Genomic DNA, 144179 nt, shown 5'->3' with positions numbered 1-144179 from the left:
CTACTAATTGTTTTTCCCTGCTTGAGTGTCCTGTGGCCATCTAAATCTCAACGGCTTCAAAACCAAACCCGTTTTTCATTGTGCAGCGAGGAAGGGTAAGACTGGAGCTGAGTCTTAGAAGGACGTGTAGGAGGTAGCCAGATGGCGAGGAGAGAAGGAACGTGGTAGCACGTGTGTGCAAGTGTGGCGGGAGATGATTAGACTGGGACCAGGGTATGAATGGCAGAGTTTGCCCAACTCTCTTAAGGAAGCTTTTCAGCAGGGAAGGTCACTAGATCATGTTTGACTTGTGTTTTCATTGAGCTCAGGGGCCTCATCTTATTCAGCAATATTTATTGAGCACCTATATTTGTCAAGTGCTATTTCAGATGTTGGGAGAATAGTGATGCACAAGACAGTGTCCCTGCTCTTGGGGGACTTAGAGTCTTGTGCTTTTTAAATTGCTTCTCACTAGGAACGGTTGAGTAAATATTTTTGCTAGGGTGGTTTTTTAATTATAGGAATGAATATGTAATGGTTCAGTTATTTGGAATGAATGGAGGCAATATTGCTATATTGTCTTGCTTCATTGAAGATATAAAACAAACATTTTATAGCATAGCAATATGGAGAACTAGGATTATTGGAAGTTATCAGATCCTCGTATTTTAGATGATTAAAATGTTACATGTATTTATGGGGAGGTAGGAATCAGTATTGTTTTAAGATTTTTGACATTTTTATATTTCAAACTCTTTTACAGGTGTCCTTCTTCACATCATTATGGAATCATCCATTTTTCACCATCAGCTGTATCACGCTAATAGGCTTATTCTTTGCTGGAATACACAAGAGAGTAGTTGCACCGTCAATGTATCCTTTACCACGAATTGAGTTTTGTTCTCTGGACTGAGTTAAAGCACCTTCTCGATGATCTAGGTGTTGTTGAAAACTTTCTCTTGAAATGATAAATTTTCCTTTGACCACATTTATTCAGTATCGCCGCTCGATGTAGAACGGTATTAGCAGAGTACAATATGTCTTGTGATGATGTAAGTATTTTTTTTTCATTAGAAAATTATAGATGTGTGAAAGGACTAAAATGTTTTGGCTTAAGTAAAACAGACATTTTATTTACAATGGAATTAATAGTGGGAATATTCCTTATAGCACTGATTTTTAGACATACTTTTTTTACATTTTAACATCTCTGAAATTGAGATGCATCTAATACAATGGTGTTTACAATTAAATTGATAGAGTTGACAGTTTAATCTTTCTTAATGACATAAAATCATGATTCATCTTATGATTGAAGCCATCTTATTTTTTTTTTTTTAATTTTATTTATTTATTTATTTTTTCCCCCAAAGCTCCAGTAGATAGTTGTATGTCATAGCTGCACATCCTTCTAGTTGCTGTATGTGGGACACGGCCTCAGAATGGCCAGAGAAGCGGTGCTTCGGTGCGCGCCCGGGATCCAAACCTGGGCCGCCAGCAGCGGAGCGTGCGCACTTAACCGCTAAGCCACGGGGCCGGCCCGAAGCCATCTTAGATTCAATGAAATGCAGTGGTCATTATTGGCCTAAAATGGCTCAGTGGGTGTTGATTTTGTAAACTACTGTTATTTATCTAATGGTAGTCTGTATGTAGGATCTTAAATAGACTCATAGATTAATTGGCAGACTACTGCCAATTGTTCCAATCCTGGATCCTGGACCCTTGTCCAGGACATATGACATATGAACCCATTGTGTTTTTAAAAGTTGATCATGTATCGATGTATTATGATAAGAGTATCTCACAATTTTGATTTGCTTATTTTATTTATAAAAGTGTTTTTAATCTTCAATTTTAAAAACTATTAAACAGATAATACCTACCCAGTATAGAAGATTAGAATAAAGAGCAAAAAAAAGTATTAGAGGAAGAAGACAACTGGATCAATGGCAGAGAATAAAGACTAAACACTTCAATTTTTTAAAAATTAGTAGAGGATAAAGATAGTATTTCAAGTCAAAAGGGAAGAAATACGCTATTTAGTAGTGTTGAGAGGATTGGCTCTTCATTTGGAAAAAATGAATTTAGATCTGTGTCTCACATCAGTTAAAAAAAACTAAATTCCAGATAAAGTCTTAAATATGTTTAAAAAGACATACACATCCCACCATAAAAGCATTAGAAGAAGATATAGAAGAATATATTTATAACCTTGGGATAGAAAAACGCCTTCTTAAGACACAAAACAGAAATGCCAAAGTGGAAGAAGTTGGATACATTTAATTGCACCAACATTTGAAAATTATATATAGCATAAGGCAAGAAATTAATCAGTGACTAGAAGGAAGTGTTTTTAAGGTATCTGTTAGAGGATAGTGTCCAGAATATTTAAAGACCTATTAAAAATCAATAAGAAAAAGACAAACAGTACATTTTAAAAATGGGAAAAGGTAAGTCGTGTTACAGATATGGAAATACAAAAGGCCAATAAACATACTTAAAGACTGGACAGCCTCATTTGTAATCAGGGATGTGCAAAGTAAAACTGAGTTTCCATTTGTGTTACCTGTCAGATTGGCAAAAATTAAATACTTTGATAATTCCAGTACTGTGGTGAAATGGATGCACCCATACACTGCTTGTTGAGAATATACATTGGTACAGCCATTTTGGAGGGCAGTTTTTGTCATTATAAAATGAAAAATGTGCATCCTCATGACCTAACCATTTCTCATCTCCATCTACCCTGATGGGGGTGGGCATCACACATGCACACAGGGAGGCAGGTACAGAGTTGTTCATTGCAGCATCCTTTGCAGTAGTGAAGAAATGGAAACAATTTTTATGTTTCTTAACAGGGGAGTGGTAAAATAGGCTATGATATAGCCACATCATAGGAAACCAGAAGTAAATCTGTAAATATAGACATGGAAGCATCTCTAAGACATAATGTTAGGTGCAAAAAGTAAATTACCAAACAGTATGCTCAGTTTGGTACCATTTTTTTAAAGTTTTAATTATGAAAATTTTCAAACAAAAAAGTAAAGAGAAGAGTATAATGAACTACCATGTACCCATCAGCCAGTATTAATAATAATAAACTCATGGCCATTCTTATTCATGTGTACCCCTGCCCACCTTCCCTTCATTGGATTACTTTGAAACAAATCCCAAGTGATATATTTTACCCTCAAATATTTCAGCATGTTGGAAACACCAAATTTATCATTTATATATATGAATGTAAATCCATAGAAAACAATCTGGAAGAATTCATGCTAAAACTGGTTTCCTCTGTGAGAGGGCTAGAATTTGAGGTAGAGGGAAAGGATGACTTTTGTTTATCTATACTATTTGAATTTTTAATAATGAGTTTACATTAATGTCTTACTCATGTAATTTAAAATAGATTAAAACCATGGATACAGAGTGGTACAGTCATGTTTTGCTTAGTGATGGGGAGGTGTTCTGAGAAATGCATCATTAGGCAATTTCATTGGGCAAACATCACACAGTGTACTTAGACACACACTAATGATATAGCCTATTACACACGTAGGCTGTAGGGTGTAATCGTATGGGACCACTGTCGTGTATGTGTTCCGTCATTGATCAAAACGTCATTTTGTGGCTGTATATTCATACAGTGGAATACTGTATATTTTATAGTATATACAAAGGTACAAACTACTGAAACATAATAGCATGGATGGATCTCAGAAACACCTTGAGTGAAAGAAGTAGATGCAGAGAAACACTGTGTGATTCCATTTATTTAGAGATGAGAGACGGGCAAAGTTCATCTGTGGCAAGCGATTATGTCCATGTGGGGAGTGGGGAAACCATTGACCAGAAAGGGACATGGAGAAACTTCCTGGGTGATGGTGGTGTTCTGTAGCTTGATCTGGGTGGTGGCTACATGGGTGTATACATTTGTCAAAATTCATAAAACTGTACGCAAGATTTGCGCATTCTACTGCATATAAATTATACCTCAATAAAACAGTGGAAAAATTAGTTTCAAAGTTCTACCAAGGTATCAAGGAATTACCAAAAATTAAATGACCAAAAATTAAGTGAAAGACTCGAGAGGTAGCCAGAATCCTGACAACACTTTTGACCTGAGGATAATAATAAAATGTTAATTACAACCTCCTAGAATCCAACCAAAGATAATCACCATATTTTATATATTGTGTGTTCTCATTTACTTTTTATAAAAGAAAGATGTTATGGACTTTTCAAACCTGCTGCTCTGACCCAACGTTGGAATGTAAAAGCCACCACTTATTGGACATTAACCATGTGTGAAGCCCTGGGCTTATCTTTTTATCTGCATTATCTCAATTAAGACCTTCCATTTTGTTTAATTAAATATTGTCCCATTTTATGGATGCATTGTAATTTAACCCCTATTGGACGTACAGTTGTTTCCACACTTTCCGTATTATATACCTTGTGTGTTCTCCACTAGAAGACAGGGGACTTTGTCGAGTTCGTTACTGGATCCCCAGCATTTCACACAGGCCTGGCACCTAGGAGGCACTCAATAAATGTTGAGTGAGAGAATTGATCACACTTACATGTACATCTTTACACTCGCATCTGGTTTCCTTCAGTAAATTCCTAGAGGTGGAAGTGTTTGGGTTACCTGGTATGTACTTTTCTCTTTTTTGAATAAACAGGGCAATGGGCCCTACAGAAGAGTTGTTTCCACTTAAACTGAACACCAGCAGTATATGAGTGTCTGTTGCTCCAAACTTGTTTTACGTTTTAACTTGAGGAAATAAAAACTTAATGTTGGAAGAGGAGAAATGTTTTGGCTCAGATATGGAGTTTCATTTATGTTTTATAAACTTTGTTTGGTAGGAGCATAAATCAGTCTATACGAGTCGGGATGTGATTTTATCCAGTGGATTGATTGGCTGATTTGGGGGTAGCCAGTGGACAGGCAATTCATCCATAAAGGTTATATGTATGTGTTTTAAAGGAATAAAGATTTTAGAAAAAAGTTCCACACAAAGAAAACTTTGAAAACACAACTATTGGGCCGGCCCCGTGGCTTAGCGGTTAAGTGCGCGCGCTCTGATGCTGGCGGCCCGGGTTCGGATCCCAGGAGCGCCCCGAGGCACCACTTCTCCGTCCAACGCGAGGCCGAGTCCCACGTACAGCAACTAGAAGGATGTGAACCTATGACGTACAACTATCTACTGGGGCTTTGGGGGGAAAAAACTGAATAAATAAAATCTTAAAAAAAAAAAAAAAAAAGAAAACACAACTATTAATTGCTTAATCTTGACTAAATATAGAGATGTGTTCTCATATCCTTCAAATGCCCTTTACGGTTTATAGATGAGTGGTGGTGTTTTTGCTAGAACTGTGTATTGAAAACCAATTTTTTTTTTTTTCATTTTTACAGACAGGAAAACTAATTTTGAAACCTAGGCCGCATGTTCAGTGACAATCTGCATTCATTGTTATGGGACCTAAAACAGCTTTCTTCGAATAAGTGATATAGCAAAAAGCCATAAAGGATTCCTCTTACAGTTGGATATGTGAAGGTCATAGCAACAACTGACAAGAAGTGTGCAATATTTACCCAGATTATCTTGATGATGATGACTCAAGTTATCAGTGCTTTGGTACCTTTGATTATCTGTATTTCAGTATTAGTGTCACTTTACTACTTCAGATCCTGCAAAGATTTTTGCAGGTGAAGTATATATGTATGTTACTAAGTTAAACTTAGAACCTCATCCAGTTTTTATAATGTATTTTTGCAAACTACTGTAAATAGTAAATCAATGCCAATGTTAAAGAGGAAAACATTATGTGGACTTTGTTCTCCTACACCAGTATTTCAGGAACATCTGCTTGCCATCTCCACAGCTCTGTGAAACCAGCTATTGTGTATAGCTGTGCCTTTCCTTCTCACACTTCTCTCTTAATCATAACGCAGGAGTAACATCGGATTGAACTTAGACTGAGGAAAACTCATCTCCATTATGTTGTAAGAAATTATAGATGTTTTGAAAAACAATTTTTGTTAAATGTGAACTTTAGCCACTATTGTGGTGATATTTTCCAGTTCATTGTTTTCATTTAATGCTAAATATACTTTATATTTTTAATAATTTTAACAACACTCAAGGCTTCTGAATATAAAGTTTAGTTATAAATTATGTGTTGTCTGGGAATTTGATTGTCATTGTTTTAGGTGATCAGATTTTATGCTGGGGTAGACATGCTGTTAAACTAGTGTTGCACAGGTGTAATTGCTCGTCCACTGCATCACAAGGATAACTTGGGAGCAGTACCACAAACTCGTCGACAATTCTCCCTGTCAGAGAGTGTTAATGACATACTGTGTATGCATATTAGCCACATGTACTATAGTAACCCTAAAAATTAAACTATTGGGATTGCTGTAAATATTTTAAAGAACTGGAGGTGCCTTTTACCTGTTTATTTGAAGATTTTGAAAAGGTTTAAATTATTTCATGAGCAGTCATTTAAATTTCATTTAACATAAAGCTGAAAATTCAATTACGGGACAAAAACTTTTTAACAAGGCTACCATTTAACTTAAATGTGTTTATCTTGGCTTTCATGTGTATAAAATTTTATTCTTTGAACTGCAGCAATAAAACCCTCTGCTCCTAAGAAGTCTAAAGAGGGTATTCTATACTGCGTTGTTTTATTTTCTGTAAATTTTGTAGGTAAATATGTGCATAAAAATAAATACTTTATATATAATTAGTGGGCTTTTTCCTTGGTTTATTGTTAGTCTGTAACTCTGAAAAAATTTAAAAACATACTGTGTGTGTCAGATACAGGCTAGTTCCAAATGAGATATTTTACTTTAATTCTGTATCCAGTAGAGCAGATTTCAAGTAGCAATTGTAGGCACCCAGTTTGTTAGGCTGTGATTACTTTTAATATGTCTTATTCGTCATTGTCTAATAATATTTGGCTCTTAATCAGGAAATGCAGGATTTCTCAAATAGAGCTTTACGAACTTGGATTGCCAGTTTCCTCCAAGAGTATAAAGCTGAAGAGGGATTTTATTGGTCCTTCGTCCTTTTTGGAGTCATCAGCTACTTTGAGTGTTTAATGAAAGCCTTGAATCTTCTTCCCTAGAAAAATATACCTGTGTACATACATATACTTTGCATGCACTTGCAGAGGATTTCAAGGATTTCATGAAGCCAGACTACTTGGAATTCATTGGCTCCAAGAAGGAAACTTTTGTTACAGTTCCAAAGATTTTTTCATACCTTTACTTCTAGCAGAACAGTTCATTTTCCAAAAACTCTTTGCCCTGGTTGAAATGGCCAAAGGATCCTTGCCAGCTTAGCTTCTCTTCACCACCACCCTCCCCCTCTCATACCCGCTGTCCACACTATTAGGAAATTACTGATTGAGTCCAGTTTTCTAATTTCACAGGTGGGGAAGACAGTCTCAGGTTTTCCAAGTGACTTTACTCTAGGTCCCCACGACTTATTAAAGACAGAACCAGCACCAGAACCAAGTCATTGACTCAAACTGGAAGGATGTTTGTGTGTGTGTTAAACTTAATTCACATGAACCATTATAATGTGATAGGTAAGAATGTAGTCTCTTAGACCAGACTGTGGATTTGAATCTCAGATCTGCTACTTGGTAGTTTTGTAACTTTAGGCAAATTATGTAACCTTAGTTTCCTCATTTATAAAATGGGCATAATGCCAATCTCCTAGGTAAGTAATATATAGGATTATAGGTGTAATGCCAGTCTTCCAGGTTTTTATCCAGTATTAAACATTTCAATTCATGTAAAGCACTGACATGCTTGGCTACAGAGTCAATGCTCAGTAAATCTAGTTAAACCAAATCCTAAAAGTGGAAAAAAAAATAGATCTCGTTGCAACTTTTCCCAATGTCAACATCAATTGAGATAACTATGAGGAAATTCTGCTTATCTTTTGAACCAGGCAAACTCCTGAATACTAGATTAAATGCAAAGAGAAAGGCTATTTGGCCTCTAATGATTACGAAACCTAAAATGGTTCTGGGTGTTTTCCTCTTCTCCAGCAACCTCACTGGAAAACATCACGCTTGTGGCTGCCTGATAGTGCTGATTTTGAGGAGCTCTTTTCTCCTTTAGAACTGGACTCCGGTTGGCATTGGGTAGAGGCTGAGCTAAGAATCCTAGCTGACATGCTCTGCCTTCGTCAGCAAGTCAAGTGGCTCTATCATTTCCTCTCCTGTTGAAACCCTAGAAACTTGAGTCTCATTCTGCCTTCAGACTAAACTTTCTATATGCTTTTACATTAGGTGAGTATAATTTCTATCTTTTCCCCTTTGTTTTCACTAAAAATAGGAAGTGCATCTTGAATGCATCATGGAACACAAACATTTTAAAAATTAATGTTTTCAGTGTATGATGGATTGTCTCCTATGCACATCTGATTGTGTGAGATAAGAAAGTAGAAGGATATGTTACCTGAAAGTTTCAGGTGTGCTCTTTCATCAGCTTTGTAGACCGCCCTTTAAATGGCACGTGCTTTGCTGGATAATAAAAATGTGTGAGGGAGAATTTTTGCCCTCCCAGAACTTGTCTAGTGGGGAATACAGACCCGTGATCATGTGGTTTGAGTTATCATGTGGTTTAAGTACTATGAAAGGTAAAAATGTAGGACGCCCAGGGGAAGGGGGTCAGGCCCAGATAAGACTTTCTAAAGAAGGTTATTTCCAAACAGATATGAAGGGTCAATGGTGGGGTGGTGGGGCAGAGGCAGTTCTTGAATGCGGCTGGCAGCATGGAGTTGGAGAAGGGTTGTGACAAGAGATGAGGATGCAAGTAAGTAGGAACCAGCTGCTGGGAGTTTGGTGAGGGCAGGAGGAAGCCACCAGAGTGTTTTAAGTAGGAAAGTGACTTAACTGGATTTGCATTTTATGATCACGACTAACTACTGTGTGAACTGAGGGGGCCTGGCCTGGGAGGGCAGTTGGGAGCTGCAGGCTCCTGAACTAGAGTTCAGGTAGTGGAACCAGAGAAGTCAGAGCTTTTGGAAGTCAGATGAGCGGGACTTAGTGGGAGGCCTGAAGAGGGAGCAGTTGAGCATAAACCTACCACCACCACTTTTCCATCCTGTGTAACCTGTTACAGAAGTAAAGTTCCATGATCACCAGTGTTGGGGAACTGCTGTATCCTCCTCTTGGGGATTGCCCATGCTCCAAAGCATGTTAAAAGTTACAAGTGGTCCTGCAGTAGTTTCTGCCTATTTCCCTGCCATTTTGTGAAATACCTATTAACGTACACTGGATATTTGGGTATTTGTCATACTTGCTGTCTACCAAGCTCCTTTTGAGTACCCTTGCCAGGTTTGGGGAATGGTATCAGCTGAATCAGTCTAGCCTCTCCCAGGACAACCCGGGAAACTTCCCTGACTCCTTTGCATTTGGGACACAGGCATGGGGGAGGCCGTGAAGCTGTGATTCTGTTGCAGGGTACTTAGTGCTTGGTGGTGGTGGCACCAGCTTCCTCATCAGGCCAGTTTAATGGCATGGGTTTGGGGATTTTTTCTAAAAGCTTAACCTTGGACTAGTCTCTCTAGACCTCCCCAGAATTCTGTGAGGTACTCAATATCCTTTCCATAATCTGTTTTCTGTTTAATCAGACAAAGTCAGCTTCTCTTACTTGCAGCTAAGACCCTGACTGACAGAATATTACACAGAAGTAGTGTTCCAGGGAGCACACTCTGAGGAGGGTTGATCTTTCTAAGAAACTAGGGAGCTGCTTCAAACCAGGCATGATGTCATCGGCCAGGTAAGGGGGCTTCGGGCCATTCGTAGTGGAAGAACAGGCCAGCAGGTTGACTTGGGTCATAGTCTTGGTTCCTTCATTGACCACTTGGGCAAGTGACTTATTCTCTCTGAACCTTACTTTGCTCACTTGGGCCTATTACAGCTATCTTGCAGAACTGTTGTAAGGACTAAGCAATAAAATGTATGTAAGAAATATAACTTTTTCTTATTACAAACTAATTTTTATTTTAAGTCTCTGAGTCTTTGTCATATGTGTATCTTTAGTACCCAAGAGCAACTGGCATATGGAAGAGGCTCAGTTACTGTTGGCTGAATGAATGAATGAATGAATGAATCTTGACTTTGGTATTGAAATTGGGTTGGTACATAATTACACTAACTCATAAGTTTTCTTACATTATTTATTTATTTTTAGGGGAGATTTTTAAGCTAGAAGGCTAATGCTAAGATTTGTAATTTAAATAAGAGTAGGGAAACTAAAATAACTAAGTAAATCAAGAGATATATCCTAGCTAGAAGTTGCTTTTTAAATTTTAAATTTCCTACAGTTATCTATCAATATCATCAGACTTATTTTTTTCCCTGCTCAACCCTGAAAACCATTTTTTTAAAAAACCAACAAATTGTTATTATGGAAAATTTTAAGAACATGTAAAAGTAGAAAGAGTAATTAAATGAACACTCAGGTACCCATCACCCAACTTCAACAATTGTCTGTATTCCCCACTAGACAACCATTTTAGTGGGTGTATAGCAACCAGAACTCTCAAAAATTGCTGGTGGGAATGTAAAATGGGACACCACTTGAGAAAACAGTTTAGCAGTTTCCTGTAAAGTTACATACACTCAGCCTATCATCCAGCAATTCCACTCCAAGGTATTCCCAAGAAAAGTGAATATATCCACAAGACTTGTACGTGAATATTCATGGAAGCTTTATTAATAATAACCCCAAACTGGAAACAACCCAGATGCCCATCAACAGGTAAATGAAGAAACAAGAAAGAAAAAGGAATGACTCACGGATACACGTATTAACATAGATAAAATCTCAAAAATATGTTGAGTAAAAGAAGCCAGACACAAGAGTATTGTACTGTTGTTGAAGTTGGGTACTGTTTGATTATGCACTCTATTTCTGCTTCCTCCCTCACCCCATAAAAGATTATTTTGAAGTAAATCCCAAATATTTTATCATTTCACCTGTAAATATTCCAGTACATATCTCCAAAGGATAAGGACTCTTTTAACATAACCACAATACCATATCACACCTAAAAGATTAACAATCATTTCATACCATCAAATATTCAGCCCATATTTCCCTAATTGTCTCATAAATGTCTCTTTTACAGTTGGTTTGTTTGAATCAAGATTCAGAAAAAGTAAACTTGAATAGCAACAGTTTGGAAAAACAACCTAGGAGCTGGGACTGGGTTTCTGAAATCCCTGTTGCTGAATTATATCTGATTATATTTGTGAACTTATGCATATAGAATACGTTTCCAATAAATAATGTAGAATGACTCCGGCCAAGAGCTTCCACAGTAAACAGCATTATCATAGTGAACGCAAATACTGTCTCTTCCTGTATTAACAACCACATAGGAAATGAGGAATCCAACACACAAGCCACAATCCAAGTCCAGGATGACCACTATGCAGCATCCTTAAAGAGCTCGCAGTCCAGATAGGAAGCAGGAGATTAGGAAGGAGATCACAGGGAAGAAACTGGAATAGATATGTTTGAACGTATGGAAAATATTGTTGATAGAGAAAGATGTTGGATATTTGGGAAAAAATAACAACAGATTGATGGGAAACCAGGATAATGAAAAAAAAGGCAATTATTAACTCCGAGAAAAATGAAGCATTGCACAAGAAAGGAACGGTGGTTTTAATGGACTTCCTAGTGCAGCAGTGAGCAATATTTGCATTGTCCTAGTACTTTAGACGGTGATTGTTGATTTAATTAAGAATTGTGTGTGCCATTTTGTTGGATGGAGGGAGAAATGGGGGAGGGAGTATAGGAGAGCTAAATCCTTATCTACCAGGGCAAGAAGTCAAGAAATAATATGATACTGACAAATTAGAAAGAGCAATAGCTTATCATTTGGGAATATGGAGATAATAATATGAGAAACAGGTAGAAGGGTTGAGAATGTTTCCTAGAGAGGGCTTGGGAAGAAGTAAGGCAAGAGACTGCCTTACTAACTGCCAAATGGGACACTCACTCTCCAAATTTGGAATGGAACCCATTATAATTACCAGTGAGTCTAGGGGAACTGATCAAAACAGGGATAGGTTCTGCAGGCTTTTTTTTTTTTTTTTTTCCCTGAGGATGATAGCCCTGAGCTAACATCTGTGCCAGTCTTCCTCTATTTAGTATGTGAGTCACAGGCTTTTAAAAAAGCCTCTGCAGGCTTTTTTAAAAATCAGCTTTATTGAGTTTAACTTACTGATAATAAATCTCTTATTATTATAAAATACTGTACAGTTTGATGAATTTTGATAAATGTAGCACCCATGTAGCCATCACCACAAGCAAGATATAGAACATTTCCATCGCTGCAAAGGGTTCCCTTGCACCACTTCCCAGTCAATTCCCGTCCCCAGCCCCCAGCCCCCAGCAACTACTGTCCAGCTTCTATCACTGTAGATCAGATTCGTGGTTTCCAGAGTTTCATGTAAATGAAATCACAGCATAATCAAACAGTACAATACTCTTGTGTCTGGCTTCTTTTACTCAACATATTTTTGAGATTTTATCTATGTTAATACGTGTATCCGTGAGTCATTCCTTTTTCTTTCTTGTTTCTTCATTTACCTGTTGATGGGCATCTGGGTTGTTTCCAGTTTGGGGTTATTATTAATAAAGCTTCCATGAATATTCACGTACAAGTCTTGTGGATATATTCACTTTTCTTGGGAATACCTTGGAGTGGAATTGCTGGATGATAGGCTGAGTGTATGTAACTTTACAGGAAACTGCTAAACTGTTTTCTCAAGTGGTGTCCCATTTTACATTCCCACCAGCAATTTTTGAGAGTTCTGGTTGCTATACACCCACTAAAATGGCTAAAATGAGAAAGACTAACAATACTGGTTTGGGCGAGGATATGGAACAACTGGTTTTGTTGACTTTTTGGTAAATAGAATGCCCTTAAAATGTTTTCTCAGCACTCTGGAACAATAGTACTTAGTATCCATTTTGATCATAACCATTTAAAGTTTGTCCCTTTCCAAAGATTGGGTGAGTTCGATGGGATTTAGGGCAATCTGTATTAAGATTAAATCCCACCAGGTAGAAGTGACTTGTTCTAACCTAGGTATTTTTCACAGTGTTTAACTTGGCCAAACAGCCAACAAGGCAGGCAATAGATTCCGAGGGCAAAGATATAAATAACCTAACAGCACAAAATCAATCTGGCTCATTTCAGGCAATGACCACTAGTTATCAGCTTTCTTTATTTAAAAAAAAATTTAAATATTAGTCCTCTATTTGAAGAAATTTTTAAGCTGCTCGTACAAAATAGAGAATTGAAAGGCTACATCAGCAACTGGTGTATTTTTTTTCACTTTTGCCATTGGTCATTACCATTCCAATCCATCCGCCTCCTTCCCGGGAATAGCTACAGCACTCCGCCCCTCGGCCGGCCTGGCCCCGCCCATCTCCTCTACGCCTGCGCGCCGCCCGCGCCAGCCCCCTCTCCACCGCCGACACGCCGCGCGCCTGCGCACTGCCTCCCCATGTGGGCTCGGGACGTCAGCGGGTGTCGCTGAGCAGCGGCGCGAAGCCCCCTAGGGGACAGGACCTTGGCACCAGCTCGGCAGCCCCCACCGTCTCGCTGCTGCCCTCCTCTCTCGGTCGTTCCCCGGCGCACATCGCCATGGGCAAGAGCCGGACGAAGCGCTTCAAGCGACCTCAGTTCTCCCCTACGGGCGACTGTCAGGCCGAGGCGGCGGCGAACGGCACTGAGCGAGAGGAGGACGACGGGCCGGCGGCGGAGCTGCTGGAAAAGGTGAGGCGAGGGCCCGCCGGGCCGAGGGCCGGGCCGCGCGCCCCTGCCGCCGCGCCCCGCGCCTGCGCTCTGCTCCGCCTCTGACACTTGCTCCCTCCCGCAGCTCCAGCATCCGAGCGCCGAGGTCCGCGAGTGCGCCTGCGCGGGGCTGGCCCGGCTGGTGCAGCAGCGGCCGGCGCTCCCGGGCCTGCTGCGCCGGGACGCTGTGCGCCGCCTCGGGCCGCTGCTGCTCGACCCCAGCCTGGCCGTGAGGGAGACGGCGGCCGGCGCGCTGAGGTGAGCCGGGGGCGTTCCGGGGCGGTGCCTGGGATCCGGGCGGCACGGCGGCCGGCCGGCGCCTTCTGAGTGCCGCGCACCGTCGCTTGTCCCGTCTCGTCCGCGCTGCCAAGAAGTGCCAAGGGCCTCCCATTTGCAGAGGGGGGATATGAGCCCAGGCTCCAGACTCCCGAGGCCCCCGTGACCCCCCAGACCACACACATCCCTGTGTCCTCGTGGCTGCTCGCCTGCAGCAGCCGCCCGCCGGGCGTCCTCCGCCCAGGGCCTGGCGCACGTTGTCCCCTCTCCGAGAACCCTCCTTGGAGTCCTGAGGTTCGAGGAACTCCTCCAGTGTATGTGCCAGGTGTTCTAGGTGCAAAATCTAGAGGATTTTGAGCAGGCGGGACAGTGGTTAAGACAGCCGAGATCCCTGCCTTCACAGACCCCATGGTGACGAGGAGGCAGACAGGAGACTAGTAAACAGGTAAAACATAACGTTAGATGGTGATAAGTGCTATGGAGAAAACCAAGAGCGTGATGAGTTGGGGGTGGGGGGTTTTGAAGTTGGGTGATCTCTAGAAGACATTTGTGAGCTGAGAGCTGATGGGTGAGACAGCCAGACGTCGAAAAACAGGGGAAAAAGCATTCCTGACAGAGGAAACAGCGAAGAAGTGAGGCAGTAAAGGGCTTGGATGGTTAAAGAACAGAAAGGTTATGTGGCTGAGCAGAGTAGGGGGCGGGATATTACAGGAGATGAGGCTGGAGAGATGGACTAGGACTCCATGGTGTAGGGATAAAGGACCTGTTCTAATCAGGAGTAACATCTCATTTACTTTGGAAAAGACCACTGTGGCGGCTGTGCAGAGAATGGACTGTAGAGGGGGCAAGAGTAGAAGTTAATATTTGTAGTTCTTATAGCTCTGTCTATATTTATTATGTTTCATTCATTCATTTGGCAAATATATATTGAGTGCCTGCTGTGCACCAGGCAACCGTTAGGCTGTGGGCATGTGATAGTGAGCAAGACGGACATAATTTCTGTCCTTAATGGATCTTACTGTATTGAGGGAGACAGGCATTAACCAAATAATCACACAAGTGTATAATTACAACTAATGATAATTACAAAGGATGCTATGAAAGGATATAACTGGGAGTTCGGGGAGGAATACCTTAAGGAAGTGATGTTTGAGATGAGATCTGAGGGATGAGTGGGGATTACCCACTTGGTGGGGGAAACAGCTTGTAGAATGCCCTACCATTCCCCCTGAAACACACACACTGGGAGCTCCTGGAAGATTGTGAGGCATCTTCTGACTTGTCTTCATATCCTCAGTGCTTAGCACAGTACTGTGCACTCAGAAGGCAAGCAATGTCTTCCCAATTAAAATTAAGTTTAGTCTGGGTTGCTTCAGGGGGTGTCATTCTCAGTAGCCTCACCCTTGCTGCCCTTGAAGTCTTGATTCCAAGAAAAGGTCCCTTCAGATAAGATTGGGCTGTGATTTATTCACGGTAAATAGCGAAAGTCTCCTCCCCTCTTCCTTCCCTATAGCCCCGCACCTGTGTACTGTCTCAGACTTCAGAACTAAGTTGTCACGTGACAAAGTCATTTGTTTACATCATGTACAGCAAGGATCAGAACAGATGGAAATCTGTGGATTGGTTCTGCAGCATCTTACAGAAATCATAAGCAATTTCATCTGGTGAACCTTAAGTATGGTTAGAAATAGAAAAATTTGAGAGCTGAATAGTGTTTTGTGACATGTGATCTGGAAGTAAAACATTGTAAACTTCTTGTTTAGAAACCTCAGTGCTTGTGGAGGCTTTGACATTTGTGACGACATGGTGACTAAGGATATCATGACTCCTCTGGTGGCACTGCTAAAAGAGGTATGTGGCTGTTACAGTATCTTCCTGGCTGTGTTTAAATGTAGCTTTTAGTATCCAAACTTAGATAGGTTGTTTCCTTTTGGTTTAGTGCTTTGGTGTTGGTTGCTTTGTCTTCCCTCAAAACATCCTATGGGAATTTTATTTCTTTTCCTGGCAACACAGATCTCTCATCATTGATACCAGTCTCGCCATTATTTTGTTCTTACTACTTTTATTTATATGCTAGTTGGAAAAGACCTTCCTAAAACTATGGACTGACTGCTATAGACCCTGAACTTCCTACAATAAAAATAATTAGTATTTATTGATCGCTTATTTGTGTGCCAGGTGCTGTGTTTTGTTTTGTGTGTTATTTCATTTAATCCTCACAGCAGTCCTGTTTAGCAGGTATTATTATTCCTCTTTTACAGATGAGGAAGCTGAGACGCAGACATTAGGAATTTGCTGTGAAGATTACATTAAGTTCTCAAATTTAATATCATGCCAGCCTATTGCGTGACGTAGTTCAGGGATTAAGGAGCTGTCTCTCTGGAGTGCCTCTCGTCCACTGTTCTGTGTTCACGGGTGATTTTCACTTAAGGCTGTATAAAGAGTATCCAATTTTGATGAGAGGCATCAGTCTTGTTCCCTTTAGAGCAGTGATTCTGCTGGGGGTGACTTGCCCCTCAGGGGACATTTGGCGATGTCTGGAGCCATTTTTGGTTGTCACTGCTTGGAGGTCGGGGTTGCTACTGGCATGTAGTGGGTAGAGGCCAAGGATGCTGGTACGTATCCTGCAGTGCACATGACAGCCGCCACAACAAAGAGTCATCCAGGCCAACACGTCAGTAGTGCTGAGATTGAGAAGCCTGCTTCAGAAGGTGTGTGGGTTATGCTAGGGGGCGGCACTGCAGAGCGGGTCAGAGCACCAGCTTTGGAGCCAGCATGCCTGGATCTGAATCCCAGCTTCACCATACCTTCAGCAAGCACTCTGTAGCTCAATATCCTATTTGTAGAGAGACTGGGGATAATAGTTCATCTACTTCATAGGTTTGTGGTGAGGGTTAAATGACTTGATATATGCAAAGTGCTTAGAAGAGTGCCTTGCTCGTAGAAGGTCCTGTGTAGATGTTAAGTCTTACTATGTGGTACCTTTCTCTGCCTTATATACTGTCTTTATCACATTAGATAAAATAGTTTGTATTTATTTTACATTTTCACTTAAAATGTGAAATACTTTATATCTAGTTTGTACAATGATTTGTGAACCTCTGTTGTCTGTATTTCTTGCCAAAAAAAGAACAGGGTTGTGAGAACTGTACCGCTTACGAGAATTTGATTGGCTCGTTAACCACTGTCATTTCTGATGTTTAGTTTTTGTGATTCTTCACTATCATTAGCCTTTTTTGTTTAATTATTCTTTTGAACCAGGGTGCTAATCATGATATTTGGTTACAGTGTAGCGCTGGACTGGATTCAAATGAGACGTCTCCGGAAAAAAAAGATCGGAGCAGAAGTTCTGTTGAGAACATAGCCAATGAGGCCGTGAACGTGCTGTGGAATATATGGTAAGATGCTTTCCAAATGCAGCGTCCTGCGGCAGGACTCCTCGGGCTGCTACTCTTTCTGCTACACTGCAGAGTTCTCCTTCCTGGGCCTGTAAATCGGTGATGCTAACGCTTGGTAGGAGGTAGTCTCAGGTGACCTAAGGTCAGCCTTCCTTCCCAAGCCCTTTCCTCACAGCATCACTACGTCTTTTTTTTTTCGCTTTACAACTCTTCTCTCCAGTCATAGCTGCTGACAAGAATTAGAGGAATCATGGCTGTTAGCACCTACTGCAGCCCGCTCCTCCCCCTCCGCCCGCATACCTTAAGTGGCAGTTGTCTTAAAACACCAGCTGCTCTGTCCTGGCCTCTGGAATGAGAGAGGGCCACACACGGGGGCTGGTGCTCTCCTGCTCGGCCCTGGCAGTTGCTGTTTGGCAGCGAGGTCAGTGCCGGAGAAGAGCTCCCCAGAAGGAAGAAGGCCAGGCTCCCTTCCATGATGTAGCAGTGAGAGGGTAGAATGGACCTGCCATTGGAAGTGGAAAGGGCTAGAAACACTACCTGGATTTATTTTTTTTCTACCCCGTTTTGTGTCCCACATTTCTAACAAGATTCTGTGGTAGTTCCTTATTTTCACTCAGCAGCGATGATAACTTCTGACCTAAAAGCACAGGTATTTCTTAGAATACAAGATTAAGTTGGATCCTGAAAAGCTGCCTACATAGCAATCCGACTTGCTTACGATTTCGTTTTATACTGATGGGTACATTCCACCAGAAAAAGTGGAGCGATCAGATTTGAGGAAATGGAATGTGAGCAAGCTGGTGGGTGCTGTTTTTCTGTGCAGTAGATAACTTTAACTTATGTAAATTGTTGAACTTGGAAGTTTTTTAAAAATTTCTTTGAAAGGAACCTGAAAAGGTGATCTCTATAGTAATCTCTCTTTCCTGAATGCCTGTGAGCCCTATGTGTATCATTTCCAGTTATCACAGCTCTTAACAGTTTTGTTTCATAGTTTATATTTTACATTATATTTACATATGTATGTATGTTAAATTATCTTAACATGTAGATGCCTCATCTTCCTGACTATACCTGACTTTATTGTGGGCTTCCTAAGCGTAGGCTCATAGCAGTATTGTGGTAACTGGATGGGTGGGTGGATGGATGGTTAGATAGAAAGAAAATAGTTTATCTTTAGATAACAGGATTGAATTTAATAATTTATCCAGCTCTGACAGCTATTAGTGTGTCATGTGGATACGTGGTATGTGTGGAGGAATACTTTTCTCTGGAAACATGGATAAAATTATGATAATTAGCTCAGTTTACCCTGTATTTAGTATGTATGTTTATTAATGATGTTGATAAATTAATAACAATACTGATTCTTTTATTAAAAGGTAGTGTAACTTCAAAAATATTATAGTAATTTCTCTGTTGAAGACTATACATTCTGTTTGTTGAAATTAGCAGTTTAGAAGGAATGAATGAAATTTTAATTTTACTTTTTTTAAAATTTGTGCCTTTTGTGTGATAAGTATGGAGACCTTTTATCCTTACTTTAACTTATTATTACTATAGTATGGTGAAAAGAACAGTAGGCTGGACCTAAGGAACCACCACTAACAAAATGTGTGATCTTTGGACAGACCACTTCACCTTTTGGGGCCTGGGTTCCTCATCTATAAAATGAGGAGTTGAAGTCAACGACTCCTAAGGTCTCTTCCAGCTCTAACCTTCTGTAAGGAAACTGGCCTGCGGGTAAAGAGATTGGTTAAAAGATCCTACTGTGATAGAAATGAAAACACAGACAGCTAGTTGTGTTCATGTACAGTGAATATGAGGGGGCGTTGGTTTCTTCATCTATAAAAATGGCGGGTGTTTGACTCCAACTCTTTGGTTCTTTTATAAAGCCTAATTTATTTTTTTGTGAATTTCTGTCGTTGATTTCTCAATATTAAAATGTGAATAGTAAAACTCTTTTTTCCCCCTTCAATTTAGTGAATGCAGTAGTAGAGCAGTGTCTATATTCACCAAAGAAGGGTGTTTGGAGATTGTATTAAAGTATTTAAGTAGGTTTTCCACCAATGTTGACCTGGCTATTTCAGTAGGTAAGTGAAGAAAAGGTGATAATTTATTAAGTACGTGTGGCCTTATTCAAAAATTGTTACTCAGACATAGCATGTTTATTCTACAGGAGTGATTTTTTTCTCATTGTATGTAAATACATAGCTGAGTTCTGTTTGTTCTGAATCTTTTAAAATCTGTGATTAAAACATTACTTACACAATTTTCCTGCTCTTCACTCTGAAAGAGAGGAAGGTAATTATGTGAGCATATGTAGTTTCTAGTGTATTACCATTCTTAGAAAACTTTATTAATTCTTGAAGTTTTCATCTTTCATTTACTGAGAAGCAGTAACCCCAACTACCAGGCCTTTGAGCCAAGGTTAATGGGAATCTAGACTTATTTAAATGTCTTGGACCACTCTCTCATACTTGCAGCAGAAAGCTGATAACCTGTGCTTTTTTTGAGAGAGGAAGATAAGTGATTGAAATTTCATGTGGCCCTGCCTTCCTTCTGTGGGACAGGGAAAGCAGAGTCTGGCAGCTTCCGCTGCGCTGGCTCCCTCGCCTTCTGTACGTGGGGTTAGAGAGCCATGGGGGTCCCTCACTCAGCAGGAGGAGGAGACAGAAACCAGAGGGTGGGTGGCTCAGCAGAGCTCTGGGGGAGAGCGGAGAAGTAGCTGATGAAAAGCGTTTCTCTTCACCCATCGTAATGGCAGGCATCCAGTGGTCCTTTCATTTAACTGTGCATTTCTCCTGGCAAGGGCAGAGTGTGTTTCCCTTACTGAAGTGTATTCCCTTACCCGTGTTTCTCTTGGCTCTAATGGATAATTTTCAGAGAACAGAAAAGAAAAAAGAAATAGTGGAATAAATATTACTGGGAAACACGTAGAAATCAGTTTCTCAAAGTGGAATCTCTGGCAGAAGGGAGATTTGTGAGTAAAAGTGGATTTAAAAATAGTTGAACTGGGAAAATGGTAGATGACTTCTAGTCTGAGAGAACGGTTTTGTTAACAAGAGAATTTCAAGAAAGTTAGTTCATAGCATTTAAAAGAACTTCACTTCTATTTTGTACCTTTAGTCTTATAGATAATTTTTTTAGTATTTTTCTCTAATGAACTTTTAAAAAGTAGATCAGAACAAAGTGATTTTGCATTGTATAATAGTGTTTACCCTCTGCATTTAACTAGATTCATGATTTTTTTAAACAAAAGTCAAATTACTTTTGTTTCAGAAATCCAGCAGGGCTTACATATGGTAAAATGAACTTCTGAGATTCCATCCTTCTTATTAGTATGTCGTTGTTTGAACTTGTATCATCTTTATGGTAGCAGTCACAACTTATCTTGGCTTTTTGCTAAGTAAATTTAATTAGTCTCTTAATGAAAAAATATTACATTTGGATATATGTATCTGTACATATATGCATATATATGGATTCGTATACAAATGTATTTTGAGAACCAAACTAGATCACACAAATAGCATGTATTTTGACTAATTTGGATGGGCATGATCGACTTTGAAATTTTTAGACCTGGAAAGGAATAGATTTATATTGAATACGATATTTTAAAGAAAACAAATTTGGGTTTGCTTCCTCCTTTGTGCTTCAGAGATCTCTTCTGTCGACCTTTCATGCAATCCCAGTTGTTTTTATACTTTCAGTTAATTATTTTTAGTGTGCAAGTTGTAATCCATTGTTGTATTTTAATGCAAAGGAGGAGTTAAGTGCTAAATGGATCATATTGTCTATTAATATTTTACCCATCTCTTAATTTGCTCATATTTTTATGTAAAATACTTTTTTTCTTAAAGAAATATTGCTTCACCAGAAATAACTCTTAATTTTTAAGATATGCTGAATTTTTAAAAAGCCAGAGTGTCCCCAAATGTAGGGCTTGCTGTTAGTGACAGCAGAACTACTCTAAGTGTTATCTGTGGACTGGTGTTTGGTCCACAGGCTGTTTGCTGCTGGTTCACAGTGAGTACAGAAACTGAGGATAAACCTTTATAATATATGGGGTTTCTTTTTTTGGCTGAGGAAGAGTCACCCCAAGCAACATCTGTTGCCAATCTTCCTCTTTTTTCTGCTTGAAGAAGATTAGCCCTGAGCCAACATCTGTGCCAGGCTTCCTCCATTTTGTATGTGGGTCGCCGCCACAGCACGGCCAACAAGCAGTGCAGGTCTGCGCTCAGGACCCGCACCCGAGAACCCAGGCTGCCGGAGTGGAGCACGCTAACCTTAACCACTGGGCCACAGGCCCAGCCTCTGTAAATGTTTATAGTAATCCCACATTGTCACGACATTTAAGAGCCTTTTAAATTGTATTTTATAAAAGTGTAGTTCTGTAAAGAATTAGAAATTAAGAAAAAGAAAAGAAAAAAGATCTTGAAGCGCTGATAGTTTAGGAAGCCTCATTTGCATATACCATCCTTGAGGTAAAGCATACATATCCCAAAAAGCTACGTTTCTGAAGAAGTTGTAAAGATGCAGATGTTTTTTGATGTTATATTGGTGTGAATTATCCTAGCAGAAGTCATCTGTTTCTGAATATTTAATTTTTGTCTTTATAGCATATTGTTTGCAGACGGTGACTGAAGATAACCCCGAGCTACTGAAATCTTTCAGTGCCCCAGCGTTGCATGTGCTGGAATCAGCAATGCTTTCTCCTGTCAATTCCATGGAATACATTCTGTTAAAGACGTTGGTGTCAGGTAAAAATTAGCCATATGTGATAGTATGCTTTTTTAGTAACTTGTAAGGGGTAGAGATGGGGGCCAAAATTCAGACATTCCTTCATTTCACCACATCAGGGCCTCCCATGCTTATGTCTGTTCTGAGAAATTTTAATATTTAAGTGGAGATCTTTAATTCAAGCGGTTGTGCATAGTCGCAAAGCCTTCTAGAATAGATTTGTTTTCAATTTAAAGAACTACTGTTGTCTGAAAAAGAAATGCTATGGTCAGGATCCCCTCTTATTTATGAGGCAGTGAGTTCAAAAATTAACTGTGGGCATCCAAGACATGACCACTCACTTTTCTGTAAGTTCTTTACCTCCAACTCTGTTCTCCTTGGAATTTCTAAATACAGAAATGAGAAAGAATCTGGTGATATCTTGAGTAATGGGCAATTTGTACAGTTTTTTTTGTTTTTGCTGGGAAAGATTCACCCTGAGCTAACATCTGTTGCCAATCTTCCTTTCCTTTTCTTTTTTTAATTTTTATTTTTTTTCTTCCTCCCCAAAGCCCCAGTACATAGTTGTATATTCCAGTTGTAAGTCCTTCTAGTTCTTCTATGTGAGCTGCCGCCACAGCATGGCCACTGACAGACGATGCTGTAGTTCTGCCACCGGGAACCAAACCCCGGCGGCCAAAGCATAGAGCGCCGAACTTGAACCACTAGGCCATCAGGGCTGGCTCTGTACCGTTTCTGTGTATATTTTCCTCTTGGCTTTTGGCCTTGCAGAGGTAATTTATCTCGAGAGGTGGCTTTTTTCAAAGTGATAAAATACACATAACAAAAAATTTACTATCTTAACTATTTTTAAGTGTACAGTTCAGTAGTGTTAAGTTCACTCACATTGTTGTGCAACAAATCTCCAGAACTCTTTTCATTTTGCAAGACTGAAACTCTATACACGTTAAATTACTCCCCATTGTCCCCTACTCCCCATTTTCCCCTCCGCCAGCCCTCAGCAGCCACCATTCTACTTTCTGTCTCTATGAATATGACTATTCTAGGTGCCTCATATAAGTGGAATCATACAGTGTTTCTTCCTATGACTGGCTTATTTCACTTAGCATAATGTCCTCAGAGTTCATCCATGTTGTAGCCTGTGTCAGAATTTCCTTCCTTTTTAAAGCTGAATAATATTCCACTGTATGTATCTACCACATTTTGTTTATCCATTCATCCGTGGATGGACACTTGGGTTGCTTCCACCTGTTGGCTTTTGAATAATGCTGCTGTGAATATGAGTGTACTAAAATCTGAGGTCTTCGTTTCAGTTCTTTTGGGTGTATACCCAGGAAGTGTTTTTATTTTTACAGTCACTTTTTTTTTTTTAATTCATCTAACTACTTACTGGTAACTCCTGTTCTATTTTGATAAGCAAAAAACCAAGAACCTGCTCTCTGGTTTGTTCGTGAGACTTTGGAATTTTAGTACATTCCATCCCACTCTTGGAATATAAGAAGCTGCTTAGGAGAGCAGCTCAGGTTAAGATTAAAGGAAGCAAGGCAACTTAACTTAATTTGTTGTTTTAAAAGAAACTCGATCAGTGTTCTCTTGGTCTGCTGCTGTGTGCCAAGGGAGGGAGACGGTTGTGAAGGACTGTGATAAAGGCAGCTGCCTCTGTGTAAAGCTTTTTCACATTTAATAAAAACGGAACAAAGGCAGTGGGGTTGAGAATGTTTGAAATTATACCTGAGCTTAAAGAATCAATCTTGTGGAAACTGTTTAATAAAAGATTTCACAGGCGATTCCTTTGTCCTTGTGTTCATTTTTTCCAGGCACAGTTTGGAATCTAAAAGACGTTATTCCATCTAAGAGTCAGGCAGAAATCATAAATGCCATTCTCAAGATCTTATCTGAAGTTTTGGAAATGGATGCTGGTGAAACGGTTATTCGAATGAAGGAGGCTGAAACTCAGAAGTTAAAAACTGCTGCAGAGACTGAGGAAATATTAGAAAATGCTAATGGTGATGTTTTGATTGAAGATGATGAAATGGAAGAAATTCCTCATAGAAGAAAAGTCAGAAGGAAAACTTTCATTTCAGATTTACTTCCAGTAAGTCAGATTGATGCTTTCAAACGTCGATTAATACAGCTCTTTTCTTTCAATACATATCCTAAGCTTTGTAGAAAAATGTTATAGCAAAATTAATTAGAAAGTGAATTTCAGTAAAAATCAGTCATATTTTCCCATTAACTCTCACTATAACATTAGAAATCTACTCCCAAAGGGGAAAAAAAACCTCCTGTTTAAAATGAAACTTCTATATACGGAAGATTTCTACATTGGGTTAGACAATAGTTTTGCAACACTTTAGAAGCATGTGATCATCTTCCTAACCCACTTTAGTTGCACACTGTCTCCCAGATTGTCTTCACACTAAAGGAATTTTTACTTTGCATGGATTGGCCCTTGCATCCTTTGTCTCTTTTATTTTAGTATTTAGCTTTACCAGAGGAACAAACCAGACTTTCCTTTACCCACTGCTGCTGAGCAGAGGAGGCTGGGCGACTGTGAGAATTGATGATGGTTTGTGGTTTCTGCAGCCTGGGTGATGGTGGCACACTTGTGCTGGTGGGTGTGATGTTGGGATAAGGGTGCAGGAAACATTTCAGCTGAGCCAGTCAGCAGAGAGGGAGCCATACATCGGGAAAACATTTCGCCCAAGGAGGAGAGCAGGAGTTGGGAAGACAAGGATGGTGAGTCGGGCTTTATTCATTCAGGTGCACATTTTCTGTGCTCCTGCCGTGTGCCAGGCACCGTGCCAGGTGCTGATGATGGAAAGATGATTGAGACATTTTTCTTGTCTTCAGGGACCTTTTCCATCTTGGGAGGACAGACATATAATTATGATTTATTATAATGCCTGTGCTAAGAACGGTGATGGACTGTGCCCAGATTTCTAAGGGAGCAGTTTTCTATAGAGTAGGCACTCCTGACTCATCCCTGATGGGGGAGACAGGGAAGAGGCTGTCAGGGAAAGCTTTTTGGACAGAACACCCGAGCTGTCTCAAAGGCTAGGGTAGGAAGCAGCATGGCAGAAGCAGGGTAGTGTTGTTCAGGGGCCTGGAAGCAGGAGGATCAGGCAGGAGGCTGCTCAAGTCACTCTGAAGAAAGATGATGAGGCCTGAACTGGAAGAATGCTATTAACATCCTCTCACACTTTCTACAATTTCAGACGTGGCCTGTCCTGATTCATAGAAAATGAACTGAAACTGAGAATTGTCTTAAGTCAATGTCTTAGAGTTTTGATAATCTGCCTAATAAGAATTCTTTAAATGGAATATACCGGAAAACAAATATACCAGTACACTACTTTCTTGCATTCACAAAGTCTTGTAAAGCCTGAATTAGTGGTGTTTTAAAGAAATGTCGTGGTTAGAACTACTTTCCCAGTCCCCATGAATGGCTGTTGGGTGCAGAGCGTGGTGTTAAGTGCTGGGAGGGATACAAAGTGAGAAGGCTGTCCTGTCCTTGAGCTGCCTGCAAATCATAAGGAGCTTAAAAAACGTAGACCCCCTTTTGGTTCCAGGGGCACATGTCTGAACCCCAGATTTACTCCTTGTCTCGCTTTTGCATCTGAGTCAGAGTCGACTAGGCTTTAAAGTCAGTGAAGTAGGACAGACAAAGGCATAGCTGTGCGCCGTGTCCTCCCAAAGGGGTGTGAGAAAGAACCTAGCAGTGCCTCTTCAGTTGTCACAGGAAGGGTAAGCTGTAGATCCAGGATGTGCACGCTTTCACAGCCACAGGTGGAAGACGAGGGCTTGGAGGCTCCTGTGCAGCCTCAGTGGTGCACTGACTTCGCCCTGCCTGAGGCACGTGTACTGCGTTTCACCACCCGAATTCCTGTCGGAGCAGAGGTGGACATGACATTGGGCCGTCAGGAACTCTGAAGTCGTGCTGGGAGCAGGAGAATGGCACTCCTGGGGATTTCCCCCCTCCAGCCTGGCTTCTGCGGGGCTCCTGAAGGGAGCAAGTGGGGGTTGAGATCCACCTCTACCAGGGTTAAGTGCAGTTTAAAAAGTATGGGTATTTAGGGCCGGCCAAGTGGCGTAGCGGTTAAGTGCACGCGCTCCGCTTCAGCAGCCCGGGATTCGCAGGGTCGGGTCCCGGGGGCGCACCAACGCACCGCTTGTCAAGCCATGCTGTGGTGGCATCCCACATATAAAGTAGAGGAAGATGGGCAGGGATGTTAGCCAGGGCCAATCTTCCTCAGCAAAAAAGAGGAGGATTGGCGTCGGATGGTAGCTCAGGGCTGATCTTCCTCACCAAAAAAATAAATAAATAAAAATTAAATAAAAATAAAAAGTATTGATATTTAACACTATTTAGAGATTTACTTTCCTAAGTATTATTTTAAGATAGAATTTTGGTGCTTATAAAATGCAGTGTTTTCTCATAACAAAAGCTTGCTTTTTTAAAGTCTGTTAACGTAACTGAGTAGACTGGATGATTAACATGCTAGTCAGTCAGCCGATGTTTAAGTGCCAGTGGGGTGCTCGGCATCGTGCTGATGCGTGCCAGGAATACAGATTTGTAGTGAGTCAGCTCCCGTCTTTCACGCTGTCTGGTGGCTTGTGCAGGAGTCTCTCCGAATCAAAACGTTAAATTGCATCATTTCACTTAGGAAGGTATCCCAGCTCGTGGCCACGTGGCTCAAGTTCCACACGCTCCACTTCGGCAGCCCCGGTTCTCGGGTTCAGATCCTGGGTGTGACCTACTCCACTCACCAGCCATGCTGTGGTGGTGTCCCACATATAAAGTAGAGGAAGACTGGCACAGATGTTAGCTCAGGATGAATCTTCCTCAGCCAAAAAAAAAAGAAAAGGTGTAATCACAAATAATGTAAAGAAAGAACCAACCCAACTTGTTGTTTTAACGTATGCTAAAGTAGAGTACTCGCGACTCATCTTCCACAGTTATCAGTTATCAAATCATAGTCTGTTTTATTTCATCTCTTTCCCCACCCACTCTCCCCTCTCACTACTGAATATTTTGAAGCAAATCTCAGATGTCATAACATTTCATCTACATTGGTTCTTTGTGTCAGTTTGATAACAATAGGAAGCAGGGAGATGTTCTGAGCAGGAGAGTTATATAAAGAAGCGGAGCTTAATTTCAGAGTTCTTCTAAGCCAGATCGTCCATTTTAGGTGGACGAGAACCCCGCAACAGCGTGTCTTGTTTAGCTGTGCGTCCACTCTCGTAAATGTTCATGTGGTTAAACATCATACATAAAGCAAAGAGGACTAATTTGTATATACGTTCTTGCCAGCAGTAGAAGGAATACAAATACAAGGATTCCTAAGCTACGTCTATTAAATTAACAATTTTTTTTTTTTTTTTTAACAACGTGGATTAAAATTGCAGTAAAATTATTGCACAAAGACGTTGCTGGAGGATTATAAATGAGTGTGAATATTCTGGAAAGGAAAATGGGAATACATCACAGGATCTATAGATGTGTTTTTTACCTCTGGCCCAGTAAATATGAGGAAATAAGATAGCCAAGTAATCTGAAATAGTCCACACTAGTGGAATGCTTAATAAATTATAGTGCATCGATTTAATGGAATATTGTATGGCCATTAAAAAGACAATTAGGAAACTATTGAAATTGGGAAATATTCAGACAATAAAATATACATTATTTTTTGCTTATGCACTATTTTGGAAATTCATTGTAGCTATTTCACTTTTCATAGGAGACTTGAGAATTAATGTCATGTAAATTTATACAACTCATTTTAAGAATGTTAATTGATAAGTTCACGTTATTTATTTCCAGAGAAAAAGTCCCCCTGTTTCTTCAGTCTTAAATGCTTTATTGCAATCTTCGAAGAAAGCAGGAAGCGAATCTGTCTGCTCCTTAGCCAAGCTCTGTTGGTCGTGTAAGGGCTTGTTATTAGTTATTGTTAATGCAGTCTTTTCCAAAAGGCATTTAGCCTAAGCATCTCAAAGGTGTGTGTGGACGTGCCTGCTGTCTGGAGTGAACTCTTGTTGGACCCTAGTGTGCTGAGCTGCTGCTTAGCGCACTAGATCAGGTTCAGGGTGAATTCAGTTCAGAATTCCTGAAGATTTATCTGCTCTCTGCCGCTAGGCGACACCTAGAGAGTAACCGTGCAGGCGGATGGAAGCCCGGTCAACAGTGGCATGCCCCTCAGTGCCGAGGGAATCAGAAGGCCTGTGTGTGCTTCCAGTACTTTATGACTTTTCTTCTCCTACCCCACCCCCCAGGTGCTCTACTCCAAGTGCAGAAATCATCTAGGAGGCTTTAATTAAGGACATTCACACAGGGCCGGCCCCCTGGCTTAGCGGTTAAGTCCGCGCGCTCCGCTACTGGCGGCCCAGGTTCGGAGCCCGGGGGCGCACCGACGCACCGCTTGTCCGGCCATGCTGAGGCTGTGTCCCACATACAGCAACTAGAAGGATGTGCAACTATGACATACAACTATCTACTGGGGCTTCGGGGGGAAAAAAAAAAGGAGGAGGATTGGCAATAGATGTTAGCTCAGAGCTGGTCTTCCTCAGCAAAAAGAGGAGGATTAGCATGGATGTTAGCTCAGGGCTGATCTTTCTCACTAAAAAAATAAATAAATAAATAAAACTTTAAAAAAAAAAAAAAAAAAGGACATTCACACAAAAATATTTTCCCAAATGTTCGCGAGTTGGTTGTTTGCTTTTTTGTTTTTTAGCCCACTGACAAGGAACTGAGAGAGACCATAGCATTGCTGACAGCTCAGCAGACTGCTCTGGAACTCATTGTCAACATGTGCTGCAGTGAAGGTTGGTTACCTGTGTACATTTAGACCTTCTCCCCCTGGACTGAGAGGGCCCCTTCCGTGAGGATTTTCTTAAATATTCCAGCTCTGTGCGGTTTGCGCTCTTCCCAGATCCCTCTGATGATGAATGGGAAGAGCTTTCTAGCAGTGATGAAAGCGATGCATTTATGGAGAATTCCTTCAGTGAGTGTGGTGGACAGCTGCTTTCTCCCCTCTGCCTCTCGCACGAGGTTCACACCGCCCTCACCAACTACCTCATCCCAAAGAAGGTAATCTGTTTTCAGTCTAGGCTCACTGTGGAGCATGGGAAAGGCTTAAGAAAGCTATTCATTCTGTATGCAGAAGCAGTTCACACTTCCAGCTGTAGGGAATGGTAAGATCTGGGAAACAAAACAATTAACAGTACTGGAACTAGGGTGAAAAGTATCTTCATCAAGCCTAACCATTTCACTTAGAATTAATATGTTGGGATCTTATAAAGGGATCGTGTGTAAATGACTCTACTCTTTAACCTTTGCTTTACTGCCTTTTTTAAATCTAGGTTTTTGAGAAAACTGCCTTTCCAAACAGCATTGCAGTTGACGTATGTTTTAGGAACCCCACTTGGAAACCTTTGATTAAAAAGTAAGAACTTTTCTATTTTCGAAATCATTTGTGATTATGTTATTATATGAAATAGTAGGCCATTAAATAGAAGATGCTGACTTCCCCCCAGACTCAAAAGTTCCATTCCCCTGTATATTCCCTAGAGAAATGTGTGTATATGTGCACTAAGACACGAGAATGTACATGGCAGTGTCGTTCACAGTTCCCCCAACCTGGAAGCAACCTAGTGTCCATCCGTGGCAGAATGGATAAGTAAATTTTCACATAATCATACAGTAAAATCCATACAGCAATAAAAAGAATCTGAACTAGAACTACTCACAACGTGGATGAAACTTATAACATTGAGCAAGAAAACACGGCACAGAAGAATACACACACTGTGATTCCATTTTTACAAAGTTCAAAAACAGGTCACACTAAACTGTTTTGTTTAGGGATGCATACAGGTGGTGAACGTATAAAGAAAAGCAAGGAAATGTTAACCATAAAAGTCCAGATAGTGGTGATCTTTAGGGGTCTGGGAGGTGGGTGTGATAGGGAGGGGATAGGTGGGCTGTGAGGGTCCTGCAGTGTTTATTTCTTTTTTGTGTGTGTGTGAGGAAGATCAGCCCTGAGTTAACATCCGATGCCAATCCTCTTCTTTTTGCTGAGGAACATTCGCCCTGGGCTAACATCTGTGCCCATCTTCCTCTACTTTATATGGGACGCTGCCACAGCATGGCTTGACAGGTGGTGCATCAGTGCGCGCCCGGGATCCAAACCTGCAAACCCTGGGGCTGCAGAAGTGGAGCCCACACACTTAACCACTGCACCACCGGGCCGGCCCCATGCACTGTTCATTTCTTACGCAGGCGCACAAGTGTTTGCTTTATAAACCCTTTGTTAAACTCGGGGTATGCACCAAGAGCTTTATTCTATGTATGTTATATTTCACAATGCAAAATAATTTTAAAGATGCCATGTGTCGGAATTTTCCTAAAGCATGTTCCTTATTATTCATAAATGTGGTTTGCCTCAGAGGTCTTGAGTGCTCAAGCAATTTGATTTGGTAGATGAACAGTTCACCGTAAGATTCTTTGCTAACTGCCATAGAGCTCCTGCTTACAGATCTTCCCATTCAGAGCCTGGAGCTCAGGTTGAAGTTCATGCTGGGTTCTGTTGGGTAACCCATAGAGAAACAGACAGCATTCTCTTGCTTCCTTTCCAGAATGAACACTATTCAGTGCAGAGCCCTTGTGTGTCTGCAGAGTCTGGTGTCCCTCCTGGACGTGGACCATCTGGGAGGAGCCCCAGCCCTTCAGGCACTTGCACAGCATCTGTCACAGCTGCTTTTTTCTCAGCCAGGTAAATATTGAGGCCTTACTATGAAAGACTCCTCGGGTTGAGCAGAATTTCAAAGGGTCAGGAACTTGGACTTCGTAACTGTACATGGTTTGTCATCCAACCTGCAGAAACCTCTCCCAAACACTAACAGTCGTTTATTTACAGTCGGCAGTGGCATAGTGAAAACAAGGTATGCAAGCAGGTCTGCGCATTGTATTTTTCTTTTTTATTAAAATTGCTTGCATCCAGTTATGTCAGGCCAGTTAAGGCTAAATCACAAACATCGTAAATATTAGGCCTCAGTAATTCTCTATTTTTAATTTTTCTTCTTGAATTTAAAACCATTTGATTTCCATTTCATTGGGTAATACATACTTGTATTACAGAATTCGAAAGCTATTAGAGGACATAAAGTGGAAAGCCCCCTCCTCTGTCTCACCACCCAGGTCCTCCCAGAGCAGTCGCTGTTGGCAGGTTCCTGTGTCTTCTTTCAGGTGCTCAGTTTAAAGTGTGTATGTGTGTGTTTAAGGCGTATGGTGGAAACCAGACACACAGTTCTACACCTCGCTTTTTTCTAACACATCTTTCTTCAAACACCTTTGCATGGTAGGAGCTGAGTTATGGGTCTCTGTTATTGTTAATTTCACTTGTACACAAAAACCTGGAGAGATACCGTATGTGGTTAACTATTTTTAAATGACCTTGCTGTGCAAGGTTTAATGCATGCTTTTCTAACAGATTTCCTTTTTTTTTTTTTTTTTTTTATGAGGAAGATCAGCCCTGAGCTAACATCTGCCAATCCTCCTCTTGTTTTTGCTGAGGAAGCCTGGCCCTGGGCAAACATCCGTGCCCATCTTCCTCTACTTTATATGGGACGCCGCCACAGCATGGCTTGACAAGCGGTGCATCAGTGCACGCCCGGGATCCAAACCGGTGAACTCTGGGCCGCCGCAGCAGAGTTCACACACTTAACCACTTGTGCCACCAGGCCGGTCCTTCTAACAGATTTTCATAGTTCATTATAGTAGGATCTCATTTAACTTAACCACATTAAACTACAGGAGCTCAAACCAAACAAACAAAAAAGAGAGACTGAGAGAGAAGAAACAGTAGAGTTTTATATAGTAGAGGAAAATTCTCCACATTACCCAGCATGCATGTCTGGTGTGAGGGTAATAAGGGAGGTATGAATCTGCTGCTCTCTCAGCTCCTCAGTTTCGGATGTCTTTAGGGATGTTTTGAGGGTAAACTTGAAGATATTCGATACTTGCTTTCTGCACTAACTTTAGAATCTAACCACGAAATAAGATCTAACTCCACTGTGTTGCATTCAATGTATTATTCATGTATTTCATTGTAAACTGTTTAACATTTCCCCTTCTCAGACACAGCATTGCGTCCAAGAGTTGAAACTCTTAAGAGATCAAAATATGGTCGCTTTTGACTAAATACAAGTTTCTGTATAAACATTCATTCAAGACTGTTTCCCAGTTCTTTAGACATCTATTTTGCATTCTATTGAGTTCATAAGAGGTGCCATGTGTTTAGTGGTACATGTTTTATAAGTTCTAGATTAATTTTTTAAAATTAAGTGAATAAATGTTCAGAAACCCATATATAGTTATTGTTCTGTCTCTACTGACTTTTCAGCATTTGTCAATTAACATGTGGTTTTCCAGTGATCTCGGGCTGCGCATTCTTTAGCTGGCATAATCTCGTGAGAGCCGTGCCCAGCCATACCAAAGGCAGGATGTAGACAGGATATGCACAGTGCTGGCCCCATTCCCATTCCAAGCCAGGACTGGGCCGCTCTGGAGTACCAAGGTGGCTTGTGAGAGTGAGCTGGCCAGACAATGACTGTAGCTTTGTATGTCTCTCTGGGCCTTGTAAACCTGGAAGAGACCTGGGTGGCATGGCGGGAAGGAGGGAGTTTTATCTGACTTGCTGGCATTCTGGCTCCCATCAGTCCAGCAGGATGTTCCATGGGGTGGGGAGGGGTCGGACGGCTGTTGCTCATCCCCACTCCTATCCACCCATTCCCATGGGCTCCCTGCAGGGAGCGGGGCCAAACAGGATGGCACACAGCCAGAGCGCCAGGTGGGCTGGACCTCCCCAGCCTCTTGCTGCCTTCAAGCCCTGCCTCGCCTGAGGGAACCCCACCCGCCCTAGTCCCACAGCTGCCATCTCTTGCCTCTGAGCCATTCCTCAGTGAGAATCCAATCAAGGTACCACAGGCCCCTCCCCAACCAGCAGGAAGGGTTTATTTCACTTGAAGTAAGTGCACATATTCTGTGCCTCTGCCATACTGCAGCACTTGGTATGTTGCCCCCAGTTCAGCTGCTTTTGGTGACCATTGGTGCTTGCGCATTTGTTACCTGGAAAGATCACAGGAAGACCTTACCAAGCTGATCCTTGGGAAAATAATGGAAAGTTTCTGAATTGGGGGAAATATAATTAAACACTTTGATTTTAAGTAAGTTCCAATTTCATGGCTATCCTTGACATAATCTTTTCTTATCAGAATGAAATTTTTCATAAAGGATAATGGCTTATATTTAAAAGTAGTATTCTAATATAGTCCTTCTAAACATTTGGGATTTATTAAATAAGGTAATCCTATGGGTTCTACATGGATCATGTGAGCTGTTATTGGAGAATTTGGTGGGGAGGATGGGGCTACATTTCTCTCCTTTGTTGTGTTACCGTGTGTGACATTTACTTAACTTCTTTGACAATACCACATGTGTTGACCTTTTACTGAGAATTTGTCAGAAAGGCAGGGTGATTTGAAATTTCTTTCCCAAATATGGATAAATGGCCAGAAATGTGAATTAAATAAACATCGCCCACATATTTTTCTTAATTTAGGGAGAGTATGAATTACACATAATGTAAAACAGTTGTGTGGTTTAGATTAGGGTTTTGAATCTAGCTAAGGTAATGCTTATTTTCCTGAGAATGGAGGACAGAAAAAAATTGATTCTGAGATATGTTCTAGTTTGTATTGAGTTCTTCAAAACGTGGCTTGCTTTATGTGCAGTTAATGACTTTCCAGGGCTACACTTATAACTTTCATCAAATATAAATATAACTTACATTTCAGAGGCAATATGGCGACTTTTTGAAGTTTAATAGTAACAGCTTCATAGCAGTTCTTGAGTGCCTGTTAGGCGCTAGGGTGTATGAGCTGGGCATTGTTACCCATCTTCCTGACGAGGAAGCTGAGATTTAGAGAGGCTGAGAAACTTCTTCAAGGTCATTCATTCTTTTAATGTGTTCTTTATTGAACTTTATGCCATGTGCTGTTCTAGGTCAGAGGGATGCAGGCATGAACAAGATAGGCAGGGCCACTAGGCTCATGGAGCTTCCATTCTTGTGTAAAGATTTAATGTAATTTCAGCTGTGAAGAAAAACATAGAAGCAGAATGGTGTGAGGTCCTGTGTTAGGTGGTTAGTGTGGAAAGGCCTCCCAGGGGAGGTAACGTCTGAGCAGAGACCAAAATGAAATGAGAGGTCATGTAATGTCAGAGGCAGGATCCATCCCAGGTCTGCTGTTCCTAAAGCTGCCTGTCTGTTCTGTGATATTTACAGGAAATCCTTACTTCTCTACATAATACATAGCTGAAAATGAGACAGCCGAAAAATATAATAAGCTTTGATTCAAATTTGTGCAGAAAGCTGCCTCGCTCTCATGCAAGCAGCCTGAAAAGGGGCATCCGAATCTGTGTAGGCCCCCAGGCACCACAGGGCAGAAAGCCGAGGTATCTGTTGCTGCATAACAAATCACCCCAAAACTTTGTGGCTGAAAGTAGCAATAATCATGTGCTATTTCTCCTGGTTTCTGTAGGTCAGGAATTTAGACAAGGCACAATGGAGACGGTTTGTCTCTACTCCACAATGTCTAGGCTTACAGTTCTCAACGGGGGGGCCGGGGGTCCAGTTTTGCCCCAGGGTTCATTTGGCGGTGTTGGGGGGCATTTTTTGTAGTTACAACTTGGGAGTTGCTGCTGGTGTCTAGAGGGTAGAGGCCAGGGATGCTGCTAAACATCCTACAGCGCACAGGAGACCCTGTACACACAACAAAGAATGATCTGGTCTGAGCTGTCAGTAGTGCTGAGGTTGAGAAACCCTAGCCCAGGGCCTCTGCTGGAAAACTAGGAGCTAGAATCATCCATAGTCTTGTTCCCTCACATATCTGCCAGTTGGTGCTGGGGCTGAGAGTCAGAACACCCACAAGTGACCTCTTCATGTGACCTGGGCTTCCTCATAACATGGGGGCTGGGTCCCAGGGCAAGAGGCGAGAGAGAGGCCAGAGGACACACATGTGAGTCAGTGGAAGTCATGTTGCCTTTTATGACCTGGCCTGTCACTTTTCTGTGTTCCATTGGTTGAAGAGGTCAGAGTGCCACCCAGATTCAAGGGGAGGGGAAATAGACTCCACATCTTTATGGGAAGTGGCAGGGTTCTAGAAGGTCATGCAGAACTGGAAATACCATTGTGGCTATTAATGGAAAATAAAATCTACCACACCAAGTCAGTCGCTTTTCCTTTCCCCTAAAGGGATAGGGAGCCAACTCACCTGGGCGACCCTCACCCTTCTGTGTGACTGTGTTAGCATAATTGTTGATTGCTGTTGTTCTCTTTGTCCTGTGTGGGAAGAAGGGACCGTAAGAAAAGAGTAAAAATGGGCAGGAGTGGGAAGGGGAAGCTGGGTCAGTGAAAACCATAGAAACCACTGAGAGCCGGGGCCAGGCCACTGCACAAGCAAGAGTTCCTGGCTAGGCAGTGGGTCAGGGTTGGGGGAAAGCACTCTCGTTTGGGAGATGACTCCACTCTAGGTGTGCCCAGCCAGAGATGGTGATCTGTGAGAAGCTGGATTCAGTGTCCAAGCGCTGGCTCAAGTTTATCACGTGCTAAAGTGTGAGTCAAGTGAAAATCCAGCTTCTGGAAGTCGAGGACTGTCTGTAGAACACTCCCTTGTCACGATTATTTCAATTGCAGTCATCTTTCATACTCAAGTACACAGTTCACAGGGGGCTGACTAGAAGTTTTGGCTTAAATATCAAGTGTTTTTATTATCATAGCATGTGTTAACATTTAACATGCTTTGTTTTGATTCTCTTTCTTTTTCTATAGAATAAGTTGTCTTAGAGAAAGACAAATCTATATTTCGTTTTGTGTTTTAGATTTTGCTGAGCATGTTGACTTTCTAGAAGCCATAAGTAGTGCCTTGAGGGCCCTTTTGCAAACAATGGCCTCCAAGAGCATTTCTCAGGTAAGATTTTTTAAATGTTTATGCGAAACTAGCAAAGATTTTGTCTTATGGAGGCAACATTCATTACTTAACTGTTTAAGTATTTATTTCTATTCTAGGTACCTCGTAAGTGGAATCATTCAACATTTGTCCTCTTGTGCTTGGTTTATTTCGCTTAGCATAATGCCTTCAGGGTTCATCCATGCTGTAGTGTGTACCAGAATTTCATTCCTTTTTAAAGCCGAAAAATATTCCATTGTATGTATATACCGTATTTTTCTCTGAATATCTCTTGTCTCAGTTTTAACTCTGAAACTGTAAATATTTTTTATAATTAAAAAATAAAAATTAAAGCAAATAAAAAAAATCTCAAAAAAATAAGTTGCAACAACTGAAGCTAACTTTATAACAACACTTTTATTTTTTACTTTTTATTAAGGACATTTTCAAACATTCCTAAAAGGAAAGCTAATAGTGTAATGAACCTGCCTGCACCATCACCAGCTGTCAACAGTTGTCAACATCCTGTCATTCTTGTTTCATTCGTCTCCCCTACATTTTTGTTTTTGCTTCCTGGTAGTTTAAAGCAAATCATATTATTTCATCCATAAATATTTCATTATGTGCTTCAGTATGTGTCTGTGATAGAAAATGAACTTTTAAAGAACTTAGCTACAGTACCATTATCCAAAACCCCCAAATTAACAGACATTTGTTAATTATCGTTTGATATGCCACCTGAGTTCAGTTTTCCTGATTGCCTTAAAAGTGTCTTTTTCAGTTGGTTTGTTTAAATTAGAATCCCACACATTGCTTTTAACGGCTTTAGTGAGATTTAAAGTGTACAATTGAGTGGTTTTTAATATATTCACTTCCCCTACCTACCCCCCTTTCCCCATACTGTTCATCCGTTGAAGAAGCTGTCATTTGTCCTGTGGAATTCTCTCCCTTCTCAGAGTTGGCTGGTTTACCACCATGGTACTGTTTAACATGTCCCTCTGTGTCTCGTATTTCCTATAAACTGGTAGCCAGGTCTAGAACCTTAATTAGATTCAGGATCAGATGTTTTTGGCAAGAACAATTCATAGTACTGTATATATTTCATACTTTTACATCACGAATCATACAGTGTCATAAAATAGTGATGTTAAGATTAATCAGTGCGTTCACTTAATGGTTGTAGCAGCCAGTGGTTATTGTTATCTAGACCCATGATTTCATTAGGAGTTTCAAAATGGAGATATCCTAATTTTGTCATTCCTTTTACATCTATTAGCTGTGATTCTTCTGTAAATAAGAACTTTCTGTCTCATTGATTATTTGATAATTTTGAAGTAAAGGTCATTCCAAAAAAGACAAGATAAGTGTATGATTCTTCCTCCATCCTTTTTTCTGGAATAATTAGTTGGTGCCCTAGCAGGTCTCTAAAAGTGACCAGTGAAGTTTTTTTTTAAAGTATCATTATGAACTCATAGGTTTTTATATGTTTGTATTCCATTCCATTATGGTCATTCAGTCTTTTTTTTTTTTTTTTTTTCTTTTTTTGCTGAGGAAGATTCACCCTGAGCTAACATCTGTGCCAGTCTTCCTCTATTTTGTATGTGGGTCACCACCACAGCGTGGCCACTGACTAGTGGTATAGGTCCGTGCCTGGGATCTGAACCTGGGCCACCAAAGTGGAGTACACCAAATTTAACCACTAGGCCACAAGCTGGCCCTATAGTCATTCTTTTCGATGCAAAAAGTATCCCATCTTTAGATAGTAGGAGTCTTTTAAGATTGGTTCCTGTCTCTCTTTGACATGAACCCAATAGTTTTGATAGCTTCTAGGCGCAAGAACACGTCCTAGGCTCATCTTGTGCTTTTACTGTTTAAATCTTGAAATCAGTTATTTTTCCAAGAAGGACTGATTTCTTTAATGGGAAATTAAATTTGGGAGTGCTTACTGCTACTATGTTGTCATTGCTTCTAGACCTTATTTGCATAGCTAGGAAATAAGTATTTTTTAGGAAGATAAAAATAAAATCATAATTTCATGCATATTGATATTTTCAGTTTAAATAAAGAGAGTAAAGTATTTTTACTTAACTTTTCATTATATAATTGTATCTTTTTTTGTGCTGGAAATTTTGCTTCTTAGTGACTTTTAAATTATCATTTGCTTTATCCTACAAGATGTATTTAATAGTTTCAAAATAACAATGTCGTTATTATTACTAACAATAACACCATCGAAAGCAGTTTCAGATTTTTGTGTGATTCTTCTTGTCCTTAGGAAGAATCCGTCTAGGACTACATAGGCAAATTAGTGTGTTTTAAAGTTGCATGAGATGGGCCGGCCCCGTGGCTTAGCGGTTGCGTGCGTGCGCTCCGCTGCTGGCGGCCCGGGTTCGGATCCCGGGCGCGCACCGACGCACCGCTTCTCCGGCCATGCTGAGGCCGCGTCCCACATACAGCAACTAGAAGGATGTGCATCTATGAAATACAACTATCTACTGGGGCTTTGGGGGAAAAAAAATAAATAAATAAAATCTTTAAAGTTGCATGAGAAAATTCTCTGCGTGTCTTTTTATAAAGTTAGCTTCAGTTGTTGCAGCTTTGTTTTTGAGATTTTTTTTTTGTTTGCTTTAATTTTTATTTTTTAATTATAAAGAATATTTATAGTTTCGGAGTTAAAACTGAAACGAGATATTCAGAGAAGAATACGGTATATACATACAATGGAATATTTTTCAGCTTTAAAAAGGAATGAAATTCTGGTACATACTACAGCATGGATGAACCTTGAAGGCATTATGCTAAGTGAAATAGACCAGGCACAAAGCACAAATATTGAATGATTCCACTTATGAGGTACCTAGAATAGTTAAATTCAGAGATGGAAAGTAGTGGAGTCGTGGTTACCAGGGGCTGAGGAGAGGGGGAATAGAATCATTGTTTAGTGGGAACAGAGATGAGAAAGTTCTGGAGATGGATGGTGGTAATAGTTGCACAACAGCATGAATGTACTTAGTGCCACTGAACTGTGCACGTAAAAATGGCTAAGATGGTAGATTTTATGTGTATTTTACCCAAAAAAGATATTTAGAGAGGTCTAGCTTCTGTTCCTTTTCCCGGTTCTTTTCTTTTTTTTTCCCCCCTTTTTCTCCCCAAAGCCCCAGTAGATAGTTGTATGTCATAGCTGCACATCCCTCTAGTTGCTGCATGTGGGACGCGGCCTCAGCATGGCTGGAGAAGCGGTGCGTCGGTGCGCACCTGGATCCAAACCTGGGCCGCCAGTAGCAGAGCGCGCACTTAACCGCTAAGCCACGGGGCCGGCCCCTCCCTGTTCTTTTCTTTCTGCTGTTGATAGTCATCCTTTTTGGGTTTTGATTTATCATTCTCTCATCCTTTTTTTGAAAACATAAGTGAATATGTATATATTTGTATTTCACCCCTTTTCTTAAAAATAGTGCTGCACCTTGCTCTTCCTTCCTCCCTTACCGAGCATAGTATTAGATACCGTTCTTATTTCCTTTTACAGCTTCATATTCCTCCATTGGGTAGGGATTCCATATTTATTCAGCCTGTCTGCTGTTGATGGATATTTGAGTAGTTTCTAGTCTTGTGCTATTGTAAATTGTATTGTATTCCCACTGCAGGGAATAGCCTTCTTACAGATGTTGTTTGTTGTTTTGTGGTTTTGCCATTGTGTCTTTGGGATAGATTCCTAGAAGTGGGCTTGCTGGGGTGGAGAACAGATGGATTTGTACTGTCTCTAGTTTTGCTGCAGTCCCCTCCTTAGGGTCTGAGCCATTTTGAGCCCCACTAGCAGTGTTTGAGAGTGCCTCTTTTGCCACAGCCTCACCAGCAGAGTGTGTTGTCAGAACATTGAATTTTTACTGATTTCATAAGTGAGAAATTATATCTCAATTTTAATTTGCATTTCTCTTATTACGAGGAGGTTGGACATCTTTTCAAGTGTTCTAAGGGCCTTTGCATTTCTTTTTCTGTGACTGTTCCTGTCTTTTCCCAGTTTTGCTTTTTGCTTTTGCTTTTTTGCTTTTTGCTTTCCCAGTTTTGCTATTAGGTTGGTAGTCTTCTTCTTGGTATATAAAGGCAAATCTAGGGCCTCACCCCAATTTACTGAAGCAGAAACTTTGGGGAGGGCCCAGCAATCTATGTTTTAACAAGTTTTCCAGGTGATTCTCATGCACAGTAAAGTTTAAGAACCACTGTTCTAAACCGTCCTTGCTCCTTCCTTTCTAAAATCCTCCAGTGGTTTTTTATTGAAGTCACACTATTTATCACATTGTTAAATTTCAGGTGTACATTATTGTTTTTCATTCATCATATAAATGTGCCCCTTTACGCCTTATGCCCACGCCCCAGCCCCCTTCCCCTCTGGTGACCACCAGTCTGTTCTCTTTGTCCACGTGTTAGTTTATCTTCCACGTATGAGTGAAATCATATGGTGTTCGTCTTTCTCTGTCTGGCTTATAAAATCCTACAGTTTTGATTAACATGTCATTAGACCACACCACACACTTCTCTGGTTACAGTCATCTACCATCCCCTTGTTCCTTGAAGATTCCTGCTGTTGGGCTCCGTTTCTCCTCACTAGTCTTGTCACAATTCTGGGTGACTTCACTGTCCACATAGACGCCCTTTCCAGGAGCTAGGCTTCTCAGTTCCTGGATCTCTTTTTCTCCAGGGGTCTTGTCTTCCTTCCTACCATGGCCACACCTTGAGAGCAGTGCTTCCCAAACTTGGTCTTGTTCCAGGATTTACTGGGACTGTCTGGTGTTTTACTGTTAACTCTAGTATGCTATTGGTTTCTAATATAGACTTTTTACTTTAAAAAAATTTTCTTTGTATATTTGAGAATTTTTTTTTCCTAAGATTTTATTTATTTATTTATTTTCCCCCCAAAGCCCCAGTAGATAGTTGTATGTCATAGCTGCACATCCTTCTAGTTGCTGTATGTGGGACGTGGCCTCAGCATGGCCGGAGAAGCGGTGCGTCTGTGTGCGCCAGGGATCCGAACCTGGGCCGCCAGCAGCGGAGCGTGTGCACTTAACTGCTAAGGCACAGGGCCAGCCCGAGAAGTTTTTTTTTTTTTTTTTTTTTTTTTTTTTTTTTTTTAAAGATTTTATTTTTATTTATTTTTTCCCCCCAACGCCCCAGTAGATAGTTGTGTGTCATAGCTGCACATCCTTCTAGTTGCTGTATGTGGGATGCGGCCTCAGCATGGCCGGAGAAGCAGCACGTCGGTGCGAGCCCGGGATCCGAACCCGGGTCGCCAGCAGTGGAGCGCGCTCACTTAACCACTAAGCCACGGGGCCAGCCCCCGAGAATTTTTTTTTAAGAACATAATTTTTGACTCTCAGTTTCTATGAAATGAGAATGGTAACAATGCCTGCGCTGCCGTATGGCTGTTGAGAGGATCAGAAAACCCTATGCTGTAGGGTCTTTGAGGATATAAAGTTTTTTTATTCATTTTCCATGGTGTTCGGACGGTAGCTTACTGGGCCAGTCTGATATTTAAAGAAAATTATTCCAAGCTCATGCACAGTTCATGGTAAATCATTCGTATATATTAAGGTCATAAATTCTCAAGTTGGCATGAGCATAGAATTTTAGAACTAGAGGGAGCCTGGTTGTCCAGTGCTTTATCAGGAGAGGACGCCAAGGACTGGATTCCCTGAGCGACGGCACCAGGACAGAATACAGCCGTCCTGCCTCCCTGTCTAGCTCTTTTCCTTGTAGGTTTGTACACATTAGGCAGCTTACATTTGTGAGCCGTTCTGGTAATGGTGCAGCACGCCTTTGTTCTTCACAACAGCCTCGTCCTAGCTATGAAGAATAGTTTGTGGAATTTTTTCATGGGAGTATTTTCTGAGAAACCTGGGCCTATTAGCTGTTACCTTTAGATTTGGCAGAAGCAATGCAAATGATTTGGAAATGAGTTTTGAAGATTTAGAACTGTTGGGTATTTTTATACATAATAATAGCTAACATGTAGTGAGTGCTTTATATGCATTATTTAATCTTCATATTAACTGTATAGGGAGAATTACTTTTATTGTCCCCTTGTTACTGATGGGGAAATGGAAACTTTAGTCAGGGTAAGTAACTCGTGCTGGATTGTGAGTGGTAAGTAGTGGAGCTGGGATTTGAACCCAGGATGTCAGACCCCAAATCCCAAGCCCTGAATCCCCACGCTGTGCTGGTTCTCACAGGAGACAGCCTGGCAACGTGACATTCACACTTTTTCTTGGTACCTGTGTCCACGTGTGTATTCAAATTAGCTTAAAATGAAAAGTATCACTGCATGGTGGCAGCACTATATAATTTAATGGTTTTTACAGTCTTTAATAATTTACCATAGCATGTACATCTCAGAGTATGTTCTTTTCTTGTATAGATTCTGCCAATTTTTATTAAAGCTGTGTGATCCTATTTACATTTTTTATGATCAATGTTAACAAGAAATTAGGATGTCTTTAGTCTGTGTACATCTGAATGAAAGTCTTCAAATTAAACAGTAGCTGAAGCCCCTTTTATAAGCTTACAGCTGTGATAGATTGAATGACAGTGACGTGAACAGGCCTCATCTCAGTTCAGAATTGCCAACTGTATTTGGGAGTGATTAGAACATGTAATAAGTTCTCTGCTAAGAGTTTATGTCACTCTTAAAATCATGCAGCCCATAGAAGAGATACCTGTCGATGCTGTTTCATATACTATTGCAATTGGTTGAGTTTAACACTATAAACACTCTCTTCTTCTCTTTCAACAGTGCATGACTGCTGATCAGCTGATGACACTGTGCAAAGCAGGCATTCACAGTAGTAATGTCGGGGTTCGAGTCAATGTTGTTAGTATTTTAGGAATCACTGGCAGCGTCCTAGCCAAAGAAGATGGTACGCTTGAAACTCTTAAGGTAAAATAATATGCTTCCAACCTAAGATGTTAAAGAATTAGAAATGGTGAAAGAGTAACTGTTGGTGTGGGATTTTAAAAAACTTCCATGGACATCATGAGAAGAAGTCATATCAAGAAGTTGCTTACTAAGATGTATTATTAAATATACCCTTTGGCTCGGTCTAACTGCATGAATTAGATAGGGATTTGAAAAGTTGAGTCCCATTTTTTTCCATTGAACTTTACTCTGGAACTATTTTTTCAAAAATAAATTTGTCTTCAATGAAAGGCCAAGTTCAAAATTGTTAAAGATGCCTGGGCCTCTGCTGTCGCATAAAATATGTGCATATTATATTCTCCTACTGATGAAGGAACAATCCTCCCAGTTTTCCTAGCACACCAGGCTGAAGTGCATTCCGAGCAATACCACACGGTTCATTCTAGTACCACTCCACACGTTTTAAGCAGCAGCTCTGGAAGTGCGGATACCCAAGGAGCTCACTCAGCATACTTGCTTCCGGCACTTGATCTCAGCACAGTTGCTCAGGAGCTGCAGAGCTAGAGAGGCAGCATCACGATTAGCTGAAGGACAGAGCTGGTAAAATGACCCTCCGTTGTCTAATAATTGCTGAAGTGTGGATTACTGACTAATGGGAAATAAACCAATTATTGTAAAGCACTTAACCTACTAAGGACTTTACAGTGGTAACCAATATTTTTAAGAACCTTATTTTGAAAAGATGATAGATGCACATAACAAAACATTTAGAAAAACAGAACAGAATATGTAGTGAAAAGACTCATCTCCACTCAACTTCTAGTCCCCTGGCTCATCTCTAGAGAGGCAGCCACTGGTACCCATTTCTTTTTTATCATTCCAGAGATTTTTAATATGCAGACACGTAAGTGAGCGAAAGTGTGGCTGTGTGGCTCTGTGTGTGTAAACACATACAGATGGATGTGTGTATGTATGGTCACCTCTGCCCCTTAAGACAGTAACTTCCAAGGTCCACTTTAGAGAAACAGCAAGATTTTTAAAGTGTTTTTATTTAGTCACATTTCCAAGCATAAAGAAAAGTAGAGAGAAAGTACAGTGAATTTTGTATGCCCATCAAGCATATTGAACAATTATTCATATTCTATCATATGTACTTCATATAGTTTCCTTGCTGGGTATGTGAAAGTAAATTAAAGACATCGTGGTATTTTGCCCCTATTGGTTCAGTATGCATGTCTTAGAACAGGGAGTTTCTTATATAACCACTGTTATCACACCTTATACTATTAACAGTCATTTCTTCATATGTCTAATACCTGGTCCGTGTTCAAATTTTTCCAGTTGTTCCAAAAAATATCTGTTTACAGATAGTTTGTTTACACCAGGATCTCAGTGAAGTGCACATGTTATGTTTGGTTTGGGTCTTCTCAGCCTCTCTCAGTCTAGAACAGTTCTCCCCCAGCACCAACCACTACCACCTGTCTTTTCCTCGACTGCTGGGTCACGTAGTTGTCATATGGTGTCATAGTTGTCCCATATAGTGCCCCACCTCCTGGATGTGTCTGACTGCTTCCTCGTGGTGTTAAGTCTGTTCCTTTATCCTCTGTATTTCCTGAAAACCGGAAGTTAGATCTAAAGGCTAGATTAGATTCAGATTCAGATTAATCTTTTTAATAAGACTACTTCGTAGATGATGCTGTGTGCTTTGTGTTATATTATAGGATATTAAGTCTAAGTACCATCTTAGCAGTAATCTTAAATTCAGCTGAGAAAACTGAGGCCCAGGGGCCGGTGGACTGTCCGGAACTCGCCTGTCAGTTGTGGTGGAACCAGAGCTGGGACTCGGGTTCTTACGTTTCCACTCTCCCAGCCGTGATACCAGACGAGCACAGCACCCTCAAGACATAAAGGGTGAAGCGCAACAGCCAAAATAAACCAGATTCTCTCTTGAACAGTTCTTTGCTGATTAGGAATGGTCTGTTCACCAGCTGGCTGATTGTGAAAAAATGGGTGGATGTTAAAAATCATTACAGTGAAGCAAAGTTAGATTGTGTTTTGTTTTTTTTTAATTGTCTTAGAGTGTTTTTCATATAATTTCAAAAGCAGATTTTTTTTTGTTACAGATAGTATTTTTATGCATTTTGACACCATGGGGAAAGAGGGAGATTTTTTTGAGGGAGATAGAAGGCAAGAATAGAATAATTTCCAAAATTTCATTTAGGTATAATATATAAACTCTTATATGTTTAATTTATCTTGCTTATACTTGGTATATTTATAAATGTATGTTGTTTTTAGTCTTTTGAAAGCTTTAATTTTTCTCTGGCATTTTTATATAAAATATTGTGCATAACTAGAAGGATGTGCAGCTATGACATACAACTATCTACTGGGGCTTTGGGGAAAAAAAAAGAGGAGGATTGGCAATAGATGTTAGCTCAGAGCCGGTCTTCCTCAGCAAAAAGAGGAGAATTAGCATGGATGTTGGCTCAGGGCTGATCTTCCTCACAAAAAAAAAATATATATATATATATATAGTGCATAAATTATTGCTGCATTTAAAGTTAGTGCTTATTTTGGAAGCTGACCTTAGAGTGTCGTGCGATGACAGCGCGTTTTGTTTTCCCCAGGCCATTGGGTGCTTTCTGCTTGAGGTGGCCACCAAAGACCCTTCCCTTGTGGTAGCAGGAGAGGCTCTGGACGCCCTCTTCGATGTTTTTGCGGATGGTAAAGAAGCTGAAAGGGCCTCCGTTCAAATTAAATTGTTATCTGCTCTGAAGGAATTCCAGCCAGTCTTCAAAATGAAGGTGTGTAACCACTTTATTTAGAAATGCTTGGGGGCTGGCCCAGTGGTGTAGTGGTTAGGTTCACACGCTTCGCTTTGGCAGCCTGGGGTTCAGGGGTTCGGATCCCAGGCGTGGACCTACACACCACTCATCAAGCCACGCTGAGGCGGCGTCCCACATACAGCAACTAGAAGGATGTGCAGCTGTAACATACAACTATCTACTGGGGCTTTGGGGATGAAAAAGGGAAAAAAGGAGGAAGATGGGCAACAGATGTTAGGTCAGGGCCAATCTTCCTCAAAAAAAAAAAATGCTTACATCGCAGCATTCTATGGGAGGAGGGTGTGTGGTTCCCTCCATGCAGCCCCAGTGATTCACATGGCACTTCAGCCCGGACCGTGTGAATGCTTGTGCGCTGAGTCAGAGCTCAGCGTCCTCACTGTTGAATCACTGGGACCTGAGCCAACACGCTGTCTGGCAAGTTCCTCTTTCTCTACCAGTTTAGTAATGTTAATAGTGCTCCTTACATGTGAGCACTGTAGCCTGTAGCCTGCAGAGCACTTTCATATACATTTAACTTTATGTCATGTAATACATTATAGCTTGATTTCATTGTCATGAATATTATTTCCCTTTGGTGCTCTGGAAAAAAGGCAAACTCCCAGCTGGTCTGCACTGGAGAATGTAGCTACTTTCATTAGCCCTTTTATTTATTTATTGTTTCATCAGAAGCATCAAACCTGACTTTGAGTCAAAAAATAATTTTCAGGGGGCCGGCCCGGTGGCGCAAGCGGTTAAGTGCGCGTGCTCTGCTGCGGCGGCCCGGGGTTCGCCGGTTCGGATCCCGGGCGTGCACCGACGCACCACTTGGCAAGCCATGCTATAGCCGCGTCCCATATAAAGTGGAGGAAGATGAGCACGGATGTTAGCCCAGGGCCAGTCTTCCTCAGCAAAAAAAGAGGAGGATTGGCAGATGTTAGCTCAGGGCTGATCTTCCTCACACACACACGCAAGAGAGTAGAGGTTTTGGTGAAAAATTAGCTTACTTTTGATGTTTTCCAATATGTATTTCTTTTATCTAACAAACATCCAACTCGAAATTCAGTTCTCATGGAGAGAACTCTTGTGATAACTTCTTAGGCGAATGTGATTGTATGGCTAGAGATGTACATTTTCTGGAATTTTTTTAAGGCATAAAAAATTAGTTTTCTTTTCCAGAAGAAAAGAAAAATAGCAACACATGCCATGAACATTCTGTCATCATCACATCTCAAGTCAGTGTTGGTTTAGGAACATGATGGTTTGTTTTTAGCATTTTCATGTTTTGGCATCTTATGTCTAAAAATGTAGTAATGGTGGCTAACATTCATTGAGTTAAGCTTCACCAGTAGGTGACTTAATTCTGGGGGGGACAAATTGAACGGTTTATTCTTAATTTTGCCTTGTTCAAGCCTGTAGTTTTTTTCTTGGTCTGTCTGTTTTTCAAGCAGTGAGAGGTTTTATTCCCACCTATTCCCTGCCTCATAGGTACCAAATTGAGCCATGTTTCTCTAAGCAAAGACTAATGTACATTAGTGTTTCTCCCTTTATTATGCAAAAGGCAGCACAATATATTCACAGTCCTGCACTTCATGTGTTTATACTTAACTTACTATCCCCTAGACGTATTTCCATACCAGTACATGACGGGTGTCCACTTTGTTTTTAAAAGTTACAGGCCCCCGGGGCCAGCTCAGTGGCGCAGTGGTTAAGTTCTCGCACTCCACTTCAGCGGCTGGGGGTTCATGGGTTCAGATCCCTGATGCAGACCTACACACGGCTCCTCAAGCCATACTATGGCGGCATCCCACATACAAAATAGAGGAAGATGGGCACAGATGTTAGCCCAGGGGCAATCTGCCCAAAGCAAAAAGAGGAAGATTGGCAACAGTTGTTAGCTCAGGGCCAGTCTTCCTCACCCCCCAAAAAAACTTACAGGCCCTGGAAACTTCTGAAAAAGGGGTCTGCAAGGTAAGAAGGAGAAAATATCCCCCTATTTCCCTGCAGGGGGCAAGGGGGCACATGTAGTTAGAGCATCCAACTGCGGAAGCAAGTGCTTCGAGAGGAGGTACATAAACTACCAACTAGGAAGATAACCCGGAGCCTCTGGAAGGCCTGTTGTTCTGAGTGATGTTTTTACTTTATATGCATTGCTATGGTAATGATATTAAGTGTTTATCTTTTCTCAAAGGCATAAAGCCCTAATGAGATTTCTTTGTTAGCCAGAAGAGCAGCCTGTAGTTTTTTATATGAAGCTCCTTAGTGAATGAAGCCACAGTTGCATTAAAGGCTGTTCAGTATATATTTAGCCCCAAATTGCATTTAAACACAATACAATGCATTTGACTAAAAAACTCTAGAGCGCTGGTTCTCAAAAGTGCCCCATATCAGCAGCATCAGCATCACTCGATAACTTGTTAGAAATGCAAATTCTCAGGCCCAACTCCAGACCTACTGAAAATCAGAAACTTTGTGGATGGATCCGCTGATTTGTTTTTTAACAAGCCTTCCAGATACTTTTGCACCCTAAAATTTGAGAACCGCTGCCCTAGGTGAGGTATAGTTCACATATCATAAAATTCATTCTTTAAGTCTACAATTCAGTTGTTTCTGTAATTATCGTTTAAAAGGTGCACAATCTTAATTTATCTTCATGGCTTATGTACTGTGTTCTATTTACCTTGGAAGTAAAAATGTTTTACCACGTTCTGGCAGCTGTCTTTTTCAGAAGATGGTTAGATGTACCCAAAATTAAATGCTTTCTTTATTTAAAGGAATTAGTAATATATACCAAATCACATATTATTTTTTTGGCAGATACGAAAAGAAGGGAGAGGTAAATACAGTCCAGATCAGCTGTGTGTTCTCGACAATGTGAAGATGAATTTGAGAAGGTTTGTCGCTTATCAAGAAACTGTTGAAAAAAGACTAACTTCTTGAACCATTGGAAGAGAAACCACCTCTTGCCTCAAAGTGTTCAATGCTAAGGGATATCAAAGGGTTTCCTTTGAGTCTGTATGTTTCTGAAAGTCATTTTTAATGCCTGTATTTCTGTACATTAATTTTGAAGTTCTAAAAACTTCAAAACTTGTCAGAAACTCTTTTTTAAGCTCTGGGATCAGTGTGGCATTTGTAGTGCCCTCTAAATTATGTTTCCAGCATATTTTAATCCCTGGAAACAGGAGGAGTGGAATCACAAAGGAATCTCAGGTGGTTCTTTGTGAGCAGTGCAAAAACTTCCAAACAATCATGTTTTCCTTGAATTTTTCAAAAAAGGAAAATCCAGAGCATTGCTTGGATGCTCTTTTAAGCCAGTATCATTTTGTATTAGGAGGATCTTTGACTGAAATATGACGACAAGCTTTATAAAATTTTTTTGTATGAAGTATATCAAGTAGGCTTACCTTTGGTGAAGACGTGAATGAGTTGAATTTGTAATCCACTATTTAGTAGATAGAATATACCAATGAGCTAATGAGGTCATTGTCATCCTCTCCACAAATGGATCTGATCGGTTACTGCTTTGTAACATCACTCCTTCTTTGGTTTGATATGGAATCAGAATTGGGAGAAAATATTTTTTAATAAATAACTTTTTAATTGAAAGCTTTGTGTCCTACAAAATCTTTTTAAAAGTACCAGATAACCCCATTCCTGGGTGTTTGCTTGCTAATGGATATTGCTTCGGATACATGTGAGATATTAAAAACCAGACTGATAGCAGGAATCTCCAGCATTACTCTCAATGTCCTTGAAGTAATGGGGTGACAGCTGGAGCAAAGGGAAGGAGCTTTAGTACATCATTGTCTGAGAGGAGCCCTGGACCAGCTGTATTGTCCATCCATTTGCCTGATCACAAGAGCTGTCGGTGGAGATTTGAAAATTTCCCCACGGTTGATCTCAGTTGCCCTGTTAAAAGGCCCAGTACCCAGTATAGGACTTAACTTTTTAGGTTAGTTAACATCCATCACCTCACATAGTTACAATTTTTTTCTTGTAAGAACCTTTGAGATTTACTCTCTTAGCAACTTTCAAATATATAATACACTATTGTTAGCTATAGTCACCATGTGGACATTACATCCCCAGAACTTACTTATCTTATAACTGGAAGTTTGTACCTTTTGACCCCCTTCACCTGTGTCTCCCACCATCCACCCCCCACCTTTGGCCACCACCAATCTGTTCTCTATCCATGAGCTCAGTTTTTTTTAGATTCCACATATAAGTGAGATGATACAGTATTTGTCTTTCTCTGACTTATTTCACTTAGCATAATGCTGTCAAGGTCCATCCGTTGTTGCAAATGGCAGGATTTCCTTCTTTTTATGACTGAATAGTATTCTGTTGTGTATATATACTACATTTTCTTTATCCATTCATGCATGGACATCAATGGACATTTAGATTGTTTCCATGTCTTGATTTCATTGTAAATAATACTGCAACGAACATGGGGGGTGCAGATATCTTTTGGAGATAGTGATTTCATTTTCTTTAGATATATACCCGGAAGTGGAATTGCTGGGTCATATGGTAGTTCTATTTTTAATTTTTTGAGGAACTTGTATACTGTTTTCCATAGTGGCTGCACCAATGTACATTCCCAGCAACAGTGCACGAGGTTCTCTTTTCTCCACATCCTCACCAACACTTGTTTTTCTTGTCTTTTGGATAAGAGCCATTCTAGCAGGTGTAAGGGTGATACCTCATTGTGGTTTTGAGAGATAGCTTCTCCCAATGAAGAAAAGCTTCAGAGTTCTTCCTGCTTCAAATATTTATAGAACATAATTGTTTTAAAGGAAAATAGAATTTCCAATTCTGTCATCTTTCCTGTACTTTCCGACCTATAGGCACTGTGCAGAACATCTGGCATAGGGCCTAGTCCAAAGGCGGCGCTTGATAAATATTTGTTGAATGAATAAATCAGTGGTTTCCTGTTTTATTAAGTAAGCTCACGAGCAGTTCATGAATGCAGAATCATCCCATAGAACAGTGGAAGGTGAGTTATTCCATGGAAAATGTGCTCTCCTAAGAATTTTTCAAACTGGGGCGTTAATGGTTTGGTCTATATTGCTACCGTGTAATGTTGCTGCTCTAGCAACAGGGAAGGGGGAAGATGAATATACTTTACAGCTCTCGCTGTTTACATAATGGCTCAGTAGAGCAGGCGACTATTATTCGTGGCACAGGAGAATAGAAGCTATAGTTTTTCCCTATGTGACTGTAGGAAAAAACAGTCTGCTTTAAAATACATGTATTTGTATATCATCTAGAATAGTCCACTGGAAATATACAGTGTTGCAAGTGTTGAAGTCTGAACACATGTGAGATCCTTGTTTTGAGGCGAGATGTTAAGTTCAGCAGGCCCTGGCGTGTTTGCCCAAAGAAATAAAAACCACTTTTCATCTTCAAGTTTGTTTGCCTTTCAGATGGAAACTCATTTTATTTTAAACTAGAAGTGATTTTGAAGTATCAGTCATTTAATTACCTTATTTGCAGTTTTATTTTTTGCCTTTATTTAGTCTTTCAAAGAAATTGTTTTGAGTTGTTAAGATAGGGAATGGGTCCTTACCTCTCCAGCCTTCACCCAGCTCTGTGGTAGGCTTCTGTCTCGCTTTTTTGAAATTGCATGGACGAATTCTTTTTTTTTTTTTTGTGAGGAAGATCAGCCCTGAGCTAACATCCGTGCTAATCCTCTTTTTGCTGAGGAAGACTGGCTCTGAGCTAACATCTATTGCTAATCCTCCTCCTTTTTTTTTCTCTCCCCAAAGCCCCAGTAGATAGTTGTATGTCATAGTTGCACATCCTTCTAGTTGCTGTATGTGGACGTGGCCTCAGCATGGCCGGAGAAGCGGTGCGTCGGTGCGCGCCCGGGATCCGAACCCGGGCTGCCAGCAGTGGAGCACGTGCGCTTAACCACTAAGCCACGGGGCCAGCCCATGCATGGACCAATTCTTGATTGTGTTTACCTGATATATGGGACAGGAGCAATTTTAGAACTCACTGCACCATACCCAGAAATTCCTTGTTTTCAGCAACAATAGTGAACTTGTACCATAGTATTTTAAAACATCCACTTTTAGAAGCAGAGGACTCCTTTTCCTTGCCATTTTATTTTTATAAAATACAGATTTGTAGGAGTCAGCCCTGTGGCCCAGTGGTTAAAGTTCACGCATTCCGCTTTGGTGGCCAGGGTTTGCAGGTTTGGATCCCAGGCACGGACCTACACACCACTTGTCAAGCCGTGCTGTGGTAGCGTCCCATATAAAGTAGAGGAAGATGGGCACAGATGTTAGCCCAGGGCCAATCTTCCTCAGCAAAAAGAGGAGGATTGACAGATGTTAGCTCAGGGCTGATCTTCCTTACCAAAAAAAAAGAAAAAGAGAGAGAAGATTGGCAACAGATGTTAGCTCAGGGAAAACCTTCCTCAGCAAAAAAAAAAAAAAGTATGGATTTGTGGTATATGTTTAGTCCATATATTCTGTCGCCTTCAAAAGAAAGTCTGTCATTGTCTCTGTCTCATTACTTCTTTGTCTTCTGTTTTAAGTAAACTATGATACTGATAGACTGTCTTTACCAAAGAGATTCTTGACCTTTTGGATGATTCAGCCCTAAGACTTGGAATGGTGTGGAACCAACATGAAATTGAGGGTTAGTTGAGATAGTCATGGCAGCAACAAGAGGCCTGTGGCCACAATGGTGTCCTCTTTCCTCAGGCAGCTTCTTACTGGACCATTCTGTGGCTGCACTGTGTCCCCTGTGCTGGGTCCACATTTCCTGTCCATTTACAGAACCTGATCCTTTCCCTTCTGATCAATTTTGTGAGCTCCCCTAGAACTTTATAATGAACTTTATTTTTTGATAGCCATGGTCAGTTTCTGCTGCTTGCAGCTGGAAAAACCCTGATTGATACAGTATCCTTCTAGAACCTTTTCTGGACAGATCTATCTATATCTACATAATTGCATTGTTTCTATAATGAAAACATAATGTTCTGCAGCTTGGCTTTTTTCTTTAACAGTAATTCATGGATGTATTGTCATGTCAGAATCATGGTTAGAGTGGACCTTTCTTCCTGAAAATGAAAAATTACTTCATTTCCACTAAATATTCTGTTAGAGCTTAGCTTGAAAGGTTCAGGTGAAGTTTGCTTTTCTCAGCCTGTTCTTGACACAGCACTTTTAAACATTCTTTTGAGTCTTCCGGTAATTTGGAGAATTTAATCTTCTCATTTGTTGGACCTAATTCCAAACTTATATAAAAAATAAACCCATGGAAACTATAGGATGAGGACCAAAGATTTTTAGAAATCTAGTACTTGTTTCACAGTAGTAAATCTTAACCTTTTTCGGGCCATCAATTTTGCTGAGAATCTGATGAAAATCATAGATTCCTCAAATAAATGCACTGCATCAGTTATCTATTGTGTAACAAGTTACCCCAAACTTAGTAGCTTAAAATAACAAAATTTATTCTCTCTCAGTTTCTGGTGGCTCAGGAATTCAGGAGCAGCTTTGCTGGGTGGTTCTGCCTCAGAGTCTCACAAGGTTGCAGAAAAGATGTCGGCCAGGGCTGCGGTCAGCTGAAGGCTTGACCGGGGCTGAAAGATGTCTTCCAAGGTGGCTGTTGGCAGGAGGCCACAGTTCCTTGCTGTGAGTGTCATCATGACACAGCAGCTGGCTCCCCCCGGAGTCAGTATTCCAAGAGAGAGAAGGAGAAAGCTGCAATGCCTTTTCTAACAGTTTCAGAAGTAACACAGCATCCCCTCTGCCGCGTTCTATTTGTTGAGTCACTAAGTCCGGACCACACTCAGGTGGAGGGGAATTAGTTTCCACCTCTTGGAGGGAGGTCTATGAAAGAATCGGTGGACGTATTTTTAAACCACATATGCGCATACATACCTTCACTCTGCATCGGAGTTGAGTGTTTATGGATTTTTCAATTCGTGCCTGGACATCAGGATGAGAATTGAGATTTTGTATTGTGTTGGTTACTCTTCAAGCTTTAAGTCAAAAAGTATTCTGAGCGCTTGTAGATGAAATTGTCTAGAAATAATTGTCTAGATGCAATTATTTGTTTTTATTTGTTTTATTAAACAAATCTTGCCCCATTTTATTTTTTCTCCACAATGGAGTGAAAGTAGTCTTTCTGAAACGTGAACAAACTCAAGTTACTTCCTTACTTTTATGCTTTAACGCCTCAGTGATTCCCATTACCCAAAAGTTTAAAATCCTTGCCATAACCTGCAAGTAGTGTGACCACAAGTCTGGGTTTGCCAGAGTGAGTCCAGATCTGTGGCCGTTAGCCCCGCATAATTATTAACAACACTCTATTTGACTATCACAAGGGCCCTGGATTAAGATTAAAAGAAACTCCCAAGTCAATGTGAGATCCAGGGTCGGGTCTGGGACCAGGATAGAAACAGCCATAATGGATATAATTGAGACACCTGACCAAGTTGAATTTGTAATGTGGAGTAGATAATAGTATTTTATCAATGTTAAATTTCCTGATTTGATTACTGTGTGTAGGAGGATGTCCTTCTTCTTGAAGGAAATACACACTGAAGTATTTAGGAGTAAAGGGGCATGATGTCTTCAACTTACTCTCAAATGATTCAGGAAAAATATTCATCTATATATAAATGTAGAGAGAATAATAAAGCAAATGGGGCAAAATGTAAACAAGTGAATTGGGTAAATGATACATGAGACTTCTCTGAGCTATTCTTGGAACTTTTCATTCAGCTTAAAATCATATTAAAATACAAACTTAGGAAAATAATTTTTTTTAAGACTGAAAAAGCAATGCTCCAGTTTAGACATTAAATTATGTGGTCATCCTACCCATAAACCCCTGCGTAGTCTGGTCTTGCTTGATGCTCTGGTCTCCTGCTCTGCTGTTTGCCTTGCTCTCTAAGCTTCAGCCATTCGGTCCTTAATTCGATTGTTTGAATGCACCGCGTCCTCCGTGTCACATGCATATGCATACCCACGGCCTGGCTTCTTGTCCCACTTAATCTAGTTAACGCCTATTCAACTGAGCTCGAATAGCAATTCCATAGGGAAACTTTCTCTAACCCTCCAGACATGATCAGGGGCCAGTGTTCTAGATACCCCTAGCATCGTTTACATATACCCTTCCTTCAGAGCACTTCATTCTTGATCAGATTTATTGAGCCTCCTCACTGTGTGCCAGGCACTCTGCTAGACACTGAGGACGCCAAGGTAAGCAAAATAGACATAGTCCTTGTCTTTAGAGAGCTTATGGGCAAGTAGGAGACAGATAGAATCAATGTAAAATTACAAAAGTGACAAGTGCTACAGAGACAGTACGTGCTGCTGTGAGGTCACTTGACCTAGTCAAGGAGGTCAGGGGAGGCTTCCCTGGAGAAGTGATAGAAGCAGTAAACAAGGTGAAGAAGTAGAGAGAATAGTTCCCAGGAAGCAAGAATAGCATATGCAAAGATCCTGGGGCCAGAGGGAGTGAGGCAAGGTTGAGGAGGCAGTAGAAACTCCACTGGGGGGCCGAACTGGTGGTGTAGTGGTTAAGTTTGTGTGCTCCACTTCAGCGGCCCAGGGTTCACAGGTTTGGATCCCAGGCATGGACCTACATACCGCTCATCAAGTCATGCTGTGGCAGGTGTCCCACATATAAAGTAGGGGAAGATGGGCACGAATGTCAGCCAAGGACCAATCTTCCTCAGCAAAAAGAGGAGGATTGGCAACGGATGTTAGCTCAGGGCTGATCTTCCTCACCAAAAAAAGAAACTCCAGTGGGGTGGGAGTTCATTGCAAGTGGTGACTGGTAAAGCTGATGGGAGCCAGACCTCCAGGCCTTTGTAAGATGTTACATCTATTTCCTAAAATCAGTAGGAAAATGAACTCCTTAAAGTATGTTTTTAGCAAAGAGTGATAGAGAAAAGGGATGTATGATCAGACTTAAATTTTAAAAACCTCTTCCCTGGCTACAGTGTGGAGAAAAGATTAGAGGTGAGCCAGAGGAGAAGCGGGTGGACTGGTTAGGAGGTTACTGGGGGAGCTGGGGAGATAGACGGTGTTGCTTCTGATCAGGGCGGTGTTGATGCAGTAGAAGGATTCAACAGCAGGTGGTAATGGCTTAGACGTAGGAGGAGAATAGTAAAAGAGGGAAGGGTTACGGTCAATGCAAGTTTCTGGCTTCTATCACTTGTTGGACAATGTTACCATTTACCCAAATAAGACAATAAGACACACCAGAAGAAGCACAGGCTGGGGGCAAACTTATGAGTTCATTTTCGACTGGTTACTGTATCAGTTAAGATGTTTTTGAATGCAAATAACAGAAAACATAAATCCGCTATCTTAAATTGTAGTGAACTTATCTCACATAAAAAATCCAGTGAGAGGGCTAGTTAATTTAGCAGCTCACTAACATCATCGAATCTCCAGGTTCTTTCCACATTTTTGCTCTGCTTCCTTAGCATGCAGGCCAGCTCCCTTCTGGGGTTGAAAGATGGCTGGCTACATCAGTGTCCAGAGCCAGGATGGAGACTTTCTCTTTGTTGTGTCTCTTTTTAAGAGCTAAACATCGGTCCCAGAAGGCCCCACAGCAGATTCCCCTCTGTGTTAGTCATAGTTAGTGTTATATGCTATAACAAGCCATCTCAATATTCAAGTGGCTTTACACAACAAAAGTTTATTTCTCACTCACATCACAGTTCCGTGCAAGTTGGGTGGCTCTCTTAGGGAGGTAGGATCCTTATTTTGCATGCTCCCACCATCTTGGAGTCCTCTTCTTTCATACCTCGCGAGTGGGTAGAAGACAGTGACTTAAGGGTCTCACTTGAAATTTTAGGGCCAAGGTCCAAAGTGGCAAACATTGTTTCTGCCCACATTCCATTGGCCAAGTCCAGTCCCCCACCCTGACCTCACAGCATGGGAGGCTGGGAAATGTAGTCTTAGTCTGTGCCCAAGAAGAGGAGCTGGGATTGGTCAGTGTGCAGCCAGTCTGCTGTATCCTTACATATCCATGGCCAGAAATGGGTCAAATACCTCTTTCTGCTTCTACCACTAAGAAGGGAATAGAATTGCCATGATTGGCTTACATTAATCATATCTGTGTAAGTCTAGATTTTCCTCCTAAACTTCAGTCAAAACAACAAATTGTGACAGATTGAATGCAAAAGCAGCACTACTGGGGCCACCTTTCAGCCACCGAAGGGAGTTAGACACCCTTCTTATTGGATTTTTTTGTTTTTGTTTTTGTTTTTGTTTTTGTTTTTGTTTTTTTGCTGAGGAAGATTCACCCTGAGCTAACATCTGTTGCCAATCCTCCTTTTTTTTTTTTTGGCTTGAGGAAGACTAGCCCTGAGCTAACATCCGTGCCAGTCCTCCTCTACTTTGTATGTGGGTCACCCGCACAGCATGGCTGATGAGTGGTGTAGGTCTGTGCCCAGGATCCAAACCCACGAATCCAGGCTGCCGAAGTGGAGTGCACTGCATTTAAGCACTACACCACGGGGCTGGCCCCTCACTGGGTATTTTTATGAGACAAAAAATTCCGTATGACTAAACCAGTCGATTCACATTTTCTGTTGTTTGTACAGAATGAAAGTAGAAACCAAATGATCATCTTAATAGACGCAGAAAAAGCATTTGACAAAAACCTAACATTTTTAGCAAACTAGGAATAGAAGGGAACTTTCTCAACTTTTTAAAGAATTATCTACAAAAACCTCCAGCTAACATGGTACTTAATGGTGAAAGACTGAATTATTTCTGCCTAAGATCAGAAACATGGCAAGGATTTCCACTCTCACCACTTTTATTCAACATCATGTTGGAGATCCTAATCAGTGTAATAGTAAAAAAATAAATAAAAGATATACGTATTGGAAAGAAAGAAGTGAGACTGCCTTTACCTGCAATTGACGTCATTATGTATGTAGAAAATCCTAAGGAACATACAAAAAGCTACTAAAACTAGTGAGTGAATTTAGCAAGGTCATAGGATACAGGATCAATATACAAAAGTCAATTGTATTTCTATATACTAACAATGAGCAATCCAAAAAAGAAATTCATATAACAATTCTATTTACATTAGCATCCAAAATATACTTAGGGATAAATTTATAGAAGATATACAATATCTGTACATTGAAAACTACAAAACATTGTTGAGAGAAATTAAAGAAAACCTAAATGAATGGGGAAATATACCACATTTATAGATTGGAAGATGAGATTTTTCCCCAAATTGATCTATAGATTCAGAGCAATCTCGATCAACATCCCAGTAGGCTTTTCTATAGAAATTGACAAGCTTACTCTAAAATTTATGAGGAAAAGCAAAGGACTTAGAATATCCAAAACCACTTGTAAAAAGAAGAACAAAGTTGGAGGACTTATACCTCCTGGCTTAAAAACTTACTATAAAGCTACAGTAATTGAGACAGTATAGTGTGGGCATAAGGAAAGGCATAGAGATCAATGGAACAAAATTGAGAGTCCAGAAATAGACCCATAATTGTATGGCCGATTGCTTTTCCACTAAGGTGCCAAATTAATTCAATGGAAAAATAATAGTCTTTTCAGTAAATGGTGCTAGAATACTGATATCAATAAGAAAAAAGACATGTATTCAAGAGTAAAGATTTAATAAAATTTAATATTTTTTACTAATTCATTGAGCATATTCTTAAGTGCAGCTGACTTTTTTCTGTAAGTGCATGTTGAGAAAGAACACAAGGACTATTGGTACAGTTTGGGGCCAATGCCTTGATTCACACTAGCCACCAGCAGTTTTACCCACCATTGCTTTTGTGCCCACAGTGCCAATGTGTCAACGCAGCGAAAAAGGCAAGTAACATTTGAGTATCGTTGTGAAAATAGTTTTGACCTTGTGGACCCCCTAAAAAGATCTGTGGAACACATTTTGAGGACAATTAGTCTAGAAAGAGGTAAAAAGAGAAAAGAAAGAGAACCAAGACCAAGCCTTAAAGAAATCTAGAATTTAATGGCCTGGTGGAGGAAGAACCTAAGAGGAAACACAGAAGGAGTAACCTGAGAGGCAGAGAAAAAGCAGAAGAGTGCAGCGTCAGGGGAGCCGAGGGAAGGCTGTCAGAGGAAGGAAGGGCCAACGGCGGGGGACGCCGGGGAAGGTCCAGCCAGAGGAGAGATGGAACATGTCCATCGGCTTAGTGACGTGGATGTCATCGGTGCCGTCCGTGGGAGCTACTTCCATGGAGTGATCAGGTTGGAAGCCACATTGGAGGGAGCCAGGGGAGTGTGAGAGGTGAGGAAACGAAGCTGGCAAGGAGACCACTCTTCAGAGAGACTTGTGAAGAGGAAGAAAGAGACAAGGCAGCAGCTGCAGGAAGGAGTCACAGCCGTTCATGTACTGCATGTGAATAAATGAGTGAACTGGTGATGTACTGGGTGTGGAGGATAGAGCAAAAGAAAAGTCTATGATCTTGGTTTCCAGCTTATGGAGCTAATTGAATAGTGGTCTGTATCTTGAGATGGGAAACAAACCCCAACTTAGGTGGAACATAGCTGTAGTTTGAGTTGAGGAAGAATTTACGTAGGAAATCTTAATTTCCTTTGTAAAGAAGTTGGCTTTTTCTCCCCCAAACCTCAAAGCCTGCTTACTGCTTCCATTGGTAACAAACGTTGAGAGTTTCAAGGTCTTAGTTAATGCTCTTTTTATCTAGTCCCTTCTTTGAGTTAAAAGTTCACCTTAGTTTTACTATCTAATCAAAAAAATGTTATGTCTTCATATAGTGGAAGATTCTCAAATTTTGTGCTATTAGAGAAATTTATATCTTTAATTAAAACTATTTTGGTCCACTTAATTGAGCATTTTCTTATTTTAATGAACAGAATTAACTTGAGTCACTCTTTTTCTATGCAGAGTGAGAAATTATAAGCAAATTGTTTCCAGTATTTGCTTAAATGTATTTTTATCCTCCCTAATCTTATATAGGAATTCTAATTATGAGAACACAGTTGCCTTAAAATTTTAACATTTTCGGCAATGTATGCCTGTCCATGAAAAGAACAAATTCTGTTTAAATAAAGGAGCTACTGTCTTCAGTTATTTCCATTTAGTATAAGTGAAACCAGGAAAAACACTTCCCTAGTCTCATTGGTAGGAATCAATTTTCTGAGTTTATTTAACATAAAGATAATTAAGGTTATTCAAATAAAATAGGAAGAAAATGAAGATTTTTTTAAATAAATGCTATTGAATTAAAGAAATACTGGATACGTTTTTAGGGCCATCAGATTTTAAATTACAGGGAGTGGAACAGGTACAGACCACAGAGCTGAAATGATTTCACAACGGTGTTTGAAATAATTGCCTTCCTTTTTTCCTTTTTTATTTCAAAGATTAGTGTACAAAGTCAGAAAATAAGTTTGAAATCATTACAGTCTTTAAAATATTACACACTCTAATGAAAGAAACAACTCCATATTATGCAATTATTTTCATTAAAATTTACCCATGAATTTAATGCATTTCACAATCTGATAAAATAATCTGATAAGCTACCATAAAACAATCTTAAGGCATATGAAAGATCTTTCACTTTCCCCTTGAATTATAAGCTAAAATAAGTTCTGAAAGTTTCAGAGGATGACATTTTCCATTGCTCTATTGAAAGAAGTTATATTTCCTTTCTTTTTTTTTAAGTTATATTTAATAAAACAGGTATTACATGTGTATGATAAACAATTAAAACAATGCCAGAAAAGTCCTCAAAAAGTTTATCTGTCTCCTAATTCCTCTCCCCAACAGTACCCCTACCAGTTTTGCTTGTATCCTTCCAGAAATGCTCTTTGCATAATAAAGCACATATATGTGTTCTTCCTCTGTTTTGTATACAAACGGTAGTGTGCTCTTCACGCTGTTCAATATCTTGATGTTGTTAGTTAATATCTTCGAGATATTTCCATACCAACATAATCCCGTTGAAAGGTTGGAACCATAATTTAACTAGTCTCCCCTTAGAGAGGGAGGCAGCCTTGCATCCAGGTCAAGCGATCAGCTCGGGCCAGACAGGCTGGGTTCAGATCCTGACTCTGCCACTTCCTCACTCTCAACTTGGACGAATGACTTAATTTCTGTGCCTCAGTTTTCTCATCTGAAAAAGGGAACAATGACATTAGCCACTTACTGGGATTGTTGTTGAGGGTTAAATGAGTCAACATTTGCAGAACACACAGTGCCAGACACCTATTAAATGCTGTACAAGTGTTTCTTACATACATGGAAGTCTAGATTGTTTCCAGCCCTTTGCTGCTACAGACAATGCTGCAGTGAATATTCTAGTACTTGTGTGAGTATCTATGCACAAGATCCTAGAACTTGAATTATTAAAGAGTAAGAAGAAAAAAATATATGTCATATATAGTATAATGTCCCTTTATCAAAGAGCCTTCCCACACCCCTCATCTAAACTAGCACACCCTACACACACTGTAGCCCCTTACTAGGCTGTATTTTTCTTCTCTAGTACTTATTACCATCTGACATATACATTTATTTAGAACATTATATTTTTAATTCTATAAATTGGCCCAAATTTCTTCTCATTACATTTGGAAAGAAAAATAACAACCAGAAACCTGAGAAACCTCCTGTGATTTACCTTTTGTCGTTGCTTTAAAGACGCTTTAGAAAGAAATGGGCATCTGGAAGCCACGTGTTATGTAGCGCTCACCACACTCTTTCCTGCTCGTGCTGGGAGGTGAGGAGGTCACTGTTCGTCCCTGCCTCCTGGGAGCCTGCAGAGTCCCCACGGAGAATGAGAGGCTGTGAGTCTCTGTGATACATGTAGTGACGTAGGCAGCCACATAAATTCTGGAAGAAACAAGAGAAAAGAGGTGAGTAATCCTTAGAAGTTTCAGGAAGAGACATGTGGCAAATGCTGCCCTGCATATCTACCCCCATCCTTACCGCTTTGATGCACACCAGCCTGACTTCCAGCTGCTAGCCCCCACGTTTCCTTGCCTGAGGACTTTCTTTGGCACCCAGATCCCCCTTTGCCCCAGGATGACAGGTCACAAGTGCAAGGAATGGCTGAAACCTCCTCCCTCCTGATCACCTCCATCAATGACTGACAGGTGGAGGTGCACAAATACTCAGCATTCCTCCCCTTAGAGAGGATGACTTTGAGGGCCCAGAGTTCTCCAGCAGGACTAAGTTTTGCTTACTCACAGTGGTACCCTGCTTGAAAAGAAACTCTTTATTGCTGCCCTCCCTTACCCATCTGACCCCCCGCTCCCCTCTCCCCGCTGGTGTTTCCTGGGCTCACCTCCCGCCTACACTGCTTACACTTGAAACCTTGGTCGGGTGTCTGCTTCCAGGGGAACCCAAAGCAACACAAGACTGTGTTTTAGGGGGAAAAATTATGTGTGTGTGTGTGTGTGTAAGATTCATAAGATCATAAATTTGCACCCTGGGTGTGTACGAGTTTTCTGCAATGGCCACATTCATGGAGTAGTGCTAATCAATGTGTTAGTCAGTGTGCAGGGTGATTATCTTAGATTTCTTGCCTTAGGATAGAAGATAATTCTCATTTCCACTTATCAAACTAATTTCCTTCTTCAGATATCAAAAATTGCCTGTCAGTCCAAATCTCTATTTAATAGAAATTGATTTGATGATAGATTAAATTATATTTCGATCTACTTAGGATCAGGACAATATAGCTGCTTGAACTAAAAAATAGGTATTAAAAAATACAAGTGGGAAAATATGATGGTACTCCCACTTGCCACAGAAAGGCATTGCCAATTACATGGGAAGCAAATTCAAGAGGAAATCTTTCACACTAAAACTCAAAATTGCTGTTGTGTTCTGAGGTCTAAACAACTAATTTCAAGGCTAATTTTCGAGATCTAATCTTTGAGTGTGTGCATGGAAATACTTGCTGAACTACACGTACAATTGCAATTGAAAAGCCTATTGATAAGTTCTTTTCTAACAGGAATGAGAAGAAGCGAGATACCGGAAAATCAGGGCAGTGATTTAATCTAGTGTGACAAACAATGTTTTCATTCAGGAGACACAATAGGTGTAAAAAGTATAGGAACGTGCTTATCCAAACTGTGCCTCCGTTTCTGCATCTGTCAAGGGGGATCACCTTGAAAATTACTTGGATAGGTCTGGGGATTCATTTAAAAAATAAAAATAAAGTCGTTATTAAAAGACCTACTTTTAAGAGGTGGAATGGCATGGGCTTATACGAAGACCTTCCTTCCAGCAGTGTTTATAATAGCAAAAGACTGCAGACGACCTAAATGTCCCTCCTTCGAGGTGTGGCTCATTCACTTCACGATCGTCTCGCTGTGGGCTTCTGCATGGAGTTAAACAAGGAGGAAAGTAGATCTTCATGCACTAACACTGAGAGAGCTCTAAGATTGTTCAGTGAAAAGAAAGTTATAGAACAAAATGCACAAACGCACATCTGTACTTCTAAAAGATACTGTATGTTTTTATAAAGATACATATGTATGTGTGTCTAAGAGTTTGTGTGTGTATCAAATTTTTATATTTTTATTTCTCCTACTAGACAGTGAGCGCTACAAAGGCAGGGACTGTGTGTTATGTTTTGTTCACTGCTATGCCCTCAGTGTGCTTAGAAGGAGCTCAATAGTTATTTTTTTGTGTGTGTGTGAGGAGATCAGTCCTGTGCTAACATCTGCCAATCCTCCTCTTTTTTTTGCTGAGGAAGACTGGCCCTGGGCTAACATCCGTGCTCATCTTCCTCCACTTGATATGGGACGCCGCCACAGCATGGCTTGCCAAGCAGTGCGTGGGTGCACGCCCAGGATCCGAACCGGCGAACCCCAGGCCGCCGCAGCGGAGCACATGCACTTAACCGCTTGCGCCACCAGGCCGGCCCCTCAATAGTTATTTTTATTTACTTTATTCTTGTGCATATGTTCCTTTTCCTTTTTTGTGGTAAAACATACATAACATAAATTCACCATTTTAACCTCTTTTTTTTGGTGAGGAAGATTGTCCCTGAGCTAACATCTGTGCCAATCTTCCTCTATTTTGTATGTGGGACACTGCCACAGCATGGCTTGATGAGCAGTGTGTATGTCCACACCTGGGATCTGAACTCGCAAACCCCTGGCTGCAGAAGGAGAGTGCATGAACTTAACGACTATTCCACTGGGCTGGCCCCATTTTAACCTTTTTTAAGTGTACCATTCAGTGGCATTAAGAACATTCACATTGTTGTGCAACCATCACCACCATCCATCTCCAGAACTTTTTTCAGTTTCCCCAATGGAAATTCTGTACACATTAAATGTTAACTCCTCCCAGCCCCTAGCAACCATCGTTCTACTTTCTGTCTCTATGAATTTGACTACTCTAGATACCTCATATAAGTGGAATTATATACTATTTGTTTTGTGACTGGCTTATTTCACTTAGCATTATGTCTTCAAGGGTCATCCAGGTCATAGCATGTATCAGAATGTCCTTCCTTTCTAAGGCTGAATAATATTCCATTTTGTGTGTGTATGTATGTGTGTGTGTGTGTGTGTATCATATTTTGTTTATCCATTCATCTGTTGATGGACACTTGGGTTACTTCCATCTCTTGGCTATTGTGAATGATGCTGCTCTGAACATGAGTGTATATATATATCTGCTCAAGTCTCTGATTTCGATTCTTTGGGGTATATACCCAGAAGTAGAATTGCTGTATCACATGGTAGTTCTAGTCTAAAATTTTTGAGGAACCGCCATACTGTCGTCCATGACAGCTGCACTATTTTACATTCCCACCAACAGTGCACAAGGGTTGCAATTTCTCCACATCCTTGGCAACACTTATTTTCTATGTTTTGATAATAGCCATTCTAGTGGTCAATGGTTATTTTTTGAATAAACAAACAATATCTCTAAAATTGGAATAATTACTATTTATTGCATTGTATCTTGTCTAAGGATACTTGTATCCTTTTGAGATACACTGTTTCAGTTCAATTCAACCCCAAGAACATTGAAGTGTCCATTTTATACAAAACATTTAATAGGCCCTAAGACAAAATATATTGTTAAATCCGAATTACTGCTTTTGTTGAGATAAATAATGTCCATTGTCGAAGAGAGACTGTACTTAAAGATCGTTCAAGATCCTGTCTCTTTACAGTCCCATATATGGCACGTAATTAAACATTTAAAAACAAAAAGTAATATTCATCCTCAAAAAATTGAGCATAGAATTACCATATGACCCAGTAATTCCACTCCCAGGTATGCATCTACAAGAACTGAAAACTGGTATTCAAGTAAAAACTTGTACATGAATGTTCATAGCAGCACTATTCAATAGCCAAAAGGTAGAAGCAACCCAAATGTCCATTAGCAGATGAATGGAAAAACTAAATGTGGTGTATTCATACAATGAAATATTATTCAGCCATAAAAAGGAATGAAGCACTGATACATGCTACAACAGGGATGAGCCTCGAAAACATTATTCTAAGTGAAAGAAGCCAGACACAAAGGCCATGTATTAAATGACTCCATTTATATGGAATGCCCAAAGTAGGCAGATTAGTGATTGTCAGGGGCTGGGGGATGGGAGAATGGGGAGTGATTTTCCATTTAGGGTGATGAAAATGTTTGGAACCAGACAGAGGTGATGGTTGTGTAACATAGTGAATACACCAAGTGCTGCTGAATTGTGCGCTTTTCGATGGTTAAAATGGTGAGTGTTTTTCTATGTGAATTTTACCTCAATTAAACAAAAAGTGGTGTACCACCACTAGCAAAGTGCAAACAGTACAGAAGGGTATAAGGAACCAATTCTTCCTCCTCGGCTCCACGTCCACTCCTCGGAGGTCATTGCCAATGGTTTCTTGTAAATCCTTCCAGAAAATATTGGTGTTTAAGCCTTTTTTTTGTTTTTTTTTTTTACAGAAATTGGATCATATTCTACCCACTGCTCTGCACCTTACTTTTTCCACTTAATGATATATTTTAGTGAGTTTTCCATGTCAACATGTTTAGTGCTGGCTCATTCATTTGAACAGTTGCATAATAGTATTTTATCACTGAATGTACCTTAATTTGTTTAACTAGCCCCCTCTTGATGGATGCTAGGTTGTTTACAGTTCTAGCTACTGCAGACAATGCAACTTTAAACATTCTTATTTAAAGATCTTTCTGCACATATGCAAACACATATGTAGGATACATTTCTGAAACTGGATGTGCTGGCTATTATGGACTATTCTGACACCCTCCCCAATTCATATGTTGAAGCCCTTATTCCCAATGTGACTGTATTTGGAGATAAGACTTTTAGAGAGGTAATTAAGGTTAAAGGAAGTCATAAGGGTGGGGCCCTAAATCAATAAGATTAGCGTCCTCATAAGAAGTGGAAGAGACACCAGACATCTCTATCTTTCTGTGTGTGCACATGTAAGGACATAGGGAAAAGATGCCATTTACAAGCCAGGAAGAGAGTTCTTACCAGAAACCAACCCTGATGGCCCCTTCATCCTGGACTTCCGGCCTCCAGCACTGTGGGAAAATAAACGTCTGTTGTTTAAGCCACCCAGTCTGTGGTATTCTGTTACGGCAGTCTGAGCAGAGTAACACGCCGGGTCAGAGACCCCACACATTTTTAATTTGATAACTAGGACCAAGATAATCCTCCAAAGCTTCTGCCCCACTTCACAGCTCCACACACAGTGAACAAGACTTGCTTCCCCCAGACCCTCACCAGCACTGGGTATTATCGCACCCTTTAATCTTTGTCAGTCTGAGAAACACAAAAAACGTACTTAATTTTAATGTATGCTTAAAGTTGAAGTGTTTCCAAATGTGTGTGTGACATTTAATAAGCGAATTCTTTATCCTCCCTCTCCATCCCTGGAAGCCATTATGTGGTATTACGTGAAAGCCTGTCCTACTCCACAGGGGCGTTTCAAGTAACTTTCTTCTTCACTTTCCATTTCCTCTTGCTTCTTTCATATTTCATGAGTTGAAATGGCTATAAAAGAAATAAAGTTAAGAGAACATTATTTTGGGTTCTCGCATATTTGGTAGTAAGATATTTAATTCATAGTGATTTGGGAAAATGAGCTATAGCTCATATAATATTATAGATGAACATAACATTCCACTGGAGTCTAATTTTCTCAACTGCCTGATCACAGTGTGAAATGGATTTGAACAGTTTTAGAACAGAAGTGGTTATTACACATGTCCACAGACTGTTAGAAATAGGGATGGGAGGATGTGCAATTTTTTGAGTGTTGTTTGAAATATGTTGAGTTAGATTCTTCCTGATCATTCTCCTTTCCTCCTTCTCACCACTTGGGAGTGCAAGGACACATCACCAGGACACTGCCCCAGGAGCTCCCAGGTGCCCCTCTTGGGTTCTGCATCCCTTATGCCTGTCCTCCAGGTGCTTCCATTCCAGCCAATTGAAAAAGGATTGGCTACGATGACATGTATTGACTAGAAAACACATCCACACTCCCATGGACCATTGGACTGTGAGCAAGCCCCCTGACTTATGCCTCTTTGTACCCCAGTGTTAAATGTTGGTGGAATGAATGAAGAAATGTATGTATGAATGAATGGCCAAGACACCAATTAGTTAAGAACCTAAATGTTTCTTGGGAAAGATGTTATTTTGGTCAAGAGGCTGAGCACAGCTTTTGATCTTTGTAGGATTCAAAGTCATGACCTTGTAGCCACATTGGCAAGATGCATGGCTTAAATAGATTGATTAAGCTGATGTAGCTTTAGTGTCACCTATGAGAAACTGAAATGTTTCACACATACACACACTCACACAAAACGAATTACAATTTAAGAAGATAGCTTTAAGAAGCTAGATATCTTATAACTCACTGTTCTTTTAGCTGTCAATTCACAGATGTTGATTAATCATTGAACATTCCTTGTGGTTGTGTGTTTTCAGGTCCAGTTTTAGAACTTTGAACCTTGTTCAAAGTTCCTCACTAATTACTGAAAGTGAATAGCTGTGTCTCAAACATTCTTTAGAGCCCTGGAGAAATGACTTTCAGTATATCTTAAATTTGTTACAGAGGCTAGTTTCAGAACAGATCAGGGGCTACCAGCCTGAAACTGTTCCATGAGCATGATGTCACAGGGGTTTTTTGTAAGTGGTTACCTTGGCAGCTTCTATCTGTGGCACATGGTGTGCGGCCTCCCAGAGCTCTATGCTTTACTCTCTCAGTTTTCCTTGCTATGTAATGGGTTCTGTCCATTTGTACTCAGCCTGTAAATTTTCAGTTGGCTTTTTTCACCTCTGCCAAACAAATACGGAAATTGTCCCCTCTTTATTTTGAGCACACTTTCAAAGCCTATTGGACTGTCCTAAAACTCCAGGGTAACTCTGTAACTTAAACTATTCAAATTTTTCTTGAATGAAATGCCTTTTAGGCTGGATACACAATAGCAATAAAGGAAAAGCTTAGCATCCTTGGTCTTGCATTTTATTTTAGAAAAGCCCCTTGTGGCTTGGCTTACACATGTCTGCAAACAAAATTTGCCTTTCTGCTTCTTTGTGAGGCTGTCAAAGCACAATGTGCAAGTTCAACACGTACTTAATTCTGTCTGTAGCAAGATGCTTGCCATGAAACATCGTGGAAGGGATGAGGTGGAAATGAACAATAGACCAGGGTTGCTTGGATGGGAAGGCAGAGCCCTGAATAAAGGAGTAAGAAGTGATCTTACTTTGGAAACCTATTAAAATTTGAACCCATGGGGGCTGTTTTGTTTGGTTGTGTGTATGCTATGTGTGTGTATGTGTTTAAGTAATACATTTATAGAGTAAAAAAAAAATTTCAAACAGTTCAAAAGGGCATGAGATGAATGTCTCCCTCCTTCATAGATTTCTAAACCTTCAGCTTCCCTCCCCAGACTTCTGTCAGTTTCTTGTGTACCCTTCCAGAGATAGTCTATGTTTATGCAGATACACACACAGACACACACACGCAGGACTGGCAGCATATTGTAACACTGTTGTCCACTTTGTTCTGTTTTTCTTTTCCATAACAATATATTCACTCAACAAATACTTACTGGGCACCTAGTAAATGCTGGATGCTGTTCTAAGTACTTGGTTTATTTTTGTTTATTGCAGTAACATTGGTTTATAACATTGTAAAAATTTCAGGTGTACATCATTGTACTTCTATTTCTGCATAGATTACATCATGTTCACCACCAAAATACTAATTACAACCCATCACCACACACATGTACCCAATTATCCCTTTCACCCTCCTCCCTCCCCCCTTCCCCCTAAGTACTTGGGATAGAGCAATGAAAAAACAAATTATATTCGTTTTCTATTGCTGAGTAACAAGTTACCACAAATTTAGCAGCTTAAAACAACAGACATTGATTATCTCTCAGTTTCAGTGGATCAAGAGTCTGGGCTCTGCTTAGCTGAGTTCTCTGCTTCAGGTTCTCGCCAGGCTGCAATCAAGGTGTCAGCAGGGCTGCATTCTCATCTGGAGGCTCAACTGGAGAAGAATCTGCTTCCAAGCTCACCCCAGTTGTTGGCTGAATTCACTTCCTTGTGGTGATAGGACTGAGAGCTTCAGTTTTTTAGTGGCTATTGGTCAGAGGCCCTCAGTTCCCAGAGGCTGCCCTCAGGCAGTCACAAATGGCCACTTGCTTCTTCAAGGCCAGCAGGAGAGTTAAAGTGAGTCTGCCAGCAGGATGGAGTCTTACATTATGTAACATAATCATGGGAATGACATCCCATCACTTCGCCATATTCTATTGGTTAGAAACAAGTCACAGGTCTCACCCACAGCAAAGGAGAGGGAATTACACAAAGACATAAACAAAAACCAGGGAGCAAGGATCATGGGGGGCCATCTTAGAGTCCGTCTGCCTCACTAGCCAAGCCCCTGCTGCCATGCAGCTTACATCATAGTGGGGAAGACAGACAACAAAGGAATAGACAAATACATCTCGCTGCTGCAAATAAGTGGTAACGCAGAACAATAAAGCTGGCTCAATGGAACAGAAGTGAAGGGGTGTTGTTGCAGAAGAGGGCAGTCAGCCCAGGTCTCTCTGGGGCAGCAACCCTGGAGCAGAGACCTGAGGACGTGAGGGCGCCACACAGATAGCTGAGAGAAGAGAGCTCCAGCCTAAGACAGCACGTGCACAGGCCCTGCCCTGTGAGCAGGCTGGAGAGTCCCGTAACAGTAGGAGGACCTGTGTGGCTGGAGCACATTCCTCAGGTAGCAGGACACAAGGCCAGAGAGGAGATGGGGTCAGATCACGTAGGTCCTTGTGGATGTACAGGTCTCTGAGAGAGATTCACAGCCACTGGAAAATTTGGGGCAGAGCAGAAACACTGTTTGGCTTACCTTTGCGAAGGATCACATTGTTCCTGGGATGAGAACAGACTGAAGGGAGGTGTGGGTGGAAGCAGAAGGACCAGCATGTAGGCTGTTTAATAATCTCACCAAGAAACGATGGTGGTGTGGACCGACGTGATGCTGTTGTGTTTCCTGGAAAGTAGGCGGCCATAGTCGGATGGTGAAGCCTGCAGCTTTGATGGTGTAGTGAATGTGCAGTGCGAAGGACAGAGAAATGTGAAGGGTGACAGCAAGGCTTTTGGCCTGAGCCACTTGAAGAACAAAGTCACCATTTACTGAGATGTGGAAGACAGTGAGAGACACGGGTTTTGGCAGAAAAAAATCTAGAGTTTGATATTATTATACACTTTAAGGGGAATGATATAGTCAAATGTGTATTTTTAAAAGTTCACTCTGGGTGCTGTGAGATGTTGGATTGAGGGGGTGAAAGTGGGGACATCTGAGACCAATGCTTGGGAAGGAATTGTGGCAGCCTTAGCCCAGGCAGGAAGTGGTGGCAGCCACGGCTCAGCGGAGAGGGCGGGAGGAGAGGGAAGTGAATGGCTTGAGACATGTTCTGGAGGTCACAGAGGGAGGGTCTGGGGTGCTCTGAGTGTAGGAAGAACAGTTTTGTTGCGGGGAAGATCATACTCATCTGATAGACATAAAGCAGAAGCTAACTCTCAAAGTAGAACAAGAACAACAGTAAAATCGGCTTCTCCACAGGGGCTTCAGAAAGTTCTTTCATGACCAAGTGTCTTGGTTCAGGCTGCTATGACAGAACGCCATAGACTGGGGGGCTTACAAACAACAGACGTTTATTTCTCACAGTTCTGGAGGCTAGAAGTCCAAGATCAGGGTGCCAGCATGATGGAGTTCTGGTGAAGACCCTCTTCCAAGTTGCAGACTGCCAACTTTTCTTTTCTTTTTTTGTGAGGAAGATCAGCCCTGAGCTAACATCCGATGCCAATCCTCCTCTTTTTTTTTTTTTTCCTGAGGAAGACTGGCCCTGGGCTAACATCTGTGCCCATCTTCCTCCACTTTATATGGGATGCCACCACAGCATGGCCTGACAACCCATCTTCCTCCACTTTACATGGGATGCCGCCACAGCATGGCCTGACAAGCGGTGCATCGGTGCGCACCCGGGGTCCGAACCTGGGCCGCCAGCAGCGGAGCGTGCGCACTTAACCACTACACCACAGGGCCGGCCCCCTGCTGACTTTTCATTGTACCCTCACGTGGTGGCGGGCAGAGAGGGGAAGCGAGTTCTCTCATGACTCTTACAAGGGCACCAGTCCCATTCATAAGTACTCCACTCTCACGACCTCATCTAATTCTAATCACCTCCCAAAGGCTCCACCTCCTATACCATCATATTTGGGAGCAGAGTTTCAACATACAAATTTAGGGAAGACACAAACATTCAATCCATAACATTCTGCCCCGGGCCCCCCGATTCATGTCCTCCTCACATGCAAAATACGTTCATTGCATTCTCCAAATCCCAAAAGCCTTAACTCCTTCCAGCACCAACACTAAAGTCTGAAGTCCAAAGTCTCATCTAAACATCACCTAAAGCAGGCGTGGGTGGGACATGAGTATGATTCATCCTGAGGTTAATTCCTCTCCAGCTGTGAACCTGTGAAACCAACAAGTTCTGTGCTTCCAAAACACAGTGGTGGACAAGCATGGGACAGACACTCCCATTCTACAAGAAAGAAACAGGGAAGACAGCAGGGGTGACGGCGCTCAAGCAAATCCAAAACCTAGCAAGGCCAACTCCATGAGATCTTAAGGCTCCAGAATAATCCTCTTTGGCTCCACGCTCTGCCCTCCAGGCCCACTGGGGCAGAAATCCCACCTTCCTGACCCACTGGGGCAGCGGTCCCACCTCCGCTGGGATGGAGGTACCGCCACCGCAGCTCTACTAGGCAGCAGTCAGCAGCTCTACCAGGAAGCCCCATCCCCACAGCTCTGGGTGGAGGCTGTGTGGCTTGTTGGAAGAAAGGCAATGGTCCCCTCTTTTGAAACCAAGGAGGCAGCCCTGACGACCTCTGAATCGCCCTGGAGGTTATACTACCCTTGTCTTGAAGAACAGTGCATGGTCTCAGCCAAATAGCTCCATGGTTCCATCCTGTGAAATCCACAAAGTCGGACAGCCTTCCTGCCCACCTCCTTCTCCTTCAGTTCAAACTAGCAGTTTTCCTTCCGCGGTGATGGCGTGATCACACCCATACTCAATTCCCAATGATCCAATGGTCACTTGGCCATATCCTTAGTGTTCTCGTTTTTTGCAATATGGATAGGCTGAGAGTTTTCCAAATCATTAAGTTCTACTTCTTTTTGCCTAACATTCTGTCTTTAAGTCATTTCTCTCTTCTCAAATTCTACTATAAGCAGCCAGGAGGAGCCAAGCCACACCTTCAACACTTTTTTTAGAAATTGCTTCAGTTAAATATCCAATTTCATTGCTTGCAAGTTCTACCTTCCTCAAAACATTAGAATGTGAACGCAATTCAGCCAAGTTCTTTGCCACTTTATATAACAAGGATCGCCTTTCCTCCAGTTTCCAACAACACGCTCCTCATTTCCATCTGAGACCTCATCGGAATTCACATTTCTACCAACATACCGTTCATGACTACTTCGGGTATTCGTACAGAAGACTGAGGCTTTCTCTGCAGTTCTCTGTTCTGTCTGAGCTTTCAGACAGAACAATTTACATTTAAAGGTCTGTTCATGGCAGAGTAGGCCTTTTCTAGCATGCACCCCCAAACTCCTCCATTCTCTACCCATTACCCAATTCCAAAGCCACTTCTGTATTTTTTTTAAAATTTTTTTTTAAGATTTTATTTATTTATTTTCCCCCCAAAGCCCCAGCAGATAGTTGCGTGTCATAGCTGCACATCCTTCCAGTTGCTGCATATGGGACGTGGCCTCAGCATGGCCAGAGAAGCGGCGCGTCGGCGCGCGCCCAGGATCCGAACCCGGGTCGCCAGCAGCGGAGCGCACGCACTTAAACCGCTAAACCAGGGGGCCGGCCCCACCTCTGCATTTTTAGTGGGGGTTACAGCAGCATCCCCACTTCTCAGTACCAATTTTCTGTATTAGTCAGGGTTCTCCAGAGAAACAGAACCAGGAGTATACATATATATGTATGATTTATTGGGATTCACTGTACGTATAATATATATCCATAGATAGAGACTTACATGGGGATTATTATGAGGAATTGGCTCACACAATTATGGAGGCTGAAAAGTCCCAAGATCTGCTGTCTGCAAGCTGGAGACCCAGTAAAACCAGTGGTGTAGTTCAGTCTGAATCTGAAGGCCTGAGAACCTGGGATGCCAGCCCAGTTTGAGGGCTGGAGAAGACGAGATGAGATGTCCCAGCTCAATCAGCTAGGCAGGAAAAAAGGGGTGACTTCCTCCCTCCTCTGCCTTTTGTTCTATTCAGGCCCTCAGCTGATAGGATAAGACCCACCCACCTTGGGGAGGGCAATCTACTTTACTGAGTCCACTGATTCAAATGCCCAAAAATAACGTTTAACCTGGGCACCCCATGGCCAGTCAAGTTGATACATAAAATTAACCATCATTCCAAATAACTCTTTTCTGAGGAAAAGGTCTGGACTGCATTTCAAGTTATGCAGGGTCTAGCAAGAGAATATTCTGGAGTGAGCCTTTGACCTTTAGAAATCAAATTTCTCTGCTTGGGCACAGTGATGAGTTACAAAGAAATGGTAAAAGGCAGAGTTGTTTGGGGGTTGGATCTTAGCCGAGTTTCTGGGCTTCCTCTCCAGAGAGTGGCTGCCCGGGGACCACCTCCTGCGTTACGTGCTCACGTGCAGGGTGCTACTTCCCTTACAACAGGAAACATGGTAGAAGGAGCTGCCTTACTAGCTTTGTGGACACTTGGATCTGAAAAATGTCTGGCCTTTCTACAGATTGGTCAAAAGTCATGAGAAAACGCACCCATGGTGGCGGTGCTTTTGTTTCTTATTGTCATTAGGCTAGGCAAGCAATTCTCTGTGGGGGCTTTAGCAGCCTCCATGGAGAATTCCACAGAAACCTCACTCAAAACAGAGATTATCCAGAAAAGGCAAATCTATAGAGATAGAAAGTGGATTACAAGTCGCCTGGGGCTGTGGTTGGGAAAGGGGATTGACTGCAAACGGGCCCTAGTGATCTTTTTGGGGTTGGAAATATTCCAAAATTGGATTGTGGCAATGGTTGCATAACTCTGCAAAAATTTACTAAAAAAATCATTAAACTGTACACTCAAAATGGGTAACTTTTATAGTACATAAAGTATACGATAAAGCTCTTACACACACATACACACACACTCACTCCGAAGATCCCAGAATGGCACACAATTTGAGCAATTTTGTTTCTAAAACAGGAATGGAAGAAATTTTGACTGTCCAGAACAAGACACCGGTTTCCACATTGCCTATTACTTTAAAGTCTCATTGAAAAAAGATTCCTCTCCTTGGAACCCTCTCTTATTCATGTAGGAGAAAAAAACATGGTACAATGATGTATATTTTGTGCAAAAAAGGGAAAATTTGTAAGTGGGGCCTAAGCCCAAGATTATTAATATCTGGAGCAAATGCTTCATAACCTAAATACTGAAGATACTAATAACTCTATGACTATTATCCACGGTTCTTGTTAACTCTGGAGTGGAATAATATAATCATACTGCCTAAGATTTAGTTATAATGACAATTATTAATAATACCATGTAGTAGTACATATGTGCAATTCTTCTTCTGTTTTATTCAAGTTAATAAATCATTGAAATCACATTTAAATTTGCCTGATTCTTGGTAACTTGCTTTCTTCTCATTTCTCTACTCAATTTTTTCTCCACAGAATCTTGGGGTTAAGTAAATCTTTCAAGTTGAGACCATCAACTCAACATTTTCCTCCCTAAGAACAAGAATACTGAGAATGAAGAGGACATTAGATTATGAAGGAAAATGTCTGGGTTTGTGATAGCTGTGTTTTTTGGCTCATCAATTTAATGCAGATGGTTTTGAAGACTGTAATAAATGTCTATTCTTTTGTTCTAAATAGCAAAATGAAAAGGTTGGGTAATCAAAATTTATTATTGAAATTAGCATAGTCTATCTTTTTGGATGCAGTAATAGATTACTTTGAGACAAAACACTGCAGATTTTTTGGGGAAAGTGAATACATTTGGTGTATGTAAAATCCCCTACTGTTTTACTTTAGACTGGATGATTTTTGAGGAAATCTACACCATGGTACACATTCAACACTCAGTTACATTGCCTTATCATCTTGCACACAAAGTATATTCCTGCCTCAGGGCCTTTGCACTTGCTATTGCCTCTGCCTGACGGATCATTCCCTAGATGGTCATGGCCCACTGCCTCACTTAAGTCCCTGCTCAAATAACACTTCCTCAGAGCAGCCTTTCTGGTTTAGCCCATCTAAAAATAGCACACTGTCACTATCCCTTTAGCTGGCTTTCTTTTTCTTCATGGCACTTAACCACTGTCTGACCTGATATGCTTGCCTTACCCACTAGAATGTAAGGTCCGTGAAGGCAGGGACCTCATCAGTATTGTTCATTGCTGTATCCTCAGTTCCAGGTACATAATACTTGCTCAAGACACATTTGTTGAATTAATTGAATGAAGTGCAAGATGACTTTAAATATTTACATCTTTTTGCTTCCCTAACCACACAGTAAACTCGTGGAAGGCAGCCAAAGGCACTGGTTGAGTATTTGTCTTCTCTAAAGCAATTACTTCAGTTATGCATGGATGGTAGACCCTCAACCAAGACTCACTGAATACCCTGAAACACGGATGCTACAGGGCTAAGCATTCGGCACGCCCCGAGAGTGAACAAGGACATTCATGCCTTACCTTTCAGCCCACATTTCACAAAGTACATTTATGTGTATTACCTCATTTCATCATTTTGCCAATATTTTAGTAGTTCTCAAGGTTTGCCTGAAGAAATGAGCACTCAAACATAACGAATGTTAATCACTGGCATGCACTATGACTAATTTGGAATAGTTTTTTTTGGTCTTAGATATCAGTGGCATTTAATGTGTTTTTGGACATCTGAAAAAATATTTTAAAAGACTGAATAACATTTAAATAAACAAATAATTAAAAATAAAAGACTATCTTGAAACATACAGGTGCATGGAGAGATTTTTGGAGGAGTGTTTCACAAAATCTTCATGGAAACTTGATGTTTACTTTGGCTTTCCATTTTTCTCCTTTGAGCTTTTTTTTTTTTATGGTGAGGAAGATTGGCCCTGAGCTCACATCTGTTGCCAATATTTCTCTTTTTGATTGAGGAAGACTGTCTCTGAGCTAGCATCCGTGCCCATCTTCCTCTACTTTGTATATGGGACCCGCCACAGCATAGCTTGATGAGCGGTTGTAGGTCCACGACCAGGATCTGACCCCGTCCAGCCCGTGCCACTGAAGCAGAGCGCCCCAACTCAACTACTATGCCACCAGGCCAGCCCCTGAACTTTTAAAATAAATTTAAAGTCATCAAAAGAAAACTATTTCTATACAATGGTTTATTTTTGTTTAATTTGTCAGTGTGAATAGCATAAAAAATACCACTACTCATTTTCCTGGCTAGGTAATTCTCAGTATATAGCAAATTGCACTCTGAGAAAATTTTTAATATTGGTTTGTAGTAAAGCAACAACAAACAGAATGAACCAAAATTCTGAAAAGTTTTTTTGTGTGCTTTCTGTATTAATGGCCATATTATTCTCTCAGCAACAAAAAAAAGTAGAGCAATGTTTCCAATATTTGATAAATACTTAGTTTTTCATCATTTGCCAAAAAAAACTTTCCAGGATATTGAGCTCCCAAAATAGAAGGCCAAAATCGGGATGGAGGACTCGTTCGGGACTTTGGACCAACCTTAGAGGGCACACATGAAATGTGCTCACTTATTCTTTTTCCTCTTGATGATTTAAAATACTTAAAATTCCCTTTTCCTTGTCTCTTTCCAGAGAGCCTGGGAAGACACGGCATCACCACCTTGCGGAAAATCTCCACTGATGCTAACGACGTGGTCCTGCTTTTGGATTTTCTTAAGGTTCACTGTGGGCTCAGAGGGGCCGTCCACGGCCGCCGGGGCGCGCCTGTGCACCTGCGCGTGTTCGTGTGCGCGGGTCCCGGGTGTGCGACGGTGGTCTGGCGCCCCTGGCCGACACGGCGAAGATGCGCGGGGTCCCCGGTCTCCGGGGGGTGGGGTGGGGTGGCCGGAGCCTGCGCCGAGGCCGGGGCTCTCCCCCGGCCAGGGGGCAGCGGGGACCGCAGCCGCGTCCCGGCAGCGCCCGGGCGCACGGCCGGCGGGCGCGTCTCCGCCCCGGAGGTGTGCTCGCAGCGGCGCTCTCGGGAGGGGCCGCGGTCGCGGGGGAGGGGACAGGGGCGGGGCGGCGCCTCCCACAGTCCCTCCGCCGCGGCGCTGGCGGCGACCTCCGGCCGCCTCACGCAGCCTCAGGGCCGGGAGACCGAGCCCCGGGGCGGCGCGCGCAGGGGCACCCGGACGCCCAGGTACGTGCGCCCCCCCCAACCCCCGCGGCGCGTGGACGGTTGGCCCGGCGGTTGCGGCCCCGCCGCGCCACGCCGCGGCCTCTGTGACGCACGGCGCGGCCTGCGGGGCTGCACGCGCGGCGCGGCGGGGGCGGGGCGAGCCCGGGGCGGGGCGGGGCGGGGCGGAGCCGGCGGAGGCCCCGCCCCGGGGCCGGAGGAGCGAGGACGCTACGGAGCAGGCGCGTCCCCCCGCCGCTGCCGCCGCCGCCGCTGCCGCCGCAGCCGCTCGCCCTTCTCTGAGCCGCCGCCGCCGCCGCCATTTGCACGGGGACCCCGCTGACAGGGGCTCGGCGGAGGGGCGGAGGGGGGGGAGGGCCCGCGGAGCCCGGAGGGCGGGAGCGACGCCGCCGGCGGGCCCCCTACGCGCCGCGCCGCCCGCGGCGGGCCCCGGGCAGCGGCAGCGGCAGCCGCCGAGGCCGGGCGTGCGCCTGAGGCGCGGCGGCGGCGGGCCTGCGGGAGGCCGGGAGGGGCGGGGGCAGCGGCCGCCGCCGTTTGATGGATCCGAGGATCGCCTGGTTCCAGCCAGAGCAGCTCGGACCGTCCAACAGTCTGTGGATGCAGATCTGGGAGACGACCCAGGGGCTGAGGAACCTCTACTTCAACCACCACTGTCACAGCAGCGGCGGCGCGAGCGGCGGCGGCGGCGGCGGCAGCGCGGCCACCGGCGGGAGCGGCAGCAGCCCCGGCAGCCCCGGCGGCGCGGCCCCGGCCCCGGCCCCGGCCGGCATGTACCGCTCCGGGAGCGCCTGCTGGGCGGCCACGCGCAGCCGGCGGAGCAGCGGGACTTCCTGCCCCTGGAGACGACCAACAACAACAACAACCACCTCCAGCCCGCGGCCTGGGCCCGCCGGGCCGCCGCCGCGCCCGCGGCGCCCCCGGCCCCCGCGGCGGCCCCGGCCCCGCACTCCTCGGCCGCCGTGCCCGCCGCCGAGCCCGCCGACCCGGCCGCGGGCAGCAGCAACAAGAGGAAGCGCGACAACAAGGCCAGCACCTACGGACTCAACTACAGCCTGCTGCAGCCCGGCGCGGGGCGGGCCGCGGGGGGCGGCCGGGCGGACGGCGGCGGGGGCGCGTACAGCGGGACCCCGTGGAAGCGGAGGAACTACAACCAGGGCGTCGTGGGGTGAGTGGCGGCCTGCGGGCCCGGCCCTTTGCACACGCGCAGCCGGGCACACGCCCACAGGAGGGGGTGGGGGCGCCCGGGCGGGGCCCCCCCTCGGCGCTGCTCCACGGGGGCTGATGGCCGTCTCGCCGTCCCTCCGCCGTCCACACCTACCCCGGCCTCCCTAGCGGTCCACACCTTTCCCCTCCCGCCGGCCGTCCACGCCTTTTTGGACATCCCCTAGCCATCCACACCCTTCCCTCACCTCCCTTAGTCATCCACACTCTCCCTCCTGACGGTCCACACCTTCCCGGACCCCCTTATCCCTGCACGCTGTCCTACTGTCCCCCTTAGTCAAGCGCACCTTCCCCCGACTCCCCCCAGCCCTCCCCACCCTCTTCCCGTAGTCACACCCGACGATTAGCACAGGCACATCATTCATTCCCCGAGAACACTCCAGCATTAGTGCATTTGGATGGTACAGGACCTGGAGGTGCTTTCCTTGCCAGGAATAGAAACATCCAGAAGCTCCTCCCCCTCCCCCAATCCCAAACAGGAATCATGTCAGCGCTGTAAGGCTGTGCCTGCTGTTGACCCTTTAGCCCATCTTTTTATCTTTTATGTTTAAAAATTTCCTGTATTAGCGATGCCGTCTTCTGTGGAGAGTGAGGAACGAGGTGACAGCTAAGTTTAGGCTGGTGGAGATGGTGAGCTCTTCGGAGGCCGATAGAACTTTCTAGGAGTTCATGGTCCTCGGCCGCAGCTTCTCCCTGTAAAGTTGTCATCCTGGCAGAGACAGCCAGTGCTTTTCATTCTAGGGGCAAGTTTATGCTAATGAGTGAATGTTGCACCACTAATGACTTTCTGTTTAAAGTTCAGCTGTTACAAAATGGAATCTTACCTGACCCCTAGTGAATTATGTACGTAAGCAGGGAGTGTTTCCAGTTAGATTTCTCTTCTGGAAGAGCCTCTGTGCTGGAATAGGTTACTGAGTCTTTTTTATCTTGTAAAGTAAAGCTTTTGGGCCATGTTGGGTGTGTGTAGCTTGAGTGTGGAGAAGGAGCTTTGAAGTTGCTTTTCATTTTTCAGATCCTGTTTTACATTGGGGGCAAATGAAATCACTCTTAGTAATCCCTCGTGAAACCTTTTCTTAGATTCACCCATTCAGATCTGCCCTGCTTTGGCAAGCAGAGACAGTTCTGTGTACCTTTTTGAAGGTCTGGGTAAAATGAGTTGGTGGGTTCCATCTGCTTCTGGTGGGCTGGTGTCTGCTATCTGCTAGTACTACAACTCCCATCTTTAATGGAAATGCACTCCGTCGTTTGGGGACTGGCATTGGCATACATATCACCTGTCCTCACTTTCCAGGGGGGAACCTTTTAGGGTTGAGTCCTCTGTTGCTAAGCTTCAAGGGTGCTCTCCATGGTCATCACCTTTTAATAAAAGGCTCATGGTTCCATCCTGTTAGCATTTCCAAGATAAACCATAAACCTGTGGTTTAGTGACAAGCAGATTGATAGAGGGGTTCTAGTAGTTTCGTTTCACAGGAATAAGCTCAGTTAAGTAATCATTGTTAACTAAAACCTTGAAGTTCCCTAGTTTCGTTTTACCAAAGCTTCTGCGTGTGTGTCTAGCCAAGATATATTATAAATCTAAGATGCTGACTGCCTCTCTTTTTGATAGGTTAGAAATGTCCTCTTCTCTACTTGCTGTTTAATGTCGAGGGTACTGTAAAAGGTTCACATTTGAACTTACAAAGAAGCAAGATGTCCTTCCTGATTCAAATATGATATTGCCCTCAAAGGGATTAAGGAGAGGAATTTCCATTTCCCAGAGGGATTACTGTTTAAAAACTGATTGTAAATCTGTTTAAAACTGCTTATCACTTCATCAGACTTTCCATTCTTTTGCCTTCTCCTTTAGAGGATGTCAGCAGTTAAAAATTTTTTTTTATCTTATTAAGTGGTTCTAAGAGTGTCTGGCTACTTAAAAATTCTTGTTTTGATTTATGGATCCTTATTTCTTGACTTTTACAGAATTTTTGCTGTTTTTAATATAGGTATTTAAGAAACCTGAGTTCAGAGAGCGTGTCAATGTTATGCTGTTCTGAGATTAAATATCGTTAACACTGTTCCCAATATTGTGAGTTCTTGGGATGTGACTGATGTTTAGCTAGTAGGTTAACAAATCGTTAACCTATTGGTGGTGGTCCCTGGCCTCCGAGCTGACAGTCCAGATAGGGAGAGGAGAAGCAGCCCATGAACAGTGGACCAGAACTGTGACATACATCCTCTCACATCGTCTTTATCTCTCTGTGTTCTCCGCTTCAGCCACGCTGGTTGACTTACTCCCTGAACACTCTGAGATGCAGTTCAAAGTCCTGACTTCTCTGTTGCCCAGGTTCTTGAGTTTTTTGGTTTCTCCTTTGAACTCTTGAAGTGCTTGCTTCATGCTCTTGGTATAGCTTGCTTATGTTTAACTTTTTTCTTATGGATATGTTTCCTCTTACCTACTGGGTCACTGGTTAAGATGGAAATGTCTTAAATGTAGAGTAAGATATTTGGGTTTCGTCCTGAAGTCTTCATAGTCCTCTTTTAAAGTTAAACCCGCCTGGCTCACCATCTCAGTCTTCTCCTCCGTGTACCCACAGACCCAGGGAGTTTGTTCACTTTCCTTTTTATCTTTTCAAAGTTACTCTTATTCTATTTCTTGGGATTCATTTCCCCCCAAAGCTGCATGTGGTGTAGGAAGCACTCCACCTGCTCCTTCTGGTTGTCCATGAAAACGAGCCATAAGCCCTTCTTTTCAAAGATTCAATTGTTGATCACCATGGAGAAAGAAGAGATGACAAAAAGTAGCTAACATAAGAAACTACTGGAGATTCAGAATCCTTGTTCCTGAGCCCAGTGTCCAGAAACTTCCTGTGGAAGGTGCTTCGTGCTTGTCCAAGCTCATGAGAATAGGTTTGAGTTGGCTCCACTGCCAGATAAGTAGATATTTTTTCAAGGCTTGGATGACTTGTTCAAAATAATGTTTTAGAGTATAAATTTGACTGTGGGACATAAAGAAGACCCTGTTGGGAGATTTGGGTTTAAGGAATAATTTCTTGAGCTAGGATGATGGGAATGGGAAAGAAAAATGACTGTGAGAGATTCTACATGGTAAGGCTGAGAGGATTCTGACTCCCTTGTGGGTTTATTAATCACATTACAGCTTTGAACTTGGGTGACTGGGAAATATTGGTGTTCTTATTGAAAATAAGGATTAGGACTGTTGGTTTGGAGCAAAAGATATGGTGATGTTTAGGTGGAACTGTCTAGCGGGGAGGTGAAATTTGGGGGCTGAGATGCAGTCACCTTTACTGCAGTGGGACAGTGTCCTTCCTTATGTACACTATACACTGTATCGCAGTGAGCCCAGGATGCTGATGCTTTTCTTCAGCACTGGCATTCTGTGCTCTTTTTGCTTATTTCTACACAATATAGTCACTGGAATTGGTGCTAGTGCTGGGCTCCAAAGTGATCAGGCAGATTAACATGGGTTGAGTATGCAAGAATTCACAGGCCTTATTCCAAGTGCTTGCTCTCAATATAATTTCCGTGCATCGTCAGTTGTAGCCCACAGTAATTCTTTAGGGAACTAGGACCTTCAGGTTATTGAATTTTTACTGCATTTGGGTGCTGAAATGTGCTTTCAAGAAGACAATATGTTTTCTACAGTGTAGATTCTACACTAACAGTGTAATCCATATTTGAGAATTTCCCAAAATCTAGTATACTGTGTTCAGCTAAGTCGCTTTCATGCCACAACTCATCTTCTTTCTGAAATCTGTGACCAGTGAACACTGTCACTGTCAGAAGCATTGACATGTCGGTGTGTGGAATCCTTTTCAACCCCCGTTAAGTTTTTAGCTGTTGAAGGGCGAAAGCAAACGGAGTGAATAGAGCTTTGTGGGGTCTACCCTGGGTTCACACAGAAGGTTGAGTATACTGCAGGAGAGGAAGGATGGGAAGGGGATCCTAGAAGAGTCTCAGGCAGGGACAGGAGTGTGTGTTAGGACAGTTGTCCTGGTGCGATGGATGGCCTTACGTCATGACTTCTTCCATGAATCCCCACTGACAAACTCTGGTCTTAGGAGTCCAGAAGGGTCCTGGGAGGAAAATTCAGGGGCTCCCTTGCTGGTACTAGATTGCTCAGATGGTTGCGATTAGGTATTCTTATACCTGCTGAAGCTGAGAAAAATGTAAGCCACTTTTTCTATGGAAAGTAGAAAAGCAAGCTGTTGCATGATTTCACTCAGCTTTCTATTCTCTTTTCTGTTGAATCCGTTCGAGTAGCATTTAGCAGAGAAAACTATTTCAGGATCACACCCACGGCACTGGAGACTGTATATATTAATCACTTACACACACGTAGGTGTGGAGTAATCTTGAAGGGGCTATAGGCCAAAGAGGAGGCTTATTTGAAGAGTTAGGGTCCAGTTCCCAGCAGCTGGTCTGAGACTCCTATCTTTGCTCTTTACTCTTCCCTACTGAGCTGACTGGACAGCTCAGCCTGCTCGAGGAATTCAGAGGACTGTCAGTAGAATGTTCTTTCTACCCCTCAGAATATTTGTTAGGGACTTAGCTGCTGCAGAACACCAGAAAGGCTTTCAACTCATTTTTACCATTTTTAAGATGACACAAAATTATTTTTTTTCTAAGAGAATATTGATTGAAGTTGAGGATGACCTTGAACTAGACTTTTCATTAATTTGGACCCAAACCGCAGGTGATACATTTATTTCTATCCTGTAAGTTACTCAATGATATAAGAGACTTTTGTATATTAAGGGCTTTGGGCCATCTGGAAATTTCAGTTAAAGATTTTGGGAAAAAACTGAATGTGGAGCCATTTATGTTGTGCACTGGCTCCTTATTCACTTGTATAATTGAAAAAAATCTTGCCATGTGCTTAAGAGATTTCATGTAGCATCCAGTAACTAAGGAATTCTAGCACAAGTCATGCTTTCTGCTCAAATAGTTTGAATGCTATGTGGAAACCTGTATTTTCAAGTTAGTTGATTTATTAAAAGTGCTCGTGGTAGCGTTTTTACCATGTTCCAAATGCTGTTAAAACTTTGTTATATTAACCTTCTCATGCATAGTCTCAGCTAATTTTTTTTTTACTTTTTATTTTGAAATATAGATTCAGAGAAAGTTGCAAAAACATAGTACAGAGAGATCTCATATTCCTTTCACCTAGTTTCCTGCAATGGTAACATCTTACATAACTAGTTTAATATCGAAACCAGGAAATTGACATTGTTACAATCCATAGCCTTCTTCAGATTTCACCAGTTTTACATGCACTCATTTGTGTAGAGTGTGTGTGTGTGATTCTGTGCAATTTTACATGTGTAGATTTGTGTAACCACCATCACAATTAAGATACAGAACTGTACCATCACCTCAAAGATCCCTCATGCTACCCCTTTATTTTCACATACACACATTCTCACCTCTAACCCCAAGCAACCGCTAATCTGTTCTCCATCTCTATAATTTTGTCATTTTGAGAGTGTTGTATAAATGGAATCACACAATATGTTACTTTGGTTTTTTTCCTCTCACCATAATTCCTTTGAGATCTGTCCACATTGTTGCAGGTATTAATAGTTCATTCCTGTTTAATGTTGAGTAGTGTTACATAGTGTGGACGTACCACAGTTTAACAATTCACTTGTTGAAGGACATTCCAGAAGAGTTTCCAGTTTTTGGCTAAATAAAGCTGCTATAAACATTCATGTACACATTTTTATGTGAACATAAGTTTTGATTTTGGGGGGATAAATGCCCCGAAGTGCTGGGTCATATGGTAAGTACATACTAAGTTTTAAATGAAACTGCTAAACTCTCTTCTCGAGTAGCTGTATCATATTACATTCCTACCAGCAATGTGAGAGATCCAGCTTCTCTGCATCCTCGTCAGCATTTGCTGTTATCACTGTTTTTTATTTTAGCCGTTCTAATGTGAGTAGTGATAGTTCATTGTGCTTTTATCATATTAACCTTCTCATAAATACCCCTACCTAACTTTTTTTTTTTTTTAATAATTTTACTTATTTATTTTTCCCCCAAAGCCCCAGTAAGTAGTTGTATGTCATAGCTGCACATCCTTCTAGTTGCTGTATGTGGGACGCGGCCCCAGCATGGCCGGAGAAGCTGTGCGTCGGTGCGCCCGGGATCCGAATACCCCTACCTAACCTTAATTTTTATTTTAAAAACTTCTTGGCAGTGTTGAGAACGTCTTCAGTAAAAATCTGTAAATAAAATTGCAACTTAAAAGGGCCTTAATTTTCAAGTTTTACTTTGGTTTTATTCTTAGCAGTATCATTTTAACTATTTTTCTTTGTTTTATCTTTGAAGTACTTTGTAGTGTTTCCTTTACATGTTGCTTTTTCTTAGAAACTAGTTAGAAACTAGTATGAAGTAGAGCTTTATTTTCGTTTTTTAAAAACATATAAAAGGATAACTGCAGAGTTGATTTCAGAATTTAGAGTCCTGTCTTTTGACGTGTGATGAATAAATTTTATTTTCTGTTGGCTTGGCTATATTTTGAGGAGCAAACCCTGTGGTTAGTGCTGGTTTTTTGTTGGTGGTGGTGAAGTTTTCTTACAGTATTTTTATATCTGAGCAATGCCTTCAGACCGTGTAGAATAAATACTTTATCTTCAGATCTATCTTAGAATAAGCTGTATTTCATTGGAACTGTTTTCTGGACTGAGAATTGGGACCTGGTCTCTCATTTTTCCCTTACTAGCCCTTTGTTGTCACTCATTTGATTTTGTCAAAATAACATAAGTTTTAGCACCATTAAGTATTGCAGATTTCTGCCAAAGCAGGAGTAAGAATCTGTTAAGATTGTGGTTCTGGAGTTTTAAAAGTTAACTTCTAGTAATTTGGATTTAATAAAGTGTTAGGTCTGTGATGAGGTTTGAGATTTTGATGTTTTTATTCGTTCAAGTTAGTTATTCACCCTTTATTTGCTTCTGTGTAAGAGGTGTTAATATCACTGTCCCTTAGAATACTTGTTTGTAAAATTGACGGATATTTTATACACTACTAAAAAATGCTAATTGTCAAAAAAACTAGAAAATACAGCTAAACCAAAGGAAGAAAAAATAGCACCTATAATAGTATTACCAGGATATAACTATTGTTAACATTTTGGTGTTAAATGTAAAATATTTTTAGACTTTTTAATGTATGTATACATATATTTCCTTTTTTCTTTTTATCAATATGGATTACTACTGTGAGTATACTTAAATTTTTTTTTCTAATTTAAAGAATTTTTTTTTTAAGTAATAGAAATTTATTCTCTCATAATCTGGAGGCCAGAAGTTAGAACTAGTTTTTAATCCTAGAACTAGTTTTTATTTACTTATTTTTTTTGTGAGGAAGATCAGCCCTGAGCTAACATCCATGCTAATCCTCTTTTTGCTGAGGAAGACCGGCTCTGAGCTAACACCTATTGCCAATCCTCCTCCTTTTTTTTTTTTTCCCCCAAAGCCCCAGTAGTAGTTGCACAGCCTTCTAGTTGCTGTATGTGGGACGCCGCCTCAGCATGGCTGGAGAAGTGGTGTGTCGGTGCGCGCCCGGGATGCGAACCCGGGCCACCAGTAGCGGAGCACACGCACATAACCACTAAGCCACAGGGCCGGCCCCTAGAGCTGGTTTTTAATCCTAAAATTGTTTTCTTCTTTGGGAGAAGGGCATCAGAATGTTGTGAGCATACTTTTTTGACTTAAAAAAAATCGGTTATATGACAACATCTTTTCATATAAAATGTATTTTTACAGCATGTTTTAATACCCCATTACCTTTAGTGTGACTCTGTGTACGTACTACGTGTGGGTGTGGCAGTCTATTCATTGGATGCTCCTTAATTGATTTCACCAATCCCCACTTGGACGTTTAGTTTGTTTCCAGTCTTGTTTTTTACAAAAGACATGCTTTTAGCTGAGCCTTCACCCCAGACAGGATTCTTTCTTTTACTTTTCTACTTATTTTTACAGAGATATAATTCACATACCATCAAATTCACCCTTTTAAAGTGTACAATTCAGTGGTTTTTGAATATTACAAGGTTGTGTAACCATCACAGCTATTTAATTCTAGAACATTTTTATCACCCCCGAAAGAAACCCTGTACCCATTATCACTTCCCATTCCCTCCTTCCTCCTCAACCCCTGGTAACCTCATACAGACTTTCTGTCTCTATGGATTTACTATTCTGGACATTTCATAAGAATGAACTCATATAATATGTGGCCTTTTGTGTCTCACTTACACAATGTTTTCAGAGTTCATCTATGTTGTAGCATATATCAGTGCTTCATTCCTTTTTGTGGCTGAGTATTCCATTATATGACTATACCACATGTTGTTTATCCATTTATCAGTTGATGGACATTTAGGTTTCCACTTTTTGGCTATTATAAATAATGCTGCTATGAACATTCATGTACAAGTTTTTATGTGGACATATGTTTTTATTTCTCTTGGGTAAATACCTAGGAGTGGAATTGCTGGGTCTTATAAAGCAGCTGTAACATTTTTCATTCCCACCAGCAATGTATGAGGTTTCTAGTTTCTCCATATTCTTGTCAACACTTTTTATTATCTGTCTTTTTGATTATAGCCATCCTAGTGGGTGTGAAGTGGTATCTCATTGTGGTTTTGATTTGCATTTCCCTAATGACTAATGATGTTGAGCATCTTTTCATGTGCTTGTACGCCATGTGTATATCTTCTTTGGAGAAATGTCTATTCAAATCCTCTGACCATTTTTAATTGGGTTGTCTTTTTATTGTTGAGTTGTAAGAGTTCTTTATATATTCTAGATATTAGACCCATATCAGATGATTTGCAGATATTTTCTCCCGTTCTATGGATTATCTTTTTACTTTCTTGATAGTGTCCTTTGAAGCTCAGAAGTTTGTTTATATAAGTTTATTTTTTTATATAATTTTTTATTGTTTTATATAATGTTATCTATTTTATAAATTTCAATTCTTCTATTTTTTTTTTCTGTTCCTTGTGCTTTAGGTGTCATATCTAAGAAACCATTGCCTAATCCAAGTTCATGAAAATTAACCCCTATGTTTCCTTCTGAGAGTTTTATAGATTTAGCTCTTACATTTAGGTCTTTGATCCATTTTGAGTTGATTTTTGTGTATGGTGTGAGGTAGAGGTCCAACTTCATTCTTTTGCCTGTGGATATCCAGTTGTCCCAGCACCATTTGTTAAAGACTCTATTTCTCCATGAATTGTCTTGGCACACATTATTTCTTGAGGATAAAGTTTTAGATTGGATGGAGTTTGTGTCTTGTAAGGCTTTTGCTGAATTTCCCTGTGGAAGGACTGGACCAGTTTACCCTTTCATCAGCTGTGTGCAAGAGTCCCCCAGTTTTCCGTAAACCCTCACCATTGCTAAATGGTACAATTAAAAACAAAAACCAATACAAAAGAAAATAGCTTTTGCCAATTTTATAGGTGAAAAATAGCATTTTACTGATTTAATTTGCACATATCTTCACATTAATTGGCTATTTATTTTTCTTTTGAATTGCTTATTTCCCTTGCCTATCTTTCTTTTGAAGATGTTTGTCTTTCTTATTAATTTGTAAGAGCTGTTGATCTGTCTTATTGCAAGTATATATAATTTTTAATTCAAATTTTATGATTTTTGAATAATTTTATTATGGCATAATTTACATGTAATAAAATTCACCCATTTTAATTGTACAGTTAGGTGACTTTTGGCAAATATATACAGTTCTGTAACCACAACAATCAAGATATAGAAAGAAGATATAAAACATTTCCATCACTCAGAAAGAACCCTTATGCCCCTTACAGTCAGTACCCTTTCCCCATCCCTTGCCCTAAGCAACCACGGTTGCCTTTTCTAGGATTTCATATAAATGGAATTAAATATACTGTGTAGTCTTTGTGCCTGACTTCTTTCTCTTAGCATGATGTTTCAGAGATTCATCCATATTATTGTTTGTAACTTTTTAATGCTGAGTAGTACAATGTGTAGATCTATCACAATATGTTCATCCACTCTTTATGACCGAGAATTTGTAAACATGTTTTCTGCTTTCATTATTATATCACTTGTTGGTTTTGCGACTCATCTCTGAACAGGCCACAACTGATCCACACGCTTTTTTGTTGGATAATCAACTGCTGTGTGCAAACGACTGTGCTAGGCTTTTTGTGGAAAGTAAAGACAGTAAAACACAGTCCTTGCCTTCTGGGAAATTATGGTCAGGTTGGGTAGACAGTGTGTAAGGTGAAGAGGTTGCTTTCGATGAGTGAGGTGAGGGCACACTTTGAGAAGAGTGGAGAGTTTTGCTAATATTTTGAAAGATTGGTTAGGTTGTAGAGGGTTGGAAAGGAAAAACTGGTTGTATTGGTTTCACGTGATAAGCTCTAAAGGGACAGGTTGGATATATAGTATTTAGCATACTTGAGCTGGAGGGTGAACAGGATCTCCTATGATGGTGACCTCTTTCAAAGGAATGTTGAGATCTGAAATTACTCCAATTCATTTCTTAAAACCTTTCTATTATGGAAAATTACAAACAATTTGGAAGTGGAGAGAACAGAATAATGAACCTCCATGTACTTATCAGGCAGCTTCAACAGTCATCAACTCATGGCCAAGCTTATTTTATCTGCACCCCAGTCCATTCCCACCCCACATTATTTTGAAGCAAATTCCAGATGTCATATCATTTTCTATAAATGTTTCTTTACATGTCTCTAGGTAAGGACTTAAACCATAATCACACCACCATTATTACACCTAAACAAATTAACAGTAGTTCCTTAGTTGCATCAAATATCCAATGTTCATATTTCCTCAATTGTCCCATAATCATTTTTTTTAACAATTTATTCAAATCAAATCCATATGAGGTTCTTGGATTGCTATTGGTTGAAATGCCTTTTAAATCTTTTAATCTACAGCTTTCTCTGCCATCTGTTTTCCCCCCTATTAATTTGTTTGTTAAAGAAACTGGGTTGTTTTTCCTGTAGACTTTTCTGCTCTTTGAGTTTTGCTGATTGCGTTCCCCTGCTATCAATTTAATATGTTCCTTTGTCCCCCTGTATTTTCTATAAATTTGTAATTAGATCTAGTGGTTTGTTTAGATTTTTTTCTGTTGTTTTTTTGCAAGAATACTTCATAGATGGTGGTGTATACTTTCCCAGAAGACACATAACGTCTCATTGTCTTTCTTTTTGTGATACTGGTAGCCATGAATGATCGTTGCCTATATTTATTAACTCATTACTAGGGTAATGAATTCATTACTGGGTAACTTGTGATATTCTGATTCTCTTGATCCTTTATCAGTTGTTAGCTGGAACACTCCTAAATGGAGAAACATTCCCCCCTCAGCTATTTGTTTATCCTGAGGGTACAGTTCTCATAAGGGAAACAGATAAGGTGAGACAGAGGCTCCAGCTTCTAACTGGTGTGGATCCGGAGCTGTCATCCCGAAGCCAAGAGAAGCAAGGTGGGCTGCGGGAAGCGGAAGCAGGCTCTGGGCCGCCTGTGGGAAAGGCAGTTAGTTCTCCTGGAGTGAACTATGCTTGGCCGTTGGTCGGTGGCTGGGACTGTGGGGGAGCCCTTCACCTGCAGCCATACCTGACCTTTGCTCTCAGCTTATGGGAGCTGGAGAAAACGCAGTGGGTCTAGGGGCCTCTGAGTCTCTGCCCCGGAGACAGAGTTCTCATAGCCTTAACAACCAGCTGTAACAGTTACTTTTCCTTGGAATTAAACTTGGATTGTATTTCTTCATCTTGTGTGAATGTTCTTTGACCTTAGCGTGGATCTTTCCTGTGCTCAGGCTAATGTAACCCATGCAACATTATAGGAAGGATTCCTGTTGGGAGTAAATCTGTCAAATGATTTTTTCCCCCGTCAAATATTGATTTTAAAAGCCACTGTTTACCTACAAAACCCATGTAGCAAGCATGGTAGCAGCTGTGTAAAGAAAGGGCTTTATGGCCTCTGTAAAGGAAGGCTCCATGATGACCTGAACTGAGCCTCTGGGTCACAGTTTGGCTTCAGCTTCCTTGGGAGTTTGTGGTAGCCCCTTCTGGGGAAGTCAGTAGGCAAGGTCGTCTCTGACACCTGAACAACATAGAGATAGTCATGGACTTTTCTATTCTGAAGTAGCTGTTCCTCTGTTTTTCCTCCCCAAGGCGTGTATGTGTGTGTATTAGTAGAATTTATTTTTTTTTTGAGCAGTTTTAGGTTTAAAGAACAATTGAGTGGAAGGTACCGAGTTCTCACATACTCCCTCACTCTCTTACTCCCACCCCAGTTTTCCCTATAATTGACATCTTGCATTTATTACAATTGATGAGCCATATATTGATACATTCCAATTAATTAAAGTCTGTAGTTTACATTAAGAGTCACTCTTTGTGTTGTACATTCTGTGGGTTTTGGCTAGTGTATAATGACATGTGTCCATCATTATAGTATCATACAGAATAGTTTCACTGCCCTAAAAATCCCCTGTTCTCCACCTATTCATCCTTCCCTCCCCTGAGCCCCCGAGCCGAGAACCACTGTTCTTTTTACTGTCTCCACAGTTGTGCATTTTCCAGAATGTCATATATTTGGAATCATGCAGTATGTGGCCTTTTCACATTGTCTGCTTAGCAATATGAATTTAAGTTTTCTCCATATCTTTTCCAGGCTTGATAGCTCTTTTTGTTTTTAACTGCTGAATAAATATCCATTGTCTGGATATACCACAGTTTGTTTATCCAGTTACCTACTGAAGGGCATCTTGGTTTTTCCTAGTTTTGGCAGTTATGAATAAAGCTGCTGTAACATCTGTATGCAGGTTTTTGTGTGGACATAAGTTCTTAGCTCATTGGGTAACTACCAAAGAGTGAGATTGCTGGATTGAATGGTAAGAGTATGTTTAGTTTTGTAAGAAACTGCCAAACTTTCTTCCAAAGTGGCTGTAGTATTTTGCATTCCCACCAGCAATGAATGAGGGTTCCTGTTGCTCCACATCCTCGCTAGCATTTGGTGTTTTCAGTGTTTTGGACTTTGGCCATTCTAATAGGTGTGTAGTGGTATCTAATTGTTTTAATTTGCAATTGCCTAATGACATATGATGTAGAGTATTTTTCATATGCTTATTTGCCATCTGTATTTTCTTTGGTGAGGTGTGGGCTCAGATCTTTTGCTCATTTTTTAATTGGATTATTTTCTTATTGTTGAGTTTTAAGAGTTCTTTGTATATTTTGGATACCTGTCCTTTATCAGATATGTGTTTCCTAAAAATTTTCTCCCAGTCTGTAGCTTGCCTTTTCATTCTCCTGAGAGTGTCTTTTGCAGAGCAGAAGTTTTTACTTTTAGTGAAGTCCAGTTTAGCAATTCTTTCTTTCATAGATTGTGCTTTGGTATTGTGTCTGAAAAGTCTCTGCCAAACAAAATGAATGTAGACACAGATCTTCCACCTTTCCTAAAAATTAACTCAAAATGGATCATAGACCATTTTATTTTGTAGTTTTGAGTTAATTTTGTCTACTCTTTTGCCAGTACTACACTGTATGATTACTTTAGCTTCATAGTAAGGCTTGAAGTTAGGTGGTGTCAGTCCTCTGACTTTGTTCTTCTCCTTGTCTACTGTAGTGGCTCTTCTCCATCTTTTGCCTTCCCATATAAATTTTAGAATCAGTTTGTCGATATGCACAAAATATCTTGCTGGAACTTTGGTTGATATTTCATTGAATCTGTAGATCAAGTTGGGAAGAAATGATAATGACATCTTGACAATATTGAGTCTTCTTATCCATGTACCTAGAATAGACCTTTATTTCTTTGGATCTTCTTTGATTTCTTTGATCAGAGTTTTGTAGTTTTCTTCATAGATCTTGTACATATGTTATTAGATTTATACCTAATTATTTCTGTTGTTTTGTGTTACTGTCAATGGTATTTCCTTTTAAGCTTCAAATTCCAGTTGTTTATTGCTGGTATATAGGAGAGCAGTTGACTTTTGTTTATTAATCTTGTATCCTGCAACTTTGCTATATAATGGCTTGTTAGTTCCAGGATTTTTTTTTATTTCTTTGGGATTTTCTACATAGATAATCATGTCATCAACAAAAAAAGGCAGTTTTATTTCTTCCTTCCCAATCTGTACACTTTTTATTTCCTTTTCTTGTCTTATTACATTAGCTAGGATTTCCAATATGATGTTGAATAGGAGTGGTGAGAGTGGACATCTTGCCTTGTTCCTAATCTTAGTGGGAAAGCATCTTAATTTCTCATCATTAAGTATAGTGTTAGCTGTAGGGTTTTTGTATATGTTTGTTATCAAGTTGAGGAACTTTCTCTCTATTTCCAGTTTGCTGAGAGGTTTTGATTGGGTGTTGGATTTTTTCAAATACTTTTTCTGTATCTGTTGATATGATCATAGGATTTTTCTTCTTTAGCCTGTTGATATGATAGACTACATAAACTTATTTGAACCAGTCTTGCATACCTGGAATAAATCCCACTTTGTCATGGTGTATAATTCTTTTTGTACATTGTTGGATTTAGTTTGCTAATATTGTGTTCAGGATTTTTGCGTCTGTGCTCATGAGAGATATTGGTCTGTATTTTTCTTTCTTGTAATGTCTTTGTCTGGTTTGGGGATTAGGGTAATGTTGGCCTTATAGAATGAGTTAGAAAGTATTTCCTCTGCTTCTGTTTTCTGAAAGAGATAGTAGAGAATTGAGATAATTGCTTTAAATCTTTGGTCGATTTCATCAGTGAACCCATCTGGGGTTGGTGCTTTCTGTTTTAGAAGGTTATTAGCTATTGATTCAGTTTCCTTAATGGATATGGGCCTATTCAGATTGTTGTTTTCTCCTCGTGTAAATTCTTGTAGATTGTCTCTTTCAAGGAATTAGTCTATTTCATCTAGGTTATCAAATTTGTGGGCATAAAGTCATTCATAATATTCCATTATTTTCCTCTTAATGTCCATAGGATCAGTAGTGATGGCCCTTCTTTCATTTCTAATACTAGAAATTTGTGTCTTCTCTCTTTTTTTATTAGTTAATCTGGCTTTAGGTTTATCAATTCAATTGATCTTTTCAAAGAATCAACTTTTGGTTTCGTTGATTTTTCTCTATTGATTTCTTGTTTCCATTGATTTCTGCTCTAATTTTTAATTATTTATTTTCCTGTCCTTACTTCGAATTTAATTTGTTCATCTTTTTCTAGTTTCCTAAGGCAGAAACTTAGGTAGTTGATTTTTAGATCTCTCTTCTAATGTTTGCATTCATTGCTATAAATTTTCCTCTAAGCACTGCTTTCCCTGCATCCCACACATTTGGATAAGTTGTATATTCATTTTCGTTTAGTTAGAAATCTCTCTTGAGACTTCTTCTTTGACTCATGTTTTATGTAATCTCCAGGTATTGTGTGTTTCATTTCCAAATATTGTATTTTGGGATTTTCCAACTATCTTTTTGTTACTGCTTTCTAGTTTAATTCCATTGTGGTCTGAGAGCATACTTTGTATGATTTCTATTCTTTTAAATTTGTTAACGTGTGTTTTATGGCCCAGAATGTGGTCTGCTTATTTTTTTTTTAAAGAATTGCTGATGATGTAAGGTTTTCTTATCTTTATTGTATGTGACTTCAAAATAACATACGGTTAAAAAATCAAAATGAAGCAACCAAAATGTTCATCGATGGATGAATGGATAAACAAAATGTGGCATATACACACAGTGGAATATTATTTAGTCTTAAAAAGGAAGGAAATTCTGACACATGCTACAACATGGATGAACCTTGAGGACATGCTAAGTGAACAAAAGCCAGTCACAAAGGACAGATATTGAATGATTCCACTTCTCTGAGGTGTACCTAGGGAGCAGTCAAATTCATAGAGACAGAAAGTAGACTAGTGGTTGCTGGGGGCTGTGGGGCGAAGAGAATGGGGAGTTAGTGTTTAATGGGTACAGAGTTTGATTTGGGAAGATTAAAAAGTTCTGGAGCAAAGTTTCAGTTATGCAGTGTAAATAAGTTTTGGAGAGTTATTCAGCACAGTGCCTATAACTTATAATACTTTTTGTATACTTAAACTTTACTAAGAGGGTAGATGTTCTGTCAGGTGTTCTTACCACACATATAAAAATAAATAAAAGGCAGCAGGAAACTTTGGGAGATGATATGTTTCTGGCCTTGATGGTGGTGATGGTTTCACGAGTGTATACTTATTCCCAAACTCATTGAGTTGTATACTTAAATATTAAATGTTTTAGAGGCTGGCCCTATGGCATAGTGGTAAGGTTCAGTGTGCCCCGCTTTGGCGGCCTGGGTTCACAGGTTCAGATCCTGGACGTGGACCTACACCACTCGTCAGCCATGCTGTGGCAGCAACCCACATACAAAATAGAGGAAGACTGGCACAGATGGTAGCTCAGGGCTAATCTTCCTAAAGCAGAAAAAGAGGAAGATTGGCAATAGATGTTAGCTCAGGGTGAGTCTTGCTCAGCAAAAAAAAAAAAAAAATTAAATGTTTTACATGTCAATCATACTTCAATAAAGTGGTTTAGAAAAAGTTCTATAGATGGATAGTGGTGATGGTTACACAACAGTGTGAACGTACTTAATGTCATAGAACTATACACTTAAAATGGTTAAAATGGTGAATTTTATGTATATTTTATCACAATTTTAGAAAATGGAAACATTTTTAAAGATCAGAATGTTGGCAAGGAGAAGGTTAAAGAGTTATTCTTAAAATATCTTTTATTCCAAATGTGTGTACTTATTTGGGGACTTAACGCGACCAGTTTAATTCTCGTTTGTGATTGATCTGATGGAACATAATTATTTTCAGTTAGGATTTCTTATGGTGTGATGAGGAATAGGATTTTTATGTAGACCAGCACAAAGTTGTATATATGATGAGTCTGATGCCCACAGGCATTTATTTAAAGGCCACCCTGCTTATGGGCTTGACTGATTTGTAGCCACATGATAGAAACATCATGGTATTTGAGGTCAGGGGATCTTCATAGGTCATTTATTCCTTCTTTTTTTAAAATTGATAATTTGAACCTCACAGAGGTTAAATGACTTGACTTTACCAAGTTTCACAACTAGTGGAGTGACTTTACCTTAACCTGATACCGGGGCTCCTTAGCCGTAGTCTATAAGTAGGCTCAGTGTACTGAGAGCCTGGTCCTGTCAGCCAAACCCTGTGATTTCAGATAAAACCCAGGGTTGGTGTTTCACCTCCTCGCTGGCATGCCACCTTGTTTCCTACAGCCCACGCAGATAGTGGTGTTCTGCTTAATGAGTTTGTTAAGAGTAACTCCTAAACCAGTTACTTCAAAGCAGAGTTCTCAATCTGAGGAAGTAAAAAAAAAATTTCTAATGACTGGAACCCGCTCCTCAGAGATTGATTTAGTAGGTCTGTAGGGGTGGCTGCTCTCACATCATATGTATTGACAATTAATAGTTATATGCAGCACAGGTTGAGAAATACTGCAAAGGGTCTTTTAAAGCATGGGTTCCCAAACCTGGCTGATGATCAGAGTCCCCTGGTGAGTTCGGAACCCCCCGATCCTGTTGCTGTGGAGGGATTCCCAGTCGGGGAGGGTGATGAGATGCCAGAAGTCCTCTAAGGTTACGCTCCAGATGGAATATCTTGGCTCCCCACTGACTTTTCTGTATTGCTTAAAACCAGACCAAATGAGTGAAACAACTTCAGAATAGTTATATGGGCAACAAACATCATTATAATGAAGTAAAGTGTGGCTCAGGACTTGTAACACTATTGTTTTCTGGATTGAAAGTAAAAACGCTTATTAAGGAATTTAGATTTTGTGTAAGAGTTTTTAAAAATTTGGTCTTGTACTAAAAGTGCTTTTTTTCTTTTTTTGAGGAGGAGGGGAAAGTGTGTTTGTGTATTTAAATACGAATACAGTGTGCCTTCAATGCCCTTCATCAATTAGATTCATACTACCTGCATTCATATAGATTTGAATTTCCTTAATGGAATATTAGATTAGTCACATGCAATTTATGATTCAGAGATTTTTCTTAAATTTTAATTATGTAATAAGTGAGGCATGAATTTATTCTCCTTGTAAAAACTTAAAACATTACAGAGGGCCGGCCCCGTGGCTTAGCGATTGAGTGCGCGCACTCCGCTGCTGGCGGCCCGGGTTCAGATCCCAGGCGCGCACCAACGCACCGCTTCTTCGGCCATGCTGAGGCCGCGTCCCACATACAGCAACTAGAAGGATGTGCAGCTATGACATACAACTATCTACTGGGGCTTTGGGGGGAAAATAAATAAATAAATAAAATCTTAAAAAAAAAAAAAATTACAGAAAAGTTGGGAGTCTCATGTGACCACCATTCTTAGCCCCAGCCTCTTCCTCAGAGGTAGTGATTGTTTTCAGTGTCCTGTGGATCTTCTCAGAACTTTTCCTACCAAGCAGACTGACCAAAGAAAATACATATTATTTTGTAACTTTTGCTTTTTTCCATATAATATATCTTAGAAACTTTTTCATGTTGGTTTAACTGTTATGTAGAATTCGACTGTGTAGTTGTATCATACATTTTTTTTTTCTTAAAGATTTTATTTATTTATTTTCCCCCCAAGGCCCCAGTGGGTAGTTGTATGTCATAGCGGCACATCCTTCTAGTCGCTGTATGTGGGACGCGGCCTCGGCATGGCCGGAGAAGCGGTGCGTCGGTGCGCGCCCAGGATCCGAACCCAGGCCGCCAGCAGCGGAGCGCGAGCACTTAACCGCTAAGCCACGGCGCCGGCCCTGTATCATAAATTTTTAAGCCGTTTTCCTATCGATGAACACAAAGGTCGTTTCCTATTCCAGTGGTGCAGTGAACGTTCTTGTGCATGCCTCCGTGTGCACATGTGCTGTGATTGCTGAGGCTAAGGGTGTGTAGTTAAATGCTAAATTGTCGGTGCTGCAGAGGTGATGGAGTTGAGGAGACTCGAGAATTTGCTGGACTTCATTGAACTTGCAGATATTTAAGTGAAGACACAATGTGGCAGAGCATATGTCAGTTTTTTGTTTGTAATTGTCATAATTATGAGGAGTGATTTGGGTTTGCCATGCAGACCCTAAATGTCTGCATGCCCATTGCCAGTGTACTGGGTGGTGACTTGGAAATATTTTTTATAAAATGCTGAATTAGGCTAGTGATGTGAAGATGATTAACAGATCGTGGTAGCCAGAATAATTGTGTCAAAACAGCAAGAAATATCAAGAGAATTTGATGTGTCCTGCATTTTCTTTGGGGCTTGGCTTTCATAATAGTGTTAGAAACTTTAGGTGTTTTTAAATAATTTTTCTTGTATATTTGATCAACTTGACTATAAAGTAACAAACATGCCATTTCATAGAAGCTCCTTATTATAAAGTATCAACTATTTGTCTCCGTAAACCCTTATTTGTGTTATTGTGAAAGATCCATTTTAAAAATAATTTTCACCAACAGGAAAGATCTTAATGCTTCCCCCCGTTTATACTTTGCATGATTTTTTCCCACATATTTACATAGTGTACAAATGCAGCTTTTTTGGGAGGGGGTAAATATATTTTCCTATACGAGTATACGGGGTTTACTTAAGCACTGTCCTATTGTTGGACATCTCAGTTGCTTTTTATTTTCTTTTATATTTAATGTGAATAAAGTGCTAGAAGCATACTTATCCAAGGTGTTTACTTTTCAACTAGTTTCTCCATCTGTGTTCCTCAAAATAAGATTGCTGGGATTCTTATAATATGTTGCCAGAAAGACTGTGAGGGTTAACAGTGAATGAGAGAAACTGTTAGTGCTTTTCTGCAGGCTCCCCAGGCTGCTCTCTTCTCCCTGCTAGGTAGATTAGGTTTTATCATTTTAACTTACTTTTGCCTTGGTATAGTGGTTGTGAGGTTTTTGCCCCATGGGTTTGTTGGTGCATGTGTTTATGTTTTGAGGAATGTGTAAATGTGTTAGTGTCATTCTACTTTGAAGTTTCACTAGTGTGTTAGTGTTTTAATTTTTCTCATGCTTATCACTTTCTTATCTGAAAGTGAAGTTAGGTAATAGTGGACTTGGCACCATCAAATTAAAACTTTGGCTTTTTGTCCTTGGCCAGAAGATCATATGGCCAGGAACGAGGTAAGGTGGGGGATTCAGGAGTTCCAGAAATGAGTGGTTGTGTCTTCCAGTGGAGAAGAATGCCAGAGAGTTGTTCAGATCTATGTCACTTGCCATAAAATGAGAAAAGGCTCCCTAAATAATGGTAAGTTTAAGGACATGTAATATGAACTCATTGGGAAGGAAGTTAATGGTGAAAAGGGTTTTTTTTTTGACTTTCTGAGGTTGCTTGAAGATTATCCTGTGAAACCAACGATGCCTAGGAGTGAGCTGAGATGGGCAGGGGTAGATTCATGGACTCTAGTGACATGTGGAGAAGCTATTGGGACTCTAAGATTAGATTGGTTTTACATTAAAAGCTCTGAATGCCTTAGATCAGTGGTGACCCTAGGATTCCTAGGCCCCCTTTGGGTCCTAATATAATGTGCTCTGCAAGTGTTTTCAGTATTTCGAAAAGGGAAACGATTGGCCTGTTACCGTGGTCCACATGCTTACTAAAACATCAAGTTGATTTGTTTTGGGTTTGTGTAAGTCATTTATTACCTGGATGTACATCAAGTCTTCTTTTTATTGACTTATAAACTTTCTTATTCCTCTTATTTTGTTTTGTGGTAGCATACAAGTTAAGGCAGAATGTTTTTAGGGCTCTAACGGCAGCTTGTCCTGCCCTTCCCCCCCGCCCCCCAATAACAGCCTCATTGAGATATAATTCACACACCATATAATTTACCCATTTAAGGTGTGCAGGTCAAATGGTTTTTAGTGTATTCACAGAGTTGTGCAGCCATCGCTAGAATAAAGTATAGAACATTTTCATCACCCCAAAAAGAAACCTCATATTCATTAGCAGTTACTCTCTATCTTTCCCCACAACTCCCCAGCCGGAGGCAACCAACAGTCTCCTTTCTGTCTCTGTGGATTTGCCTATTTTGGACATTCACATAAACGAATCATGCAATATATGTGACCTTTTGTGTCTGGCTTCTTTCACTTAGTATAATGTTTTCAAGGTCCATCCATGTTGTAGCATGAATCAAAACTTCATTCCTTTTTGTGGGCGAGTAACATGCCATTGTATGGATATGTACTATGTTATGTTTATCCACTCATCAGTTGATGGGCATTTGGGTTGTTTCCACGCTTTGGCTATTATGAATAATGCTGCTATGAACAGTTTTTGTGCGGGCATACATTTTCATTTCTCTTGGGGAGGTACCTAGGAGTGTTCCCTCTGGTTCTTAGTGTCATTTTGAGCCCGGCGTGCTTTCACATCTCCCATACTTACATGGAAATAGTATTTTGGCTAAAAAGAAATTTAAAAAAACCCGAGTCTTATGTGTATGTGTGCTTGTATGAGGGAGAGAGAGAATGGTTCTTGGGTTATTTCCACCTTGATCTTGTTTGTACAGTTTTGGTATAACTGGCAGAGTAGTAAGCTCCAAGTTGCAGTTGCTTACAAGTTCCTGGCTTATTTGGAAATTTTTGCCTTTTATTAATGACAATTTTCAGTTACCCGAAATAAGTATTATGAACCAATCTTGACTGTATTACTAGCCTGACATGAATTTACTTGTACGTTGGTAGGAATGGTGGAGTTTTTACATTAATTCTAATGAGAATTAGTGTTCCTTTAACTTGCAGTTTTAGAGGCAAGCAAATACTGTAGGACCAATTATGGTCTCAGAGTAAGAGGTAAGTTGGGCTTGTGAATGCTTACTGACTCCTCTCGTTGCCTGTTGATGGCGTCTTAGATCTGTGGGGAGAGAGGAGGGACGTGGAAGGTGCTCTTCATGGTAAGTTGAGGGACATGGCCAGTGTGTCAGTGGGCCGTCTGCTCATTCATTGTGTAGAATGGTTAAAGGAAGTTTTAATTTCTCATTATGTAAACTTTTGATTCTTAGTCATTTCAGATTTTTATTATTAACTGTTTCAAACACATGGAGAAGATACAGAGTAACATAGTGAACCCCTGAGTACCTACCACCTGGATTTAGCAAATTTGACATTTTTCTTTTTCCTCTCTCCCTCCCTCCTTCTCTCCTTCCTTCCTTTTTTTTAATTGAAGGAATACAACTTTTCAGATACACTTGAACATCCTTTGGTACACCTCTAATTTACCTCCCTCCTTTCCCAGAGGTAACCACTCTTGCAAGGCAGATGTGTGTCCTTTCTATCCATGTTTTTATACTTCCATCTATGTTTACATCAATAGCCATATATACCGTTGGTATCTGTATTTTTAAACATTACATAAATGGTTTAATTTTTAATTCTAACTCGTAGCAGTATTTCTCAAATGAAGATCTTCATAATATTTCTGGCAGATATCCAGTGTTAGCTAAAGTTCTTCTTATGATAAAATGTATATAACATAAAATTTACCATTTTAACCATTTTTAAGTATACAGTTCAGTGGCTTTAAGTACATGCACATTGTTGTGCAACCATCACCACTGTCCATTTTCAGAACTTTTTCATTATCCTAAACAGAAACTTTATCCATTAAACAATTACTCCCTATTCTTCCCCACCCCACTCCCAGCCCCCGGTAACTAACCTCTGTTGTAGTTTCTCTATGAATTTGCCTATTCTGGCTACCTCCTATAAGTAGAATCATCCAATATTTGTCCTTTTGTGTCTGGCTTATTAGTTCGTTTAGCATAATATTTTTAAGGTTAATCTGTGTTGTAGCATGTATCAGAATCTCCTTCCTTTTTAAGGCTAACTAATATTCCACTGTATGTTTATACCGCATTTTCTTTATCTGTTCATCTGTTGATGAACATTTGGGTTGTTTCTACCTTTTGGCTATTGTGAATAATGCTGTGAACATTTGTGTATTAAGTATTTGAGTTTCTGCTTTTAATTCTTTTGGGTTTATACTTAGGAGTGGAATTGTTGGATCATATGGTAATTCTATTTTTAGCTTTTTGAGGACCTACCAAACTGTTTTCCACCGCAGCTAAACCATTTGAAATTCCTGCCAGCAATGCAGGAGGGTTCTGATTTTTCCACATCTTCACCAACACTTGTTGTTTTTTTTCTTTTATAATAGCCATTGTAATGGGTTGAAATAGTATCTCCTTTTGATTTGCATTTCTCTAATGACTAATGATGTTAGTATCTTTTCATGAGCTTATTGGTCATCTGTATATCTTCTTGGAAGAAATATCCATTCAAGCCTTTTCCCATTTTTGAATTGGATTGTTTGGTTTTTCTTTGTTGAATTGTAGGAGTTCTTTATATATTTAGGATATTAATCCATTATCAGATATATGATTTGCAAATATTTTCTCCCATTCTGTTGATTGTCTTTTTATTCTCTTGATAGTGTCCTTTGATTCACAAAAGTTTTCCATTTCAATAAAGTTCAGTGTATCTATTTTGCTTTTACTGCCCCTGCTTTTGGTATTATATTCAAGAAATCATTGCCAGATTCACTGTTATGACTCCCCAGTGTTTCTTCTAAGAATTTTATAGTTTTAGCTCTGAAGTTTAGGTCTTTGATCCATTCTGAGTTAGTTTTTGTATACTGTGTAAGGTAGGGGTCCAGCTTCATTCTTTTGCATATGGATATCCAGTTTCCTCAGCACCATTTGTTGAAAAGGCTGTCCTTTCCCCATTGACTGCTCTTGGCACCCTAGCTTAAGTTATTTTTGTTATAATGGAAGAATGCACAGAAGTATAATTTTTTTATGTTTAAAGAATCATTAAAAAAACAGATTAACAAATTAAATATAGATAAAATGACAAAACCAATAAAATTAAAATTAATTTTATGGGACAGATGATGTTTTACTCAAATCAAATTGCTGCTCTCAGTGTGAATATGGTGTTGCCTGCCGTGGTGCTGGGAATGCATTGAGAATGACTTTATTACCTTGCCGTGTGACGACTCGGTTCTCTCAAGGCTTTTCTCTATTCTGAAAACTGAAACTTTGCAGGGGTGCCGTTTGACCTTTACTTGGCATATATGCATATACACGGATCAGGTCTTACTCTCTTCTTGACTGTTAGTACAGACCAATTAAAATCCTATTGTTTGGCGTTAGCCTGGTGGTAAACACAGCAGCACACGTGGGCCGGGAAATCCCTGGGCAGCTCTCTGTTTCCAGGGAAGCATCTGGATGATCCAGAATAGGCTTATGCTAATGTTTTTTGAATTATATTGAAATGAAAACACACAATTTAAAAATTCTCACAGAGAACGTATGGACTTGGAGAAGTGTCTACAGACCCAGTTTGAAACACATTTCTCAATGTTTGGCAAACATTGCTTTGTTTCCTATGCTGCTTATAAATTTAATTTTTTTCCCTCAAGTTTAAACAATTGAGATAGAAATGCTGACGTTCAAGTTTGGCAGGAGGAGTTTGTTTTGCCTTTTTTTTCCCTTTTCTTTTCTGTAGTAGCTGTTTATAGGGCATCTCACTGCTGTCTGCTTTCTGTATTGCCTCTGCTCTCCTAGATGTGGTGGTTAAGATTCCTTACCTTTAGCTGGTGGTCCGTCTTTTTCATAATTATATTAACTTTAGTTATTCTTTTTTGTGTGTGTGAGGAGGACTAGCTCTGAGCTAACATCAGATGCCAATCCTCCCCTTTTTTCTTGAGGAAGACTGGCCCTGGGCTAACATCTGTGCCCATCCTCCTCTACTTTGTATGGGATGCCGACACAGCATGGCTTACCAAGTGGTGTGTTGGTGCGTGCCCGGGATCCGAACTGGCGAACCCCGGGCCACAGTAGTGGAGCGCGCGCACTTAACCACTGCACCCCTGGGCCGCCCCAGACTTTAGTTATTCTTATTGTAACTTCGGGTTTTTTTATTGCTTGTTTTTAGTGCTTGTATCTTACTGCTTTTTCCCTTGAATACAACCAAAATAAAAGCTTGTATTCTTAGTCTTAGATCATGCTGTATGTGTTCAAAAATAATTTTACTCTCAAAAATCTGTCAAGTTGGCTTTTACTACATTAGTTTTGTTTTATGTGGTTAACATGACCCTCAAATACCATGTCTTCTCACTGTTAAAATCTCAACTAAATTGTCCCTATTTAAAGTGCGAGACTGCCAATTTCATTTTAAAATATTGCAAGTGAGTTATGGTGAGATAAAGCTGTGAAGAAAGAACCTTCATGTTCCTTTGATTATAAATGCCTTTGGCATTGTTTCAACTTGAAGATAACTATGCTAATGCTTTTTTGAAGAAAGAACCTCTCACCTCTTCAGACAGGTCTGGGGGCAAATGGCTAAGATGTGAACTGAGGCCCTGTGCTGTCTCCTGTCAGGAGATCCCTTTCTTGCTCTCTCTCAAGCTTCCAGTGTGTAGTGCATTTCTCATTCCTGTGAACTCCTATATATAGCACCTAAAATCAAACTGTTATCTTCCATGCATGACACGAAGTAGTCCCTAATCTAATTCCAGGATGTGATTTAAATATTCGTGTTAAAAATACATTGGTTTTCTAAATTTGTGTCAAGAAATAACCAGAGAATCATTTATTAAGAAAATGCCCTTTTTGGTATTTCTTTTCGCCTGACCAATAGCATTTATGTGAAATAACGTATTGCTGTGATTGATATGATTGATAGTAGGTTAGGACCTAGGTCCTCAGTGATGTGTCTTTGCTGATTAGCTACATGATATCTAAGTGAGCTGTTGGCTATTTTTTTTTCTTTTTTTTGAGAACAGTGCATTTTTTAACGTTTTTTAAAAATTGTGGTAAAATACTCAAAAATAAAATTGATCACTATCAACATTTTTAAGGGTACAGTTCAGTGGCAGTAAGTACATTCACAATGTTGTGCAACCAACCGTTGCCACTATATAGTTTCAGAATATTTTATCCCCAAACAGAAACTCCATGCCCCAGTCCCCATTTCCCTTTCTCCCCAGCCCCTGGCAGCCAATAATCTACTTTCTGTCTCTATGAGTTTACCTATTCTGGACATTTCATATTATGGAATCATACAATATGTGGTCTTTTGTGTCTTTTGTGTCTGGCTTCTTTCACTTAGCATAATATTTTGACAATTCTTCCATGTTGTAGCATGTATCAGTACTTCATTCCTTTTTATATGTATTGTATGGCTATATCACATTTTATTAATGACAAGACATGGTTATCTGAATTTTTAAAAATTGTGTTAAAATACACGTAATATAAAATTTACCATTCTAACCATTATAAGTGGCATTAACCATTTTAACTATAGTTCTGTGGCATTAAGTACATTCACATTGTTGTACAGTCATCACCACTACTGTTGGTCTCCAGAACTTTTTCATCTTCCCCAACTGAAACTTTGTACCCATTAAACACTAACGCCCCATTCTCTACCCTCCTCAGCCCTTGGCAACCAACATTCTACTTTCTGTTTCTGTCCTAGAGATTTGACTACTCTAGGTTCCTCATGTAGGTAGAATCATAGAATATTTGTCCTTTTGTGGCTGGCTTATTTTACATAGCATAGAGTCCTCAAAGATCATCCATGTTGTAGCACATGCCAGAATTTCTTTCCTTTTTAAGGCTGAATAGTATTCTATTGTATGTATATTCCACATTTTGTTTATCGATTCATCCATTGATGGACACTAGGTTGCTTCATCTTTTGGCTATTGTGAATAATGCTGCCGTGAACATGAGTTTACAAGTATCTTTTTTGAGTCCCTGCTTTTACTTTTTTTGGGTATATACCCAGAAGTGAAATTTCTGGATCATATGGTAAATCTATGTTTGACTTTTTGAGGAACTGCTGTACTGTTTTCCACAACCGCTGCACTATTTAACATTCCTACCAGCAGTGCACAAGAGTTCCAATTTCTCTATATCCTTTCCAACCTTTATTATTTTGTTTTTTTGATAGGAGCCACCCTAGTGACTACTTTAAAAATGTATTTTAAGTTGTAATGTGTAACTAAATTTTAATGTATAGCTAAGCAGTTAGCACTGTCGTTTTTAATATCAGTAACAAGTATAACTTTAGTTGACCTTTTGATATGAACGGGGATGGGAGCGTGGAGGATGTTGAGGAGACAATTTTTCCTACAGTACTTCTAAAACTTCTAAGTCTCTTCTGTAGATTTCTTTATCCCACAAATAATGTACAGGGCAATGCACAGAAATACATGGTGTAACTTGGTAGACTTGATCTATCAAGTGACTTTTGGATACATTATGGAGCCTCCCTATAGAGCAGGGGTCAGCAAACTTCTGTGAAGATAGTAAATATTTTAAGCTAACAGGTTCTAAAGTCCCTGTCTCAGCTACTCAACTGTGCTGTTGTAATACATGCAAGTGGCCATGGGCAATACGGAAATGAATGAGTGTGGCTATATTCCAATAAAACTTTATGTATGTACACTGTAATTTGAATTGCATATGACTTACACCTATCCCCAAATATTATTCTTCTTTTGATTTTAACCGTTTAAAATTGTAAAAACATTCTTACCTTGTGAGCTGCATGAAAATAGGAAGGGCTGAGTTTGGCCTGTGGTTATCATTTGTTGACCTCTAGTAGAGAGGAATTAGTGGATGTTAGAGGCGGTGTGGAACCCGTGTGATACTTGGGTTATTTGTTGAAATACTTTGGAGTTAGCTTTTTGGTCCAGGCAAAGGACCAAGGGCTAAGGGAGTCCAGCTGCTGGAGAGGAGTGGTAAGCTCAGAGTAGCAGATCCTGGAATCCCAGAGGGGGTGTGTGTCTGATGTCACAAAGATTAAGTGATTGGACCAATATATGGCACAGTGCTTGGCACGTCATCACCTTCCATAAGTTTGTGGGAATGTGGGTAATGAGGACGAGCTGTCAAGGGTGGTCCGAAAAGGATAAGGGGGGTGGCTGGTGGCTGCCATAAGTTGCTGTGGTGGCCTGTCTTACAGAAGTGACCCGTCATACTCTCTCATCCTCCTTGTGTATGTGTGAGCTCATGAGGAACCAAGGCAGCTGAGCCTGACGTCAGTAGGGACTCTGAAGTGTACCAAGTGCCAAGCAGTGGGCTGGGGCCTCACAGAACTGCAGAGTGGGCATTGGTGTCCCTGTTTTACAGATGAGGCTCTGCGGCTGAGGGCAGTTGGTAGCTTTGGAAAGGTCACTCACCTAGAAAAGTCTTAGCAGGGATTTGAAAGTAATTTTACCTCTGTGATCCTAATGGCATGTTCAAGTGAGATCTGTTTTCCAGATTTGGTTCTGCTCTTGATTTTCTGTGTGATGTTAGGGAAATCAGTTATTCCCCATTTAAAAAAAATTCTTTTAGTTAGAAAGTAACTTCTCCCTAGCCTGCCGCACAGAATTATTGAGGATGCTTGAATTAGAGAATAGGTAAGAGCTCTTTGAAAAATGTGAAGTATCATACAGAAGCGAGATGATTTGTCAAGGTGAGGCCCCTCCAAAGCACAGTCTTGTCCCATGAGTACAGCTCTCAGAGCCGAGCGCCAGAACTGGGAACTCGGTTCTTTGGAGAAACCCTTAGGCTCTCAGTGAGTTTACTTTCCTTTATTGCCCTTGTTAAAGGAATAGAAACTGAAAGAGAAGGAGTGGAAGTCAGAATGACATGGCGAGAATGAGCTGATAGCAAAGCAGCAGAGTCCACATTCAGACCCCGAGCTGCTCTGAATGATGCTGGACAGCTACGAGTGTGCACAGTGATGGCCCTGAGTTACGAAAACAAAAAGGGTGCTTTAAATATAGTAATATAGCATATTTTTCTCGTCGTTAAAGTTTTAGCATGTAGGGAGGACAGTTTGGCAATTCTTATACATTTCATTTTCTGATAGTGAAGACTAAATGAGGCATTTTTGTATTATCATTACAGAGCCTCTTTAAAAGTATCAAAGTGTTTCCAGTGTCTTCCATAAAATATATACGTATAGGGGCCGGCCCGGTGGCGCGAGCGCTTAAGTGTGCGCGCTCCGCTGCGGCGGCCCGGGGTTCGCCGGTTGGGATCCTGGGTGTGTGCTGACGCTCCGCTTGTCAAGCCATGCTGTGGTGGCGTCCCATATAAAGTAGAGGAAGATGGGCATGGATGTTAGCCCAGGACCAGTCTTCCTCAGCAAAAAAAAAGAGGAGGATTGGCAGATGTTAGCTCAGGGCCGATCTTCCTCACACACACGCAAAAATATATATATATATGTATAAAAATATATATATTTTTTCATTTGGTAGGCTATCTAATAGATCTCTTATTTTGCCCATAGGTCTTAAAAACTTTAAACTGTTTTCAGGGATTAAGGATAAATTTGGTGGGAGTTTTTATAAGGTTGATGAGTAAGCATTATTATGATAAAGTGCTGTATGGCCCAGTATAGATGTATTAGATACAGTCTTGCAATGGTCATCATCTCAGGCCTCACTTTGGAGTGAAGAAATAGTGTAGAAGAACTTCACAGCACATTGCAGATAGATGTGATGGCTGATAGCTTATGCAGATTTTAAGAGAAGTTAGGTAGTAAGTGAGACATACGTATTTAAAATAAATTTGGTCGTGAGAGATTGAACAAGATGAAACAGTACGGGGTCCAGATAATTTTTATAATCAATGTTTTAAATTTTATGCACATCCAGAAAATGTCTTCCTATTATATGCTCATTAGCTTCTCAATGAAAGTATAAGATATATTGTTTCTATTTTGTTATGTGTGCTATTTATTGGGTTAAGAAAGTTATCTAGTTGGGAATATGGGGAGAAAAATGTTGATTTATTAGAGTTTCTGTTTGACTTTAAACATTTTTGTTATTACAGTATTAGTGACTTGTTTGTGAAATTTGTTTAGAGGAAAGCTACTAATTAGAGTTGTAGCATTTACTTTAATCATCATCATTGTCATTGTTGTCATTGTGTAAGGAAGAAGCTACCATGTTGCTTTATTCTGGCAAAAAGTGTAACAGGTGCTTGTATAAAATAACTTTATTGAGGGAAGCCTTAAATGAAATTTGTCTGTTAAAAAGAGTACAACTTTAGTAAACTAGGAATATGCCGACACTTCCATAATCTGATAAAGAGTAGCACTTTCAAACCAATACACAACACGATGTGAAACACTTCCTGTTAAATCAGGAACAAGACACAGATGCCTGCTCTTCTGTATTAATTATGTGGCCGTATCTTCCAATTCTAGCCCATGCAGTAGTGGCCATGCAGTAGTACAGCTAGAAAATTGTCTGGTTGGTTATAGGGTAAATATACAAAAGTTATTAGCTTTTCTACGTAACAATCAGAAAATATAATTAAAAAAGGAAAGAAATTTCACTCACTACAGTATCAAAAGCCTCAAAATAATTTAAAACAAAGCCAGAAATGTTAAGAAAATAAAAAATGTTACAGAGGGTGCCATAGAAGACTTGAAGAGGTTAAATCAACTCATTAATTTGTTAATTAATGTAATTCAACTAAAAATCCCAGTGAATTTTTTCTGAAGGGGGAGAGTGACTTGTTAAAATGATTCTAAAGACCATCTAGAAGAATAAACAGGCAAGAATAGCCAAGAACATTTTAAAACTAAAGATCAGTTTGGGAGAGGATTGGTTTTGTACTATCAACTATTTATAGATTTATATAAGAATTTTAAAGAGTAATCTGAGCCGTAGAATAGATGGAAATAGCAGTAAACCTGGAAAGAAAGCCTAAGACCAGACCCAACTATGCATATGAGTTTAGTGTATAATCAAAGGCTATGTGTGTAAATCAGGATTTTTTCAAGTGCAAGGGAAAGAAAATCAATCATCTTGATTTAAGCAAAAACCAAACAAAGGCATTTATTTTGTCAAGAACCTGGGGAACCTTGGGGTGATATTGCTTCAGTGACTCTGAGGAGGCTCAAATGTCCTCTCTCCCTGACTTTGCAGCCTTCTCAGGGTTGGCTCCATTCTCTCCTAGTGCAGATGGGCTTCGTTTTTGCAGCTAGAGGAAAAGGAGGTGTGGTTGTTGATACTTCCAGGCTTCTATTTTTACAACTCAAGGTAAAAGAAGAAAATGACCTTCCTTAGTGCCAGTATGTAAAGTCCTAAGGAAGGACACCATGTGGGCTGCTGGGGTCACGTGCCCATCCCTGGACCACAACCATGGGATGCTGTGCTAACGGGTTCGCCCATGCCCACTCTTGTGCAGAACTCCAGCTGGCTCTGCCGTGCAGCCTCCCCAGAGTCACAGGGAACAGTAGGGATGGCAATTGTTCCCCAAGGGAAGGGGGTGGGGGGGTAGAATTACCGGGAAAAGAAGGGGACAGGCCATTGGGCAGACTGGAGCAGCAAGTATATACTCAATCATTGGGAAAAAGGTGGAGTAGTCAGTAAAAGGTACTGGACACTTGATTATTAGAAGAAAAAAGTTATATCCCTACTTTTCACCATATTCAGTTAAATTCCAAATGAATAAATGATAGTTAAATAGCAAAAATAAAAAAATTAACTAGAGGAAATATAGTCAGATTTTTTTAATGGACTTTTTTTGAGCAGTTTAGAAAGTACATAGATTTCTTCCCATATCCCAGCAAGGTAGTACATTTGTGACAATCAGTGAACCTACATTGATACGTCATTATCATGCAGTCTGCACTTTACATTCGCATTCACTCTTGGTGTTGTACATTTTATGGGTTTGGATAAATATGTAATGACGTGTATCCACTGTTATAATATACAGAATAGTTTCACTGCCCTGAAAATCTTCTTTGCTCCGCCTGTTCATCCCTCCCTCCCTCCAACTTCTGGCAACCACTGGTCCTTTTACTGTCTCTATAGTTTTGCCTTTTCCAGCATGTCATATAGTTAGAATCGTTAAGTATGTAGCCTTTTCAAATTGGCTTCTTTTACTTAGTAATATGGATTTAAGCTACTCTCGTGTCTCTTTATGGCTTTGATAGCTCATTTCCTTTTTGCCTTGAATAATATTCATTGTCTGGATGTACCAGTTTATTCAGTTACCTACTGAGGGACATTTTGGTTGCTTCCAAGTTTTGATGATTACGAATAAAGCTGCTATAAACATCTGTTTGCAAGTTTTTGTGTGGGCATAAGTTTTCAGCTCCTTTGGGTAAGTACCAAGGAGCATGAATGCTGGCTCCTATGGTAAGAGTATGTTTAGTTTTGTAAGAAACTGCCAAACTGCCTTCCAAAGTGGTTGTACCGTTTTGCATTCCACCAGCTGTGCATTAGAGTTCCTGTTGCACCACATCCTCGCCAGCATTTGGTGTTGTCAGTGTTTTTGATTTTAGCCATTCTAATAGTTTAATAGTGACATCTTACTGTTGTTTTAATTTGCAATTCCCTAATGACATATGGTGTCGAGTATCTTTTCATATGCTTTTTTGCTACCTGTGTATTTTCTTTGGTGAGATGTATGTTCAGGTCTTTTGCCCATTTTTTAATTGGGTGGTTTATTTTCTTATTGTTGAGTTTTAAGAGTTCTTTGTATATTTTGGATACCAATCCTTTATCAGTTTATGTGTTTTACAAATATTTTCTTGCAGTCTGTGGCTTGTCTTCTCATTTTCTTGATAGTCAGGTATTTTTCTAACCTCAAGGTAAAAAATCCTGGGCCGGCCCCATGGCTTAGCGGTAAAGTGCGCGTGCTTCGCTACTGGCGGCCCGGGTTCGGATCCCGGGTGCGCACCAACGCACCGCTTCTCCGGCCACGCTGAGGCCACGTCCCACATACAGCAACTAGAAGGATGTGCAGCTATGACATACAACTATCTACTGGGGCTTTGGGGGAAAAAAAAGGAGGAGAATTGGCAATAAATGTTAGCTCAGAGCCAGTCTTCCTCAGCAAAAAGAGGAGGATTAGCACGGATGTTAGCTCAGGGCTGATCTTCCTCACAAAAAAAAAAAAGAAAAAAATGGTAAAAAATCCTTTTGAAACATAGAAAGGGGAGACTTAAAAGCTGAGATTGCAGACTGATGGCCTGATGGTTGAATCAGACCTGCACACATTATGTTTTGCCTGCACCATTTCGTCTTGTTTAATTTATCTTTTGAAAATTGTGTCCGAATTTTAAAATAAAAATTTACCTACAAATCTTGATTTCAGGCTTATCTTGAAAAATAGGAAGTGTTGGTAAGACTGGGTTCACATTCCTATGTGGCAACGATTGGCCGGTATGAAGTGGCAGCCACTTCTTTTAGATGGGGCCTGGGCTTTCTGCGTTACTGTCTTCTCCACCACTCCCTGGTGTATCCCAACACTGAAATTTTATGTGAGTTACCCTTTCTTGTTACAGTTACATTCATTTACCTTAGCTGTCTGTTCCTTTTAGGCAAAGATTGAGAGGTATAAATCCGTCAAAATAAAAAAAGAATGTATACACATTGAAAAAACTTAAAATAGAAAGACCAACAAGAAAGAATATTTGTGTCTATGGCAAAAGTTAATAGCCATAATATATAAAGAATGCTAATGAACCAATAAGAAAATAGGACCAACACAACACAAAAAATAAGAATAAAATTTTTTCTTTTTTTTTTTGGTGAGGAAGACTGGCCCTGAGCTAACATCTGTGCCAGTCCTCCTCTATTTTGTATGTGGGACACTGCCACAGCATGGCTTAACAAGTGATGTGTAGGTCCATGCCCGGGATCCGAACCTGTGTACCCTGGGCCACCAAAGCGGAGCGTGCGAACTTAACCACTATGCCACCAGGCCAGCGCCAAGAATAAATTTTTTTGTGTGTGTGAGGAAGATTAGCCCTAAGCTAACATCTGATGCCAATCCTCCTCTTTTTGCTGAGGAAAATTGGCCCTGGGCTAACATCTGTGCCCATCTTTCTCTACTTTATATGGGCCGCCTGCCACAGCATGGCCTGACAAGCGATGCATCAGTGCGCATCCGGGATCCGAACCTGCTAACCCCAGGCCACCAAAGCAGAGTGCATGCACTTAACCACTACGCCACCGGGCTGGCCCCAAGAATAAAATTTTTTAAAAATTAATTCTCTAATGGCTGTAAGCTTCATGATGTCAGGGACCATGTCTGTCTTGTTCAGTGTAGTATCTTAGTGCCTAGCTCAGTGCCTGATACTTTGTAGATATTTAGTAAATATTTGTTAATAATAATGATAGCTGATATTTCTTGAGGGTTTACTATGTACTGAGTAAGGAGTAAACCCTGTGCTAAACCCTTGCCATACTCTTGTTTAATCCCTACAGAAACCGTCCGAGATGGGTACTATTGTCCTCATTCACGGTGGGAAATGGGCCTGGTGAGGTGGACCTCCTGCCCAGGCATGCCCATAGCTGTAATGCAGAGGTTTGACTCCAGCTCATGCTCTTTCAACTGCTGTGTTAATTCCATCAAATAGCTTATTGAAATGAATTGAAAAAGGGAGAATACAAATGTCTAATAATCATGGAGAAAATTCCTAACCTTATTAGGAATCAAAGAATAAAAACAAAACCCGCTCCATTGGTGTGGAGGTTGGGGAAGGACCCTAATGCATTTTTGTGGGAGAATATATCAGCACCCATTCTGGTGGAGGGCATTTTGGGACTATTCTTCAAAAATATTAACTGTCCATACCTTTTTCCCTAAGAGTTCCGCTTCTAAGAATTGATTCTAAAAGAAAAATTAGAGTTGATTGCAGATTTATGTGCAGGATAGCATTATTTTTTTTTTTTAAAGATTTTATTTATTTATTTTTTCCCTCCAAAGCCCCAGTAGATTATTGTGTGTCATAGCTGCACATCCTTCTCGTTGCTGTATGTGGGACGCGGCCTCAGCATGGCCGGAGAAGCGGTGCATCGGTGCGCGCCCGGGATCTGAACCCGGGCCGCCAGCAGCGGAGTGCGCGCACTTAACCGCTAAGCCACGGGGCCGGCCCTAGGATAGCATTACAGTGTTAATTATAGTAGTAGAAAATTGGAAGCAACCTAAATGCTCAACAGTAAAGGATTGGTAGAATAAATTAGGGTATATTCATATACTAGAATATGTACAGTCATGAAAATTCATTTTTATAGTATGAAACGACATGCATAGTGACCATGATATAGTCTCTGTGTTTTCCATTGACTCTGAGGTGGTTTGTAGGGTCAAGCGGTGTGCAGCAGGTGTTTGGAGAGTGTGTGTGGCTGGCTCATAGTCACCGCTGGCTGTGTTTGCTGCTGTTAAGGTGGTGGAGCTATAGGTGATGTTCTGTTTTTCTCTGTGTGCTTTTCCAAACAGCTGTAAATTTCCATATTTCTTTCAAAATTGTTATTGAGAAAGTATAGGATGTGTAAGTGGATTCTTTGGGAATCAATTTGGTTTTGTTTTTTTTTGCTTAAGCTTTAAAAAATTCTGTAAACAATGCCAGCACTTATCTCAAAGATCTCAACTGTACAGGGGAAAAAAGTAAGTTATGAAAGCCTTTCTCCAGGTTAGCCTTGTTCCCAGTTCCATTATCCAAGGTAGTCACTATTAGTAGTTAAAATATTTTAAATATGCATCAGGAGTTTACCCTATTTGATATACATTATTTATTAAGCAGATAGTCACCTCTATGTTCTAGGTGTCTGGATTTTCATGTTCAGGGGCCCATGAACGTGTGGTCCCCGTGTGTTGGTTCTCTGCTGCTTTTACCTGCATTCCAGCACAGGGAAAGCGGTACAAGTGCTGTGTGTTTATAGAGCAGTGTCTGTTCTCAAACACCAGCCCTCCACCAAAGATAAATACGTAAACAAATAAATGAGAAGTAAATAAAAAATAGGGTTTCAGTGTTAGAGTTGTATGGGTTAAACACATCCATATTTCATTGTTATATTTAAGAATATAACAAACTTCTGTAGAATGAACTACTGTTATTGGCATTTGGACCTTGTAGATAAGGAAAGATTCAGCCTCCTTTATTTGTTTTTTTCACTCAGCAAATATTTCAGGACCTCCCATTTGGGAAATAAATTTATTAACTAAGCTTTTGTTTTAAAAATATTTGATCTTAGTTGGGGAATACTGTTGACTATTCTTTGGGCTTCCCAACTTTGTCCAAATTTGGTTAGATCTACTTGGAGTGGTGGGGGAATTTAGAATTATTACTGGACGGGGAAAGAATTCATGACTCAAATTAGATAAAGCAACTCTTAAGTAGCAATTTCTTTCCTCTTTTCTCTCTTTTCTTTTACCTTACGATTGACTGAAAGTAGTGGAAGGGTCGGGTGACAAAAATAAGAGGCTTGGGGGCAGAAGTCAGCTGGTTTTCATTCTCTCTCTGCATAGCAGTTAAGGGGGAAGGACAGAGAGGAAATTAAATGAAAACCCTCCTTCTGAAACACTGGCCTTGTGAAGCTGTGTCCAGAAATTGAGAGCAACAGACAATGGCCTCTAAAAGGAACGCTCTAATTTCTAGGAAAGCAGGTATGAACACCTCTTAAAAGAAGAAAAAAATGAAAACTTAATAATCTAGGACACAGACAAGTATCTGTTCTCTGCACTTTTACTCCCATGTCTTAACCAAGGAGGCGTTGACATGACAAATATGACATTCCTTAACTATGAATAACACTTTTAAATGCCTACGAATTTTGCAAAAGTAAGATCTGTGGGCCCTTTCTTTTAACCTTTTAATTAATTTTACGTCATCATCCATATTTTCTCTCCCTATTGTTTAAATCTTAGGATACAGTGAGAGTTATGTGGAGTGTGAATACGTTTCTTGTCTACAAATAGAAGAGGTTGAGGGCTTTTTCCCTTTAGTTTTGATCCTGGCGATCTTCCTATTTAGTTAGGCATGGCTTTTTCCAAGTGACCTTGCTGTATCCTTATCAGTACTGTAGAAAATTAGACACATTGTACAGACTTTAAAATATAAAGATAATAGGGTATTCCATTCTTGAAATACTTCTAAACCTTGGCTTTTCAAAAACTTACAGGCTCATTGTGGATATTTTCTTATAGCCATATCTTCATGCACACGCAGACTTATTTCCTTAGGCTACATTCTGAGAAGTGGACATCTGTAGTTGTTGGGCCAAATTGCCTTCCTTTCTGGTTCTTCTTTCACCTGCAGTGTATGAGTGTCCATTTCCTTGTATCCTGGTACCGAGCTCATTTTAAGGCACATAATCTCCCTTTTATCATCATGTGGACGTGGGTGTAGATAGATGTACACATGTGAACTGAGGGTCCCTTCCGGAAGAAGCGCTTCCCTGTGCTGCATCCTGGGTCTGGGGACACAGAGCTGAATCCAGGAGAGTTGTGTCTGAGTGGGGTGGCCTGTAAGCAGGTAATTCACTGTAACTGACTGCTAGACAAGAGGTAGGACTAGGACTGGAGTGGTACGGGAGCATTGAGGGGGATCTGAAGTAATTCTGCTTCTGGAAATTCTACCAAGGAGGTGATATTTGAGCTCTCAAAGGCTAAGAACTTATTGCAGGCTTGCCTGTGCAAAGGCAGGGTTCTTGAAAAGGCATAGCGCGTTGCGTCACAGTTCCGTGTGGCTGTCCTGGGAAGAAGCGGAGGCTAGCAAGGTAGGTGGTACTCTGATAAAGAGTTTGAAAGTTGACACAGTTGGGTTGAGGAAGGGGACCCTGGCGACCACGGGAAAGATGGCCTAGAGAAGTGAGGAGCTAGTGGCAGGAAGACTCGTTTGGAGGCTGCTGCAGTGTCCTACTGAGAGAGACAAGGGCTGGGGCCCAAAGGCAGGGCAGGGTCTGATTTGGAAGTGGGTTTTGTTTTGTTTTTTTTTGTAGAAGGGACAGGATTTGGAGACCTGTTAGCTCCAGGGAATGGGGAAGAAGGATGAACCAGGAAAGATTCAGAAGTTTCCATCTGGGGAGATGATAACTGAGGGAGGAAAATACAAGGAGAGGGAATAGGTTTTGGAGAAAGATAAGGAGTTTCGTTTTGGACTTAATTAGTTTGAGGTGACATCTAGGTAGAAGTGTCTGGCTGGCAGCTGGAAATACAGGAGCATGGATGCCTTTGTGTGTAACATTTTGTAAAAATCGAATTGTAGAGCCTCCTGAAGATATCACTCAGACTGATTAGGATTGCCCCAAGGCTAGTGCTGTCACTCACTTCTCTTGGTGCCTACATGCGTTTGAGAAAGATCAGACGGTACAAAAGGGTAAAAATCCCTGCACTTCAGACCTCAGACCTCACACCCACTCCCCAGAGGAAGCTACTGCCAGTGGTTTTATGTAATCTTCCAGATATTTGTCTTGCATATACACACACACCTAAGTCTATAAATTCCTAGAAAGGGTGAGTCAGACACCAGCAGAAACTCACTCACACACTCATTGGGCATGCAGTAACTTCCCAAATGTCGTGTTGTGTGTCTGTTGCTGCATGCCTGGGTTTGCGGTCCCTCTGTGTCCCCAGGTGTCAGTGCTGCCCACAGGCCGACCACTGGGTTCTTTTTGTGATTGCTCAGGTTCTCCAGTTGCCAGATGTGTAACCTTTTGGTCTGCAAGGCTAGGTTATTACAGTAACTTGAGTCTTTCTCCGTTAAGTGTTAGTTTTCTGTAATAAATATTTTTATTTGTTATAAAAATATACAATAGTAGTTAACGTGTGCATTTTTAAAAGGTAGATCATATACATGTAAACATTTTTAAAAAGTGAATCTCCCCTCCTCCGCCAAATTCACTCACTAGATTTCATCACTGTGAACAGTTAGGTATATAGCCCTTGTCCTGTGGTGTGGAGTTGGGGGGAATACACACACACCATGTATTTTTCACATGGGAAAACGTAGAGAAGATGACAAATGGCCTGTAATCTCTCCAAACAGATAATAATCCCTGTTAGAAAAGCAGACAAATACACACTGGTAGTTTAAAAAAAATTATAATAGTACAGAATGATATGAAATAAAATGTTCAAGTCTCCCTAACTGTCCTGTCATGCCCTGTCCCTAAGATAATCGCTGTTAACAGTTCTCCTCCCAGAAAACTTGTAATGCAAATAGAAAAACATGATTCTCTGTGTGTGCGATGGTGTGTGTGTTAATACACACGAAAGGGATCCTGCTAAACACATTGTGCTTTTTCTTTTAAACTTAACAAATCTTAGATCTTTCTCTATCAACTTGTATAGCTCTACTTCATTCTTTTTTTGTGTGTGCTTTTTTTTTTATTGGTGTCATAATAGTATAACATTGTGAAATTTCAGGTGTACATTATTATTTATCAGTCACCATATATATGTGCCCCTTTACCCCTTGTGCCCACCCCCCAACCCCCTTCCCCTCTGGTGACCACTAATCTGTTCTCTTTGTCCATGTGTTAGTTTATCTTCCACATATGAGTGAAATCATACAGTGTTTGTCTTTGTCTGGCTTGTCTCACTTAACATAATACCCTCAAGGTCCATCCGTGTTGTTGCAAACGCAACGATTTTGTCTTTTTTGTGGCTGACCTACTTCATTCTTTTTAGTAGGTTGTGGCTGTAATTTAAGGGAAGGTCAGTGAGTGCTCCTGTGATCATGATGATTTTTTTGCTGAGGAAGATTGTCCCTGAGCTATCATCTGTGCCAGTCTTCCTCTATTTAGCATGTGGGTTGCCGCTACAGCATGGCTGATGAGTCGTGTAGGTCTGCACCCAGGATCTGAACCTGAGAACCCACGGGTCTGGCCCCTCCTGTATTATTTAATTGGATCCCATTGATGGACATTGAGGCTGTTTCTAAACTTTTTAGTATTCCAGATAATGCTGTAGTGAATATCCTTATTCCCTCATGGAGATACTTCTGGAGGATGAAAAGAAGGGAATTTGTTTTTAAACAGCTTTATTGAAGTGTGATTGATGAACAGAAAATAACATGCATTTAATACAAATACAGTCATGCATCATTTACTGATGGGGCTATGTTCTGAGAAATGCATAATTGGGTGATTTTGTCATTGTGCGAACATCGTAGAGTGCACTTACACAAACCTGGATGGGATAGCCTACTACACACCTAGGCTGTATGGTAGAGCCTATTCCTCCTAGGCTACAAACCTGTACAGCATGTTACTGCACTGAATACTATAGGCAGTTGTAACACAATGGTAAGTATTTGTGTATCTAAACATAGAAAAGGTACAGTAAAAATATGGTATAAATGATAAAAAATGGGGGCCAGCCCTGGTGGCGTGTTGGTTAAGTTCGGTGCACTCTGCTTCGGTGGCCCGGGTTCAGTTCCTGGGTGCAGACCTACGCCACTCGTCTGTCAGTGGCATGCTGTGGTGGCGGCTCACATACAAAAAGAGGAAGATTGGCAACAGATGTCAGCTCAGGGCGAATCTTCCTCAGCAAAAAAAAAAAAAAAATAATAATAATAAAAAAAAGATAAAAAATGGTACACCTGTACAGGGCACTGACCATGAATGGAGCTTGCAGGACTGGAAGGTGCTCTGGGTGAGTCAGTGAGTGAGTGGTGAGTGAGTGTGAAGGCCTAGGACATTGCATACACTACTGTAGACTTTATAAACACTGTACACTTAGGCTACACTAAATTTATAAAAAATCTTTCTTTCTTAAATAATAAATTAACCTGAGCTTACTGTAACTTTTTTGCTTTATAAACTTGTAAATTTTTGAAACTTTTTAGCTCTTTTATATTTTTTCTTTCTATCTTTATTCTACAAGCTTATTTCTATTTTAGAATTTTTTATTTCTTTTTACTTTTTAAACTTTTTTGTTAAAAACTAAGACGCACACACACATTAGCCTTGGCCCTCACAGGGTCAGGATCGTGAATATCACTGTCTTCCTCCTCCACATCTTGTCCCACTGGGAGGTCTTCAGGGGCAATAACACGCATGGAGCTGTCATCTCCTGAGATGATAGTGTCTTCTTCTGGAATACATACTTGTATACGACTGGCAGTGCAGTAGGTGTGTTTACACCAGCATCACCACAGACACGTGCGTAATGCTTTGCGCTGTGATGTTACCACGGCTGTGACATCACTAAGTGATAGGAATTTTTCAGCTCCATATAACCTTATGGGACCACCATTGTATATGCGTTCCATTGTTGACCGAAACGTTGTTACATGGTATGTGACTATTCAGCTTGATGAGTTTGGACATATGCATACACCCGTGAAACCATCACCACAATCAAGGTAATAGACATTTCCAACACCTCCAAAAGTTTCCTTGTGTCCCCCTCTTCCTTTTTTTGTGGTAAGAATACAATGTGAAATCTACCCTCTTAACAAATTTTGAAGTGCCCAATATTGTTAACCGTAGGCCCTATGTTGTACAGCAGAGCTCTAGAATGTATTCATCTTGCTTAACTGAGACTTGATACCTATTGAACAACTCCCCATTCCCCACTCCTCCACCCAGCCCCTGGCAACCACCATTCTACTCTCTGCTTCTACGAGTTTGGCTGTTTTAGATATCGCATCTAAGTGGAATCATGCGGTATTTGTCCGTCTGTGGCTTATTTCACTTAGCATAATGTCCTCCAGGTTCATCCATGTTGCAGATGGCAAGATTTCCTATTTTAAGGCTGAATAATATGTCATTGTAGGTATATACCATATTTTTTTTATCTGTTCATCTGTCACTGGACATTTGGGTTGTTTCCATATCTTGGCTATTATGAACAGTGCTGCTATGAACATGAGAGTGCAGATATCTCTTCAAGATCCTGACTTTAATGAAAGAAGGGGAATTTCAAAAATTATTTATATGTTATTTGTCATTCATACAACACTCTCTAGAGAGGTTGTAGTAATTTATACTTTCACACATAGTATGTGAGTGCCTTTTCCCTTTATCCTTGTCAAAATTTGTTATTATTAATCTTAAAAAAATTTTTGTGGAGGGAGGTGTCTTGTTATTGACAGCAGTTGAACAGCAGTTTGTCAGTGCCTTCGTGTAAGCCTAAAGTTAGTAATTAATGAGGACGTCAGTTCGAAAACTGGAAAGCTTGACCTTGATGTGGAGGTGGCCTCAGGCATGCTGCAGGCTGGGCAGGCAGCAGTGTTAGCCCTGCACAGATGTTGGGTGAGCTGCAGGGGACAGTGCTGAGCGGAGGGGCCGGCATTGGGTCATCTGCCTTGACCTGGGGCCATCGGGGAGGCCACCACGCTGCCTCTGGTTTTGAGGGTGCAGAATCTCCCAGGTGACGCACTTTCACCTCTGGGCAACCCAGTGGAGAGCAGTGAAGCAGGGTCTTCCCTTTTATAGCCAGAGAAATGGAGCCTTTGAGGGCCGTTTCTTTACTTTTTTTTCCCCTATGATGAGCATTATAAAATTCATATAATGTTGAAAGGCTAACATTTCTCCACTGGTAGAGCTTGTCTCAGGGCAACAGTGATTTTTTTTTTGTCTCCTTTTTGACCTAAATTATCTGTGGATTGTACTCTTTTAAATATAGAAACTATTTTTTGTTGATATCTCTCCCTTGTCACATTAAATTTTGTGTTAGCATTCATTTTGAGATTAATGTAAATTTTACCTCAGCAAATTAACTTTGATTCTCATTCTTTTCTTGGTTTTTGTGGGGTATCCTTTGCAGTTATATGGCGGTACTTATTTTATCATGTTACTTTTCTATTATATACTTTTCCTTTATAAACAAGGAGTGGTGTGCTTTCTGGCTCACTTTACCTTTTAAAAAGATAACATTGATACCCTAGTAAAGGACACTATATTTTGCTCACTCATGAGTTTTGATCACAGAAGAGCTGTATTTTATAATTTAAGTTGAGAAACTAGAAGGCTGGGTATGTGGCCTTCAGCAGTATTTACTGATTAATCGTACTGAGTTTTGGTCCAGATGTCAGAGAAACTGAAGTTTTCTCTGTGTATTTGGATGATTTCAGAGGCATAAAGTTACATTAATATATGAAAGCAAGCTTACAAAGTTTCTTTAGCGTCCAGCCTTTATTAGGTCATCGTGTCACTCAAAAATGTGCCAGGCTCGTAGTGGGCACTCACAGTTCCTTCAGGATTTTTTAAGCGCCTAGATGTACATGGCACTGTGCCAGTAAAATTATGCAATCCACAGGGATAGAGCCCCCTCAAAATTACTTAAAAATCTATACTGGAAGTTTATTTCCTAAATGTGCCAAAATTTCTCACTTAGTTCTTGAAACATTTTACACATAGCTAGTTACATGTGGGCGAGATAGGTGGCAATGTTTGTGTTTGATGTGGGTAGGGAGATGATCCTGGCAGACCTGAGATGAGTTCTCTTGTTCTTTCTGTTCATGTGTGTTTTTGCTTTAAGAAAAGCCCTCCTCTTTTCCCTTATTCCTCTTTCCACCTTCCAGTATGGCAAATGCAAATCAATAAAAGAAATAGGATAACCTGTGGGACCATTTTTTCCTAAATAAGAAGGTGGTTCCATGGAATAATAATGTTTAGAATAGTCTTGTTTTAAGAGCTTGTCTCGTAAACCTATAATAATTTGCCTCCAAGTTTATGTGCTAATTGGAAACCCAGAATCCTAGTGATAAACGAATTTTAGAATCTTCTCCACTTTTTAACAAGTTTAGAAATCTCTTTTTAGACCTGTGTTTGCCTCATGGTCATCTAGTTTCTTTATTTACACTTGTAGTGAGGGGACCTCACTGCCCTGCCAGGCAACTCATCCCGTTCCCTGCAGCTATGATCACTGGAAAGCTCTCCTTCTATTCATCTGAAACCTGCCTGTGGTGGAACAGTGCAGAATATATACATTACACATCACAAAGCTACTTTAAATGAGTATTTCTTTTCATCGTTAGATGGAAATTACGGAGGGCAATGATCATGTGTGCTTAGTCTTTTTCCTTCTAGTGCTTTGAACACAGGCACTCAATAATGTTTGGAGAATGAATTCATACTCAGTTTCGTATGACGTCAAGATTAACTGGAAGTTGGGCTAAGTATTTTTTGCCTGTGTTTGATTTAGAGAATATGTAAGTTGGCCTTTGTAGAGTAGATACAGTCAAATTTAGGTTTTTCCATTAGTTAAAATGGAAATGTTCTACAGTGACTGTGCTTTTGAACCACAAATAAACTCTGATAATTCTTAGCAAATGACCCAGTTAGATAAGAAGAAATCCATTTGTTTTGCTGTTTATTTGTGGTCCTCATCCTTGCCAAAAGATCTGTGCAGAAGAGCAATGCAAGCTGTGGATTTTCTAATGACTAATCGTTTTAGCTGTTGTCTTCAGTAACCTTAAAGAATACATTAAAACCTGGGAAGCTTTAAAAAAAAGTCAGGGAAAGATCCTGAGGTACCCAGAAGCATGCCAAGGAAGACTTGACTCCATTTGGAGTCTCCAAAGTCACCTGTAAAACTCTCTGGAATTTAAAATCCAGTTTTTCTGCAGTATTGCACAGCAAACAGGCAGAACCTTGCTATAAATCCTTTCTTACCAAATGGCCAGGTTTTGAAACTAAGGACCTGGAAAGGCTCTTGGTTGTCAACCCCTAGGTTGTGCCTGAGGATGCTAAGGCCAGAGAGCACCAGTCACTTTTTGAAAGGAACATAGCTGCCCTCAGGCAGAGCCTGAGTCTAAAACTCAAGTTTTTTGACTCGCAGTCTAAAAATAAAACATCAGAAGAGGCAGAAACTGTTGACTGCTTACTTGGCCACGTTTTAAATGTTATAGCCAGTGGGAGTTGGGACTTAGACATATTTTTTCCTTCCTCAAAACTATTTTTGGTCTCCTGGCGTTTCCAGCTTCCTGTGAATCCTGTACCTGCTCTGGACCTGAATGGTCCGTACAGTTGCGGGCACTCTTCCTTCAAGATTCCGTTACTATGAGGCTGCCCCGCCTGGCCACCATCCCCCAGGATGCTCCCCTCTGCCCCTCACGCACCCCTTGCTGTTAGCGGCCTTCTCCTGGCCTCCTGGGGCATCACGGACTGTACTGTGATATCGCCCTCACTCCAGCTTACATCCAGCTACCTGGAGCCAGGCGTTGTCAGCATTCAACCAAGTTGAGCAGATTTCCTTCCATTTCACACTCCCTTTCCCCTCCCAAAGGTAGCTCTGCATCAGCTTTGTCAGACGTCAAGGACGTCTTCTTTTTCTTCTGTTCTATGGTATTAATTGACTACATTCACCTCATTAGCCAGCCTCGTTAGTTTTTCCTTTCATCTTGTTCATTGACTCCCCCAGCCCCTCAGGGGTCAGCCTTGCAGGCATCCTAACTCTTTCCTTTCCGTTGCTAGTGAGGCTCTGCGGCCCAGCCATTGCGTCTGTGAGTGTGTGATGCTTCTGGAGCCCATTCCTTGCCTGCCACTATCCTCTAGGCCTCTCTCCAGTCCTTCTACAGTTGTGGTAGGTTATGGGTTGTTCTCTCTGCATCCAGTCCTGTCTCTTTGCCAGTCCATTGTTTGCACAGTTGCCAGATGAATCTTCTTAAAGTGCTGCGTTTTGAAGTCAGTCTTCCCCTTGTCCTCTTAGAAACATGTACACAGTTCCCTGTCACCATAGGGGAAAGTCTGAACTTCTCAGCTCCTCATTCCGAGCCTGCTGCCATCCGGTGCCTGCCTGCCTCTCAGGTCGTCTCCCACTCCTCCCTCTGCCACAGCCTGTGCTGTTGCTCCGTGCTTCCTCGGTGTGCCTCGGACCTCCTGGTCTCTGGAATTCTTGAGCTCCTTCACGGAGCCTTGTCTGCCGGCCATTCTCTTCAGGTCTTTGCTGATGTTCACATTTGACACTTAATTTGCTAAGCAAACATTATGAAAAACATGCTGTTTTGCTCCTATGAGGAATGGATTACTACTGGGAAGCTTGCCTCTGTCACCTGGATCCTATATCTTCTTGTGGTTGTGTCTGCTGGATTGGAAGTGTAAAGACAGAGGCCAGGGCTTACACTTTAAATTTGAAAAATTTTTAAATCACCAACACTCAGCAAGTGTTCTGCTCAGGCAGATAATAAATACTGAGAGAGTTGCTAGTACACTTCCGTTAAGACTTCTTGGAATTTCTTGTTTTATTTAATTATTTTGGTTTTTATGATTAAATTCTGTACATTCCCATTTTTAACTTAACATGAGTTGTAACATTAAAATTAAGATAGAAATCTGTGAATGTAAAGTCATCAGCTTGAGTTATCTTATAAGACTTAATTAGATAAGATTATTTAAGATAGTACTTTCTCATTAGATTGGCCTTGCCCTTATTAACTTTTCTGCTTTTTTCCTTCAGTCTGCATGAAGAAATCAGTGATTTTTATGAATACATGTCTCCGAGACCAGAGGAGGAGAAGATGCGGATGGAGGTGGTGAACAGGATTGAGAGTGTGATTAAGGAGCTCTGGCCCAGCGCTGACGTGAGTGCCTGTCTGGGTAGCTGGGTGCTTAGGGTGACATCCCTGTCCCAGCTGGAGAGCACGTGTCCGTGTCTCTCTCAGAGTCCCCCTTGCAGCTGTGTCTGCATCTGTAGAGTTACGGTCTCATTCCATTCTCTTCAGCCTTTAGACTTTTGGGCTTCCTAATTATTTGGATTGAATCAGGTGACTTAAACTGTTTCTTTGCAGTGCTGAATAGCAACTACTAAAGGCAAACTATATTTAGGAATCATTAGTATAAAGAGAAGAAAGACAGAGCAAGCCTTGTTGTAGTAGACGGTTATTGGATGTGATGTGTCAAAACTCCATTACTGTTCTGTTCCAACCTGCCAGTATAAACATTGTATAATTGTTTATAGCTGAATGAAAATGTCAAGTAGGAATTTCTTATGTCATTTGAAGTTCGTTTTCTTAGGCTACTGCAGGTGTAAGTCTGTTCTCCTCTCCTGAAACTGTTTTCTTCTCTCTCTCTGACCACTCCTTGTCTCCCAGTGCAGCCCCCACCCAACAAATAGAACTATGCCCAAGACTTCCTCTTTGCTTATTTGTGGTTCTTGTTGTTGATATGAAATTAACACTTCACTTTTTTTTTTTTTTTGGCTTTTCATTTTTTATTATGATTTTTTTTTATGATCATGGACAAGATGGAAGGGGCATTTATTTTTTTTATTTTTATTTTTTAATTTTTTGTTTATTGCAGTAACACTTCACTTTTTAGGGCTCCTTCGAGGGTTTGTTCTACAACTTCGTACATTCAAAGAAGTAACTTATTAGAATCTATTACTTTGTGTTCTATATATATATAGCTTTTCTTTAGACTCTGTCATGACGTGGTGAAGGGGAAGCCAGGGAAGTTTCTGTCCAATTGGTAAAACAAAGAAGCTTCAAATAAGATACTGTAGGTAAAGGGAAGAGGAGAGGCACTAATATTTTATTGAGCAGCTACTGTGTGCCACATTGTTTCTCCTATGTGATCTAAATCAGTCACTCTTAACTGGGGACAAACTTTGCCTTCCGGTAGGCATTTGGCAATGTCGGAGACTTTTTTTTTTTTTTTTTTTTTTTTGGCGAGGAAGATTAGCCCTGAGCTAACATCTGTTGCCAATCCTCCTCTTTTTTTTGCTGGGGAAGATTGGTCCTGGGCTAACATCCATGCCCATCTTCCTCTACTTTATATGATGCCACCACAGCATGGCTTCATGAGCAGTGTGTAGGTCCGTGCCTGGGATCTGAACCTGTGAACCCCCAGGCCGCCGAAGCGGAGCTTGTGAACTTAACCACTATGCCACTGGGCCGGTCCCCCAGAGACATTTTTGATTATCAAGACTGTTGAGGTATTCCTGGCATATAGTGAATAGAGGCCAAGGATGTTGCTAAACATCATACAATGCATAGGACAACCCCTCACAACAAAGAATCATCTGCCCCAAATGTCAGTGGTGCTGAGGTTGAGAAACCCTGATCTAGATTAATCTTCCTCCTTCTGATGTGGGGGATTTTATCCATATTTTTTTTACAGGTGAGGAACACACGGCTGTGGTTAGGTTCCCGGGTCCATCTCACCTCAAAGGTTGAGCTTTTTCATCGTTCATACACATGCCTGCCTGAGGCTTCCACTGTTCTCTGTGGGTTGAGATAGAATGGTTTTATGTGGTTTTATGTGGATATATGGTTTTATGCCACAGTGTGATGTTATAATGACAGTGCCTGGTGTTCTCTGTGGGTTGGCCTACAGGCCAGTGCTTGTCGTGCAATTGGAGTAGTCTGACCCTCATTCAGTTGTCTGTCTGAACTCCTGCTTAGAGAACAAAACTTAAGGATTTGTGATCATATCTCTGGATTATAAGGGAGCATTAGTGACCTGAATATTACTTTTGAAAGTTTTCTGTTTTTGTCTGTGTGTTTGATATTTGACCCTAATAAGTTTAAACTATATTCCAAATGTCTGCCTATGAGACACAGGATCCCCGCTTCATGCAAGCATGGTGTTATGAAAAATGCTCTTGTAGTACTAAAAAGTACCAGCAGAGGGTAGCAAAAAACCAGCATTTCTGCATAGCTTGGTGGCTTTTCATCTGATACTTTAATATAATAATTTTTTCTATTTCAGGTCCAGATATTCGGAAGTTTTAAAACTGGCCTGTATTTACCTACAAGGTTAGTACATTTATAAAGCTTTCAAGGTATTGTGCGTTTTCCTAGAGTGTATTCATTTTGGCTGTTGAATGCGTAAGAGTAGAAACAACAGATTTATGAAACAAAAATTCACTGACCTGCATTTTATTTGAGATAGAATATCACTTCAGATCATCTTATCAAGCTGAGATGATAAAGATATCTTCTGTATCATCTCAGAGAGATGTAAAAGAGGGAGCATGTAGCAGTGGAATCGGTTAGTTACCAATTCTAGCAATTGACTACCCTGCAGAGAACTATTCAACCCCATAATTTAACCTACTAACACAGAGGTTAATGTAATATGGTAAAACACTTGATTATACTGTAGAGCTGTATATACTCCGGAATGCCAGTTCTCTCATTTTTTATTAAGAATTCGTACTATTAGCTACTGTTTCAGCATCCTGACTCAGAAATTCAGGGTACAACTCTGAGGAAGGCCTTGGTCTTTTCCAGCCCCTTGCTTATCTCAGTATTCCCAAATGAGGGCTGTCTTGGCCCACACCCTGGCAGGGGTTGGGGGGGTTGGTACCTTTGTGGGGATGGTAATGCTTCCCTGAGGGGTGAGTACCTGTTCTCTAAGAATTGAAATGCTGTGGCCTTTACGAAGGAAAAATATTCTATCATGTTTATGTTATTATTTTTACTGTGGTAAGAACACTTAACGTGAGATTTACACTCTGAACAAATTTTTCAGTGCACAGTATGGTGTGATTAGCTGAAGGCATCCATCACCTTTTTTGATTTGAGCTTGCTTTGATCTATTTTACCCAAACTTAAAATGTGTTGAAGTGGATGGCTCCTAGCGGTTTCCATTCTTTGCATTGCTGTCCTAGGCCTGCAAAAGCCATAACATATTCAACTTTGAGTTCATTAATATTTTTCCTTATTTAGGTTCTGAGCTTCAGCAAAACCCTGAGTTAACTCTTTCTAAAAAATTCAGTTAAATTTTATGAATAGGTAATGGATTCACATGGTTGAGATTTGGAAAGGGCACAAAAATAATTGCAGTGAAGAGTCTGGATCCCACATCTTGTCTCCTAGGTCCTCTTCTTGGAGGAGCCGCTGTTACCAGTTGCTCGCATGTCCTTCCAGAGACATTCTGTGCATATCAAAGGACGTGTGTGTCCTGTGTGTTTTCTTCCTTTTTTACACTGATTGTAGCATACTACATACACTGTCTGCATCTTGCTTTTTACACTTAATGATCTGTCACAGTTAATCAGGTAATCTCATCCACATAGGAAGCTGTTAAGTTTTTTGGTACCAGAAACCTTTATGAGCAGGAAATGCTAACTGGTATTTTTTGAGGTTTTACTTCTTTAAAAACCATCTTTTTCTGAGGCCTGACTTGTGTGAAATGACTAGGAGGAGGAGGTTGTTAAAAATCACCAACCCCCACTCCCCTCTAAAAAGCAGTCATCACCAACACACTTACTGTTCATTGGGCAGGGTGAGAAATAGGTTTTAATTACACTAATTTGGAGTCTATAAGCTTGAATGTAAGTTAAAACAAGTATAGTTTCTTGCTTCTTCAAACAACTCGTGTGTGTGTTCTGTGTTCAGTGACATCGACCTTGTGGTATTTGGGAAGTGGGAGAACCTGCCCCTCTGGACCCTGGAAGAAGCTCTTCGGAAACATAAAGTTGCAGATGAGGATTCAGTGAAAGTTCTAGACAAAGCAACTGTAAGTTCTTCCGCGTTTCATCTTAAAATCTCTAGTTACTTATGCATGAAACTTATAAAATTAACATTTAATTTTGGTGAGCACAGCTTGATTATGAGCAAATGATTCTTTTATTAATGATCACTGTGCTTGTACATAAAAAGTTTTTTTTTTTTTTTTGTGAGGAAGATTAGCCCTGAGCTAACGTCCGATGCCAATCCTACTCTTTTTGCTGCGGAAGATTGGCCCTGGGCTAACATCCGTCCGTGCCCATCTTCCTCTACTTTATATGGGATGCCACCACAGCATGGCTTGATAAGCAGTGTGTAGGTCCGAGCCCAGGATCTGAACCTGCGAACCCCAGGCCCCAGAAGCGGAGTGTGCGACCTTAACCGCTACACCACAGGGTCGGCCCCCATAAAAAGTTTTGTTTGTGAAAAAACGAACTTGTTCTGGTTATATATTTCTTTAAAAATTAATACTCAATTTTGTCATAATACTCACTGTAGAGGTTTTTTAAATATAAAAAAGTATAAATGAAAATATGGATACCTATTAAACAGTTTATAGTTACACAGACGATGTATCGTCTGTCTTATTTTGAGTCCTTGAAAAATTGTACGTAGTTGAAATTTTGTACATCAAGTCACTTTTTTTTTTCTTTCTGTGAGGAAGATTAGCTCTGAGCTAACATCCATGCTAATCTTCCTCTTTTTGCTGAGGAAGACCGGCCATGAGCTAACATCTATTGCCAGTCCTCCACCTTTTTTTCCCCTTTTTCTCCCCAAAGCCCCAGTACATAGTTGTATGTCATAGTTGCACATCCCTCTAGTTGCTGTATGTGGGACGCGGCCTCAGCATGGCCGGACCGGCAGTGCATCAGTGCGCGCCTGGGATTTGAAGCCAGACCGCCAGTAGTGGAGCGTCCGTACCCAACCGCTAAGCCACAGGGCTGGCCCCTCAAGTCATATTTTAACTATATCTGGAATGGCCATTAAAGAACTTCCATGGAAGCTCATTTTAGAAATAAATATATCTATTTTAGAAGTTTGGATTTTTGCATATTAGGTTTTCTTAAAGCAGAACAACTTGTATCGTTTCTTATAAAAAGTTGTTACTTTGGAAACTCAGTTCTGCGCACACAGTTTATTGGCTTAAATTTTCTAATGCATGGTGCAAATAGAACTGTTGTGTTTTTTTTTTAAGAATTGCTAATATCTCATATAAATCATTCTCTCATTTATTTGAGAATAATTCTTAATGTTTTATCTTCTCTTGTTAGGTTGTTTTTTGGGCTGTTTGAAAAACTGACCAATAATGCCAGTGGGTTATTGTGTGTGGCTAAAGAATCTGACTGTTTTCTCATTAGAAACAGTTTGGTGGTATGCCTGACGGTCATGATTCTGGATCTTGTACTGAGTTGGAAACTCTTCTCCAAAGTACATAATGTTGAGAAAGGTTTTTGTTACCTGATTTCTCAATCAATAGAAATTTAAAATACATTGTATGAAGTTAAATGCTAAATGTGTATTGTAAGGTATCTAGACGGCCAGGTTAACTGGTACGTAGTGTTCAGAACACTCAGTGTTTCTGTGTCCTCAGAGGAGGTCAAGACCTCAGGTCTGGTAACCTTCCATTTCCTGATTTTTATCGTTTAATTTGGTTCAAGTATTTTAGTTTTACCTTTCTTCTCTTTCTAGGTACCTATTATTAAATTAACAGATTCTTTTACTGAAGTGAAAGTTGATATCAGCTTTAATGTACAGAATGGCGTGAGAGCAGCTGACCTCATCAAAGATTTTACCAAGGTCAGAGAATTTATAGTGTTTATTTAGTGAAACTTTTAGAAACAGAGTTTTGTTTTGAGATTCTGTTGTGGTGGCATTCTGATATACTTTGCCAAAGAGTGTGTGTGTCTGTGTGTGTGTGTGTGTGTGTGTGTGTGTGTGTGTGTGTCTGTGTGTGTGTGTGTGTGTGTGTGTGTGTGTGTGTGTGTGTGTGTGTGTGTGTGTGTGTGTGTGTGTGTGTGTGTGTGTGTGACCAGCCCTGAGCTAACATCCGATGCCAGTTCTCCTCTTTTTTGCTGAGGAAGACTGGCCCTGGGCTAGCCTCTGTGCCCATCTTCCTCTACTTTATATGGGACGCCGCCACTGCATGGCTTAGCAGGCGGTGCGTTGGTGTGCGCCTGGGATCCGAACTTGTGAACCCCGGGGCCACCGCAGCAGAGCGCAAGCACTTAACCGCTACGCCGCCGGGCGGCCCCTGCCAAACTCTTTTTATATGCGTGTTGCTGACAGACGCTTCTTTTCCGTGCAGTGGTGTTCTTTTCCTTGTTCTGCTAATAATCAGTAATTTATCATGTGACCTCAAGTATGAATTAGGGGTTGAGAGCGCTTTTGAAGAGCTTCTCTGCTCTAGATCCTCCCTCTTAGAGAAGGGCTGAAATCATGCTGCACAGTCAATTGCTATCTGCTGTTAAGGTTAAGAACCTCCGTAGGGAGCCTTTTCTAGAGTTTCATCCCCACCTCGCTGTGAGGTTGCTGCAGGTTTCTTTACTCTATCTGGGAGTGATTTAAGTCTGTTTCTACTCGCTCTGTTTTCCTCCAAGATAGGGAGGAATTTGTCAACATCATCTTCAGAACATTTCACCTGCTCAGACACGTCAGCCTCTTGCTCCCAAAGATAAAATTGTTAACTGCTTTGGCTTATGTAGACTATCTTTTCTATCCATTCACAATTTTTTTCTTCAACAGCTCTACAGGCTCATCTTTTTTTGTAAGGAAAAATTTTAACTACTTTATCATGTTATAAACATTATATTCTTATATAAATGTGCAAAGTGCAGAAAAGCAGGAAAAGAAAAGAAATATTATCCATAATCCCACTGTTTTGGAGGTGTTGGGTAGGTGTAAATTTTCTTTTTCCCAGAAAAGAAACGTTTTTTAATTGAGAATAATATACATGATAAAGATGTACTGATAGAAAAGGAGAGTGAAAAGCGAGTCACTCTTACACCAGATATGCTTAGATCAGCTTTATAGGACTTGCCCCTATCAACCTTGTTTGTGCTTGTTTGTTATGCCCTTCTTGAAATTTTTAACAAAGGAACAGCGCACTATACGCACATTGTCTTATACTTTTTTTTTTTTAACTTAACATTTTGGAGGTTTTTTCATATCAGCCCAGACAAGTCTCCTTCTTCCTTCACTGACCACACGGAGGCCCTTTGTCAGGGTGTGTCGCGCTGTGTGTAGCTCTCCCAGTGTGGTTGCAAGTGTCCTTTGCTGTCACAGACAGTGCTTGGTGAGCATCCCTCCGTGCCTGCAGCTTTCTTTACACTTGTAAATGTCTGTAGGAAGACCCCAGCAAGTGGAATTTCTGGGTCAAAAGGTATAGAATGCAGATAAAATGGTTGGAAATTTGCCTAATTGTTCTTTAAAGAGACTGTATCTATTTTTGACTTCAACAATAATATTTAAAATGATTATTTCTCCATATTTTTGTTATTTCTCATGTTTGCTTACTTGGACATGATTAGCAAAAGTATAAACTTTCTGCTTTCTTATGGGATTAATATGTGTTCATTGTGTCAGGGAGAAACTAGAAATCACTAGTAATTCTACCACTCTAGATAATGGCTGTTAAGACTTCTTTCTAGATATTTCTGCCTGCTTTGTTCCCCCCAGCATCCCTGGCCCAGGGCCTGGCTTGTGGAGAGTACTTGATGAGTGTGTGCCTGAGTGAAAGATGGGCTCACGCTGTCTGTGTTTGCCAGCTCAGGTGTTCTCACCCTTCTCTGTACAGTGTGGGAGGTGGGTCTGTGTGTGGTCACCTGCCCACGTGGAAGACAGCAGGCAGAACTACTCCTGCTCTTGGGCTGTGCAGGATCACCTGAAAGACCTGGTTTACCTGGTGGAGCGCCACCCAGGAAAAGTGGTTCTGTAAAATCCCGCCGATGTAGTGTATGAGGAGTTGAGACTTGGTCCTGTACTGTTTCTGTTACCCGTTTACAAATGAGTATCATGCGGTGCTGGCCATAAATGAGTGTCGTCAAATATGTATTGCTAGTGTTTCTGTCCTGTAGTGAGTGCTTGGCGCCAGTATTTGCATCTACATGTTTTAGGTTTTAGATGTGAGGAGAAAATCCTTAATTACTTATAGCTTACTCTTTTATATAAAGCTTGTTCTTAAAATAGAAAATTAAGTATATTGCATATCTCCACGAAAGTTTATAACGTAAGGATCAGTTTATGCCCATTATGCTGTTAATGCTTAGAGCTATTACTGAGATAGGAATTCATTGAAAATATAATTTTATTTCTTTTTCAGAAATATCCTGTATTACCATACTTGGTTTTAGTATTGAAACAATTCTTATTACAGAGGGACCTTAATGAAGTATTTACAGGTGGAATTGGTTCTTATAGTCTCTTTTTAATGGCAGTCAGTTTCCTTCAGGTAAGTTGTATAGTTATACCGTGCTAATATACACTAAAATTTAAAAAAATAAACTAATTGGGGAATATTTTGGAAAAAATTTAAATCAAGCTCTAATTGGAATGCTTCCCTTCATTACTTATGACTTTTCCCTTTAAATGGGGTACCTTGTTATAATTTAGCAAATAAGTATTTTAAAATGCCAAGGAAAGAATTTTTATTTGTTTTTAATCCCACATGTTCTAGTATTTTTGAGACTTTTTACCACAAATTTTAACATGCAAAGGTATGGCATTTCCATAAGTGTAAACAGTAGTATAAATACCAAAAATAAGAATGTCTTCTAAGCAACTAATTTTGTAAGTTTAGCTGGAATTGAAACCTACTATCTGGATAAGATGAATTAGAAGTCTTAATATTGTCAGTGAGTGTATTTATGTCACACAGTGTTGCCAACTGGCTGACTCTGCTGGTGAGTCAGAATGACTCCCTTGCTGTGTTGGGCCAAGCCAGCCCTGTCGTCGTCCTGGGGCAGCTGTAAAATCCAGCCTTACAAGTCCCCCACCAGTTCCACACCCTCGAGGCCGTAGTGTTGTATACAACAGCAGTATAGCCTGCTATTACTCCATTATCTATTGGCTGCTGTGCTAAACCAAAATTATAATAGTACTGTTTATAGAAGTTAGGATGTCATTTATTATCTCCACCTTGATAATTTAGAGAAACTCCAATATAATTTTTTTTTTTTTTTTCTGGTTTCAGTTACATCCCAGGGAAGATGCTTGCATCCCCAATACAAACTATGGTGTTCTCTTAATAGAATTTTTTGAATTATATGGACGACACTTCAATTATTTAAAGACTGGCATCCGGATAAAGGATGGTGGTTCATATGTGGCCAAAGATGAAGTACAGAAAAATATGCTAGATGGCTACAGGCCATCAATGCTTTATATTGAAGATCCTTTACAACCAGGTATTGACATTAGGTAAATCTGTGGGCATTCAGAGAAAGGGCATTGTCAGTCACTTTATTGTACTTGACACTCTCTTTAAATGAAAAATTAAGGATTAACTTCTAATTATAGTCACTCTTTTTTCATCAAAATATTTTATAAGCAAACATACCAAAATAAACAAACACACACTCCATAAAAATGGTACATGCTTCCAGATGAGTTGGGAGTAGAGTCCGTTTGACTGTGAAAGGCGAAGGAGAAATAGGTCTTAGCCATTTGGGTGGGTCTGTGTGCACCTCCTGTCTGTCGGCCAGTCTTCTTCCTTATGTCCTCAGTGCCCTGGTTCCAGCCAGTTTTCAGCCACGGCTTTAATGTGAGGATTCTGAAGGCCTTAGCAGCAGTGAGCACAGTAACATATCTCAGAATTCATGAGCAAAAGGGTTCAAAGAGACAGTTTATTTTCTTTTTGGACCCCTTCTTTCCTCTTTAATTTGCATAGTCTCCCTTTTTCCAGTATTATGTTGGCTTGAAAGTAAAGAGAAAATAACTTCCTTCCATGCTTCCATGAAGTTAATGTTTGCATGGTTTGTATCCCAGTTTTTTGGGGCAATATTTTTTCCTGATAAAATTGCAAAATATTTAAAATCCGCATTATCGGACTTCAGTGGAAATGCTTTTAGTCGTTTGCTTTAATGAGTAAGGAAAGGGAGTTGAGAGATACAGTGGTTGCCTAGGAGCCCTTTTCTGGCTTGTTGAGCCATCTTATAAACATCAATAGCTCTGTGTGTTTATTCATTGAGGAAATATTTATTGGGAGCCTACTCTATGTAAAGGACACAAAGATTTTTCAGCAAGATGGTCCTTGGTTTTTAGGAGCTCATAATTTAGTGCAGGAGATATCTGTCTAGCTAATAGAAACAGAAGAATAGGTATTTCTAATTTAGCTTGGTTTCCCTCTTAGGAGGAACAGGCAGTTATTTCTTTTGTTTACATGACTGTGTATGGGCTAGTCCCTGTTGGGCAAGAATACATTTAGGCAATTTATACGCCATAATAACATACTTACTGCATGATACACACGTCCAGAGACTGGGGAACTGTGAGGACGACCGACAGCCCAGATTCTGAGGCAACTCCAGTGGGGTAGTCATTGTCCTCGCTCTCCCTGAAGAGGGCTCATGAACATTTAGTTCATATTAAGCAACGGTCAACCTTACTGTTTTTTATGTATATTTCTTTTAAGGTAATGATGTTGGAAGGAGTTCATATGGGGCCATGCAAGTGAAACAGGCCTTTGATTATGCCTACGTTGTTTTGAGTCACGCTGTATCCCCAATAGCAAAGTACTATCCCAACAACGAAACAGAGAGGTAAAAGTTGAACTAAAATCAGTCCATTGCATCAAAATTGGTTGTGGCTTCTTATCTTCAAATTAATGTACCCCCGTGTTTTTTTTTAAACCTATGTAGCATATTAGGTAGAATAATTAGAGTAACGGACGAAGTTGCCACATACAGAGATTGGATATCAAAGCAGTGGGGCTTGCAGAATAGGCCTGAGCCTTCATGCAATGGTAAGAGTTTTTCTTTGATTGATTGACCGCATATTAGAGACTTTTCTATGTTGTGTGTGTTTAATAGGAAGAAACGTTTTCCAATCTTTTGCCACTCTTTCAGGAAATGGTGTTACCTTGATAGTAGATACTCAGCAGTTAGATAAATGTAATAATAATCTATCTGAAGAAAATGAAGCCCTTGGAAAATGTAGAAGTAAAACTTCGGAGTCTCTTAGTAAACACTCTTCAAACTCTTCATCAGGTCCAGTGTCTTCCTCTTCTGCCACACAGTCCAGCTCTAGTGATGTTGTAAGTATGAAGACAGGACTTCTCTAAACCTAGACACTAGAGATCTGTTGCTGGGGATCGCTCTGTCTAGAGGGCTAAGGCTAACTCATTTTCTTATTCGTTACTGGGAAACTTTAGTAACTTTCATGATTGTACTTTTTCTCAGCATTGTATTAAAATTTTCTAGCATGCAGCAAAAGTGGAAGAATTTTAGTGAAAATCCATATACACCACTGGATTCTACCATTAACATTTTACTTGCTTATCACAAAGTTAGCCATCCCTCCCTCTATCCATTAATTCATCTTATTCTTTGATACATTTCTGAGTAAATTACAGTCATTAGTACACTTCCCCCAAAGTACTGTAGTGTGCTCATCATTAACCAGATTTTAATATTTGTCTGGTTTTTTCTTGTGATATAAAAGTGACATAAAAGGGAATCTCAATTATACAGTCACTAAATTTAACAAATGTATACACATGTATAACCCCAAACTGTAACAAGATATAAATATTACCATCACCCCAGAGAGTTCCCTTATGATGCTTTCTGGTAGTCCCTGAGCCCACCCTCAGAGGTAACCACTGTTATGATCTTCTAATACCATAGATTAGTTTTGCCTGTTCCAGAATTTCACATAAATGGAATCATTATAGTATATACTCCTTTGTGTAAGGCTTCTTCTGCTCAGAATAATGTTTTTGAGCTTCTTCATTTAATTTTTAAAAATTGAGATATAATTCACATAACATAAAGTTTGCCATTTTAAAATGTACAATTCAGTATTTTTTAGTATATTCACAGTGTTGGACAGCCATCACCACTATATAATTCCAGAATGTTTCCATCACCCCAAAAGGAAATCTATTAGCAGTCCCTAACAATTCCTCCCTTTCCTCATCCCCTGGTAACCCCTAATCTACTTTCTGTCTCCATCCTGATTGAAGTTTTAGTGTGTTACATCTATAGTTACTTTTCCTTATAGGGTTAATTTTGAGTTTACTTAATTGAGATCTAAAATAGACTGACCCATTATTCGAATTTTTACTTTATTAAGTAAATGACATAAAAAGTAATCTAAATAACATAATTTTATGTTGTTGACAATGACCATGTATCATAATGGAATCATAAATCCTCATACAGAATCTACCTGTGTGCCTTTTTGGTTCCTAGAGCAGACCTGTGGAAGACAGATGCTGAGCTAGATGTCACAGACACAGTGGGGCAGAAGCAGAGACGCAAGTGTTAGGGACTGAGCGTATGTGACTCTGAGACGCTGGGTAGAGTGTGAGGGCGAACGGTAGCCCTGAGGAGAGAAGTAGCGCAGTCGTGACCCAGGCAGCCCAGAAACAGGTGGGCTCAGCCCATCATCTCTGGGAGTCCCTGTCCACGTGGTGTGTTTGGTTGGAGGGATCACTGATTTGTCATCACAGACTCTCAGAGATTGAGCTCCTTAACCTGGTCTGTTTGTGTTTGATGAAGACATTGAGTCAGGGACTGGGACCTAGGTCCTGATTCTTTAAGATGCTCTTTCCACGATCCATGGTTCATTTTCTGTAAATGAAAATGCAAATAAACTTGGACCTCTGTGAGCTCCTTCAAGGCCGATTAACAAGGTCCTGCGTGGGCAGTGGATTTAACAATGAATAGAAGCCCTCTGATAGAATAAGCCATTTTAAATGTTTGGAGGAAGACTTAAGCATTATGTTATAAATTCCTAGTGTGCTTCCTTTAACCCTCAGTGTTTAAATTTAGTCCAGAGAATACTTAGTTGAAATTGTTTTCCTTTCTTAATATTGGATATCTAAATTCTTAATATATCACGTTATAACTCATGTGACTTGTGTTAGGATTCTGATGCGACACCATGCAAAACCCCAAAACAGCTGCTCTGCCGTCCGTCCACGGGGAACCGAGTGGGGTCACAAGATGCGTCCTTGGAGTCTTCTCAGGCAGTGGGGAAGATGCAGAGCACCCAAACCACTAACACGTCCAACAGCACCAACAAATCTCAGGTGTGTGGAATTTGTGTTTTTAAGTTTTAGTGTTCAATACAGAGTATTTAGAATTTCTTACATGTGAATGATATATATACATCATGGGTTTGAAGAAAACTTTAGGTTAAAGAACAAACCTATTTTGTTTTAAGAGGTTCCAAAACATGACAGTGCTTCTAGTAACAGGATGTCCTGAGGATCTTTACGAGACACCATTGTAACATAAAGCTTGGTGGGAATTTAGTGACTGGTCCATGTAAGATGTCCCAGCCAACCTACTTTATTATAGATTCAGCATAAAAAAATCACATTAAGTTATAAAAAGGTTTCCATGGTACTTGAAGTAAACTCACATGAAGCTTTTGCATGACTTCATGGCAATATTGTGCATATCTGGAAATAATGTGTCCTTTTTTTTATATTTTAATATTTAATACCTAGTTGCCTGTGTTAAAATGATCAGGCAGTGATCAGCCATGGTCAGTCAGCTAGCATCAGCTTTGACTTAAAAAGGCCACAGAGATACTCTGTTTTAATTTTTTTAGTTGCCTAAAATTTTAATAATCATGATTAACGAATCAAAATGAGGGGAAGAAGCCATTTCCTATTGGGCTCTGGCCTAAGGCCATGCCACCCTCTCCAAGTACAGTGGGGGCCCTGGGGAAGAAAGCCTGTTGGCAGTAGAGATTGAGTGTCAGGTCAGTCACCTCGTGTCTGACTTAACTTGCAGAATGGCCAGCGTGACAACCCCTGACCTGGCCGCGCACCTGCGTGTCTAAGAGCTTCTTCCAGGAAGATGTTTTCCATGTGGCATATCATTGATAGGTTCCTTAAGAAAAGTTTTATGTTCCATATATTCTGTTAAGAAGGCAAGGCAGTGGTCTATGTTTTTCAATATTTCCATGAAAAAGTTTTAGAGCTCAAGAGAGTTCACTCCTGTAGCATCGTTTTCTGCCTACTAGATAAGTCAGCATATTCCTAGTTGTGAAAGCTCCCCAGGTCAGGTCTTAGCGAGCACTCTGTTGAGTCCACCATACTGATATCTTTTGACCGCTTTCCTTTTCTGCAGCATGGATCAGCAAGGCTCTTTCGTTCTTCCAGCAAAGGCTTCCAAGGTACAACTCAAACGAGCCATGGTTCCTTGATGACAAACAAACAGCATCAAGGCAAATCAAATAATCAGTATTACCATGGCAAAAAGAGGAAACACAAGAGGGACGCCCCCCTCTCAGACCTTTGTAGATAGTCGGCGTTGTGCGATGGACTGTCTTCTGTGTGCAATGATCTCATGCTCAGGACAGTTGGATAGGGACTCCTGGGACACATTCGGGAGCCTTACACTGTTCAGACGTTGATTTAGCAACTGCGTTTTTTCCCAGCTCGCCACGGAATGGATCATGAAGACTGACAACTGCAAAAACAAAAAGCAAGCAAAAAAGGGGAAAATAAAAAAGGCTGCTCATTTGATAAGTCATATGCTACAACAGGGTCATTTTAAGATTTAAAGCTTGAATGTAAAATAAATATATTTCTCATTGGCTTTATGCAGAGTTATAGGGAATAGTATTCAGTGTGGGTAGGGTGATAGAAACAAAACACAATTTCAGAGGTTGGGGTGGGGAAGGAAAACAAAGGTATCTTATAGAAAGTCCAGATTCCAAAGGGGAAAGTGATCTGTGCATGTTTTTTTTTTTTTTTTAATATTTTTGCATATATTTACCATTTTATTGTGTGTATATATAGATGACCATATAGGAAATTGATATTTGTAATAGTGGATTTGTTAATACTTTTTACATAACATTACTGTTTAAATTGTAAACAGATTTTTCTCAGGATTAGTTTGAAAAATAATCTGAATTGTCATCTTAACATCCATATATAGGGAAGTGATTAGTTCTGTTACTCAATTTGTTTTCCTCAGCATTGAAATGACTTAATAGAACCCTTGTGACCTGCTGCAAAATTTTTTCCTCTCTAAAGAGAAGGTTTATGGTGGCAAATGACGTTTATTTTATTTTGTAAAAAAAAAAAAAAAAAAAAAAAATGTACTATGTACTTTTGTGTAAACACTGAAAACTCTAGTCATCTCTAAAAATTAACTTGCAACTGTTTTCTATAGTGCTGTCGTCTTGGGCAGTGGGCAATTACATGACTTTGTGTTTGTTTCCTTTGCAGTCTTTTTTTTTTTTTTTCCTTCCTAATAGGAAAAAAAAGGCCACCCGTGCCTGGTCCCATTCCTGTTGCAGTGAAACCTCAAGTTCCACAGACTTTGCATGCTGGCTCCTCTAACCCTGTGTGCTGCGTGTGCTTGTTTTTCTCATCTCTTATTCTTTTTTAAATTCATGCTTAATTACTGTGGGAGAGAATAACTGTAAACAGCTTTAATTAAATCATACTTATAAAAAACTATTTTCTTATACTCCACTTTATGCTTTTGGTATTGTTGATCTTTAAAAATTAAATGGTCTTTGATAATGGATCTATTTTGTATTGCCTTATTAAGACCAAATACTTCTTGTCATCCCATTCTTTATCCTCTCCTTTCATGGAATTGTTATCTTTAATTAAAAATTTTTTAAACATTGGCTTGTTTCAATCATACTGTAAATTTTGGTTGTGGTCAGCTTTGAGTGCAAATGAGATGTATAATTCTGTTATTCATCACATGTTGAGTTTGAAACTCAGTTGGAAATATTTAATATAATAGAATGTAAGTGACATTTCTGAAAATGCTTTCCTTCAAGTGAAAGCTCTTATGTTTAGCATCATGGTGTGTGGCTCTGTTAATTACAGCCATTTCTGAGATGAGATTCTTTTACATATATATATATATATATGTATATATATACATATACATATAAAGTACCATTGGCTTTTAGGAATTTCTTTTATATACATTTGTGAAATACCGAAGACCAATCAGACCATTAATGAACACTTAGTACAACTTTTTATAAAGAAAATAATGCTAAAGTAAGACCAAAACTGATGTCATCACTGAAATTAACAGTTTTCAATATGTTCGTATTTTAATTCACCATGGAAAAATGTGTTCGAAAACTGGAAACTCATAATACTTGTGTAAACCGTGGAAGATTTTAAATGTGATGTTATTTTGACAATGTTTTAAATTTTAGAGTCACATTTTATTCTGATCAGAATTTTTATCAAGATGTTGAGCTTTTGTTTTTCGAAACTAGTTTGTCATAACATATGTGCATAATCACAGTATTTATTTTCTAGGACTATTGTGAATGTGTAGACTTATGTTTACTGCTAAGGGAACAATTATTTATAAAATAATATTAAATCCAGTATTAGCTGCCTATTTCAGACACTCAGTACTTGCAGAGATCCATGTTACATTTACCACACTGAAGTCTTTTTTTTTTTTTAAAGAATCACCCTCATTGTTGACAATAAATGTACTCTGAGGGTGCGGATATTAGTGTTCCAATAAGCATGTGATTATATTAAGGTGGTGGTAGCGGGAAGATAATCTTGATTCCATTGGGAATCTTAGGTTTTCGTAAATTTATTGGGAAAATAGTTTTTCCTGTACTGCTGAAGTTTCTTTTTGGTAAACAGTATCTTTCTAAAAGAAAAAGCATGAAGGAGAAATTGAGGTGTGTACATTTCCTCAAATGACCAGCATTGTATTCGTGAATACTGTGTATCTTGCAATGAACAGTGTGGAAGCTGTTCATTTTTCAATCTGAAGTAAAGTACTTTCAAGAACTTTTAGTTTGCCTGCTCATTTGTTTTGTACATTTCATCTCTGTATTTGACTCCTGTCTTTTTTCTTTTTTGAGTTTTAATACTTTCTATAAAGATTTTGTGAATATATCAGAAATGTGTCATTTAAATATTATAGTCCATCCATATCCATAAATCATAACCTTCCTTTGCTAGTATTTGTAGAACGGGATTTTACAAATTCTGCCTCACTGTGGTGACATTTCTCTGGCGGTCATGTATGTGTACCTGGGCAGTGTTGAAGCTACTTAAAAAGTCATAATAAACGTTTAAATACTGGTTTTTAGAGGTGCTGATGGGTCAAAGAGGTGTCAGCACAAAAGCAGAGTGGTTATGTTTTGATGATAAAGATAAATGCATTTTTCCTCCAGTTTTAAGCTGTCCAGGAAGGTGCCTGGTTTTTAGTGTCTTTGTTTTGTTTGGAGAAGTTGGCGCATGGTTTTCAAAGCTAGCTCTGATCTGTGGGATCTGCTGGTTTTACGTGTAGTTGCCCAGCAGTCTTCAACAGTTGATCGTATTATATTTTTGTCCTATTTTGAGTGTGTTTTACCTTTACTTGCATTTTGAGCCTGTTGTGAATATTTAGATTATTTGCTTTGGCTCAAGATGTTCCTGGATAAAGTCTTCAGAGAGCAAAACATGGGCGGTAGGGAGAGCATTTTTGATAGTCTTTCTCCTCCGGAGTCTTGTATCTCCATGTGTTTTCTTCTCATTCCCTCCCCCATGTAATGGTAAGTGTGAGTTGTGTTTGCCTTAACCTGTGGACTAGCGTTTGGGGTTTCCAGAACCGTAGGTGGGTCAGAAGAGAGTCTGACTGCAGTGGGCTGCAGGACCCTGTTGCTGTGACATGTGCTCATTGCCATGTCCTCCCCAATGACTAGGGTGTAGTTATCAAGGTTGCTCTGGAGAAATCCCCATTACTGGGTATTATTGTAAGTTTTGTTGATATTTGTATTATTCATAATACATCTCAATTTCATTTTAATATTGATCTACAATTTGAAACTGATTAATTCCTTCAATTATAATATGCTGTTGATTTCTTAGTGTTTCAGTCACTAAGAATGTTGATAGGAAATTGGTTGCTTTTCAATTAACTTTTCAAAAATTAAATGGTAAATGTTAAAAAAGACATTCCCAATTTTGCTGTGATAAATATTGAAATGTGAAAATTAATGGTCAGAAGAGTTTATTCTTATCCGTCAGTTCTTGCTCTCCTAGCTCATTAAACTGTTACAGTTAGTGGGAAGCAACATTCTCATAAAGTATTTCGTGAGCAAAGTATTCTATAAATGGCTCTGTTAAACTTAATTGAGTAGAAAAGTTATATTTAGTAGTCATTCTTTATCCTAATGTTCATCAGTGACACAGTCCATCTGGTGAACTATTAGACGATGATGTAGCATTCAAGCAGGAACGAGGACATGTATGGGCAGTTCCTTGGAAGTGGTGTCTTCACCTTGCCACGGCTTCTAAACCCCAAGATTCTAGCTACCTGCCGTTCTGTCAAAACATTTATGGGCAGAATAAATGTTAGAGAACAAATTTTAATATGCTCCTTGATATTTAACGTAACTAAGAAACAAGCCAGATTTTACTGTGGAAGTTATTTGCATGGCTCAAAAAGCATTCTGACGTAACCCAGAAGCCTCTTCCTGGACCATCTTCTTGTGAACCTTCTTGACTTTATTCCTTAAGCACCTTTTTTTCATCAAAGATAATAAGTTAAATATCTGTATAATTTGTTGACAAAATTATTAAGCAGAAAATCTACTTATAAAGTCTGCTGATCTATTTGATAACCAGAATTAAATATTTACTTGAGGACATT

At 40.5% G+C, this 144179-nt stretch overlaps 3 protein-coding genes across 4 annotated transcripts in view; all 3 read left to right on the top strand.

Moving 5' to 3' along the window:
* CNEP1R1 (CTD nuclear envelope phosphatase 1 regulatory subunit 1) overlaps positions 1 to 6735 on the top strand; it is a 12709-nt gene extending 5974 nt beyond the window's left edge. Inside the window, exons 4-6 of the mRNA XM_004431590.3 lie at positions 743 to 852; positions 977 to 1031; positions 5399 to 6735. Coding sequence (XP_004431647.1) covers positions 743 to 852; positions 977 to 1031; positions 5399 to 5440 — 207 coding nt within the window. The 3' untranslated portion in view covers positions 5441 to 6735. The remainder of the gene's footprint in view (positions 1 to 742; positions 853 to 976; positions 1032 to 5398) is intronic.
* A 6804-nt stretch (positions 6736 to 13539) lies between these two features.
* HEATR3 (HEAT repeat containing 3) lies at positions 13540 to 49588 on the top strand. 2 transcript variants are annotated; one of them, XM_087420288.1, is made up of 15 exons: positions 13540 to 13811; positions 13915 to 14087; positions 15869 to 15956; positions 17394 to 17503; positions 19484 to 19593; positions 22126 to 22266; positions 24064 to 24341; positions 28981 to 29071; positions 29179 to 29336; positions 29609 to 29691; positions 30884 to 31020; positions 36186 to 36274; positions 43035 to 43178; positions 45788 to 45964; positions 48800 to 49588. In XM_087420288.1, exons 1-15 carry the CDS (start codon positions 13680 to 13682, stop codon positions 48920 to 48922), a joined length of 2034 nt encoding a protein of 677 aa, XP_087276414.1. In that variant the 5' UTR covers positions 13540 to 13679; the 3' UTR covers positions 48923 to 49588. The 2 variants fall into 2 exon arrangements, with proteins under 2 accessions (XP_087276414.1, XP_087276413.1); XM_087420287.1 differs by lacking the exons at positions 13540 to 13811; positions 13915 to 14087 and adding an exon at positions 14236 to 14550.
* Positions 49589 to 78413: 28825 nt separating this feature from the next.
* TENT4B (terminal nucleotidyltransferase 4B) lies at positions 78414 to 142336 on the top strand. The gene is given in 13 exon segments (XM_087420286.1): positions 78414 to 78719; positions 78722 to 79103; positions 125361 to 125484; positions 127613 to 127659; positions 129247 to 129367; positions 131047 to 131154; positions 133676 to 133804; positions 134546 to 134759; positions 135986 to 136112; positions 136212 to 136315; positions 136560 to 136606; positions 138443 to 138607; positions 139659 to 142336. Coding segments are annotated over 13 exon segments (1989 nt in total). The 5' UTR covers positions 78414 to 78475; the 3' UTR covers positions 139836 to 142336.
* The last annotated feature ends 1843 nt before the right edge of the window (positions 142337 to 144179 follow it).

The sequence above is a fragment of the Ceratotherium simum genome, chromosome 30 (genome assembly GCF_057802395.1).
Source record: "Ceratotherium simum simum isolate JZ-2026a chromosome 30, ASM5780239v1, whole genome shotgun sequence".
NCBI lineage: Eukaryota > Metazoa > Chordata > Mammalia > Perissodactyla > Rhinocerotidae > Ceratotherium > Ceratotherium simum.
The sequence above is the reverse complement of the archived record's forward strand: the minus strand, read 5'-3'. Positions and strand labels throughout refer to the sequence as shown.

Coding starts and splice junctions, on each gene's coding strand:
- HEATR3 (XM_087420288.1), top strand. CDS start 13,680: ATGGGCAAGAGCCGGACGAAGCGCTTCAAGCGACCTCAGTTCTCCCCT. Junction 14,088..15,868: donor ACGGCGGCCGGCGCGCTGAG/GTGAGCCGGGGG, acceptor CTTCTTGTTTAG/AAACCTCAGTGCTTGTGGAG. Junction 29,337..29,608: donor ACTACCTCATCCCAAAGAAG/GTAATCTGTTTT, acceptor TTTTAAATCTAG/GTTTTTGAGAAAACTGCCTT.